Source organism: Natrix helvetica, assembly GCF_964273705.1.
Source record: "Natrix helvetica genome assembly, chromosome: 7".
NCBI classification, from domain to species: Eukaryota; Metazoa; Chordata; class Lepidosauria; order Squamata; family Natricidae; genus Natrix; species Natrix helvetica.
Window position 1 is genome coordinate 60,819,678 of NC_138558.1, and position 144,179 is coordinate 60,963,856.

General features: G+C 38.6%; 1 protein-coding gene across 1 annotated transcript; it reads left to right on the forward strand.

Annotated features, from left to right (window-relative positions):
* Positions 1 to 6,925: 6,925 nt before the first annotated feature.
* On the forward strand, positions 6,926 to 54,136 carry DCHS2 (dachsous cadherin-related 2; the record flags this gene model as incomplete). Its single annotated transcript, XM_081959717.1, is given in 36 exon segments — positions 6,926 to 7,420; positions 7,424 to 8,015; positions 8,156 to 8,193; positions 8,197 to 8,414; positions 8,416 to 8,465; positions 8,468 to 8,749; positions 15,812 to 16,334; positions 16,431 to 16,627; positions 16,630 to 16,689; positions 18,423 to 18,598; positions 19,912 to 20,011; positions 22,538 to 22,663; positions 30,525 to 30,659; positions 31,534 to 31,743; positions 32,247 to 32,260; positions 32,264 to 32,369; positions 32,372 to 32,911; positions 33,681 to 33,738; positions 38,074 to 38,195; positions 42,947 to 43,055; positions 43,057 to 43,150; positions 43,786 to 43,849; positions 43,852 to 43,936; positions 49,584 to 49,717; positions 50,170 to 50,486; positions 50,492 to 50,503; positions 50,599 to 50,737; positions 51,345 to 51,805; positions 51,809 to 51,991; positions 51,995 to 52,135; positions 52,137 to 52,400; positions 52,404 to 52,550; positions 52,554 to 52,921; positions 53,115 to 53,462; positions 53,505 to 53,690; positions 54,016 to 54,136. Coding segments are annotated over 36 exon segments (7,215 nt in total).
* Between the last annotated feature and the right edge of the window lie 90,043 nt (positions 54,137 to 144,179).

The window sequence follows — 144,179 nt, forward strand, 5'->3', positions numbered from 1 at the left end:
ATCTTGCACATGTTTGACAAGCAAGCAATCAAGCAAACAAATAAATAAAATGGCATGTCATGAATGTGTTGGAAGAAATGTCCTTCTGGGTTCGGCTCCAAGTGGGGAAAAAGACACTGGAGACATGGAGGCTGCTTGGAAAGATGGTTTTAATGGTGGACAGGACCACATGGCTTGAGCCCTGAACAGAAAAGGTGATCACATGCTTCAATGTTGGTGGAGAAGAAGAGAAGGGAAGAGAAGGGCTGAAGAAGGGCTTGCAGGGATTTTTATAATCTGTTCTGCCCCACCTATCTGTTTCCTGTTCCTGTGTAAGAAATATATTCTGATTGGTTGCCAGACTCCCACGGGCCCATGCAAGGGCAACCCTCTAGCTGTTTTGAATCCAGGTTTGATTGAGTTCAGATGCCATGTGGTCAGTTGAGTAAAGGCTTATTATCCTGCCTTAATCCCATCACAGCTGAAGAGGAGAACTCTTTATTATGTAAAGTGGACTAGCTTGGCCTTCTTAATGGGCCATTGACAAAGTGGGGATGGGCAGGAAGCTGTAGGAATTTAATGTTTAAAATGTGTTTCTCCCTTTTTCACATTCAGGAAAATATAATATTCTGCCTTATCAATATTTCCTAGGATATTTCATTTTTCTGGGAGAGGGCTAGGTGATAACTTCCTACAATTGCATTGCCTTGAATGTACTGAAGATGCTGCTTAGCTGGGCAATGAAACGCCTGTAACAGCCAACTCCCGGAGCTCCAAGGACCCCATAGATCTTTTGTGTACATGGAGTCCCACCTTCAAAATACGAAGCAACATTTTAATAAAATACTGACTTACAGAATCCTCTCAAAATAACATTAACAGTCCACTAGGGGCTGATAAATATTTTTCATGAAAAGCCCTGTTTTTATTTTTTTACAAGTAAACACTGTTAAGTACGAACGAAAGGCGAGCGGAGTCGTGAGGAGAATCAAAGAATCTTTATTGAACAAAACAGTCACAGCAAAATACAGGAGAGAATCAAAGCAGGGTTCGTCTGACAGCTATTTATACGAAGCTGTCAGACGAACCAGCCAATCCCCAAGCCAGAGTTTCCCCGCTCTCAGCCAGGTCGCGTCTTAGCCAATCAGACGCGACCTGGCTGTTGCTAGCGCAGATGCCGGCAGTCAGAGGGAAATCCCTGACGTCATCTGCCTGGACACAATACTCCTTCCCCCCCAGTGACTGCGCATGTGCAGGCGACGCACAAACGTAGTCACGCAAATAGTCTGGGCGGCGTCGGACCCGCCCAGAACGCCTCAGTTCGACAGGAGGTGCCGGAGAGGGAGGTGGTGTCCGTCGAAGCTCCTCCCGCAAGGGAGTGGAGCTCCGGGCGCCATCTTGGAGGCCCACCCCAGACGGAGGACGACAAGGCCCAGGTAGGCAGGGCCGAGGGGGCGCGGCCGAAGGCGGGCTTGAGCAGGGCATTTCTTGGTAGGCCTGGCCTGACTCGGGGAAGGCCATTTGGAAACCGGGAGGCTGACGTCTAATGGGCGGCCCACCCTCAACACTGGACGGCCGGGAGGCGGCGTCCGAGGACGGGAAGGCCCTGGGCAGCTGGACCGGGCGATCCAAATCTGGTGGAAGGGCACCAGGGAACGGAACGTTGGAGGGCTCAGGCGCAGCGACGCCGATGGTCGACCTTGCGGGGGTGTTGTCGCCGTTGCAGGGCAGGCGGCGCCTCAATTGATCCAGGTGCCGCCGCCATTCGGTCCCATCAGGTAGCTGGACCCTGTAAGAACAGGGGCCGGTTATGGCGGAGATGGTGGCAGGCACCCACCTAACCGCCCCTGAGAATGCCTGAGCCCAAACAGAATCGCCCAGAAGGAAAAATCGGGAAGGGGGCCCCAGGTTGCCAGGCTGTTCACTTGAATAGAGTGGGTGCAACCTATCCAAGGTGGTCCGTAGGCGCCGGCCCATCAGCAGCTCAGCTGGAGACTTCCCGGTGAGGGGGCAAGGAGTGGCATGCTGTACCAATAGGTAAGCAGCCACCCTTGATGGCCAGTCTGCCCCATCCATCCTGCCTAACGCCTCCTTGGCCGAGCGAACCGCCCATTCCGCCCGGCCATTACTAGCTGGATGGTATGGGGCGACTGGGGCATGGCGGATGCCCTGAGAGGCCAGGAACAGCTGGAACGCGGTGGATGCAAATTGAGGCCCGTTATCAGAGACAATGACGTCCGGCACGCCATGGGTGGCGAAAAGCCTAGTCAGTTCCCTGATCGTGGCCTCAGCTGTGGTGGACCTCATGAGGATGAGCTCCACCCAGCGCGAATATGCATCCACCAGCACCATGAAGACCTGGCCTCTGAAGGGCCCCGCGAAATCTACGTGGAGGCAGGACCAAGGCCCACGGGGCAATTCCCATTCCCTAGGAGCGGCTGCCGGTGGCGCCGGTCGGGAATGCTGGCAGGGGGAGCAGCCGGCCACCCAGGCGGCTATCTCGTCATCAATGCGAGGCCACCAGACATAGCTGCGTGCCAGGCATTTCATGCGCACTATGCCCGGGTGGGCCTCATGAAGGCGAGACAACACCTGATGGCGCAGGCTGGGTGGAATAACCACCCTGTCACCCCACAGGAGGCACCCACTGTGAAGTGCCAGCTCCAGCTGCCTGGCCTTGAAGGGACGAAGGTGCTCTGGCACCGGACCCTCAGGCCAGCCCCTTTGGACCCAAAGCATGACCTGGGACAGGTCAGGGTCAGCCCTAGACTTTGAGGCCACCTCTCCGGAAGAGAGTGGCAGAGCCAAATCAGCTATGGCTAAGACCGACAGGCAAGGCACTGTCGGGGGGTCAGCAATGGGCAGGGGGCAGCGGCTGAGGGCATCAGCGTGCCCTATATGCTTGCCCGGGCGGTAGAGCAGAGTATAGCTGTATGCAGCTAGGAACTCTGTCCACCTGGTCATGCGCGGTGAAAGAATGGGAGGGGTCGGCTTGTTACCTGCCAAAAGCCCAAGGAGTGGCTTATGGTCGGTGAACAAAGTAAAGTGCCGACCATAGAGGTAATCATGGAACCTTTTAATCCCTGACACTGCAGCCAGAGCCTCCTTGTCGATCTGGCTGTAGTTGCGTTCTGCAGAAGTCAGTGTCCGGGAATAAAAGGCTATGGGGGCCTCTGAGCCATTGGGCAGCACATGGCTCAGGACCGCCCCCAAACCCACGGGGGAGGCGTCACAAGCAAGAGTCAAAGGCAGCTTGTCCGAATATTGAACGAGGACTGCCTCTGACGTCAGCAAGTCTTTGACAGCCGCGAACGCATGCGCTTCGCGGCTGCCCCAGCGCCAGGCCGCTGATCGGTCGAGCAACCGATGCAGCGGCTCGGCTAGTGACGCCTTATGCGGCAGAAAAGGCGCGTAGAAGTTAAGCAAGCCAAGGAACGCCTGCAGCTCCGTCTTGGAGGCAGGCGTGGGGGCATTCCTGATGGCTGCTACTTTTGAAGGGGTGGGGTGAATTCCTTGGGCGTCAATTGTGAATCCCAGGAAATCAACCCGAGGCACAGCAAATGAGCATTTGCTGCGCTTTAATTTTAAACCCGAGCCCCTGAAACGCTCGAGGACCTTCTCTAGTACTTCGATGAGGCCCGATCGGCTGCTAGGGGCGATCAGGACGTCATCGAAATACGGAACCACGCCAGGGAGCCCATGGAGCAGCCGCTCCATGAGGCTCTGGAAGATCCCCGGGGCTACGGAAACGCCGAATTGCAAGCGGCGGCAACGGAAAGCTCCACGGTGGGTGACGATGGTCTGCGCAGCCGCCGCCTCGTCATCCACCGGGAGCTGCTGGTAGGCCTGCGCCATATCCAGCTTCACAAAGATGCAGCCCTGCCCCAAAGAGTGGAGCAAGTGCTGCACTACCGGAACTGGATAGGGATTCGCCTGGAGGGCAAGGTTGATGGTGGATTTATAGTCGGCGCAGAGGCGAATGGATCCATCCGCCTTAACTGGGATGACCAAAGGGGTCTCCCACTTGGAGTAATCCACCGGCTCCAAGACTCCCTGCGCGACGAGCTTGTCAAGCTCCGCATCAACCTTTGCCCTCAAGGCGAAAGGCACCCTACGGGCCTTCAGCCTAATGGGGGCAACCTGGGGGTCTAGGTTCAAGGAGATGGGCGTGCCCTTATACGCCCCAAGCTGCCCATCAAACACATCAGAAAATCTGGCAAGGACGTCGGCCACGTCGGGAGGCGTGGCCACCACTTGTCTAATCCCGTGCACTGATAGGCCAAGTGCCGGGAACCAGTCAAGGCCCAGGAGGGCCGGCAAAGGCTTTTCTACGACTAGTAGGGGAAGGCACCCCGAATAGTCCCTGTATTCCACCCGCACCAGGTGACAACCCAGGGTAGGAATTAGAGTCCCCTGGTAGTCCCGTAGGGTTGCGTCTGGAGAGGCAAGCTGGGTCTTTGAGATGCCTGGACAGAGGCGGGAGAACTCTGTCCACGACAAGAGGGATCGGGATGACCCCGAGTCCACCTCCATGGTGCAGGGGGAGCCCTCTATGAGGAGCAACGCCTTGATGCGCTCCGCACCTGCACCCGTGTGGAAGGCCAACTCTGCGGGGTTGGCGTGGAAGTCAGCGTCCACGGCGTAGCAGCCTCCGCGCGAAGGCTGCTGCTGCTGCTGCTGCTGCTGCTGCTGCTGCTGCTGTCGTCCAGCCCGGCCTCCAGGTCGCTGTTTAACGGCGGCTGTGGTCGGGACGTCCTCTGATCGCTGTGGCAAGGGAAGCTGCGCTCGGCAGACCTGGGCCAAATGTCCCTTCTTGAGGCAGCGGCGGCAAACTGCGGCTTTAAAGGGGCAACCCGAACGGTCGTGGTTGCCTCCGCAGCCAAGGCAAGCGGCCACAGCTTCCCGGGCTCGCTGAGGGACGCGTCTTCTAGCGGACTGGCCGATGCGCGCCACCGCTCCCTCCTCAGGATAGTCATTAGGCAAGGGAACTAGTTCGTCCACCAGGCAGGTGCGGCCTGGCGGGGGCGGCAGGTTGAACATCTCCGCCATTGAGTCGTCGGAGAGTTCAGCCGCCCTTGCCTGCTCGATGGCCCCAGTCAGTGTGATGTCCGCTTGTGACAGGAGCCGCCGGCGAAGGCGCAGATCTTTTACGCCGCTGACGAATTGCTCCGTGAGGTTGCGATCGAGGTCGGCGAACTAGCACCTAGTCGCCGCGGTGCGAAGCGACTGGAGGAACTGGCTCAACGACTCCTCCGGCTTCTGGACACAGCGCCGGAAAGCGTAGTGCCTCGCCACCCAGGATGGAGTGGGGGCGTAGTGGCGCTGAAGACGCTCGGTTAATGTAGCCCAGTCCAGAGAATGGACTGGCTGTGGGGCGGCTAGTGAGCGAGCGGCGCTAAACATTGGCGTGCCGCAGCAGCTCAAGAAGAAACTGTACTTCTCGTTGTCTGGAACATCGCGACGGCCGTTAGCTATCAGGTAGCACTCGAAGCGCTCCATGAACGCTTCCCAAGTCTCGCTGTCGCAGCCAAATGGAACGAAGGTTGGCATTGCCGACATGGTCTCCTCTGGAACGAGCTAGGCCGGCCAGGAACGGGTCGCCGGTGCGATAGTGCCAAGATGGAACACTAGGTGGGTTAGCGGCTGGATCCCACCCTCGTCGCCAGTGTTAAGTACGAACGAAAGGCGAGCGGAGTCGTGAGGAGAATCAAAGAATCTTTATTGAACAAAACAGTCACAGCAAAATACAGGAGAGAATCAAAGCAGGGTTCGTCTGACAGCTATTTATACGAAGCTGTCAGACGAACCAGCCAATCCCCAAGCCAGAGTTTCCCCGCTCTCAGCCAGGTCGCGTCTTAGCCAATCAGACGCGACCTGGCTGTTGCTAGCGCAGATGCCGGCAGTCAGAGGGAAATCCCTGACGTCATCTGCCTGGACACAATAAACACTAATAATGATATTTGTGTTGTTTTCATTTTTTGTAAACATCTTTGGTTTGTTTGCTTAAGAATAAAATGAATCATGTTTTAAAAATAAATTTGGAATCCCTTAATTCTTTTTGGAACACTCCTTTTTTTTAAAAAAATAGGAAGGACCTGGAGCACATCCAGTCTGCTGAAACATATCAAACAGGCCAAAACAATTGGAAATAGGAGGTCGTTCAATTAAACTGTGAAGGTCTTTATAGGTGACGGCCAGCACATTGAATTGCACCTGGAAGCCACATAGTAACCAATGTAGCATATAAGGAAGGAATTTGATCCGGGCCGTCTCAAGGTTGACTCAGCCTTCCATCCTTCTGTGGTTAGTAAAACAAGGACCCAGATCATTAGGGAAAACATTGTAAACAACTCAGAGAGTGAGGTAAAGTAATCTGGAATGGTATATGTCACGGTGGTGCAGTGGTTCGAATGCAGTATTGCAGACTAATTCTGCTGACTGCCAGCACGTCAGTTCTAACCAGCTCAAGGTTGATTCAGCCTTCCATCCTTCCAAAGGTGGTAAAATGATGCAGATTATTGGGGACAACATGCTGGACTCTAAACTGCTTAGAGTGGGCTGTAAAGCACTTTGAAGCAGTATATAAGTGCTATTGCTATTGCTAAAATACTGAATACCAGGTTCTCTCTAAACTTCTTATTTTATTATAAGCTATTATAAATTGATTAGTCATATATCCAAGTAGAGCGGTTGGGGGCTTCGCAAAGGACCTGCTGGGGAGGAGGGTCTGGGAACTCCACAGCCTGAGGTCAGTTTTGGTGGGCTGGAGGAAGGCCAGGAAGAAGAGCAGGCCAAGGAATGGAAGGGCTGTGCTCGCTGGGCGTGCTGGTTTCCTGGCAGGCATCTCATTGCCGGGACTAGCTAACCACATCAGTACTGGGAAGAAGGGGGTTTGTTCTTCGCTTCTCTTTGGGGCTCTTTCCTGGCCAGGGTTTGTGTGGTGATGATGGTCTTGGTGGTCCTTTGGTTGGGCTTTTGGAGATGGCCGATCCCACTGTGGCTCTGCCTGTGCATTGCTGGGGAGTGCTCAGCCCAGGTGTGTAACCCCAGCTTGGAAGTGGACGAAGAGGTGCCGGCTGACACTCTGGTAGGGGACATTAGCGCGGGACTGCCCCCTGGGGAAGCCTACCCCGGTGGGTTTTTCTTGTCGGAAGGCAGCAGGGAGTCCGCCCTGCTCGCGGATTTCCACGTCCACCCGGACACCGGCATCATCCGCACCGCCAGGCCCCTGGACCGCGAGCGGACGGCACGCTACAGCTTCGCGGGGGCCACGCTGATCGCCCCGATCGTGCAGGTGGAAATCGCCGTCGCCAGCGCGAACGACCACGCGCCCCGCTTCCCCCGGGGGTTGGTGCGCCTCAGCGTCTCCGAGCTCAGCCCGCCTGGCAGCGCTTTCCGCCTGCCCGCCGCGCGCGATCCCGACGAGGGAAGCTTCGGCATCTGAGGCTACTCCTTGCTGCCGGGAGACCAGGACGGCTCCGCGGAGGAGGAGGAAGATCCGTTTTTCCAGGTGCGCTACGGTGCTCCCTCCGACCCTCTGGATCTGCTCTTGTTGAGAGGGCTGGACCGGGAGCAGGCGGCTACCCACCGGTTGCTGGTCGAGGCTTGGGACGGCGGCAGCCCTCGCCGGAGGGGACGCCTCCGGGTAGAGCTCCAAGTGCTGGACGAAAACGGCAACGCTCCCACTTTCGGCCGACGCGAATATCGCGCCCAGCTACGGGAAGATGCGCCCGCGGGAGCTTCTGTGTGTCGGGTTTTCGCCACAGACCCGGACCTGGGTGTTAACGGGGAGGGGCGTTACGCTCTTAGCCGCCGCCAAGGAGACTCTTCTGCGGCGGCTTACTTCGAGGTGGGCGAGCGCAGCGGGTTGCTCCGTTTGCGCCGGCCGCTGGATCGCGAGCTGCGCGCTGGCCACCAGCTGGCTGTGGAAGCTCGCGAGGGCGGCGCCCAGCCCGAAGTGGCGACCGCCTGTGTGGCCGTGGAAGTCCTCGATGTGAACGAGAACCCGCCGGTCATTCGGTTGCTCTATCTCAGGGGTGTCCAAACTTGGGAACTTTAAGACTTGTGGACTTCAACTCCCAGAATTCCCCAGCCAGCTGGCTGGGGAATTCTGGGAGTTGAAGTCCACAAGTCTTAAAGTTCCCAAGTTTGGACACCCCTGCTCTATCTCATCGAGGCCGGCGCCGAGTCTCCGAAGGGGCGCAGTCGGGGGACTAAGTAGCCCGCTTGTCTGTCTCCGACCCCGACGAACAGTCGAGCGGCGTGGCGCTAAGCTTGGGAGGCGGCGAAGGCGCCTTTTCACTGCGGCGCTCTGTCGGCGTCTATTTCCTGTGCGTGGAAGGTCCCTTAGACCTGGGAAACGACCAGGCTCCGGTCTTCGCGCAGCCCCGCTACCGAGCCACCGTCTCCGAAGCCGCGTCGGCCAGCTCGGTGGTCCAGCGCCTCGGACGCCGACGAGCCCGGCTCTCGCAACAGCCAGGTGCGCTACGCCTTGGCCGCTCGCAGCCTCACGGTGCGCTTTTCCTGCTCGACCCGCTCAGCGGCGTCCTGAGTCTCCAAGCCGCGCCTGATCGCGAGCGGGAAGCGCTGGTGCAGCTGTGGGCGCTGGCCCGGGACTTGGGCGCGCCACCCCTCTCGGGCTCCTGCCTGGTGAGCATCACCGTCGCAGATGCCAACGACAACGAGCCCGTCTTCAAACGCCGAGTCTACAACGTGAGCTTGGCTGAACACTCCGAGGTCGGCTACTGCCTCTTGCAGGTAACTTGGCCGGGTGAGGAGGAGGAGAAAAGGAGGAGCAGCAACCTCTTGTAGGTAGAGCACAAGGGGTGACCCCAAACGAGGTAGTGTTTTCTGGGTTGGAGGACCAGCAAAAATCGGTGGATTTTGCCAGCTAAAGCAAGCTGATGTTTTAAAATATTCTCCTTTATTACTTTAAAATATTCCCTTCGCCATCCCCGTTAAAAATAGCAGAACTTTATCAAAATATAGATGCTAAAGGGTCCCCAAACTTGGCAACTTTAAGACTAGTGGACTTCAACTCCCAGAATTCTCCAGCCAGCAATTGAAGTCCACAAGTCATAAAGTAGCCACGTTTGAAGACCTCTGTGCTAAACTAATCCAGGTGTCTATCCTTGCCTCAATAAATTGGCTGCACTGGTTAGAAAAGTTTCTCTTCTCTTTTGATTTATTAAGAAACGTTTGTTGGTATGCTAGGTTAGAATGGAGTTTCTTTAATTATACTTGTGTGGATTGCAGGTACTTTTTCCAATATTTATTTAGTCTTTCATAGGTTTCCCAGATATTTCGGACATGCAGGCTTTTGAATCTGCATAGTTGTGACATTTTCTGTCTGATTCAGGGAAAGGAAGTTTAGTGGGTTAAGGCAGAACATTTTTTTTTCCACAACATAAATGGTACCAAACTGAAATGCTAAATTAGATCTCATGTAGCAGCTTCATATAAAGAGTCTTTGTGGCTCAGTGGTTGGAATGCAATATTGCAGGCTAACTTTGCCCATTGCCAGGAGTTTGATCTGACGAGCCTAAGGTTGACTCAGCCTTCAAACCTTCAGTATAATGAGGACCCAGGTTGTTGGGGACAATATGCTGATTTTGTAAACTGTTCAGAGAGTGCTGCCTGTGGAGTGGTGTATATGTCTAAGTACTATTTTTATTATTATAAAAGTTGAAAAGGGAGAAGCCTGGAATCCCCTAACACAGCGATGGCGAACCTTTTTTGGCTCGCGTGCCACAAGTGGGGAGAGCGCAGGGGGGTCGTGTGCAGGCGTGCCACACCCATAATGAAACGCGCGACCCCCCCCCATTTTTACATGCTTTTTTCGCCCTCCCCAGGCTCCAGAGGCTTTATAGGAGCCTGGGGAGGGCGAAAAGAGCCTCCCCCGCCCCCCCGGAGGCCCTCCGGAGGCTTCAGGGACCGTCCGGAGGCTTCCCTGAAGTCTTCGGAACGCTTAAAACCACCCTCCGAGCAAACCGGAAGTGACTTCCGGTTTGCTCGGAGGGTTGTTTTAAGTGCTCCGAAGGCGTCAGGGAAGCCTCCGGACGGTCCCTGAAGCCTTCGGAACGCTTAAAACTACCCCCCGAGCAACCCGGAAGTAACTTCCGGTTTGCTCAGAGGGTGGTTTTAAGCGCTCCAAAGGCATCAGGGAAGCCTCCGGACGGTCCCTGAAGCCTCCAGAGGGCCTCCGGGGGGGCGGGGAGGCTCTTTTCACCCTCCCCAGGCTCCTATAAAGCCTCTGGAGCCTGGGGAAGGCGAAAAATGGCTTTAAAAAAGGTGAACTCAGTGCCTCGCGTGCCCTGACAAATGGCTCCACGTGCCACTTGTGGCACGCGTGCCATAGGTTTGCCATCACTGCCCTAACATAAGTAACCACTAAGGCATTTTTCCACAATAATAATTGGACGGGACTGCCCTCGGTAGCAGGAATGGAATTATTGCAAAACAGCATTTCCATTCCTTAACCCCATAAATATTAAACACTGTTTAATACTTAAAACATAATATTAAACACTGTTGAGAGATCCAAAAGAACCAGGAGGGAGAAGCAACTCCTCTCCAAATCTCTACAGAAGTCATCTATAAGAGCAGCCAATGCCATCTCAATGATGAATCCTGCCTGAAAAGGATCCAAGTAATCCAGCGTGCTCTGTCACTACTGCCACTACTGCCTCAGCAACCTTTCTTAAAAACAAAGAGGTGGAAACTGGCTAATGGTTATCTAAGTTTAGATTGTTGGATCTAGGGAAGATCTCTTCAGGAGGAATCATACTATAATCTCTTTCAAACCTCTTCTCATAAAAAGTCAATGATAGTCTCCCAGATTCAGAGGGACATAGTAACTCCAACACCATATGGAAATTGAGCTGGAAATGGGTGATGCATGCAGATGACAGAAGTTAATCTAGAGAATACTTATCTATTTCCTGGAGGTCCCGTGTAATACAACAAGACAATGCCCTGTTGTTGCAAAAAATTCCGTCTATGCAAATAGCTCTGAATAAATAAAAACTAGCTATGAAGATAAACAATATTCAGTTTATTGCATAGAATGTGATATTTGTTGACACAAACCTGTGGATATATGTGACATGATGGTTTGTCTGCTACAAGCTTATTCTCTAAAGGCCAAGTTATTTGATTTGGAGAAGCTGAAAGAAACAGAATGGCTCAGAGCACTTTTTCCAAAATTCCTCTAGTGGTGCAGAAAATAATAATCTTGTGGAAGCCATTATTCTGAGAAAGAGAAATGCTCCCTTAGAACAGTGGGTCTCAACCTTCCTAATGCCGCGGCCCTTTAATACAGTTCCTCATGTTGTGGTGACCCCCAACCATAAAATTATTTTATGTTTTCCGTATATTTTTTTGAAAATACGTGTTTTCCGATGGTCTTAGGCAACCCCTGTGAAAGGGTCGTTTGACCCCCAAAGGGGTCCCGACCCACAGGTTGAGAACCGCTGCCTTAGAAGATATTATTCGTAGACAGGTGTACAGATATTTTGAAAATGTATGTTTCATTGAGTCCTAATTATGTGAATTTGATATGACGGCAACATCTGTCATTCCATTGATCATCACAGTTGATTCAACTGATATGGCTGGTTAGATAGTATGCCCTTCCTCTTTTATTTCTTCCTGTGCATCCTTTTTAAAGTTGCACTTGATGGAAGAGAAGGACCAGATAGGAACGTGATACTCTTCAGTCAAGTATGTATGACAACTCTTACATCAGAAGTATGAGTTGATCAGCAAACAAGGAACAAGATGCACATGCTAATGTGGGGTGTGAGGCAGAAGACACACAGACTCCATCCACAGGATTTTGCTTAATAGGTTTTGTGAACAAGTTGTTTGCAAACTATAACTTATTGATTAGTGTCTTGTGTGAAACGAGTCAATTGTGGCTTTAAACAACTTCCACTAAACCCATGCTAAGTTAGATATGTAGGATCATTTGAGTAGAGCTGCCCCCAAAAATACTTTATATTTATGAATACAACAACCTTCCTTCTTTTGGTACATTACTGAGATTTTCAACTATACTTCACATAAAATTCCAAATACCAAATTCAGACACATACTGTAGAGATTGTAGGTATGACAGGTATGATATAGCTCAACATGTGTGGAAGGCAACAGGTTAAGAAAAACTGGCATTGTATATAGAGGTGGGGGAATTAAAACAAGACATTTTTAAAAATAAATAAAACAAATTTCTGCTTAGCTGATGGTAATGACCTTGAACTTTATAAATCTTTCACAAGTATCACTAATGTCATGGCATCCTCTTCCTCTTCAGGAGATTCTTCTGTACATTTTCTGTTCAAATACAGGTTGTATTTGTATTAATTTTCTAACATTAGAGCATTCATTTTTTGCTGCCTTCATTTTCTTTAAACTGTGGCTTCCAAATTCTTGTCAGGTGCTGTCAGTGGTAAAAGCCTGACAGCACCTGAGTAAGTGTTGCCTTACTCAAGTGCTGGTAAAAGGTTTTGCAGGTCACTCAATAGAAAAATAGATAATCATCTCTTGCCACAGATATATGGGTGACTGGATATGCTCCAATTTGTGTAGAAATGTGATCACAGCATAGAGAGCCAATTTGCGGCAGTGATTAAGGTGACCCTGAATACCCGTTCCATCCTAGGCAAAATCCTACTGGGTGACCTTTCTCTCTCTCTCTCTCTCAGTCCTTGAAAACAGGCAATGGCAGACCACTTCCGAAATGTTACCAAGAAACCTGCAAGGACTTGTTCAGGCAGTCGACAGGAGTCAGTATTTATTCAAAGGCATGCGTATGTACACACACACACCAGGGGTGGTATTCACTTACCTTCCCTACCGTTTTGCAAATGTACCTCCGCACATGCACTTTTGGTGAAAAAAGTGCCTAAATTGGATGCTATAGAACTGGGGCAGGCGGGTGGGCCACCCGAGATTTCTGCTACCGGTTTAGGCAAACCAGTCCAAACTGGTAGAATACCACCTCTGTCGCGGAAAAAGCATTCCAGATAGTCCTTGACTTATGACCACCATTGAGTCCAAATTTATGTTGCTAAGCAAGGCAGTCGTTGGGCAGGTTTTGCCCCATGTTGATGACCTTTTTTGCCATAGTTAAGCAATAGCACTTAACACAATTATTAAGAGAATCTAGCTTGTCCCATTGACTTTGCTTATTGGAAGTCAGCTGGGGTAGTTACAGTCAGTGACCACATTGCACCTATTATAAATAGATGCCTGTTACCCAAATTTTGATCATCATTTTTTCTTTTGTTCTTTCTTACATTTCCTATCCACATACATTTAAGACATCTTCCAAAACCATATTTTTATTTTTAATGTTGCCTTTTTATATTTGTTTATTTATTTATTATATTTATATATAGTCTCCCTTTATTTATTTATCAGCACAAATACAACACAAATATAAAAAGGCAACATTAAAAATAAAAATATGGTTTTCTAGGGAAGGAACTCGGCTGGTAGGTTGTTCCAAACATCTTGGAGAACTAACCACAGATCTTCTATGGATGTAGGCTTTCTCACATCCTTCTGTCTCTTCATGTAATCCCAGACACACTAGATGATGTTGAGATCAGGGCTCTGTGGGGGCTATGCCATCACTTCCAGTACTTCTTGTTCTTCTTTACGCTTAAGATAGTTCGTAATGACTTTGGCTGTATGTTTGGGGTCATTGTCCTGTTGCAGAATAAATTTGGGGGCAATCATACGCCTCCCTGATGGTATTGCATGATGGATAAGTATCTGCCTGTATTTCTCAGCATTGAGGACACCATTAATCCTGACCAAATCTCCAATTCCATTTGCAGAAATGCAGCACCAAACGTTCAAGGATCCTCCACCATGCTTCACTGTTGCCTGCAGACACTCATTATTGTACCGCTCTCCAGCCCTTCAACGAACACCTTCTGCTACAGCCAAATATTTCAAATTTTGACTCATCAGTCCAGAGCATCTGCTGCCATTTTTCTGCACCCCAGTTCCTATGTTTTCGTGCATACTTTAGTCGCTTGGCCTTGTTCCCACATCGGAGGTATGGCTTTTTGGCTGCAACTCTTCCATGAAGACCACTTCTGGCCAGACTTCTCCGGACAGTAGATCGGTGTACCTGGGTCCCACTGGTTTCTGCCAGTTCTGAGCTGATGGCACTTCTGGACATCTTCCGATTTTGAAGGGTAATAAGCTTGATGTGTCTTTCATCTGCTGCACTAAGTTTCCTTGGCCGACCACTATGATTCTCAGCATTGCCCGTTTCTTTGTGCTTCTTCAAAAGAGCTTGAACAGCACATCTTGAAACCCCAGTCTGCTTTGAAATCTTTGTCTGGGAGAGACCTTGTTGATGCAGTATAACTACCTTGTGTCTTGTTGCTGTGCCCAATCTTGCCATGACATGAAACTGTCTTTCACAACCTCACCTTGGTAGCAGAGTTTGGCTGTTCCTCACCCAGGTTTAAGCCTCCTACACAGCTGTTTTTGTGTCAGTTCATGACTGGGTTTCAACCTATGTGTGACATTGATGATCATTAGCACCTTTTTGGTATAATTGGTTGATCATACACCTGACTATAATCCTACAAAATCCCTGACTTTGTGCAAGTTTACCTATGAGAATGGATGCTGGTTTGGAGGCAAAAGGTAATAACACCAACTATTGATTTGATTTAGATTTTTCTTTTGTTCGCTCACTTTGCATTTTGAACATTGACAAAAATAAACAATCATTATTTATATTTCTGACAGCATTCGTTGTTTACAGCATTTTTTCACACCTGCCTAAAACTTTTGCACAGTACTGTATATCTATACAGTTGTTCTACAGCGAGGTCAGGCTTGAATTAACCTCATATCATTTATAAGATCTGACTGCAAAAAAACTTTGATGGGTGTCTATACAGTAGAATCATTCAACTTAACTGGATGTAGTTAGCAGAGATTTTAAGTAAATTCACATAGGTAGCCTTTGGCTTACTTCTATTTGTTCAAGGTTATGGTGGTATGGAAAAAAATGAACTTTTAACTGGTCGTAAAAGTTCCAGCCATTGCAGCATCCTTACAGTCATGTGATCATGATATGGGTTCTCAGGTTTCAGGCAATTATGTCACCGCATGCCACATCATGTGATGACCACTTGCAACCTTCTCCCCTGGCTTCTCACAAACAAAGTAAATGGGGAAGCCCATAGGAAAGGTCATAAGTCGTCCCGTTGTGTTGTTCTTGTCTCTTTTGTTCCTGAAAAACCTGCTACGGAATACAAGATACCAACGATTTTCCACTACTCTCACCCTTAATAGCAAATGTGCCCTTATATGGTCTCCACTGAACTGTCTCTATATCCTGATGACCCAAAGGATCGCCATACCCTTCGGTAGTAGCAGCATATCAACCAAATTCCTTACCTGCAACTCCTGTCATTTCCCGTTCTAACAGCAATTGGGACTGCTAGAATTGTGTTAATAAGCAATGCCGCCATATAATGTCATGTTTTACAACCAGATCGCATAGCAATGGCAGTCCTGGTCACAACTGTCTCTCTGTATGTGTGTGTGTGTGTGTTTATAATCTAAAGGGATAGAAATAAAGCACTTAAAAATACTCCATATAATCTTGTTTTCTCTTTATTTTTCTGCATGCTTTAGATTCAGTGAAAATAAAAACAAATAGGAAGTATCTGAAAGCAGGCTTAAAATATTAAGTCATTTAATATTGTAGCATGGATTTTTCAAGCAAACTGGAATGCATTTCCATGAAATGAAACCTCTACACTGTTAAACTTATCTGTTTGATTCCTTTTTACAGATTTCTTGGATACAGTTTCTTATAGAATTTCCTCTGGCAATTCCCATGGAATTTTTACTACTGATTCTCACAGTGGAATCATACACACCAAAAAACAACTTGACCATGAAACACATGATCATATACTTTTTACAGTGAAGTCACAATTGGGAAGCTCTTCCACTTTCAGCAGTGCCCAGGTCAACGTAACTCTGATTGATATATGCTCAATGGGCTCATCCATTGTGCCTCTTGATCCAGCTCTTGGGATTCTTTACCTTGCTAGAGATCTGAGTAGCCATAAGCAGCAGGAGCATGTAGTGGTACATATCAGAGCAGAAGATCATGCAAATCCTTCCCTGAGCTCTGTGTTGATTTTGGGAGTGCTAATTGGCAAACAAAAAAGAAGTCCTGTGTTGATTTTTGAAAAGTTGCTATATCAAGTGGAAGTTAGTGAAAGATCCTGTCTAGGTGACAGAATCCTGCAAATAAGTGCCTGGAAGCTAAATCCCCATCACATTTCTGCTACTCTTACATACTCTTTGTAAGGTAACATAGATTCTGTTTCTATTAAAAATGATCCAGAAACCAGGTGTGGTTTACTTACATAAGCCGACTATGAACATTTGCAAACTCATAGTTTTAGAGCTTTTGTTACTAGCTCAATGGATAAAACAGTGCAAAATGCAAGCACATTAATAATAATCAACGTAATTGATGAAAATGATAACTCTCCTGTGTTTCTTCACAATATCTATTTGATTGAAGTTGAGGAAAGAGTACTGCCCCAAGGTGTGACTGGCACAATTGAAGCAATTGACAAGGACTCTGGAAGAAATGGCAGCTCTCCTACTTCATCTTATCAAGTGAAAATTATTTCAGAATCAATTCCAATACAGGTAATACATTATACAATGTTCCCTATATTCAGGGGGAATGTGTTAGTTTTCCAGTAATATATGAACCCATTGAATTTATTTAATTACTTCATTTATTTGTAAATTACAAACTGTATCTCAACATTTATTAAAACTGGGCATTGAAGGTGCAAATAAAAAAATAACACTAAAAAATAGAATGCAGTCTTCTTTACTTGCAGCAATAAAAAATTTTTTGATACTCCCAAGTATCATAATATAAAGTTAAAAAATATAAAACATCAGCACAAATGCTGAGTCATCTGTGCTTATTACATATATTCTACTGATTTGAGGAATGAACTTCTAGGACAGTATGCAGCATCAATTGATACTATTTACAAACTCATCCCTTAATCCTAGTTTTCTCTTTATTCTGCTGCCCTACTGCTTTAAAACTATACAATTGCCTATGTCCATTCTTGCTGATACATTTGCTCTTTTCTTCTTCTGGCTTTTTCTTCTATTTGGAGAATTTAAGTTAATTCAAACTTAATAGCTAATGCTTGCTCCTTTTGATAGGAAATTGACTAGCATGGCTTTATGCATGATTTAGAGATATTTGTACGCAATACTTAATAATAGCATGTCACATATTTAAATAATGTATATTTTTAAAGAGAATGAGAAAGCTGATACAGAATAACATTCAAGAAAAGGTATGATAAACAAATTTTATCCCAAATGAATATGGAATGGAAATTACACATAACTTGCCAAATAGTTGTTTTCTACGATTCATCTGCATGTAAATAATACATTCTACAAAAAACTGTCCTTTTATCAATTGAAAAAAATGAATAAAACAGCATGAGTGGTAGAGATATAAAGAAATAATTTGGAAATCATGGAGTATAACCAGTGCTGTATTGTTCTATTATGAGGCAATTCATTTTTAAAAGTTCCCAGATAACTCATATTAAGTTGTTGCAAGGCTTCGGAATATCTGCAGCTCTGCAAAAAGTGAAGAAATGTTTATTAGTCTCTCAAAAGCATTTGTTATGAGAATCCCCAGATTTTAGCAAGTTTACTTAACAACTAAAATAACTTTTGTTTTGCTGGTCTGGGAATCAGAATATTATCTGTGTCAATCCTGAAGCTGACCTGACCGAGGCCTTCTTGAGGCTTCAGTGTTGCTAAACTGGAGCTGGGGGATAGATAGGGAAGAATAGAGATAGTTCAGGTTTGTAGCCAAAACAAAATACTTTCTCCTGGGAACCAAGGACATTCCCACAGATGGTTGGAGAGGGGAGGAATGAAGCTACCAGGCAATTGGATGGCACCTTCATTGGACCATATGACTGATTGTTTAGGGGAGGGAGAAAACTTTTAATTTAAAATAGGTGAAAACCGTGGGAACATTTAGAGTCGGTTTTCACCAGCCTGTGCCAATATGATATATCCAAATAAAACTATTCTTTGAAGAATCTACCAGCCTTGGACTTATGTTTGCTATGGGTGTATTACTTGGAACCCTAACAATAAGATTGCTTCTGGATGATAGCATCTGGCTTTGACACTAACTTTTGTGTGAAGTCCAAATCATTTACTGCACAATGACAGTAGATGCACAAATAATGTTGAATGACTGCTCTTGCTAGCCTCTGGGTCATGGATCAAGTGACAGAAGCAGCAAATGGTACCTTGTGGTACTTATTAAGACTATCAAAATGTATCCCACGATACTCTTTTTTTTCATTGTTCCTTTTCACCAGGGGAAATTATAAACTGGGTGGCATTAGACTATGAGCAGCAATCTCAGCACCAATTGATTGCTCTGGTAACAGACCATGGGGTCCCTCAACTTAATGCTACCGTATCTGTCTATATCTCAGTTATGGACCTCAATGACAACCGTCCATGTTTCTCCAAGGATCTGCTACGTTTCAAGGTTTGCAAAATATGCAAAGTCTGTTACTGTGGAGGTTTGAGAAGGGGCTTTGGGGACATTTTACACATTTTATTACAGTGAGACGGAATATGGAGCATATTAATTTTAAATTTGAATGTGAATTCTACCCGGTGTATGTTCAACTTGCATTACGGGCAAGTTAAAAAAAAAATGTATGAAGAAAAATTGGCTTTGGTCACCATCTGGTGGTCAAATGTTTGAATTAGAATTTGGACATCCTGTTACAAAATGCGAAATAATTTGGTCTGAGATCCTGATGATTAACATGAACGTCTTGTGGTAACCATATGGAACTGGTTTATTATTACCTTTGTCAGATAATGTTCCCAATTTCAAATATTAATAAAATCTAATTCAGGATAGATTTTTGGAATCATAATTGGTTAAATACTACTACCTGCTATGGCATATATTTTTTTTTCTTTTTTTATTGTTTTAATTAAACAAAAAACACACACAAAAACATTCTTCATTACATCGTCCAGAAAGCATGTCAATTGGTTACAAATATAAATGATTCTAAACAACAGCACGTTTAAACAAACATAGTTAAATGAGAATGATGGTATATTGATGGTATAAAGATTTTTTATCACGAAATTTATTTGTAACCAATCGGCATATATTTTTAAAGTGAAACTTGCATAGGTATTACAGAAAAATCAATGAAGTACCCCTGTTTCCCTGAAAATAAGCCCTCCCCAAAATATTGCAACACAGCAGCAGCCATAAATTGACCACGCTCACCATCTCCTACATCTCAAAAATAATAAGACCTCCCCAAAAATAAGACCAAGGGCTTATTTCGGGGGGGTCAAAAGAAAATAAGACCCTATCTAATTTTTGGAAATACACGGTACATACTATAAGTCTTCTAAATGTATAAATATAGTATGTATGTATATGTACATGCTCAGATAGTCAGTAAGATGAAGTATTTTTAATACATCAGCTTAGTTATGCTCTGACTGCAAAACAATCTCAACAAATTACAACTTACCTATGGCCAGAGCTAGAAGTAAGCATCCTGCAATCAGTCAATAAATTTGACTATTAGTTAATATTTTGATAAGTGGGCTGAAAATCATGCTGATGCAGCCACTCCGAAAAGGGGCAAACAGATAACAGAAAAAATACCTGCCACTGAATAAATGGCATGAACATGCCCATTTGTGAATATGTTTGTGAAAATTCTCTGCAAACCAGACATCATAATTTTGTTTTGGGACACGAATTATTTGAATTCCTTGTAATTTGAAACATTTAGTTTTAACTGAATTGTTTGATTGTAGGTTTTAGAAAGGCAACCTGCAGGAACCCGAGCGGCCAGTGTATTTGCCAAAGACCTTGATTCTGGAAACAATGGAATAGTGCTGCATTCGTTATCCTCAGGTAATATTATTTATGAAGTAAAAATAGTTTGACTGCATCTGGTCATTGTCACCCATTTAGCACCATCCGTGTGTAACTTAAAGAATGCTATGGATTCAGGTTACTATTGCCTTTTTTACTTTTTACTGAGGTTCTGGGATTCTATGGATTGGAGGGTAGTTGATCCTGCTGGGGGCATCCCATAGAGACAATAACTATCCCATAGGGCAGGGGTGTCCAAACTTGGCAACTTTAAGACTTGTGGACTTCAACTCCCAGAATTCCCCAGCCAGCAGAGCTGGCTGGGGAATTCTGGGAGTTGAAGTCCACAAGTCTTAAAGTTGCCAAGTTTGGACACCCCTGCCATAGGGAAAGGAACAAGAACAACATCAGAGTTGGAGGTCATCTAGTCCAACCCACTGCTCTAGCAGGAGACCATGCAGTATACCATTTCAGACAAATGGTTGTCCAATCTCTTCTTAAAAGCCTCCAGTGATGAAGCACCCACAACTTCTGAAGGCAAGCTGTTCCCCTGGTAGATTGTTCTCACTGTTAGGAGAATTTCTCCATAGTTCTCGGTTGCTTCTCTCCTTGATCTGTTTTTCTCTGACTTCCGTGATTCTTGGAATTATTTAGGAAAGGGAAGAATCAAGACTTCATGGAATTGTCATGGCTTAGATCCAGAACACAGATGTCACATATTCAGTTTGTCATAAGAATATATTAATATATTTATCTTAATTGTGACAACCTGGATGGGTGACATCTGTGTTTTGGATCTTATTCTCCCAAAGTAAGCCATGACAATCTCTGTTTATCTTTAAACTCCAGTAGGTTTATGATATGTTATAAAATAGCATAGCTACTGTGTTCAAAACCACAGTTGATTTAAAATGTGCTCTGCTGTTCGAGGGTATCAACTGTGGGATTTTTTAAATTATTCTTTTCTGATAATATATTTACCACTCTAGTCTTCAGGCAACAAAGCAAAACTTAATTGGCAGATAACAGTCCTTATTTAAGTTTTTTCCTGCTGACAATCTCTCTGCAATTTTTAATATAATTTAATTGATTCAGTTTCTATAGCATCATACTTGTGTCCCTCTGGGAAGTTCTTTTCCAGCTGAGATTCTCCATTAGGTGAATGGAATACAATGAAGGTATGATATTTTTTGATATCTTACCATGACTTGGACTGCTATAGAAAGAAGTATTCTATTAAAAAGTCTCATACCTAAAATGAGATTTTATGCTCCTTCGCAACGTTGTCCTTTTGCAAGCTTCTTCTGAAAATTAGGGTTACATTGTGCAGATATATTGAATTAACGGAGTTCACTTCTAATCCAAATTTAGAGGATACTAGGCAATGCATGCTCCATTGGGACATACTTTCAAAGATATTTCCTTACCAGATTCCTCAATGTCTTCAACAGTAACAGAGCGTCTAATGTACTTCCCCCATTAGAAAAGTTGGGTTCATTCAAAGATGTACCTGCCTTGAAAATAATCTAGGTTGGACACTCAAACATCAGCACATGACATTTATAAAAATGTATGATATTCATGGGCATCGTGGATACTGTATTTTGTATGTATTCCGTAGGTCAGCCCATTTGACTATGGTTGCACTTTAGTTCAAAATGTTTTGCTCTGTGGTATACCATTTCGGCCAGTTACAGGAATTAGAGTTTTAGTAGTATATAGATATACCCTCTCAGAGCAACTTGTCATACTATACAGAGAGTTTACCAGAAAATATCGTTATTCTCAGGTATAATATTTGAAGGGAAGGATAGAAAGTTATATATTAAGATAGAGGAAAAGGTCTCCTTGACTTGAGGCAATGCAATCTTGGAGAATTTGGGGCCAAATATGGATTGTAAGCAGTGGTGAAATTCAATTTTTTTTACTACTGGTTCTGCTGGCGTGGCTTGGTGAGCATGGCAGGGGAAGGATACTGCAAAATCTCCATTCCCACACCATTCCAGGGGAAGGATACTGCAAAATCTCCATTCTCTGGCCAGCCAGAGGTGGTATTTGACGGTTCTCTGAACTACTCAAACTTTCCATTACCGGTTCTCCAGAACCTGTCAGAACCTGCTGAATTTCACCCCTCATTATAAGTTTGAATTGCTCATAATTGGTGTAAATGACCTTTATTGCATATTGATTGGGTATATCCTTATCTCTTTAACATGGAGGCATGAGGGGTTAAAATTGTACCCTAAGAAATCAGATTCCTGTTTTAAAAGTGCCAGACTTCTATAAGCTTATAAAGGATATTAGTTTAAATTATTATTCCTTGAATTGGAAGTTGATTCCTATTTAAGTGAATCTTTTTAATACTGCAAGACAGAAACAGAAAAATATGCACATTTAGGGAAACACGATTATATTCTGCTTGCCATGTGAGAGAATTTTGCATCACAAAGCAAGGGTAGGCAGTAGCAGCAGGAGTTGAATTCTCAGTTTCACTCAATACTTCACATTGTTTAAGGTGGTTCTAAATAACACTTTCCTAACATGTACATGTTTCTTCTCTTTCAGAAGAAAGTTTAGGTCACTTTCAGATTGACATCAGTAGCGGTGAGTTAAGAACTACTAAAGCTCTTTTATACAATTGGCATTCAAACTACCGAATGGTAATCACAGCAATTGACAAGGGAAATCCTGGCGCATAATACACCAGACATCACACTGGTTGAGAAAACTAAGGTTACAATCATAGACATCGCAATATCAGGTGATAGCAGGGTCGCCGAGAAGGAATATGAAAAAATCGCGAAATAACAGGACTTAAAAATCGAAATCCAACGATTATGGCACAAACCAGCAGTGGTAATTCCAGTGGTAATCGGCACACTGGGTGCTATTCCAAAAGCACTGGAATTACATTTAAAACAGTTAAAAATTGACAAAATCACCATCAGTCAAATGCAAAAGGCCGCACTGCTTGGATCCGCACACATATTATGAAAATTACTACTACTACTACTACTACTACTACTACTACTACTACTACTACTACTATTATTATTATTATTATTATTATTATTATTATTATTATTATTATTATTATTATTATGCGTATTTTCTACAATAATTTTTCTTGTTCTGTCACATGTATTTACAATTCTTTGGCCAATTTGGAAGGTTCTGTTTAAAGCCATGGGTGGTATATCATCAACTTACGGAATGATTCCTGCTAACATCTTTGCACTCAGATCTTGTTGAATGTGAAAAGTTAATTGTGGTTTAGTCAAAATATAGGTATTTTAATATATTTCTTAGGTTGATCTTCTAATAACTTTTGGGTGTGTTAGTATGGTTTTAAGTGTCACTGCGTTAAATTGTTTGCTAGCCTGAACTGACGAATTGAAACTAAATAGTTAAACTGAAAGAGTTACTGCGCAGGTCATAAGGTCTTATCTGACAATGATGTACTGCGCATGCTTATCTTTTTTATTACTTCATTCATTCCAGAGAGTTCTCTTCTCCTTTTGATCTTTGTCCGTCTGGGAGACAGAATTGCTTTTTTTCAAAATGTAACAATTAGTTAGTTTTGTTTTATTTCCATTTATTATTTTTGTATTAAAGTTTGTTTTTCATTAGAATATGTTCTCCGGGATTTCTTTATTTTCTTTTCTTCGCACCTTAAAGAATATGCCTGTTTGGAAACGCCGCGGTCTAAGCCTCATCTAGTTCAGGGTGAAATAATTCTTCCCCTGACATTAAGTACCTGAATGTTTCATTGGAATTTTTGTTTTACATTACAGTGCATTCATTTATTACCAACCAAATAAAACTATATCAATATAACTCACCACAAAGATGTGATTTTGCTTGATGTATGCATTAGATGATGTGATCTGATGCATTTTAAGCCACCAACTGTTAATAGGACAAAATTTGACACATTCTCTGTCAGGCTTGGAAGCCATATTTTTGTTATGAAACAAAACACTGTGGGAAACTGGGAGGGGGGATTGTATGGAGCATGGGAGCTTTGAGGTCAAAATAACATTCTTTCTCAGAGAGTCAAGGTCATCTTGCCCCTGCACACGGAGGGGCATCACTGGGAGGAATCTTCCTCTGGGTCAATGACTGATTGGACCATGTGATGGACATGTGGGTGCTGGGGCAGGGTCTTGAACTTTCAGCTGGCTGGGGAAAACCTGGAAGCTTTCAGATTTGGGTTTTCCCAGATGTGCCAACATGGCTCTTCTAATAAATTGGAACTTTGAGGAATCCCTAGCCTCGGACTGTTATTTTATTGAGGATGTTGTTTGAAACCCTGACATTCTGTTGTTCAACATAAAGAGCATTGTTCTCTCTCGAACACAAAAAAAGACTGAATTTTTAAGTATGAATAATCTAATTGTAGCAATGTTTAATTGTGATTTCATAACAAAAAATATGTTATATCATCTAATGAAATAACATTTGTGGCTTAAACACAACAGAGGAAGTCGTGCAGAATATTGTATAGGATGAAGAAGATTGTTTTTAATAGTTCGTGAAGAAGTGCAGATAGTTCTGTTGACCTAACCTTCTTACCCTGAAAAATTCCATAATAACCAGGCTGTCAATAAAAAAGATAGTTTCATTTAGCTTTAAGAGACACCTGATTTTCTCTTGATTATACAATTAGTAGAATATTGTTTCTGGAATGATTTCTGAGTTACTACAAAAGTAGTAGCAGAGTAACGTCTGTGTGAAGGATCATTTGCAAAATAAGTCAATAGATGAAATCATTGATTATACATCATGGTTCTATACTAATGAACACAGAAGTACTTGGAAATATTAGAATATGAGGTCATGCTTACCAACATGATACTATATATCAGGGGTGTCAAATTCGTGGTGTCACGGTAGTGTCACGTGATGTATCGTGACTCCCCCCCCCTGCAGGTGTAGGTGGGACCAGCATGTGATGCCTCCTGCCCGTCTATGGGAAAATATCTCATAGCTACATATAAAATATGAAAAGTTCAATACTCTTAAGTTGTGCTTTAAGAACAGAATAGAATAGAATTCTTTATTGACCAAGTGTGATTGGACACACAAGGAATTTGTCTTTGGTGTATATACTCTTAGTGTACATAAGGAGAATAAAATACATTCATCAAGAATAAAAAGATGCAACACTTAGTGATAGTCAAGATTACTAATAAGCTATCAAATCGTACTAGTAAACAAATAAAACAATATAAATTTAAAGATACAAGCAACATGGTTATAGTCATAAGTGGGAAGAGATAGATACAAGGAAGGAAGAGGAGAATAATAGTAATACAGTCTTAGTAAATTATTTGACAGTGTTGTGGGAATTAATTGTTAAGCAGAGTGATGGCATTCGGGAAAAACTGTCCTTGTGTCTAGTTGTTCTGGTGTGCAGTGCCCTATAGCAGTGATGACGAATCTATGGCACGCGTGCCACAGGTGGCACACAGAGCCATTTGTCAGGGCACGCAAGGCGCTGCCCTGTCAGCTGGCCAGCGCGCATGCGCCCGCTGGCCAGCTGAGTTCAACGTTTTTAAAAGTCATTTTTCGCCCTCCCCAGGCTCCAGAGGCTTTAGGGTGAAAAGAGGGTGAAAAGAGCTGCCCCAACTTTGAAAAGTTTCTGCTATAGATTTTCATTAAATGATGCTGATTAATGGTAGGTGTCCCAAATTGAAAATTATCCCACTAGATTGTGGATCTATGCTCTTTTAAAAGTTATAGATTAATCAGTATAGATTAAAAGTTATTACATGGATGCATTCATTCCATTTGTCCAGAATGGGGCAGTATAATACCACTTTTAATTACTGTTTTTATTAAAGAAGAAAAGAAATTATGGACAATTTCAATTCAAATATTATTCCATAAAGCTTTTTTATTTAATTTTTAAAATCAAATGCTTTATTAAATGCAAAAGGAAGAGAGTATCAATGTCACTTTTTTCTAAATAAAAATAATTCAACACTCAAGTTACAGCTCCTGAACTTACATATGCACCCCTCTGATTTGCATTTCAAATTCCCAGATATAGATGGAAGGAAGGAGGGAGAGGGAGAGACTGTAGCTACCTAGACAGACAGACAGACAGTCAAAACATAAAAATACAAGCACGATAACAGTAGAACATGAAATATGTGCAGAGTTCCCTGACTTTATGAATTGGGAGAATTAGTATATCAAATTTTGCATTCATGCTTTTCTAACTGTAGTATATGTTGTTAGCTATAATATATATTATACTTGCCAATTTATTTTACTGAATTTCAGTCAATTGTGTTGATGTATTAAATGTCAGTTGTTATTATTCAAGAATCTTATTCTAAAAAGCATGTTCTAGAAGTTATAAGGCACCTTAGAAGTCTTCTAATCCAACCCTCTGTTCAAGCATGAATATAGACATACATACGTACGTACGTACATACATTTCTTGCCTAGATGTCAGTCTGCATGCAGTGTGCATTTTTGTGTTTTCTTGAATTCGATCTATAACTTCAGGCATAATTTAAGAACCTCATAAACTGGCTCCATATTTTTACTGTGGCAACAATAGAGGTATAAACATACTGCTGATTTTTTAATGGTAGATTATTATCTTAGCCAATATTCTGGTAAAACACTGATGCAGCCTGATTAGAATATTAGACCATTCTCTAAGAGCAACGATCTATTTGTTGTGTAAATCTTAAAAGTAATTTGGCCTCCAAGGGCAACAGAATTACCTTTTCCTCTATGGACATTTTGATTGTCACCTGCAGAACATCCTGGAATTTGCTCAGAAGAAGAAAATGTCTGTCTCTGATTGTATTTATTCCAAGAATTAATTTTACTTAGATCTGGGTCTACCTGGGATAGCCAGATGTTGTTCAATAATATTAAAGTCATAACAGAATGTAAGCTGTTCCAAGTAAGGCTGCCTTTTGTAATTGACTGATGGTGATTTTGTAAACGTCAATAGTGTTCAATTGGTGCTCCAGATGTTTTGGAATTGCACACAAAATGCCCAATGTTATTGCTGCTATCTTTGTTTCCTTTGTCATCACTATTCTTCTATTTGCAGGTTTCTGTATTTTGTGCTTTTCAGTTTTATTCTGCTGTTTTCAGGTTTTGCAATTCCCACTGTCCAGATTTATTTTGTCTTATAAACATAGTTAAGTCCGGGATGTTGGGTGGCAGATGCTTGTCAGTTTGAAATCTAAAGTCCCAGATCATTTTAGCTTCCTCATTTTGTATTATTTTGTCTATTTTATCCCACCAATTCTTGCTTGCAGGCAAATTCTTGCATGGGCAAGAGAGAAAGCTTTCTGATAGTTAGGTGTTTCTAGTTGTGTGAAGCAGCTGGCCGCAGCAACAGTGTGGAATATGTGTAGTGGTGACAGGAAGGTTGGAGCTTTCCCTTGATCTGCTTTCCTTTCTGTATCCTTTTAACCTTTGCTTCAGGCATTGTTTTTCCCGATTCATATTCCATCTCAAGAAATGTGGAGGGAGGGTAGCCTACATTTGAAAGATAATTCCACAGCCTTGATCCATGGGCATTGGAAGTTATCCTGAGGATTAGTGGTGCTAAGCCTTGGGGAAAGAAGTTGAGCTTTAACCAAAGGTTTATAGAAGCTAGAGGCACTCTGGACTCAACTTTAATCATGCCTGTCTCCAGTCGTAAGTGTAAGTTTAATACACAGCATGGTATCTGGAGAGCTGCTCTGATGAATTTAGATTGTACATTTTCCAGAGAGGTGAAACACACACATGGGGGCCCAACCAAAGTCCCATGAAGGAACTGGGCTAGAGACTTAGTCTGAACTAAGTTGGAACATAATATCTTCCCTTGATTTGGAAAAAAAATAAGGATAGCATTGGAAGATCTTTATCAAGTATTCACAGTGGGCTTGAGCCAGTGGCATGCATTCCTAAATACTAAAGGCTATTTATTTATTCTATTTTGTGGCCATTAGTGCTCCATAAATGGAGTTTTGGCCTTTTGGCAAAAGCCATAATCTTGGTTTTCTGACACTAGCTAGGATGGATACTTACTTGAAGATGACTCTTTTCTATGTAGGCTATTTAGATCTTGATGTTGCCTTATTTCTTGGGATACTAACAAAATACTTATTCTTATTAGAGCTGTTCTCTCAGCTTTGATGATAGTTCCTCCATTAATTGGATCGGATTTCCCCAGTTCAGACAAAGAAATAATAGAAAATGCCTAAGAACACCTTGAGTACCATTTATAAGGTTGTGAAAACAAGAATGCAAGTCAGAAACCATTTAATAGGGAGCAGTATTGTGTATTGATATCAGAATAGAGTATCCTGATAAGCTGTTTTTATTTAACATTTAACAAGAATGCAAGTCAGAAACCATTTAATAGGGAGCAGTATTGTGTATTGATATCAGAATAGAGTATCCTGATAAGCTGTTTTTATTTAACATTTTTCCAAGACAAGAGACCAAGTAGTAGGTTCCTACCGGTTCGGCTGAACTGGTAGTGGTTTGGCAGCCTAGGTCGCTGGAACCGGCAGCAACCCAGGTGTGCCACACCCATGAACCGGTTCTCCGGGCAGGGCCGTAGGTGCCGCCATCTTGTTTTTCGCTTCTGTGCATGCGCAGAACAATTTTTATTGCACTGCTCATGCACGCGCATCGTGCATCAAGTACGCCCCCGTGCGAAGCGCGCCCACAAGCAAACCGGCAGCAATGCCTGTCGGAACCCACCCCTGCAAGAGACCAAATAAATTGAAATGTTGAATAGCTGAAGGTAAAATAATCTATTATAACCTGACATATACACTTGTCTATAATAAAGGACTATAGTTATTGTTACAGTATTATTTTTCTGTAAACATTGTGAAAAAGATGTTATGCTTTCCTCAGCACTGAAACCACAAGAAATATGGAAGTAATTTCATATAAAACTATAAAAGGCAAAAATGGGAAGTAAGTTTCCCATTACAGACAGAAGGCATACAGCTGTTCTAAAAAATAAAGAGCTGTTACATTTCATGAGTAACATTTTCCTTTGTTACACTCAGATATGGCAGAGTTCTGTCATGACAACTGACTAATATGGGACATTATATGTTTAATATCAGAAGCTCCATTTTTAAAGGGCATGCATAAAAATCAGGGATATGGTATTCTCAAAGAATAAAGCTCACAATTGGTAAATGATGGATCAGATCATTCTTAATAGTGGAGAAATATGTTGTAATTAAATTGACTGAAGGATTACATGTGCAAATGCATTACAAGAAAATAAGTGTCACTGTACAAAATCCTTAGGATTATCAGAATATACTTACATTTTAACCCATCTTTGATTTATTTCTTTTTCCTTCCTTATTCTATATTACTTTATTAGTTTTAGAAATAGGTAATAAATAATATTTTGCACTGTCCGTATGAAGAGTAGCATGCGCAGAACAACTTGATTGCAGAATCATCTTCCATCTTATCACAGGAAAGTTAAACTTTTACTTTGTAGTATGATGATGGATAATTTAAAAGTTTTACTTTGTAGTATGATTATGGATAATTTATTTACCTATCTAACCGTGTTATAATGCTTACATGTTTAAATGGTTGCTACTCTTCATACGGACAGTGCAAAATATTATTTATTACCTATTTCTAAAACTAATAAAGTAATATAAAATAAGGAAGAAAAAAGAAATAAATCAAAGATGGGTTAAAATGCAAGAAAGAAAAAATAATACAAAAAAGGAAAAATAAATATACTACCATGTGGTTTTCAATATTCTCTACAGCAGTTATAATTGCAATTATAAACCTACCTCTTTTTATAAATTACATTGTAATTCTATTGTTTCTGTAATCTAGTTTATCTAATCATCAAACCCATAAATCATAAATTCATCTTTTTTCTGTTTTATACAAAACACCCATAAGGGATTTCCAGTTATCAATAAACATAAATGTTGTCTTTTCTCTGATCAATTAAATCAATTTGGCCGTTCAAACAAATCAGTTTGGCCATGTGATAAATTAAGAATACCCAGTATTAATGTAAAACCTTTAACTAGTATAGATTTACTAATTACCAAAATAACACTAAAAATCCTGTAACCAACATTTATTTTTTAGCTATTGATCTTTTTAACATTTTATTTGGGGGAGAGGGGGAATCCTGTCTGACTGAACTACAAGGGTTAACTGTATCTGACCAATCAGAATATTTTCTCTTTTATTTAATAATAGAGAACTTTAATACTTGCAAATGCCACATAATGTTCAAATTAAAAAGTCATGCTACATTCTTTTCAACCCTTCAAGGGTCTAAAAGAAGTCTCTAAATGTTCATATTTAATATATCTTTTTCCTTAAACATCTTTACTTAAAATTGATTTTTAAATAAAATAGTGCAGAACAAATATATAGAAAAAATAAATCTATATCACCTCTGTAATAAATGAATATGCCAGGAAACTGCTCGAAACCTGTTATTAATATTACAATATCATTTTTAAAATCGACTGATTTTTATGTGTGTGTGTGTTTGTGTGCACATTTTAAGGAATCAATTCCCTACTTAAATATGACATATTACCAGGACCGGCATATGACAATTTCCAAATAAACTCAAATACTGGAGAAATTAGAACAGCCAATTCGCTTGACAGGGAAATTCAAGAGGTTCTTCATATTAAAGGTAAGGCGTTTGAGATACTATACATACAATGACCCAGGGATTATACATAGTTTTTAACTGACTATTTCCCTTTCAATTTAATTTGTCTGAAATGTACAAGGAAGGCGTTTGACTTGTATCATTTGTGTCCTATATTGTTGTGGCCCGACAGCAGCCAGCAGAGCTCTCAGCACAGTTGGACAGTGAGGAAGTTGGGGTGGAACATGTACTGGAGGCTGGGGAAGTTCGGGAGGCTGGGGAAGGCTTGGACGAGGGTTCTGCGTCGGAGACAGAGATGGTGCCAAGGCCGTCTGGCAGTTCTCAGCTGCCTTGGGAGCTAGATAGCAGTGAGGCAGAGGAACAGCTGGAGCCTGTTCCCAGTGTGCACATGCACAGAGCTGCCAGAAGAAAAGAACAGCTCAGAAATCAGGGTTGACTTGGGAGTAAAGCCACATGTGGACGGTGAATGGCCCCTCCCATAGGAAATAAAAGGAGCGAAAGGGGAGTGGGCTTTTGCAGGAAACAATCCGTTTGTTTGTTCGTCAGTTCGTTTTAGGAGTGTGAAGATCTGTCTGTGAATCTCCGAGACTCTGTGCCAAGTCTTTCCTTGCACAGCACTGCGTTTGGAAAATATTTACATGGGGGCTTTCCAAGCTAAATAAGGTCTGTGATCATAACTTCACCTTTGAGATACTCTTTACCAGGCCTTTTCTGAATGTGAATGAGAGGAATTCACATTCGTTTAATAAAAGGGGTTTTGTCGGGACCAGGAATCTGCTCCGTGCTTTTTGGGGAAGCCTAGGTCAGAACATATATATGTGAACATAGTCGCAATCTGATCTTGTCAATCTGTTACTATAAATCACTTTTCAAATATGTTTCTTTTCAAATATAGTGCTTGTTCAAGATGGGGGCACGCCCTCTTTATCCAGTACAGCATCAATTATCTTTAGAGTACTAGATGAAAATGATCATACTCCTAAGATCATCTTTCCAGTTTCTGATATCCAAATATTGGAGAACCAACTGCCTTCAACAATAACAACTCTTCTGGCTGTGGATGATGATATAGCTAATAACGGCATTGTGCAATATCAAATAATTAGTAAGGTGAAGAATTTAATAATGTATATTTATTTTTAAAAAATAAGATTTAAAATTTGGCATTTGCTGACCTTATTTAACTACTCTTAAAATGTGATCATTGTTATATTTGCATTTTTGTACCTTTAACTTGTGTTAATATGATTTATTTATTTTAATACAATATTATTATTAAAAAAACTCTTTACATTCTACAATACAGGAAATATATAAGTCCTTTGAAAAAGTCTAGCTGTCTCATTAAAAATCTTATTTTTTTTCCTTAGAAAACATCAGTCATTCTTAAATTCACAATGCAAATTTAAGTCCTGCATCTGAATACTGAATCAACCGTTAATCTCTAAAATTTTGGGTAAAATGTTTTCTAGTATTTGGGACTTTTGTCAGTATCACAGCTCTTACATAGTATTTACGGTATATGTAAATACATATCAGGGTATAGAAAGTTTTTCTTGTTTTCTGTTTTGTTTTTAATTGACATATTCATTTTGTATCATTTTGGAGGTGGTAATACCAGATGATACTTTGCTTTGCACAAAACTACAGGAGACCTTTTCACTACTTGCAGTTTGAACAGAGAGATAGTCAACAATTTTACCTTGATCATAGAGTGTGTTGATCTAGGCACTCAGCAAGAAGTTCTGTTATGGAACTACAAATCAGAGTCTTGGATGAAAATGACAACAGTCGTTTATTTACAAGAAATAATTATCAAGCAATTATAAGTGAAGATATTGAAGAAAAGTCATCAATTCTTGAACTGTTTGCTTTAGATGCTGATGAAGGTCCAAATGGAAAGGTTGTGTACACTCTAATGGATGAACCTCTTGGATTATTTACTATTAACAGAACTAGTGGTATTGTCCTTACTAATAAACCAATGGACCGAGAGAGACGATCTCAATATATATTTAAAGGTGTAGCGACAGATTCTGATGTCTGGCAACCAAGATGTGCCAGTGTTACTATAATAGTACAGATTGAAGATGTAAATGACAACAATCCTTTTTTTTTAGAGAATCCTCTTAAACTTCAAGTATCCTCTCAAACACCTATAAATCAGGCAATAGCTACTGTGCAATCCAGGGACTTAGATTTAAGTCAGAATGGAACGGTGAAGTTTCTGTTTGTGACACCAGCCACAATGTTTGAGATGGATTCAAATACAGGTGAAATATTTCTTAAGGAACCAATATTTTACGATGGCTTATTCATCCACCACCTGATAATGGCATGCGATCAAGGGACTCCAGCTAAACTGCTACAGCTGTTGTGATCATCTCTTCTAAAGCACACACGTAAATGATTTCTTTCAGTCATACTCAGTATGAAGCAGTGGTTCCTGAAAACAGTGCAATGGGTGAGTACCTAATAATATTGTGTCTTCTGTAATGCTATTGTATATATGTATGAATATATGTGTGTTAATAGGCATTCTAGGACAGAAGGAGCTTACAGAAAAAGCAAAAATAAGCTACAGTTTGACGTTTGAACCCATATTAAACCATGTTCTCTACCTACTAATTTACCTCAGAGTGCCTTATTTTTTTCATTTTCAAAGTCTTTAGCTCTCTTTTAGATAATCATGATTTTGTGCCTCTAATATACATTGTTCAGTTGCCATCTCAACTAGTTCTAAGTTGCAACAGACAGTAAAGCATTTTTACTTCCTGTTTTAAAGACAATTATTTGGTTTGAATGTTTTCAAAACAGCAATATACAATTTTAGCTGTCTCTGGGCACAATGAGATTATATCTGCTGAATATAACTCCATATTGGTGATAGGAAGGGTATCTGGCCAGTAAACACTCGTCTCCATTCAGTTGCCTAGACTGTACCCTGCAAGGGATTATGGGGTTGTTAAATGAAGATGAATGTACAATTTTAGCTGCATAATATTTATTTCTCTGAATTGACTTCGTTGTTTCTTCTTTTAGATATACAGCTCAGTAGATTACAGTTCTTAATGTTTCATGTTATGAAGGAGTTAAAGGAGTTTGTGGGCTGCTTAATTTGAGCCTACGTAGGAAGTGTTAGATACTAGCAACTGTTATAATGGTTTCCACCAAGGTCCTCTGTTCCTCTGTTCTCATTGGTCGAAGGGTCTGACAGCTCCCTTTAAAAGGGCTGCTGTTAGACTGAACCTTCGCTGGATTGTACATACTTGTTCTGTTACAAGAAAGAGCTGTTGTTGCCTTTAGCCTGAGTGTGCCTTTCCATTACCCGATCTAACAGGAAGGCCTCATGTAATCAATTAGGAGCAACAATTTAGTCATTAAGCAGAGTGGTCACTAAATGTAACCATTACCATGTGATCTTGCTTTACAGATCTGTGAAGGTTGTAAATGTGAGGATTGGTCACAACGTTACTTTTTCATCACCATCATAACTACAATCAGTTTCTGTACTAGTCAGTCGCTAAACAAGGATTATAGTATGAATAAAGCTGTAAGCTGCTTTTCCAGGGTTAATATTAGCAAAATAGTCAAATGGAAGGTGTTTCTTTCCTTTTTTTTAGTAGATATGCATGCAATTATTAGACTTCAATGAGTTAATCTGATATTGAAACAGTCTGTTACAAATAAGGCCTTGTAGAGGATGTATTTTATGGAAATTCCCTAAGGGAATATAATATGAGAATAAAAACAGTATGCTGCTAACTAGTAATAAAAATAAATAAAATACATTTGGACAGTTTTGATTAAAGCAAGCTTAGAGAATCAAGAGTAAAATCACAGAGGATACACGGAGAACCTCATTATTTTAGTGGCACAGTGGTTAGAGTGCAGTATTGCAGGCTACTTCTGCTGACTGCCAGCTGTCTGCAGTTCGGCAGTTCAGATTTCACTGGCTCAAGGTTGACTCGGCCTTCCATCCTTCTGAGGTCGGTAAAATGAGGTTGTTGGGGGCAATATGCTGACTCTGTAAATTACTTAGAGGGGGCTGTAAAGCACTATGAAACAGTATATAAGTCTAAATGCTATTGGTACTGATCTAGAAATACACTGTTGGGCAGCAACTATTCACAAGATAGGTTCTCTAAATGTACCCGGCCTAACTGAGCCAGCCAGATATTGTGAATTGTAATACCATTATCCCTAGCCAACAACAAGTAAAAGAACCAGTCTGGCAAAGTTTATCTACAGGTTCTATGTTTTGTTTTGTTTTATTTGCCATAAAGAATTCTTATTAATGTAATAGGGAAGCGAGAGCCCTTTGTTTAGAGATTAATTTTAGGCATATTTCAATTAATGGCAGCTAAGGGCATGCTAATCTGTTGCTTGAACATGCTTTATACAAAAAGCTTGGTGTCGTTATCCATGCTTAGTTCCTCTGAGGCATCATTGGTGCCGAAATCTTTTTTATTTTTAAACCAATTCAACTTAATTTAATTTTTGTTTGTAAGATCCCTTAAGCGTCAAAGCTTTTGGCAGTAGTATAAAATGCAGTTTATAATAGAATAGATTGCTAATGTAGCTTAGAAAAAAAATCTGTCAAGGTACTTAACGCAGTTGCAGGCAACAGTACAAACACAATCTGCCCTAGACTAGTGTATTTACTTGCTTGTATTTACAGAATGATTCAATAATTTGATTGTTTGGTTGTAATATTTAAAATATTGTTTTATTTGTTACCTAGTATAATTTGATTGCTTAATAGTAACCTATGACTATCACTAAATGTTGTATCTTATGATTCTTGATTGAATGTATTCTATTTTATTCTTCTTTATGTACATTGAGAGCATATGCACCAAAGACAAATTCCTTGTGTGTCCAATCATACTTGGCCAATAAAGAATTCTATTCTATTCTATTCTATTCTATTCTATTCTATTCTATTCTATTCTATTCTATTCTAGATAATTTGACAAAGGCAATGTACAGTAACCTGAATATACACTATTTTGTCAAAAGTATTTGCTTACCTGCCTTTACTCGCATATGAACTTACTGTAAGTGACATCCCATTCCTAATCCATAGGTTTCAATATGACGTCGGTCCACCCTTTGCAGCTATAACAGCTTCAACTCTTCTGGGAAGGCTGTCCACAAGGTTCAGGAGTGTGTTTATGAGAATTTTTTACCATTCTTCCAGAAGCACATTTGTGAGGTCACACACTGATGTTGGACGAGTTTACGTGGCCTACCACTTTGTGGCTGAGTTGCTGTCATTCCCAAACACTTCCATGATCTTATAATACAGTTGACAGTTGACTGTGGAATATTTAGGAGCGAGGAAATTTCACCACTGGATTTGTTGCACAGGTGGCATCCTATCACAGTTCCACGCTGGAATTCACTGAGCTCCTGAGAGCGACCCATTCTTTCACAAATGTTTGTAAAAACAGCCTGCTGCCTAGGTACTTGATTTTATACACCTGTGGCCATGGAAGTGATTGGAACACCTGATTCTGATTATTTGGCTGGGTGAGCGAATACTTTTGGCAATATAGTGTATCATAACTGATTAACATCCGTTGCCATATTACAAATTTGTTTTCATAATTGAGTAAAATTCTCCAGTTCTTTATCTTGATAACATTCTAACAAATGCCTATTGTGGCAAATGTTTCTAAAGTTAGAGCTAATTATGGTTATTTGGTTAGGATTAGCTCTCTCTTTTTTATTATTTGCCTAATTTAAACTACTAACAGAATGCATGTTTGTTTCGTGCATTTTTTGTATCAGTTCTCTTCTAAATTAGGGAGATGGAATGGTTGTGTATATTACTTTTCTAGATTTTTGGAGACCATATCTCTTAGTTTTCTACATAAATCAGCATCAGTGCCTTAGGAAGAGTGCCATTATTTGATTTTGTTTACCAGATTTCACAAAGACCACTTCACAGTTAGCTACCAATTTCTTTTCCAATTCACCTTCTTTCTCTCTTCCTTTATAAATCATGCTACTTTGACAAAACATACTGAAAAATATAAATCATTGTTAGCCCATTTGATCATTTGCTTCATCGTACTGCCATTCATTCATTGTCCACCCACCTCAAATTCATGACTATGGGTGGCTAATATGGTTTTTATTTTACAAGTACATCAGCAGCTGAGATACAGAAATCGGTAACAAACAACAGCCACTGCATAGGCTCTTCCACACATCTAAATCCCAGAGACCAGTGACAAAACTGTTTTTTGTCTTTGAGGCCTTACAAAAAAAATCAGTAGGGCCAGGGCTAATCTAATGTCCTAGATTATGATATTTCAAATCAGCTGTATTTTATTGTTTTATCAAATAATGACTGTAATTGCCGTGGGAACTGTTCTGGTTGCAAATGAAAGGACCTGCTCAAGCCTCCCATGGCTACTAAGAAGTACAGCACTGTTGGTCTGAAAACTGCACGAGAACTCCTCATATGGAATAGCTCGTTTGCCCTCTCTGAGATGAAGTATAGCATAGCATAGCATAGCCTTTCTTGTCATTGTACATCATATATATAATGAAACTGGTTTTAGCCTCACTGATGCAATCCAAGACAACAAATACAAACAACATAAATAGTCTAAAGAATAATCCCTATGCAACTAATTAGGGAAGAAAAAGAAAAACTAGCCATACATTTCCGAGTGTGCGTGGAGTGATTGTGGTTGTGTTTAAGAGTCTGACAGCCCAAGGATAGAAACTATTTTTAAACCTATTTGTTCGGCAGGCTACGCTTCAATGTTTTCGGCCCGATGGTAGAAGAGTGAAGAGACACTGTCCAAGGTGTGAATCATTATGACCTTTGAATAATGCAAACTTGTCTGTTCTAGAAAGCCTTTGAGATATTGGTGAGAATCATCCTGCTAGGTGTGTTGATGCATTATTGTTAATAAGTAAATAAATAAAATTAAATGATTTACCATATTTCTGTATTTTTATTAGTGTGCTGGGTCATTGCTGTTGCTCTGTGCGTTCCAGAGATTCTTTAAGATGGTTTTAAAATTTTACAAATAATTAAAACTGAATTTTTAAAAAAATGAGCAGAGTGCTGATTGACATGAAATCATAAAGAGTTTAGAAACAGAACTTCAGGGTCCAATAATTCTTACTGTGTATCTAGCTGAACATTACTGCTGGGATTGTGTACCTATGTATGTTTAATATGTTCAGTTCTTGGAATAAATAAATTCCAAACACTTTATCATCCTTATTTCTCTTCCATGTCTTCTGCTATCATCATAATAGGCTAACTGATATTCAAAAATGAGTTTAGGAAATATATTTGGTATGTTAATATGATAAAATTATATTTTTCCTGTTATATACCTGTAAACAGTAAATATATGTCACCAGTTATCAGTTTAACTTGTTTCATACTTTTAATATCTTTTAGGATAAATTTAGTATTTGCTTTCACAACTGTTGCTGCTCATGACCAAAGTTTGATGGAAAACAATATAAAATATACAATCATCAGTGAACATGAAGATATTTTCTATATTCATCCCATCACAGGTAAATTAGCCTATTTATCTTCATTTGCTCTAAATTCATTTGAGGGTTTAGTAAAATATTTTACATAGTGGAGTTATGATTGCCTTTGTATAAACATCATTCAAGGGCTTAGTGTTTATTTATTTAAATTCCAGTAAAAATTGGGTTTAGTTCTTTAATCTTAAAAAAAGATATGTGCTTAAAATAAAATTTTAAATAGGTTTTTTTCCTTAAAATTCATCTGAATTGAGAATATGATTTATCCTTCTATAGCAGGGGTGTCCAAACTTGGCAACTTTAAGACTTGTGGACTTCAACTCCCAGCTGGCTGGGGAATTCTGGGAGTTGAAGTCCACAAGTCTTAAAGTTGCCAAGTTTGGACACCCCTGTTCTATAGTGATGTCAGTAGCAAAGGTCAGCAATATATATATATATATATATATATATATATATATATATATATATATATATATATATATATATATATATATATATATATATATATATATATATATATATATATATATATATATATATATATATATATATATATATATATATATATATATATATATATGTCTGATGACAATTCCATGGTCATGTGGCCGGCATGACTAAACACAGAAGGTGCAGGGAACGCTGTTTCCTTCCCACCAAGCTGGTCCCTATTTTTCTACTTGCATTTTTACATGCTTTGGAACTGCTAGGTTGGCAGAAGCTGGGGCAAGTAACGGGAGCTCACTCCATTACACAGCGCTAGGGATTCAAACCGCTGAACTGCCAACCTTTTTGATCAACAAGCTCAGTGTCTTAGCCACTGAGCCACCATGTCATCCTATTTTTTTTAATCTTAGATATCTAAAAAAAACCCAAATATTTCATTCAAAATTCCCTAGACCCAAGGTACCCAAAATTTTTCTAAGTAACTGTTACTATTACAAAAGTAATCTCTTTTAAAAAAAAGACTGTAAGATGGTCATAATTATTAATTTCATGCTGGTGATTTCATGCCAGTATATAATCAAAGAAAACCAAAACTAATGAAATATTCAATGTATGAATGTTGGATTAGATTTGGGAAGCTACGAGTCATCCTCCTAAGGACTTCCTCCTCCTTCCTTTCACAGGTGATGTATTTATTGCTTCTTCTCATTTGGTCACACAAGTCTTTACATCCTGTTGCTTTTTCTGAAAGCTGGCCTTTTTTTTTTTTGACCTGAAGAGCTGATTCAGTAGGAGTTGGGAAGAGACCTACACTCACACTACTAGGGTCCCAGTAATGTTTCAGCTTCAGCTCTTTTATAATCTCAGTGAAGGTACAGTATATCTCGGTTATGGTACCAAGACTAGTACTGCCAACCTACTTCAACAGCTCACTTGGTAGATTGCTCCGTGAAGATACTGAAAGGGCCTCCACATGCAACACAGAAACCTGCATGGGACAAGTTGAATGAACAGTAGAGTGAATTGCTACATATGGAGCCTTGCAGCTGGGTCAGTCCAGCAAGATTTGTTTTGAGGATGAAAAGAAGAAGGAACAAGTGCAAATACATTGCATGGTCAACTTACCCCAAACACTAAAATAAAATCTTAGTCTAATAAGATCTTCTTTGGTGTTACTAATTTTTTAAAATATCTATTACATATAAAATTTTGGATATAAATGTATGAGTATTCAGACTGTCACTTTCAGATTGAATTGATACAATTCCAGGTCATTTCAACATCATTATATTACTCCATTTTACAAATAGCATGCACCTAATTCTTTGAATATGTAAGTATATTTTAACCCTGCGTGTTTTTGGACTTCAAATGGAAGGGAGTTCCAAAGTTATGGATGAGATTCATAAGGCATCACATTTGCTGTTGGGGTTGTAGAATCTCCATGGAAGGCCTATCTGTTTGTAGCTTTATACTGTATGTGTTTAAAGTGCAGATCAGAGGTGGGTTGCTACCGGTTTGCATCACATTTGCTGTTGGTGTTGTAGAATCTCCATGGAAGGCCTATCTGTTTATAGCTTTATACTGTATGTGTTTAAAGTGCAGATCAGAGGTGGGTTGCTACCGGTTTGCACTGGTTCGGGCGAACCGGTAGTGGAAATTGGGACTGGGTCGCTGAACCAATAGGGATGGCAGGCTGGCCACGGCCCCAAACTGGTTCCCCAATCCCTTTGCCAGCATGTTTTTTAGTCATTTTATAATGTTCTGTGCATGCACAAAGCAATTTACAAGCAACGTGCGGTGGGCGCACAAACGAAGCGAAACAGCAGTAACTGGTGCAGATTATGTACATCACTTCTTCATTCAAAGTTAGGTTTGTTTATTAGTTCTCCAGTTAGCCCGTTAATTGTACTGATGAGAAATATATTTTCTAATAATGTTTTTTTTTTAAAAATCTAAGATTTCATTTATTCTGATATGGGTACAGTGATTGTGAACTTCATATCAATTTTATTTACCAAATTAAGCAAAGTAAAGATGGAATTTTTCCCCTTCAGATTTAGTATTTAACATCAACGTTTTACACAGGGTTGATCAAAAAAAGGAGTGTAAACCTTTTCTATATTTGTGAGAATTGAATTGTATTTTGTATTTAAAAGTATATTTTGTATTTCAACTTATCCCCAAATACTGAAGTCAAAAAGAAAATGACCTGAAACGTAAAACTATGTTTTAAAGGTTTTAAGATGAAACAGGCTAGATTTTATGAGAAAAGTTGCTATATACTAAATGAATACCAGCTGACTGCTGAAAACATAATTTCCTCCTGGCTGTGGAAAAAGAGATCTACTGCTTAGTTAAACCCCAAGTATGTTTTTAATAATCAATTATTTTATTAACATGACTGTCTCATTTAATCTAAATCAAGTTCACATTTGGGAACATTTATAAAAGATGTTTTCAACAACTCCTCAGCTAATAGAATAGAGTAAAAACAAAACAAAACAAAGTAAAATAGTTTACATACTGCCTGACTTCTTGTTGGCAGAGTAATCAGGATATATTTCATATTCACCCAAGGTTTCATTTCTGTGGGGATGATTTGCTTAAATTATTTTGAGGCTTGATTTACTTGTATCATCATGCTGTGCAATACAGCTTTGAATGGAGTACAATGCTAGGAAACTGGCATATGCCCAATAGGAACATAACTGAATAATTGTTAACTAGGATACTTGCTGATTAGGAAATAGTGCGTGCTGTTATTGCTGCTACAGCATCCAGCCTGTCATGAAGAAATGCCAACCTTTTTGGCACAGAGTGCCTAAAACAGAATGCATGTGTGTCCGCGCGTCCCGGACCACTGGAAACCTGAAGACCATCTGGCTGGCACATGCATGCCCGTTTCCAGGCCATTTTTTGTGCCAAAAGCAGCCTGGTATTTGGCTGTTTTCAGGCGCTTCAGTGCTCTGGCACCCACAAAGACCAGCTGGCTGTGCCGAAAACCAGAAGAGCAGTTGGCGACGGTGCACGTGACCTAGAGAGGGCTCGGCGTGCCACCTCTGGCACGCATGCCATAGGTTCGCCATCACGGCTATAGTCTATCCTAAGTACACTATATTGCCAAAAGTATTTGCTCACAACTGAGTCTGATGTGGATGGGTGAGCGAATACTTTTGGAAATATAGTGTATCTGTCAGTGACATATGAATTTTCTTGAAATTGCAGATGGTTAAACGAGCTTGCATTGGCCATTAGTGCTCTCTAAAGGCAATAAAGTCTCTGTAGTTCTGCTTCTTTCAGTTTAAATCAAATGGCCCATATTACCATAGACTTTCTTCGTAGTATAGGTTTGAATCACCCTCGTGTTCACTTTTGATTTTGCCAAGTTTATCTTGCAATTCACAAGGAAGATACATAGGCTGACTTTAAAGCACTGGTGTAGTTAACTTAAAGGCATAAATGACAAATGTAAAGATGTTATACACAGCTGTGCTCTTTAAAAGTCTTTTTGGTCCAAAGAATTTGTGCCATTTTTGATCTTGGAGGTTACTGGTTTCTACATCTATTTTCTCAAAATCTGTTATTTTATCTGTCTTTCGTTATAGGAAAAGCTACCTTTCTTTGTATAGATAGGTGTACCTATCTTACACCTTTTCTATGATCCACACACAGAGAGCCTCTCTTCTGGCACCATTTCTTGTAATTCAGTATTTTCAAGGCTGATACCCACATTAATCTACCAAGTTGGCATCCCACCACATGGGGAAAATGATAATCTTAGTGACCCGGAAAATTGGAGGAAACTGCTTCCCCCATTCTAAGCTGTGTGCTTCTTTAGTTCTCTGAAATTGAGATTTTGTATTTATTTCAATTATATGTGTTTTAAAAGACATACATGCTTCAATTCAATTGCAAGGATGCACACATTTCTATTTAGATAGAATCAAATATGTATATTTTAATTTTGCTATTCTGGTTTTCGGAAGATTAAATTTTGGCCTGCTTTATATTTTTTCAGGCTGTAGGAAAGGGACCCTGTAACCTTTGTGGTAAACAAACAAACAACAAACAAACAAAAGACAAAATGTTCTACATATCTTTGATTGCTCTATTGCTTAACTTCAGTAAGAACAGATGGTATACCTCACTATTATCCCTTAATTTTGGTAAGAACCATTTTATTAAAGATTTCAAGATTCTAACTTCTTGCCAAATTGCCAGAATAATTTTTCATTTTCAAAATTTCTAATTTAGACATTGCAATGAGAGAATCATTTTCATTGCACATGTAACAGTCTGATGTAGATAGCTTCTTTTGTCTTTAGGTGAAATTACAGTAAAACGTACTGAATTTCTTGACTATGAAGTCAGAAAGGAAGTGCGTTTTTCAGTTGTTTTAGCTGAAAATGGCATGGCTTCAGCAGTGTGTGGTGTTACAGGACATTAATGATAATGCACCTCAGTTTGAACAAAGCTATATCAGAGCATCAGTTTGGGAAGGCCAAGCCTATGATGCATATATTACACAGGTAAGAACATAGGAATACAAACAACACTCTGCTGGATCAGATCCCTGGCCCATTTGTATCACAGTGGCCAACCAACTACTCAAGGTAGCCCACTGATTTTCCACCAGATTGCCCTTCAGAGGCAGCAGGAAGTGTTAAGTTCTCTATAAGCTACCAAGCAAGTAGTACAGTAGTGTGTTGCATGTGAAGGCATTGTAAGAAGAAATACTACTGCAAAACCAAGAAAGAAAACTGCTAAACTTCTAATGGATATGTGCTTCCCGTTTGAATGGAAACCTATAACCAGAATTTAAGAAGCTAGCCAAGAGCTTCCATGCACATTGTTATCCCTTGTTCAGATGTGAATGACAGAAAAGTTCAAAAGACAAATTTAAGATTTGGAACTCTCTACAAATACATTAGGTTACTATACATGTTATTTCAGCCATTTCAAATATGATAAAAGTTGTCTATAAGTTCATTTTTATTGAGATGTATTTCATAAGTTGTTGATGAAATGCATTTGAATTGTATATGCACATGTTGTCCACACATGACCAAAATATGACCAAAAACATATTCTAAAAAACAAAACAAAACAAAAAGCTAATTTCACTTATTATCTCAAGATTAGCATGGATTTTGTACCCATACAGATCTATACAACAGACTCTGAAAGTGGACGAAATGGAGAAATTGGATATTCTATTTTATTTGGGAATATAATGAAGTATTTCTCATTGATTCAGAACGAGGAATTATATCTACAAATATGGCTCTGGATCGTGAAGACATTTCATTATATAGGTTTGTAATGATTATAAAATCTATATTATATCATGTTTGACATAAGCCTTGAAAATGTGTTACTTATAAGCAAATACAATACAGATATGTATATGGGTTATACACATAATTTTTTTTTCTGAATCTGGACCATAGCTACACCAAATGTGTTGGTTGTAGTTGTATATTATTTAAATAATGAATGCTGTGTTGTTTTGTTACCTGTGTCCTTCAGTGCTTATCTTCATACTCTATGGCAGAAATATAGTAATGTTAATTACTTTGTTACTTGTTAAGTATTTTGGGGAGCACACATTTTTATCTATTTGATAATATGATTTTAGAATCTCGTTTTCTGACACAGAATCATAAGAAGTTGTCAAATCAGATAGTGGTCCATCCAACACAAGGGTGTCAAACTCAATCCTATTGTGGGCTGCGTTGGGATTTTGTTTGCCCTTGAGAAGCCGGGGTAGGCATGGCTTGGTCATTACAGCTGGCTGGCTGGGAGTATCTGCACTTGGGGCAGCAGGGACCAGTCCCTTGCCATCTCCGGGATGGGTTGTGGGCCAACTCCCCAACCTATCATGGGCCAGATTTGGCCCAGGGGCCACATATTTTATCTTTGATCTAGCAATACAATACAATACAATAGTAGAGTTGGAAGGGACCTTGGAGGTCTTCTAGTCCAACCCCCTGCCTAGGCAGGAAACCCTATACCGTTTCAGACAAATAGCTATCCAACATCTTCTTAAAGACTTCCAGTGTTGGGGCATTCACAACTTCTGGAGGCAAGCTGTTCCACTGATTAATTGTTCTCACTGTCAGGAAATTTCTCCTCAGTTCTAAGTTGCAAATTATTACTTAATGATGGCAGAGTTCTCCATAATTCCACCTTGGAATCTTTCTCAACACTGACCCTGAAAGTCTCTTCATGCAAATGATAGTATAGATCCTTTTCTTGGGAAATATTACTAACCATTATGTATGGAATAGTAGTTGTTTCTGTGAAGAATGTATTTTGCAGAGAAAGTACAGAGAAATAAATATTCTTGGTCACAGTTTGGAACGCATTTCCCCCCATTTCTGATCAGTCACTTTTTTTCAACTAAGGATGTTACATTATCAGACTTCTATACTACACAAAAGCTCTTTAAGCTGTCTGTTTCCCCCCAATAGCTGTGCATTTAAACATATTCAAAAGCGAAGTTGACATAATTAAGTGAAATTAATGAACTCAGAATGCAACTATAGTAAGATCACAAGAATTGCTCATAATTAAGCCTTTTAAAATAAATTGCCCACTGGGGTATTTAAAGTATTTCTTCTGTAGCTTGTTTTAGCTAAAATAAAGTGAAAAACAGGTCCTTTTAAAGTGGGTAGTTATAGAATTTGTCTCTAAAAACATAAAGGTTCCAGGAAATTCAGGATGCTTTATTCTGTCTCCAGTTCTAACAAGACTGGAAGGAAAATGCTTTTTATAGCCCAGTTCTGTTTATTTTTACATTCTGTTCATTTAAATGTTCATTTAACTTCCTTTTCTCAGTGCCTTGTATTTCAGTGTAAATCTTTCCCTTCGTTATATTTTGTCCATTGAAATCAAAGGCTTTAGTGTGAGAGGTAACCCGAAATATTGAAATAAGTCTTTGAGAATTGTACTTTAACAAACATAATCTAATGTGTGTGACATTTGCCACTTCCAAAGCCACTGCTGAAGATTCTTCATGTCACCATTTCTGTTTTCTTTCATCCGCACTCTTGAGGTTTCACCTAAAATAGGTCGGCAACATTTGAGGGATGTGGGTTCCCTGGAGAAATACAGTAGGCCATGATATAGTAGGCCACATCATGATATAGTGACATCATAGAAACAGGTAAAGGTGAATCCTTTGGGAGGATACGTGTGTGCTAAATGAGGAAAGTGAAATCTGAAACTTATCAGAGACAAACTGCTCCAATTCATCCGCAGAATAAAAAAGCCCAGTCCCAACAACTCCAGCTGACATTTTTGAGGACATTTCGCCTCTGTTTTTAGAGAGTTGGAGGATTTAAAAATGAAAATGAGGGCAGTGCACCTCTAGAAGTCTTTGAGCTCCCATTACACTTTTATTATGATGGTTGGTTACCCAGAAAATCAGATAGTTAGACTGGAATTGACATTTGTGTCCTTCTCAAGAACCTGAATAGACAGATATTGTTTAACCAACAGCTACTGCCACATCCATTATCAATACATCTGTCTTTCTTATCAAGCAGATTTAATAATTGTTGATAAGAAAGACAAAAAAGTATGTATTATTATTATTAATCATTGCACAGTCAGCCAGATGTTCAGTCTGGGTTTGGCACTTTTGTCTACCTATCGAGTCCTTACCAAGGACCTGGGATAGGCAAATCTGGATGTTTGATGGTGTTACAGATATCGTCGCAGGATGGAAGCAGTTCCAAGTAAAGCAGTCTTCTGCAATTGACTGATGGCAAATTTGTCAATGCCTATGGTGTTCAAGTTGTTTTGGGACTGTACCCAAGGCACCTATTACTATTGGTAGTGCCCTTGCTTGCCCTTGCCATAGTAATTCTATTTCTATTTGTAGATCTTTGTATTTTGTTATCTTCTCCAGTTCTTTCTGTTATATTCTGCTGTTTATTATTATTATTATTATTATTAATGTTATTATTATTATTTCAAAACAAAATAAATATAAAAGTTGCACAAGGTGAAATATACCGTATTTTTCAGAGTATAAGACGAACCTTTTTTCCTCAAAAAAGAGGCTGAAAACCTGGCTGCATCTTATACACTGAATACAGCATTTTTTTGCCTCCTGAAACCACGCCCCCTTCACCAAAATGGCCATGCATAGCCTTTAGGAGGCTTTCAGAGTGCTCCTGAGAGCTGGGGAGGGCAGAAATGAGTGAAAAACACGCCATTTTTTTGCTCAATTGTGCCTCCCCCAACCCCCAGGAGCACTCTATAAATGAAAAAAAACAGGCTGTTTTGGGGAGGTCTGTAGAGTGCAAAAACTTTTTTTTTAATTTACCTCTTCAAAAACTTGGTGCACCTTATACTCTGGTGCATCTTATACTCCGAAAAATACGGCAGTCATTTTACCATCAGATTTGGGCGGCACAGTTTCAAGATGGTGGACGTACAAATGAGGCTGCTTCTGGTTGCCTAATGCTAGTGTAAAACATATTTGTGCAGGGTTTTTTTTTTTAAAAAAAAATTCTGATGTATCTAATTCAGTGTGTCTGGGAATAATTTCCCAAGCTTTTTTTCTAAACGTATTACTGAACGCAACAATTAGAAATGATTTCATGTGCTCTAAAATAAATTGCTGCTTTTAAAATGCATTTTCCCTTGAACAAACTATAGCCGAACTCAAGACTAATTTTTTTTTTGAAACTTCTGAAACTGCAATGATCTGTTTTTGAAGCTAAATGCTGGGAATGTTAAAACTTTAAAGTAAGAATTTGAGAGGGAACTGTTAACAGAGACTTTATCTAGATGCCCTTGCTGATATATTTTATCGTGTTTTTCAAACAGTAAAATGTAAGAAACTGGTTAGTTTAGTATGTATTTCTACGTGTACCTTGCTTTACACCACCTCCTGGGTAGCCTGGCACAAGGTTGATCGACATGGCGCACGCTGATCCACCAAGGTAGCCAGACATCTGAGGACAGAAGAACAACTATAGCACAAGAGAAGCGAGCACTCCGCAAAGCCACAGCTGCCAATGCTGCAACAATGGTGCCCTCACTTGTCTGCCCGACAGGAGGCAGAACATTTCATGCCTGATTAGGCCTTACCAACCACCTGCAGACACACAACCTGTTAGATGTCAAGGTCCTCTTCGAACACGATGGTCGAACATCAGCTTACTTACAAATATTCTAGGCATAATGTGAAATTATGGCTGTTTAGAAAATTAAATGCAAGTTTGTAGTTTAAGTAATATATTCTGACCATTTTTAAACCTCAAAAACCCAGTAGAGAGCCAGCGTGGTAGATGAACGGCAATAGAATCCTAAAATCAAATTGTAATGTTCGTATTTATTCCTGACATTTGAATAAAGGAAAACAAATGTTTGTCACTTTTTGAAAGGAGGTTATTGTATCAGAGATGAAAGGGAATGTATGTATGTATGTATGTATGTGTGTGTGTGTGTGTGTGTGTGTGTGTGTGTGTGTTACAACCTCTGGTATGCCCAAATATGGGAGGAAGCTCACTACTCCCCCCTTCTGTCCTTCGGCTCATCACAGAAAACCATCCAGGCAGAAAACCATATTTTTATTTTTAATGTTGCCTTTTTATATTTATCAGCACAAATACAACACACGCACACACACACATATATATATTATATTTATATTATATTTACAATGTATACTCTGCTATACGTCAAACATTTACAATATATTAATACATTTGAAGGGATAAAACTGCCGTATATCAATTTAAGACTATTTACAGTACATAAAGCATATTCACCCCATTAAATCTTTGTGTCTGCTTAGTCCTGTTCTTTTGTTCTAGCTTTTATTGAACTCTGTGAACTTCTTTATGTATCAACATAAAAAGTGCTGTGCAAGTGTTACCAATTAAAGTTATTTAGTCTTTTGAAGAATATTTTGCTTTAACTTAGAAGTAATTGGTGTAAAGTAGTGTGGTTAAGAGAGTTCTATCACTCTTGTGTAATGCTTTATTGCTTTAGGGAGTCAATGAGGTGAATCAAAACTAAACTGACTATTTTAGAAGAAATCAATGAGGTAATTGAACTATGTTTTCATTAAAATCCCATTGATTTCAGTGAAAATGTAGTTAAACTTGATCCATCTCAGTGTTTGCAGATTTAATCTTTACATGGGTTATAAAGAAGTTGAAGTCCCACTGAATTCAATAGATGTTATTTTTGAGTAAGACACTACTTAGTCCAATTGGATATTATCTCAGGTGGATTTGTGTATGGCAGGGGTGTCAAACTGGCGGCCCACAGGCCGAATGGATCACACGCAGGCCATGCCTACCCCGGCTCCGCAAAGGCAAAAAAGTCACAATATGTCATGTGACGTGATCGAGTTTGATACCCATGGTGTATGGAATCACCTCCTCCTGAAACCAGTATGATTTTTCAATGCAGTTGATAATAACATAGGTTATTATTTTTCTCTCACCATTGCATATACCATTATTCTTGGTCTATAGGTTCATATCACGTTACTATTGCAGAAAAAATGCAGGAGGGAGCAATGCTGCCTTAAATTCCTGTATAAAAGGCAGTATATAAATCAATAAGAACATAGTGTACATTTTTAGTTTTGTAACTCTATTTCTCTCTCTCGTATGTAGGGTTCTTAAAAAAGAATTTTAAAGCAATTATTAATGCTACTATTCTAATAAATAATTAACATAGTATGCCATTCTATAAATTAAGAAAATCTATTCAATTGCTTATGTTCTTTTTTTAAAAAAAAAACCTAGTAGACAAATACAGGATTATCTTTCACAAATGATTTTATTATACTAACATTTTCACTGAAAATAAATGACGATTTTTCAGACACTTTGTAATAATTAGTATATTACTATATAATTACTATATTACTATATACCTGCACAATGTTTCTGGCAGCCAATAATCCCAGGTTTACTGATTCCCTAATAGGTTGGTTGTACAAGCTGCAAAGGACAAAGGAATCCCTGGGCTATTTGCTATTTGCACGATAGAGATAGAAGTTGTAGATATCAATGATAAAGCTCCAACTCTGCAGCCATTTGATATTATTCATTTCTCTGAAAGTAAGAATGATTCTCATTTTATGCTTGGATTAAACTTTAAACATAGTTTTAGTTTAAGAAATAGTTTTTCTTTCAATTTATATTCTTGATCAAATAGCAAGTATCATTTTAGCAAATATTCTATGAGATATTTCTAATACCTATGAATATTCTATTTTTTGAACTATTTAAAATAAACACAAAAAATAATGCAATCTATTCCTTTAAATCTTAAAAGGACATTTTGTCTTAAGGCACATTAATCTGGAAATTAAGAATTGATTATTATTTATTATTCCTGACATTTAGTTTTAATTTTTGTTTAGTTTTGGGGGGAGGGGCCCCTACTGTGAAGCTAAGACTACCAACTTTAAGAGAATTTTAGAATACTCTTAATGTTGACAGAGCATGGTGTCTTGAGCTAGTGGAGGAAAATTGAAATCTAACTCAAATAATGATAGCTAATTTAGCAGGTTCTAAAAGTAGACTAGATAGGAAAGAGATGACAATATCAGTAGTTACTAAAATAAATGTTGGATTCCTACTGATACAAGTAGTTGCAAATGATACAGACCTGGGCCCACCTCTTCACTACAGTTTTGCTGAAGGTTATAATCATGGAAAGAAATTTGCAATCAACCAATTGAAGGGAACAATTACACTGGTGAAGGCATTAGATTTTGAAATAAATACTCATCTGGAACTTTTTATCAACGTTTCAGATTCTGTGCATCAAACCATAGAACGACTTCAAATTCTTATAGCTGATGTCAATGATAATCCTCCAGTGTTCAGGATACCTATCGGGTAAGAAAAAGAAATGCCAGGATCCGTAATCTATTGTTTAAAATCAATTAATGGTCAATATTTGAAATGCTGTATTTTATTTCCCTTTCTTTCAGGTGATGATATCTGAATGTAGGTACATAAATGACTCTGTCTTGATTGTGCATGCCACAGACAAAGATTCGGAGCACAATGGAAATATATTCTATAGAATGATTTCTCTGTCTGACACATTTTTTATTGATCCACAAAATGGTGAGCATGCATAAATGAACAACCAAATTGGCAAAAATCCTGTTCAAGATTCTGTGTGCTGAGAATGCTTAATAGGCGGTCTTTTCGTGCATACCTTGTGTAGCTAAATATATTATTCATGACTTTAAATAAGGATCTAGGTACTTCTTCTAAGTGCTAGAAGAAAGGATCCAAGGGGTTGATAACATCATATAGTATTTATTCTACATTTTAGGTTGTATATCTACTCTTTGGCCTATCTAAATCTATTCATCTAATTTAAATGCTATTACTTTTCTGTGACTTAGAAAATTTCACAAAATTAATACATTTTAAGAATATCAGAATTTCTTTAATAGTAAGAAATAAGTACTAACATGTTATATGATTTTCACAGTAACTACATATGTTTTTCATACTCCTTGAATTTACATGAACTCCATTTAGTACATGCAATTTTTGGCTGTCTGGAATTGTCCTTTTATATTGTCTTTCTCTTTTCCAGCACTGAAAAACTTTTTAAATGATGACTTTTTCATTTTTGTGCAATACAGAAAGGGGAAACTGTAGTGTTAGTACTAAAAGTTTTTGCACAACATAATGCATGTTTTGTTTTATTTTATTTTAGGTTCACTATTTCTTGTTAAGCCACTGACCTATCAGTTCAGTAACCCAGAGATTCATCTCCTTGTAGAAGCTAGCGATCATGGAAATCCTCCTTTGACTGCTTTGATTTCTGTTACAGTGCAGATACAGGCTATGAATACATACATTCCTCTATTTACAATGGAAACCTATACTTTTACTATAAGTGAAAATGCTTCAGTTGGGGAGAACTTGTTCACATTCTCAGTTAATGACCATGGTAGAAATCATCAAGGCACCAATGTTGTGTATTCCATCATTGGTGGCAATAACGATAATAAATTCTATGTGAAAAAGCTCATATTTGGGGCAGAATATTCAGATCAAACAATTGGAAATCTTGTTTTGAGGAAAAACCTAGATCGAGAGAAATGTTCATCTTATAAGTTGTTAATTCTTGCATCTGATCCTAGAGCTGCTCATCTAAATTCCACTGCTACTGTGTAAATTAGTATTTTAGATGTTAATGACAATCCACCTTTATTTACAAGTTTGGAATATCATGTTCATGTCAGGGAAGATTTTCCAATTGGTAGTTACATTACTTCAGTGTCAGCATATGATTATGATGCTGGAACCAATGCAGATGTCACTTACAACACAGCCTCTGGAAATGATAAAGGGCACTTCTAACTAGAAGGTAAAACTGGCTCAATACATCTGATCAGAGCTCTAGATTACGAGGCTGCTACGGAATTCAACTTGACTGTCCAAGCTTCTGACGGAGGAATAGTTCTGAAAAATGTGGCTTTTGCTATTGTTTTTATTAGTGTCCTTGGATGCTAAGGATTATGTCCCCGTATTTTTTTCCCCAAACCTCAAGTGTGCTATACGTGAAAATATGCCTGCTTTTTCCTCTGTTTGCACAATTTCTGCACTAGATTTTGATACTGGCCCATTTGGTTATCTTGCCTACTCTATCCAGTCATCTTGCTTGTCTAGTCATGGAAATCTTGGAGATCGTAACCTGTTTATAATAGATTCTTTGTCTGGAAATATCCGCCCCAAGCAGGTGCTTGACTTTGTACATCAGAGTAAGTAGTGTTTCGTTGCACAGGCAAAAGATAAAAGCAATTCCACAGCTACCATTACTGTGTGGATTAATGTTGAAGGATTAGATGAATTTGACCCTGTGTTCAACCAAGATGAATATTTCTTTTATTTTCCTGAGAAGAATGAAGCTGGGCAGTAGATTGGGGATATAAAAGCATCAGACTGTGATGGTGGAGTGGATGGTGTCATTTATTATACTTTGTTAGGACAATCTTCCTACAGCAGTAGGTCTGTTTATTTGGCTGGATCTATTCACAAAAAAAGAAGCAGCAAGAAGGAGAAAGATGTCACTTTTGAACTTCTAATAAAAACTCATAGTCCAAAGCAGGACTCAAAGTCCAGCACCTGCACAGTTCTGGTAAACATTTTTAATAGCCTGGAGAGCTATCCCACACTGCCAGCAGCTAACCTGTCCGTTAGCATTGCCATCTCTATCATAGTACTTTTGTTTTTAGCCATCTGCCTTGCTATGCTTATTGGTAGATATATACTAAAAGATACCTGCAGGTGTAGCCTGAAGAAAGAGATGCCATGTCCCTCAGTTATAGATCTAAACATGCATGGACAAAAGAACTCATCTAAACATTTCCAAGAACCCCAAATCCATGGAACAACTGTTCTTCCTTTAGGGAGCATAGCTGATTGGCACCAGAGATAAAAGAAATATTGATAGTGTTTGTGTACAAATCAACTCACATAGCCATGGATCAATAGAAGAGAAAATTGGAGAAAATGTGGAACTAAAAAAAATAAATGAACATCCTAATAGGAAGGATACGAGATCTGCTTTAAGTGACAAATGCTCATTTATACCAGATTCAGGAATTCCAAGGGATTCTGATCAGTTTTCATGTCAGCCTGGAGAAAATAAGATGATGTACATTTCTCAAAACACAGAAGCTCTCCATTACTTCAGAGAACTACTCTGCAACAAAATGGTGTCCCACACACTTGCAAAAGTGACAGTTAAAGAAATTGAGATAACGACAGATCTCACAATGGAATACATAGAAGCACCTGATAGCAAGGATCTTGTTCCCCCATTAGAGTCTGTTAAAGATCTTGGAGAGAATCATAACTGAAATTGTTTGCTGAACTGGGAAGCCAGCTTTAAGCCTCTTGCTTCTGTGTTCTGTGACCTTGCAGAACTTCAGGATGAAAGTATTGAAATACATAATTTTCCTAAAGGGGACAAATCTTTCATTTTTCCTCCTTTGCTTGCTTCTACAGCTCAACCTGATTTAAAATCATTTTTCTCACAACTGCCAACTTCATTGCCAGATGCATTTTAAAAATATCCCCATTCATATGATGTCCATCATTTGAAATCTCCTTCAGCGCTTATAGTCCTAGGTTTGTCACCTTTTCACCAAAGAGCCATGGTGGCACAGTGGTTAGAATGCAGTACTGCAGGCTACTTCTGCTGCCTGCTGGCTGCCTGCAATTTAGCAGTTCGAATCTCACCAGGCTCAAGTCTTCCATCCTTCCGAGGTCGGTAAAATGAGGACCCAGATTGTTGGGGGCAATGTGCTGATTCTGTAAACCTCTTAGAGAGGGCTGTAAAAGCACTATGAAGTGGTATATAAGTCTAAATGCTATAGCTATTCCCTATCTCTGCTGACAATAGAAAAACCTACAATATCTCCAGTTGCCTCATATCTTAATCTGAAGGGAATCAGTTCTAGTTGGTCAGCATGCGAACTTTCAACAGAAGAAATTTAGGAATCTGCAAATAATTTATCATTGGTTTCATATATACTGTAAAACAGACACTAGGCATTCTGGTCATATATTATAAAGCAGAGCATGCTATATCATAAAGCTGTAAATGTTTTATTTTCATAAGTTAAAAATTACTTAGCCAAGCTTATTTCCATAAATAATTCTTCACAACATATACTATCAACTTGTCAGATACTACCAGGAATAGTCTATAATTCTCTTTTTTCCTGCCTATGTTTGAGATCCCTGTCTAGGGGAAATCCAATGGAAATGACTTTTACATGATATTCATTCTGAATCTCGGGAAGGGTGTTGCTAAAGATGGATTCATTCATACTTCAGTTTAGGATGGAAATGATGCTACAGTATATAATATTCAATCCATATAGAACTGGCTAGCACTGATGATAGCAATAGCACTTAGACCAGGGGTGTCCAAACTTGGGAACTTTAAGACTTGTGGACTTCAACTCCCAGAATTCCCCAGCCAACATGGCTGGCTGGGGAATTCTGGGAGTTGAAGTCCACAAGTCTTAAAGTTCCCAAGTTTGGACACCCCTGACTTAGACGTACAGTATATACTGCTTCATAGTGCTTTACAGCCCTTTCTAAGCGGTTTACAGAGTCTGCTTTATATATTTTACATATATGTATAACCAACCAAAAATGTAAAGCTATGGCAATAGGATTACATGATTAAATCAAGTAATATTATTTAAATATTTTTTTAAATATATTTTTTCTACTTTTAAACTGTAGTTACATTTAGAGTCTTTCAACGCTTTAAGACAGGGAAATCGAACTATTTCATTGAGGGCTGCATCAGGGTTATGGCTGACCTTGGGTGGGCCGGATGGGGGGATGTGGCCAGAGTGGCCGTGGCCAGCTTAATGTCATTCATGTTTGGGGAGGGGGGGAAATGTGGTGGCCCAGGTGCTCTGCCGGCAAAAACGGGCTCCCAAGCTCCTGTAACCCTCTGCCAGTGAACACGAGCTTGGGAGAGCCGCATGTGGCCCTCCGGAGCTCCGTTTTCACTGGCAGAGGCACCAAGGGTCGGTCCTTAGCTGTTTTCAGGTTGACCCAGCGGGCCAGATCTAAGCACGCCGTGGGCCGGATCTGGCCCCCGGGCCTTGAGTTTGACTGCCTAAGAGGAAGTATTTTGCAGTGTGACGGTCCAATTCTGACCAAATTAAGCAACTCAGAAACATGCATGCATACATATATAACACTTAAAGTTCAGACAGCAGCTCTCAATAATGACTGACGGTATAATATTTTGGAAAAAGCATAAATATTCATACATAGGATACACATTCTAGATTTGAGACAGATATTTGGCAACAAATATTTAGAGATATAGCCTAGCTATATTTAGAAAATAAAATATGAACCCTAAATACATGATATTATATTGGTTTACATAAAATATTTTTAAGCCTTATATATATTCACTACTAATGCTTTTTTAGAACAGGTAATAACATAGCATTCTATAATTAATTCTAAAATGCTTGTTGGTGATAAAGTATCAAGTATTACTTCTTTGTTTTAATTATCAATAAATCGTATTCTAACATTCTGGTTTTTTTACCATATAATACTATTACAGTTTTACTTGTTCTTATTTTTTCAGTTTAGATAACATTCATTATTCATACCTTCATTATATTTTTATCAAATCCATTATCACTATGCTATTTTTTACTAGCATATATTGGAAAGGTTAAATTTTAAAATACATATAAATAATATCACAGTCTCATTCTCGAGGTTTTCTATTAATGCTTATATATGCCGTTTACATTGAGACTTAGTCAAAGATTCTGTGTGAATACAGGTTAGATACAGAAAGTCTCATTGAAGCATTTTGTTTAAGTTACATTTGTCAAGAGTTGACTTAATTCATCACCTGTTTGTTTCTCACAATGCTATATAATTACTAAAACTCTTGTGCTGCTATTATGCCACATAAGCAGCAGTAGCTTTAACAAGTTCCTACAAAGGTAGACAAATACGTCTACAGCAATAACAGTCTACAAGAAGGCTATGACAAAACTAAGGCTTGTTCTTTTGTTAACAGTTGCCTCTCAATTTCTGGCCTGGTACTGAAATACGAAATGTATATTGTCCCTAGTTCTTAATGAGATGTGGATTTATGTTGACTGATCATTGCTGTAGATGGCAATACCTGGAATCCTCTTTAGAGTTGCATTGACAACCAGGTGGCTTACACAAATCCCTATTTGCCTCAGCATGCAAGGCCAATGTCATTGTCTAAGCTAAAATATCTGGAGAGCATCGGATTGTCTCTCAACTTTAGAGAATATGGGTAAAACTTGACACAGCTGAGTTAAAAATTCATCATTTTTTTCCAGGCAACACTGAAAAATGTTATGGACTAAGTTGCCTAGAGTATGTCTAGACTCATATAGACTGGTGGCCTAAAACTATTTATTTAACTTTCTACTAACATACCAAAATAGCTGCCTTTTATTATTACCAACACACCTTGTACCTTCTCCAATAATAGCTGTAAGCTGATTCCCTTTTGTAGACATACTTATGCCATGCCATGCTTAAGATAATCATACTTAAGAAATCTTCAATTAAATATTTTGTTACATTTTTCTTTTTAATGTATATATTTACTAATCTGTCCAAAACTGTGAGGTATATTAAGCAGATGTAGTTCTGTCTCGTGTGTGGTTGAACATAGAAAAGTGAATATATACAACAAGAGGCTGCTATAAATCATAAGACAGCTCTTTTCACCTGGTTTTTTTAATTTGTTGTGTAAACAATGTAATTCATTTATTTTACTGTAAATTTACTTTTCACTTGCTTCAAATAGTCTCTTCTCTGTTATGTCAGTAAAGAAAGAAGTAGATCAGCATATACTAATATTAGAAGAATAAAGTCTGTGAATGGAAAAGTGAATTAAGCCCCAAAGTGTAAAATGTAGAAAATAATGTTTTATTTTCATGACACTTGAACTGACATGAGAATACCAAATTATTATTTTGAACTAATAAGGACAAAAAGCATTGTATAAAACAGAGTCCAGACAAAATGGAAGCAAGAATGGATGCAAGGATATAAAGATAGAAGTATAGTGAATGTCTTTGGTATAAATTTAATAAATATTTCATTTATTTTATTTTATTTTGATTACTATTCCCTACCCCTTGTCTACACTTTGTATTTTCAATTTTTAAATTAAATTTCATAATAAAAATACAAATGAAAATAAAGGTATATACCCCTGTATAAAAATTGATCGTCTTGCAAAACAATAGCATGACTGGTATATATGTTATGTGTACATAGAACTGCATTAATCAATGGAATTTTGTAGCAGTCATAATTTTTCCAACACAAATTTCTCCTACCTCTCTTTTGAAGAACATTATGTCAAAATCATACTTGACAATAAGCTAAAACATAGATGGATTCATCCCAAGTGAACATGTAGACTTTTCTAACATATCATACATAAAATAGCAATAGATGTGGAAGGTACAGAAAGTTTTAACCTCTGATGCCCATGTGTACTACACAATAATAAAAACGACATAGCTACCATGTTTCCCCTAAAATAAGCTCTTGCCCTTATTTTCAGAGAGGTCTTATTATGTTTGAGGTGTAGAAGGCCCCTTAACATCGGCCCACAGATCAGCTGATCCAGAGAGGGCTGGACGCTCTGTCTCTGTTTCTGGCACACTCTTGCTAGCCATAGCATTGCTGGGCCTGCTGCTCTTTTTGCAGCTGCCACTAAAAGAGGGGGTGCGGTAGCTAGGGTTTGCTGGAGTGGCTTCCGCAAGTCCATTCCGTTTGTATGGCAGGTGCATGTGGGGTGCGTGGAGCATGTTCCCCCTCTCCCCCACCTCCCAGGAAATGGCGGGGACCAGCTGTGCATGCTTTTAAATATTTAGGGGAGGGCTTACTTTGCGGGGAGGGCTTATTTTAGCGCATGCACTCAAAAGCCTGATTGGGCTTATTATCTGGAAACATGGTATCTATATACTGATGTCATTAAGGTTATTGAAAGAAATGAATACCACTGTAGAAACACTAGACAGCATTGACGATTTACCGACCAGCTGAGTCATTCTAAGGCAAATTCTTCCTTTTGGATAATCAAATGAAGGTGTCTGGTAATCATATTATCAAGTTCTAATACAGTTTTTTTTTAATGCTGACACACACCTGTAGTGATAAGATCTTTCATAAAGCAGAAGAATCTGTTAAGTGCTCATATTTGGCTAGAACCTTTTCCCAAAGAAACTCAATAATATAAAATGAAATATTCCTGTGGCTTGAAGCACCTCTGCCAGAATAAATAAGTTTATTGTAACAGCAGTTTCATTAAATCCACAAACTGCACCTGGGAGAATCAAAGTATCAGTTAATATAATTGGCAAAACTAAACTGATTCCCTGCAATGCACTGAATATAAAACAGCAAGGAATATGTTGCATAAGGAAAGATTCCAAGGCTATAGAATCTATAGAGTAGGTCTACAGTAGTATACATCTGAGAGGGACATTTTCTTATATAACATCTAAACCAAGAGAATCAAGCTTTATTTCTTGGAGGGTATAGAAGTGTGTGGACCACTTAGAATCAGATCCTCAACAAAGCATGATGAGAGTAAAAAAATTTTAATTTTTTTTTTTAAATACTGCAAATAGTTATATGTAATAGTGATAGTATTATGTACTTGCCTTAGGCTATTTTGCCCCTTCATTTACATATAATGATCAGAATATTAAAAACAAACCTGATGGAATGAAAACTAAGGTGACAGAAACACAATTTATTTTTTGGTCTGTGAATGAAGTTTCAAGAGATGGTCTCTATTCTTGTGTACAGGTGCAACTAACTGCCATACAGACATCTTCACACTTAGTCAATTTAAGCAAGTTTTACTTTCCAGATTTGTTGTCCAGTATTACTATGCAGAAAACATTTTCTCCATGCATAATTAGGAAATTGCATCCTTTTCTTACTTCCAGTAATTTGATCCTTGCCTTTATAGATAGGCTTTATAGGCTGTTGAAGTGATGTCCCGATGTCTGGAAGCCGTACGGGTCTGGATGGATGACAACAGGCTCAGGCTCAACCCCTCCAAGACAGAGTGGCTGTGGCTTCCGGCTTCCCGGTTCAACCAGCATATGCCATCGCTGACCATCGGAGATGATCAATTAGCCCCGGTGGAAGGGGCACGCAATTTGGGCGTCCTCCTTGATGCCCGGCTGTCTATGGAAGATCATGTGACAGCCGTGGCGAGAGGGGCGTTCCACCAGGTTCGCCTGGTGCGCCAGTTGCGGCCCCTTTTGGACCGGGAGGCCTTGCGTACAGTCACTCACGCGCTGGTGACGTCTCGCCTGGACTACTGTAATGCTCTCTACATGGGGCTCCCCTTGAGGTGCACCCGGAGACTGCAGTTGGTCCAGAATGCAGCCGCGCGGGTAATTATGGGGAGATCGAGGTTCTCCCATATAACACCTATCCTGCGCGAGCTGCACTGGCTTCCTGTGGTCTACCGGGTGCGCTTCAAGGTACTGGTTACCACCTTCAAAACGCTCCATGGCACAGGGCCTAGTTACCTGCGGGATCGCGTCCTGCCCCATACATCCCTGCGACCCGTCCACTCACACAGAGAGGGACTACTCCGGGTGCCGTCCTCCAGAGAGTGCCAGAGGGCAGCGCCCAGAAGTAGGGCCTTCTCTGTAGTGGGCCCCACCCTTTGGAATGACCTCCCCCCAGACATCAGAACTACAACCGACCTTCGCTCCTTCCGTATGAAGCTGAAAACCTACCTGTTTCGACTAGCTGACCTGGCATAACTCTACAACCTCCCCAGCCCAGGGCATTTTTAATTGTAATTTTAGTTTTTAAGGGTTAATTTCACTGGGGTTTTAACTTTTTAAGTATTGTAACTTATTTATTTATTCTTACCTCCTCTATACGCTATATAATACCTTTGTACGTCGCCCCGAGTCCCTGTGGGGAGAGGGGGCGACTAATAAGTTCAAGTAATAAATAAATAAATAAATAAATAGATGTCAGACTTTGTTTATCTTGCTTTCAACTCCCCCATTTCCTTTTTGTCTCTCTTAATCTGTCATTCAGTTGTCTTTTTTAGCTGATGCCACAGAGGTAATTTTCCTCTTATTATTATAATCTTCAAATGAATCCCATGAACTCAGAGCAAAACTTATTTTTTTTCTGGAAAGCTTATCAGTTCTCGATAATATGGGTATTTATTTTCTAAATTCCATTCATCAACATGTTTTCATTTCTGTAATAATTTATTATTAATGTAAAGGCACGTATGGAAGTAATATACTTCAAAGAAAGGTTTGAGTAAATAACTGTCTACTTTATTACTATTTAAAGTTATATTACATGTTATGACAAATCTGCAAGAAAGTTAGGCTTTGTTTTTAAAATTATTTTTCTTTAACTTTGAAGATTTCTTTGCTTTCACATCTACAGTTTTCTAAAGCATAGAATAAATGATAAAAAACAATATATTCCATGAAAAACTCCATTAAATCCTTAGAAATAAAAAAAATCAAATAAATAGATCAATACAAAAACAAAAACTAACCCTCCCCCATAAATACAAGCTTAAATAAGTCATTTCAGGAATGCACAATGCTTTGTGCTCCATTCACAAACGGTTCTGATGTTGCGTGAAACATATTTTTCTCTCCTGAGTTATGATATTTGCCAGATTCTGTAATGCCATAAACCAATTTTTGTTTTGGAAAATTTATTTATGGAAAATTTTTTCAATATTTTTAGATTGTTTGTTCGTCCAGATGAAAACTAGAATTAGACTGTCTATGACAAGAACACCATTTTGTATTCAACTGAAGCACAAGCTGAATAAAAAACTAGTAACAGAAATAATGAAGCAGAGTAAAAATGTTTTCAGGATCTATTTAAAATCCAACAGGCAGGGAATTTCACTGAAATGTGCCGCCACTGCATTGTATTAGTAGTGTCAATTATAGCTGCTAAAACCAATCTGAAGCAAAAATCACATCTACAGTATAAGGTAAGGTAAAGGTTCCCCTCACACATATGTGCTAGTCATTCCTGACTCTAGGGGACGGTGTTCATCTCCGTTTCAAAGCCGAAGAGCCAGCGCTGTCCGAAGACCTTTCCGTGGTCATGTGGCCGGCATGATTAAATGCCGAAGACGCACAGAACACTGTTACCTTCCCACCAAAGTGGTCCCTATTTTTCCACTTCTATTTTTACATGCTTTAGAACTGCTAGGTTGGCAGACAATGGGATAAATAACAGGAGCTCACTCCGTTATGCGGCACTAGGGATTCGAACTGCCAAACTGCTGACCTTTCTGATTGACAAGCTCAGCGTCTTAGCCACTGAGCCACCACCTCTACAGTATACTGTATGTGAGTGCAAATAGTATATCAATTTATTTAGCCCAACTCAAATAGGGTTGTAAATGTTAAAACCACTTTTTAAATGAACAGCCTATAGAATTGATAATGTTGGAATGATAAGAACCTCGGGGTAGCAACATTTTGTATCAATTTAAGGTTGAGATCTGTTTGCAAAGTCATGTGGAGCACAGTAGAGTAGTTCAGCCAAACTATAATCTGTAATTAAAAAAAAGGTTAATTGACCCAGGAAATTACAGCTGGGCATCAGCCTAAAATGCTAGGATAGTGGTAAATTGTTTGATTAGGAATGGGAAGATCCATTTTTCCTTATCCAGAGTGACTGGAGCTCCCTAGGTGACAGACCTCATTCTCATTCTCATTCATACAATTTACCTCAGCAATTTTTGTGGGGGGAAATAGAGATATTATGTGAGCCATCTTAAGTTTGTAAACAAAATATTTATTTTATTTATGTATTTATTAAGAAACTTTCTATGGTTCCCAACTCACATGACTCCAGGGGGCTTATTGAAGGATATATATTAAATAATTAATTTTTGAAAAATATTGTTGCTCATGCATTATGTAACGGCTTTCTTGGAACTTTCTAAATTTTAAATACATTGATTTGTGCTGTGATGCCCCCACATTATAATAGTCAAACATTCATGAAATGTGATATGTCTACTAAATTCTTGGTCTGTGTTTCCTGCAAATGTCACCAAATTCATCCAAATATTATGTCTTTCAGAAGTTAATGAATCCAAGTCCTCATATTTTGTGTGTATGGTTTAACTGCATGCACTTACTAACTTGGGGTGTTGATTTGAGCTCCAAGCTTGGCAATTTGATTGCAAACATTTCATCACCATTCGAGGAGACATTGTCAATGTGTTTTGAAACGGACTGACAATATCTCCTTGAATGGTGATGAAACGTTTGCAACCAAATTGCCAAGTTCGGAGCTCAAACCAACAGCCTAACTACCAACCCGAGCTACTAATATTCAAACACATTTCAAATACTTGGCTGATACAATCAACCAAATTCCATTTACTCACACTGAAAGATTGGGTACAGACTCAAGCCCCAGTGTGAAAGTCTCTGACCTTGAACTAATCAAGCTCCACTATCTCCCAAAAATGCAGATAGCAATAGATGGAGAGCCAAAAATTAGCACAGCAAAAAGTCTGGTTGCCAGTAAGAGAAGGCTGTCATTGAGCTGAAGCTTTGCAAGAACTGATCTTAGCAACTTCAGACTGATAAATTTCAGCAGCATCCAGCTGGAGATTATGCAAACTGAAGAATTTAAGGCTCCTTCAAAGGGTGAACTTTTTGTTTGCAACAATTTCTAAAAAGTACATATGTAAAGTCATTGATCTCCGGACCATATCTCTTCAACATTAATGTTGAGTGTGGATTGCTTGTTGGAACAGTTAACAGTTGGCCTGATCTGCAAGATGCTACTTACTGATCTGCTTATTTTAATGAAATCCTGAAGACTAATTTATGGCTTTACAACCTAATATGATATTAAATGGACTTGATTTATCTGTTTATTCCTTCTGGAGCCTTTTTGAGTTGTGAAAGTGATAAAGAAGCATTATTACATTTAATATGGAGAGCTGGAAGTAAAAAGCTGCTTGTGATTCAGCTGTTTTTATCTTCCAATTCTTCTCTCCTGACAATTATATCTGCAACTTTACTTAACCGCATCCAAACTGCTGCTGGCTTAGATCCAGAGATGTATTGAGGGAGATATATTCCAGGAATTATGAACAACAGCTAGCAGAAGATATTGTGTAATATATGCTGCAAAAAAAATGAGCAATTCTTTTTACATTGTAAAGTTGTTGTATAAATACTTTGTGCAAATGGAAAAAAGTTATCTTTTGGTCTTTAAGAATTCTGTCACAATTGTCATAAAAGTAAAGGCTCAACTTGCACATATGTGCTAGTCATTCCCAACTCTAGGAGGTGATGCTCATCTCCGTTTCAAAGCCGAAGAGCCAGCGCTGTCCAAAGACGTCTTCATGGTCATTTGGCCAGCATGACTAAATGCCGAAGGCGCATGGAACACAGTTACCTTCCCACCAAAGGTGGTTCCCAAAGTAACGGAAGCTAACTCCATTATGTAGCGCTATGGATTTAAACCACTAAACTGCCAACCTTTCTGATTGACAAGCTCAGCATCTTAGCCACTGAGACACCGCGTCCTACCACAATTGTCATAATAAGATAAATAATCATAATAATCTACATGATGAAATAATATGGCTCAGTTTGGTATAGTTGTTAAGACACATGGTTGAAAGCAAGAGACCGTGAATTTTAGTTTCATTTTGTTGCAGGAACTGGTATGTCTAGTTTAATGAAAAGAAGGACTAGGGGAGACATGATAGCAGTGTTACAATATCTCACGGGTTGCCACAAAGAAGAGGGAGTCAAACTATTCTCCAAGGCACCTGAGGGTAGAACAAGAAGCAATGGGTGGAAACTAATCAAGGAGAGAAGCAACTTAAAACTGAGGAGAAATTTCCTGACAGAACAATTAATCAGTGGAACAGCTTGCCTCCAGAAGTTGTGAATGCCCCAACACTGGAAGTCTTTAAGAAGATGTTGGATAGCCATTTGTCTGGAACGGTAAAGGGTTTCCTGCCTAGGCAGGGGGTTGGACTAGAAGACCTCCAAGGTCCCTTCCAACTCCGCTATTGTATTGTAATATGTAACTTCTTGATTTCCAGGACTGATTCCAGTTTAATTCAGCACTTTTCAAAAAGGAAGTCTGGCCCTGTGTGTAGATTTTTAGTCAATTATACCAATGGGTCTTAACAGTAATTATTGACTAATAGAACAGAGAGGCCTGTAAAGGAGATCGTATATCCAGTTTTTCTTTCATCAGTGACTTCCTAAGACTAATTGCCAGAGGCAAGCAATTGATACAGAAATGTGGATTTGATCTTAGTGCAGAGAACTGCTTGCATATCTTAAGTAAGTATCCCTAATATTAAGAAAATTGCATCATTTACCAAAGGGATCCCACTTAGCCACACAGTTTTTTACTACTCTGTTTTGTGCATCTTAATACAACAAAATGGTTCCTGAGTGTTGCTGGAAAAAAATGAAGTTTTTGAAAAACATTTTACCCATCAAATTGAAACACTATGTTAGTTGTCTGTTTCTAATCTGTATTGTCCATTAAACCAACGCATTGTATTATCTTGATTTTCATGCTCTTTGTCCCCATTACAAAAGATGACAGATTATTTGCTCACATTGTTTATATGACTTCACATTTAGTAGGCTGTTGAATTTTTGTCAAGAAGCACATACTCAGAAATTCATTTCTGGCAAAGTTTCTTGTTTGCAGCAAACATGAGTATGCAGATTCTACATTTTCTGTCATGTTAACATCAATGATATGCATATATCAGTCTATCTTAAATCAGAGAAAATATTTAACCTGTTTTTCTCTTTGTATTATTAACTTATTCATACTAAGAAGAAACTTGTAACAATATATTCTAATATTCATAAAGGTAAAGGTTCCCCTCACACATATGTCCTAGTCATTGCCAACTCTAGGGGGCGATGCTGATCTCCGTTTCAAGGCCAAAGAGCCAGCGCTGTCCAAAGATGTCTCCGTGGTCATGTGGCCGGCATGACTAAACACTGAAGGCGCACGGAATGCTGTTACCTTCCCACCAAAGTGGTCCCTATTTTTCTACTTGCATTTTTACATGCTTTCGAACTGCTAGGTTGGCAGACGCTGGGACAAACAACAGGAGCTCACTCTGTTATGCGGCACTAGGGATTTGAACCGCTGAACTGCTGACCTTTCTGATCGACAAGCTCAGCTTGTCTTAGTCACTGCGCCATCGCCTCTACAGTATATATGAGTGCAAATAGTATATCAATTTATTTAGCCTAGGAGCTCACTCTGTTATGCGACACTAGTGATTTGAACCGCTAAACTGCCGACTTTCTGATTGACAAGCTTAGCATCTTAGACACTGAGCCACCACGTCCCTAATTTGACATTGATACCTACATATTAAACAATTGATTTCATGTTTCATAAATCAACATAAGTCTCATAAAATGAGATACCCAATGTTGCCACCAAAAAAAAAACCACTTGCCCAAATCTTCAAAGCCATTTCTACAATGGACTGCAGTTGACCTAGCTGAGCCACTGCTGAATTTGCTTGTGGCAAGTGGGAAGTCACTCCATTGTGCTGTTTTCTTCACAGTGAAGGGAACATAGAGAGGCAAGCAACGTGGATACAGGAATCTGTATAAGTATTTGGCCCTGAGAAACTGGCTCATTTCCCAGCTCTCTGGAGGTCAAACCATTTAATAAGTTTTGAGTTTGGGTATTTAAACCAGAAGAAAATTTAGTTGGCCTTAAATCAGAAATTTGGGGGCTCAATACTGTGTATAAAACTGTCTCAAATAAATATATCTAGTTTTCAAATAAAAAAAATGTCATTCTGCCTTGTGAGTCCCTTCCACTACTGTACTTTCAAGAGCTGACCACACAGATAGTAGACCGTTCATACATAAATCCAAATAAATAAAATACAGATCCTGAAAACTTTCATTGCCAGTAAGAGTGTAGCAACAGTGATCTATGACTGAATTGTCGTAGATCGCAAATATGCAGCCAAGGAGTTGGTGACAGAAAATCTAATAAAAAGTATGTGACTGGTGAATCAAATTATGGTACAGATGTGATGATGAATAATAATAATAATTCTTCTTTATATGAATCTCGGTCCTCTTTTTTGTCTACCATTTCTACTCCCAGGATCTTTCATCTCTTCTGAAGATTGCTGTACAATCTTTGTCACTGGCTTAGAACACAGAGAGAAGCAGATCAATAGGACATATGCCATCTCAATGAAAGAAATGTAGCCAATACACCAATACCATTTACTACACTCGGTATCTTTTCTCTTCAGTTTATGTTACAAACTTTTTTTTCACTACGTAAGCCAGGGGTGGGTTTCAAAAATTGCAGCAAGGGGTTCGCTGCCTCGTTGCTGGGTGAGCATGGTCATGGTGGACATGGCCTAGTTGGCTCCTGCACCATGAGGGGCATTTTTCGCCCTCTCCAGGCTCTGGAGGCTTTCCTCGAGCCTCTGGGAGGGCGAAAACTGCTTCCCCCAGGCTCTGGAGGCCCATTTCTGGACTTCTTGAACAGGGGTGGGTTCTGGATCCCATTCCAACCAGTACGGTTGGAACGGGCCTGGTGTCGCCCACATGGATGCACAGAGTGCGTGCGTACTCGTGCGTGGTGCACGCATGCATTGTAGCTGCCAGCGATGCTTCTGCAAGCCTCCACAATGCTCCAGCTGCTCGTCGGAGCATTGCACAGGTGCTATATGCACCATGCGCGTGTGCGGAAGCGCCGAAGGCTTTAAAGACAGGTAAGGAGCTCGGATGAGCAGGTGGGCTCTCTGGAGCACCGTACCGGAACGGTATTTGGTGCTCTGGGCAGGCTTCGGTACGCCCGTACGCCTTGGGTACGCCTGGGGCATACCGCTTGCAACCTACCACTGTTCTGGAACCCCCAGTAGGCCCATTTCCCCACCTCCCAGAGCCTCTATACTTATCTGGCATGATGAACGGGCCATGTGGAAACTTCTGGGAGGGACGGGGTGGGACGGGAGGGGCAGGGCCAGCCAGGGGTGGGATGCAAGGAAGTTTGCCGAACTGCACAGAATCTTTGCTGGAGGATCCCTCAAACCCATGAGAACCCCCAGCAGGCCACCCACGCCTCTCAGGATATTTGTTATCATTTAAAACAGATACGTCAAACTCGAGGCCTGTGTACCGGATGGGTTTAGGTCTGATCCACTGGACCATTCTAGAAGTGGCAAATTTAATAAACCTAATAATAAAAATCTATCTTTGGCAATTACATTTACAGAACATCGCATTGGGTATTTATCTGGTCATTTGCAATAACAATTGAGCGGTTGTTAGAATAATTTGTGAATAATTTCTCTGCTTTTATTTGTGGGGCAGTTGCTGAAAAGAACATGCAAACCAAGCAGCAGTCTGATCAACTCACCTGCTCCTCTAGAAAAAAAGGGGGTTAGAGGATAAGGCTCATGTCTTACAGTGGTTCTCTTTGCTTGTGAGTGGGCAAGAACATTTACAAGAGTCTGCAAAATTCAAAACAATCCAATTAATCCTGGCTGCATTTTAAAAAAATGGAATAGGCAATGCGCATCTCATCTTTAATAAAATAGTACTTGCTAAACAGAATAGGAGCAGATTCTAGAGCAGTGCAAGGCCCATCAGGAAAGATCCCTTATTACAGTTCATGGGACAGTGTATTTCTGTTGGCAAGTATCATACAATTGAGATGGCTTCTTGTATTTTCCCCCATTATTCATTGTTAGGAAGGGCACCTGTAATGGAAGCTTGCTGAATTGATGGAGACTAATGTTACCCAATTTGGTTTCTTCCAGATGTCTTGGCCATGTTGGAGGGAAATTCTGGGTATTGCATTCCCAGCACATCTGGAGGACATCAAGTTGGGGAAATTTGGTGTAAGCTCTTCATATAATTGGGAATTCTGCACATTCTTCCCAATCAGTGGAAGAACCTACATATTTACAGCACACTCCATTTTACATAATTTGCCTAAATATGTGAATTTTGTATTTATTCAAAAGCTTATATTTTGATTATGCAAAAAAATTATTGATTACGCACAAAAAATCAAATTAATATTAAGGATGAAAATATCTAAATCTCAAAATCATATGCAAGTATTTATTATTACTGTCTACAGCAGGGGTGTCCAAACTTGGAAACTTTAAGAGCTGGCTGGGGAATTCTGGGAGTTGAAGTCCACAAGTCTTAAAGTTCCCAAGTTTGGACACCCCTGGTCTACAGTAAAACAATAAGACTAACTGAATCCAACCAATTGTTTGGAGTATTGCTGCACATTTTAAATATAAGCATTATCAGCAGAGCAAATACATTAAAGCACCATATTGAGAGCCGGAAAAAAGCTTAGAATTGAGCTTTTAAAACAATATATATTTTGGAATGAAAAGTAAACACATCAGCTAGATGTGGAATATCTCTGTGTTAGCCAGACACTGAAAATTATTTGTTTATGCAAGATAAAACATTAATTTGGTGTTTGCTGGTATTAAAATTTACAAGCTAAATTTTAATAATTGAGGGACAATCTGGAATTAATGTAATTTTCTCTAATTAAGATGACTTTGCTGGAGTCTATTGAAATTGATATGCTGTGCTTTAATGGGGGTCAGAGTTCAAGTGACAGAGTTTATTTGAGCAATTAGTATGTAGAAAGTGTACTTTTATAAATAAATTTTATGAAGAAACTTTAGTTGGTTGCTAAGAATCCCAAATTAATGTATTATTGTGTAGCTCAGCCCTTCTAACTAGTGTCATTCAAATGACTTCAACTACTGAGAGCAAGGCCAATTTAAAAACAGGTAGGTGTACATTAGGGCTGCATTTAAAGTATTCAAAATGAAATCTCTCACAAGTCTCATACTGTATAACTCTGTCATGTACATTTAAGACAATGCATTTTTAAGAAAATGAAACTCTGCCCAATTGGGCAATTAATTGATTGACAATTAGAGAAATGAAGTGAGGAATATATTGAAATATATTATTTCATTTTTTTGGGAAATCAAAACAGAACCTATCACATTCACAATGATTCCACATTATGAATGTGATTGAGGATGGAAATAAATGTTTTTTCCTCAATTCTAGAAAGTTTTATGTTACAGACTAGCATGGTCGGTGCTTCATCATTGGAGGATTTAAGGAGAAACTGGACAGCGACTTGTCTGAAATGATATAGGACAGGGGTGTCAAACTCGATTTCATTGAGGGCCACATCAAGGTTGTGTTTGACCTTGGGGGGGGCGGGCAGAGTGGGCATGTCCAGTTTGACATCACTGTTGGCAGGGATGCCTGTGGTGGCCCGAGTGCTCTCCCGATCTCCGTTTTTGGCTCTTCCGATCTCCGTTTTCGGCTGTGACAGCATCCTGCAACCCTCTGCCGATGAAAATGGAGCTCGGGAGGGCCGTGTGCCATTTTTCTGTCAAAGGCACCGTGGGCCATTCCTTTACTGTTTACAGGGTGGCCCCATGGGCCATATCTAAGCACCCCTTGGGCCAGATATGGCCCCTGGGCCTTGAGTTTGACACCCCTGGTTTAGGGTCCCCTGCTTGAGCAACCTCCAAGGTTCCTTCCAACACTATTTTTTCTGTATTCTGTAAACAGCATTATAGCTTAAAACCAACAGTAAAAAAGTTACATTTTTACTGAAATTTTATCTACCCAGTATGGGTTAATTTAATAGACTTCCATGATGTATGAGGTCCAGGCAGAAGAAGAACATCATGACATTCAAAATCTAAGGGACTGATTTGGACAAAACTCAGCAGCACTTTATTGTGCAGCTGTTGATAAAAATAGGATCGCCAACATGATCGCCCACATCCAATGATGGATATGGCACAAGAAAAAGAAGTGATGTAGGAAAGTAACTTGTTAGACACGTAGTGGGTGAAATTGTTTTTTTTCAGAATTCTTAGCACACAGAGCTGGACCTTAAGTCACTAGCTTTTTAACGGCCTCTTGGAAAAATTGCACCAGAGCTTTCTTTAACTTTGTTCATTTTCTCAGGAAGATGCAAGGGAGAAATGCATCCAGAAGTAATGGTTAATTATTAAGAATTACCCATGATACTTTTTCAGGTAATGTATAAGCAGCCTAGGTCCATACTAGAATGACTAACACTCCAGAAGATAGGCTTAAGATACAGAAGGATCTTGACAAACGTGAACATTGGGCACAATCTAATAAAATGAAATTCAAGGGTGAAAAGAGTAAGGTTCTACATTTAGGCAACAAAAACGGAATGCACAGGTACAGTATAGGTGGTACCTTGTTCAATAGTAGTAACTGTGAAAGGGATCTTGGAGTCCTAGTGGACAACCATTTAAATATGAGCCAGCAGTGTGCAGCAGCTGCCAAAAAAGCCAACACAGTTCTAGGCTGCATCAACAGAGGGATAGAATCAAGATCACATGAAGTGTTAATACCACTTTATAATGCCTTGGTGAGACCACACTTGGAATACTGCATTCAGTTCTGGTCGCCACGATGTAGAAAAGATGTGGAGACTCTGGAGAGAGTGCAGAGAAGAGCAACAAAGATGATTAGGGGACTGGAGAGTAAAACCTATGAAGAACGGTTGCAGGAACTGGGTATGTTTAGCTTAAGAGAAAGAAGGACTAGAGGAGACATGATAGCAGTGTTCCAATATCTCAGGGGTTGCCACAAAGAAGAGGGAGTCAAACTATTCTCCAAGACACCTGAGGGTAGAACAAGAAGCAATGGGTGGAAACTAATCAAGGAGAGAAGCAACTTAGAACTGAGGAGAAATTTCCTGACAGTTAGAACAATTAATCAGTGGAACAGCATGCCTCCAGAAGTTGTAAATGCCCCAACACTGGAAGTCTTTAAGAAGATGTTGTATAGCCATCTGTCTGAAACGGTATAGGGTTTCCTGCCTAGGCAGGGGGTTGGACTAGAAGACCTCCAAGGTCCCTTCCAACTCTACTATTGTATTGTATTGTATTGTATTGTATTGTATTGTATTGTATTGTATTGTATTGTATTGTATTGAGAAGTTGTTCAGGACATTCAAGGGATGGTCTTCCTCCATATTTCCAAATCTAAATGATGATGCTGATAAGAAAAGAAGCAGGTTTAGTTCACTGCCATTTTGAGCTGCTGATTGCCAATAAATAAGGAACGTATGATGCACAGAAGTGCTAATTACACTTTGGTACCCTACTACATATCAGACATGCTAAGTATTTGTTTACTGCAAGACATTGAGATGCAATTAATTATCTAAGAAAATGTTCTATATTAGTGGTGGGATTCAAAAACAATTATTACCATTCCTGTGGGCATGGCTTGGTGGGCGTGGCTTGGTGGGCGTGGTGTAGCTTGGGGGAAGGGAAAGGATTCTGTAAAATCTCCATTCCCACCCCACTTCAGGGGAAGGATACTGTAAAATCCCCCATTTCCTTCCCACTCCAGGAGAAGGTTACTGCAAAATCCCCATTCCCTCCTGATCATTTGGGACATGGGAGGCAGAGAATAGATGGGGATGGGACCAGTCAAAGGTGGTATTTACCAGTTCTCTGAACTACTAAAAAAAACTACTTACCGGTTCTCCAGAACTGGTCAGAACCTGCTGAATACCCTCTCTGTTCTCTGTGGGAAATGAAGCAAGTACATAAGGAATTAATTACAGGCGAAACAGAAATCTACTTTTTTCAAACTATTCTTATGCGTCTGCATCAACACTGTTATTTATTTCATAAAGAAGTATGCTATCCTGAAATTCCAATGTATATTACTGTAGGGGAAAAATAATTGGAGCCTGGGGCCATGTTGTTGCAATTAAATGCTTGGTAAATATGTTTAGAGGGGGGGAAATCAATCATGACTCCTGGCCTTCCATTGTTTGTTGGACAAAATAGCTCAAAACTCTTTGTTGTGATTGCCAACTGGCAGTTCCAAGTCTGACAGGTACTTCCTAGACATGGAATCAGCAGAAGGTTTATACTTTATCTGCGTGACAATCATTAAATTCCCCTCAATTCTCCTTTATAGAGCAGAAAACATGTGTTAAATCCAAATCTCAACCAACTAGGGATTTTTAAAAAATCAGTTTCTGGCGGAGGGGTGGATTAAAAACTTACAAGAAATGTGGATCCCAGCTAGCAAAATTCATTCTTCAAGAAGTCTGTTGTCCCACAGGGGAAATCTTTTTAGCTAGAGATTAGTGTTAAAATTGTAGACTTTAATCTGCTGTACTCTGCTTTATTCTCGGCTATTATCCACTCTGGTGTCTTTTTTAGCTATGCAAAAAATGATGTGCTTGCATCACTTGGATTCTCAGGGTAACCGAGGTTTCCCCAATAATAAAAGCTATCTCACATTTTGCCTGGAATATTCTCCTATTATTATTTTTTCCTTGTGAGAAAATTTGTTGGGAATGTTTTAATGCACCCTGTAATTCTTTGTCTTTAACCCCTGAATATTTTGCACATGACTAAATGAAGTTTAATTATTTTATTTGTGTTTGATCATATCCCCAAAGAGAAGGGATTTGTTTTAAAGGCAATAAGATCTGAACTTATTTCTCCTATGCCTTCACTTCTCTGAATAAAATGGCCTTGAACACATATTGTTTCTTTTTATTAGAAATTTTATCCAGTTGAAGGGGAATTCTTTCTTGGAGTATCTTTTCTGTCAGTCATTTATTTTAAAACCACTGCATTTCTCAAGAGTTTATATTTAGCTTTAGATGAAATGGTATTATTTGGAGAGGATTCCTTTATTTATGACACTACTAGTTGATAACCCGATGTTGCCCGGGTATTTATATGTCCTAATCCATACATTTATCCTCAAAAATAATCCCAGACCAAATGTAATTTCTAATGTTGAATTTTCCCCCTTACCAGAGGAAGCTCCCTTGTGGAATACTGTGAAGCCGTTACCATGTCAACTCCACTGCACTGTACAGTAGAAGCCATTTTACAGCAGTACGGTAGAAACCATTTTAAGGCATAACAGGCTGTATCTTAACAGAACACCCACCCCAGAGGTGTTAGGAGTGTCTTACCCCCACAGTATTTGTTTCCAGAGAGTAAGTAATCTGTGTACCAAGTTTATTCCAGAATTATGGTGGAACACACACACACACACACACACACACACACACACACACACACACACTGATAGATAGATATACTATAGATATGAGACTTGTGATAAAAAAGGTCAATCCAATTTGAACTGTTAGCAGGTTATGGTATTGCAAGATTAAGACAGCTGCCTCTTTGGTGAGGATGGTGAATTACCTTGATTGAAATAATACAGCTTTTTAAAATGCATTGGTAGATCTTAATTATAACTATTATGATGGTGATTACAACTTTGATAATTCACATTTTGAGGACTGAATTTATATTAATGTGATTGGGAAAAAAACCTTGAGCAAACGCAAGGTATTCAAGCAATATGATGGGGAAGGATGAATTAACTTGACAGCAAGAAAAAGAAGAAGGAAAAATGTTATGATATTGGGTGACAAGAAGGAGGAAGGAAGGAGCAAAATGAAGGGATAACTTATGGGAACACATGATGTGGAGGTCTGGGAGAGGAGACAAATTCTTCTTTCTGTTTTTCATATCTCTGGTGGCACAATGTCAAACCATTAGCTATTTGAGACCATTTATATTGATGCTGACGTGAAATATTTTTCAGTATTTGTGCCAGAGCTTTTCAAACCTTACCTGGAAATTTTGGAGTTTGGACAATTCTACCTCTGAGCTGTGGCTCTCTTGGTGGTCTACATCTATAAATTCCCATAATTCATCATACCTGGTGGGAAAATTGTCTTTAGTAACAGTGGATCAGATTAACATATACTGTAATGGAAGTACCGTATCTTTCAGGCTGGGAAGCCATCTTTTACAGTGGGCCTCAAGCCTGCCACTTATTCTACTGTGGGAAACTGGAAAGGGGGAGTGTATGGAGCATGGGAGCTTTGTAGTCAAAATAAAATTCTTTCTCAGAAAGTCAAGGTCATCATGCCCCTGCACCTGGTGGGCGTCACTGGGAGGAATCTTCCTTTGGGTCAGTGACTGATTGGACCATGTGATGGACATGTAGGTATTGGGCAGAGGTGGGTTCCTCCTGGTCCGGTCCGGTACGCCAGAAGAGGTAGTGAAAATCTGGCATATCGGACTGGAAGGTAGTAATGGTGGCTTGGCCACAGCCCCGAACCTTCATCAGAAGCTTTTTTAAAAAGCTCTTTTTCACTGCATGTTTAGGCAAGGGAAAATAGGTTTTAAAAACTAAAAGAGAGCGAGAAAGAGGGGGGAGAGAGGAAGGAAGGGAAGGGAGAAAGAAAGAAAAAGAAAGAAGGAAACTTACTTTTTAGCTGGGACTCAGCAAAGGAGAAAAACAAATGCTGTCGCTTTAAATCAGAACTGAACATGCCTGGCTGTGGAATTCTGGGAGTTGAAGTCCACAACTCTTAATGCTGCAAACTTTAAATTGAAACCTGCCTTAAATGGAAAAGCTGCTCAAAAGGAAGTTTGCAAAGTGATGTTCAGCAGTTTGTTTCTGGGTCAACTGAACAACAAACTGGATAAAAGGAACGATTCTTATATGGTTCTATGTTTTTGAAGTTTTGGGGTTTGTGCAATATGGGCTTTGGGTTTCTAAAAGGGTTTGGATCATTCCCTGCTTGTGAATGGAACCAAACTTTCTATAGCTCATTATATCATTATCTCTACCTGGCAGGAATGTGGAATGAGCCTTTCTGGGAGTAATATTTTATTTTGGCCGGGGGGGGGGGGGCATTGGTTGTTTCCCACAGAGGGAAGGGAGAAAGAAAGAAAGAAAAACAGTACAGTAATTTAGGGCTAGAAGGCTACTCAGAAGTCATCTAGTCCAACCCCCTGCTGCAGCAGGACACCTTACATTGTCTGGATTATTTTGGTGCTTCTAACAGAGAGGAAAATTGCCAGAAAAGAGAAAGGGTTTACTAGGACAAGGCTGCCATGCAGAGGAAGGTAGAGATAGTCCTTGACTTATGACTACAATTGAGCCCAAAATTGCTAAGCAAGAGCGTTGTTAAGTGAGCTTCACCACATTTTACCTAATCCATGGCATCTCCTGGTGAGTGACATCAAGTTGGCCATGTCCACCCAGTCACATGACTGCTAAGCCACATCCACAAGATAGGCCACGCCCACGGAATAGATAGTAAAATTTTTGAAACCCACCCCTAGTGCTGGGGCAGGGCCTTGAACTTTCAACAGAGTGGGAAAAACCTGGAAGCTTTCAGATTTGGGTTTTCCCAGATGTGCCAACATGGCTTTTCTAATAAATTGAAGCTTTGAGGAATCTCTAGCCTCGGATTCTTATTTTATTGGGGATGCTATTTGGAACCCTGATAGTATCAAGTACTTTACATGTACGGTAATGTATAGCCAACAGTAGTAGTATGGAGAAGATTGGATTATTCACCTACACCAGGGGTGTCCAAACTTGGCAACTTTAAGACTTGTGGACTTCAACTCCCAGAATTCCCCAGCTGGCTGGGGAATTCTGGGACTTGAAGTCCACAAGTCTTAAAGTTGCCAAGTTTGGACACCCCTGACCTACACAGAGCTGCATCCATAATTGATATCAATAGAAGTTCTATTTATTATGATGATGCTTCTTTCAGTCTAAACAGGAATTTAATTATATAAAGTGAGAAATGTCAATTTTCTAAACTAATTTCAAGGGTGAGTCTCTCTCCTTTTCCTTTACCTTGGCAACCAGTTCTAAGTTTGCTTCTTACTGGACTTTCTCTCCTGTCCACCATCTGCTACATACCTTGGTTTCTTATAACTACGGGTTCAATAAATGCTTTTATCCTTGAACACCAAGCTCAACAGCTTTAAAGAGGCCTGCAGAGATTTGGTGAAGGTTCGGTATGCACATGCATCAGTTTTTCCATTTGGGAGATGATATCATGCTCTCGGCTATTTTCCCTGCTAAAATAAACTGGGCAGATGTAACAGAAATGAAAATTAAGCAACAAGAACAAAGGTGTGACCACAAATTTCCTGTTAGATGAGGAAGATTATTGGCATTTGGGTCCATTTTTTTGTTGTTGTTCTGGATATGTCTGAATATTTTGCCAGAAACGAAAAGAACTAGTCTCTTTGGGGCTTAGTTCAGGCAATGTTCTAAACTCCAACTAACAAAGCACAGTTCCGTTGTTCATACACCATGATATATTATGTCCAAAGAAATAAATCAGATGAAAATTTAAAATGGAAGGCCTGATTCTTAAAGTTTGTTAAAATGAAGTGCTTTGCTGATCCAGAAGGGGTCCTTAACATCTTTTTAGTCAAATTGAAAAGTAATATCCATGGCTGCATACCTTCTTCAAAACGTGGTGCAGGTGTTGTTGACAAAGAATTGTTAAGCAGCTGGGAACATGAATAACCTATATTTGCAAACAGCCAAATATTTCAATATTTCAAACGTGTTATTTTGCTTATTGTTCTACCTCTAGTGCTGGGGTTGGCAACCTTAAACACTCAAAGAACCACAAAGGTCCTAACCGGAAGCCCCCTGTTCAATTCTGGAGCTGACTGGAAGTCCGGTTCCCCATCATAGAGTCTCCTCCTAGTGCGGCATCCTTTTTCCTCTACGTGTCCTAACCGAAAGCCCTATCAATTGTGGAGTTGACCAGTGACAGGGAGCCGCAGCAGAGGGATGTAAGAGCTGTGGGTTGCTGGCCCCTGCTCTAGAGTTATATCATTTAATGTTGTACAAAGCAACTATATGTATTCTTAACATGTCTTAACAGATTAACAGTGTTGGAAGGGACCTTGTAGGTCATCTAGTCCAACTTCCCATCCAAGCAGGAGACCCTACACTATTTCTGACAGATGGCATTCCAGTCTCTTCTTGAAAGCTCCCAGTGATGAAGCTCCCACAACTTCTGAAGGCAAGCTGTTCCATTGGTTGATTGCTCTCACTGTCAGAAAATTTCTCCTTATTTCTAGGTTGAATATCTCCTTGATCAGTTTCCATCCATTATTCCTTGTTTGGCCTTCAGGTGCCTTGGAAAATAGCTTGACCCCTTTCTCTCTGTGGTAGTCCCACAAATGTTGGAAGACTGCTATCATGTCTCCCCTGGTCCTTCTCTTCACTAAACTAGCTATGCCCAGTTCCTGCAACTGTTCATCATATGTTTTAGCCTCCTGTCCCCTAATCATATTGGTTTCCCTTCATTTTCCCATTCGGGTGGGGAAAAACAGGCAAAGGCCAATGTTAAGGAGAGCTTATTCCTTAGCAAATATTTTGCAATCAAATGCTCTGATATTAGTAATGGGAACAGATGTTTCTGAAATATTGCAAAACAGTTAGACATTTATTTGTATCTTCTAAATAGGTAGTAAGCTCTGCCTTGACTCAGAAAGCATTTAGAAAAAGGATCAAAAGCAAAAGGACACCCTTCCCTTCTTTAATAAATCCATTGATATATGAGGGTTAAAGTATAGTTTTCAAGATTTTATAAACTAACCTCTTTTTCCATGCAATAAATATGAATAATGAGATTGTAAGTGAATCTTGCTTCCTTGATTATGAGTTGCTTTTAGGGGCTGGACAGAGTTACAGAGGAACACCAGTATTAGTAGAAGAAGAGATTTAACAGCTAGTAAATACCAAGAATCCATCTCTCAGACAAGCAGCTGAAAGTTAGGTAGGCTTTACTTTACACAACTTCTGTTGGGGAGGTTGCATATATACTGTATGCTGTGTGTTTACAACAGAAATAATGTGAGTTCCACTGTGAACAAATGTGAATAATGGCCTATACCGTGCAAGGTTTCTATGATGGAATCCAAAGTCTTTTATTTAAATATACTGCTACAATTCTCATTATGTTACAGAAGATCCCTGCATTCCAAATTCTAAACCACAAAAAACATCAAATTAAGGGTGGCTCCAGTGGTTTTGGAACTTGACCAACAAGTTTTATCTCATTAATAGATTCAAAGGAAAGGTACCATTTTTCTTGAAATTTTTTTCTCTCTTAATGATTAAGGCAGTAATGGAATCTCAGCAAAGCAACTCAAAAAACTCTGAACCTGCTGGCAGTCAAGTCAAATTTGTGCCCTTAGTGTTGGGTTAAGTAGACTTGGCACTCACCCAGTTTCTGCCTTCTTTCTTCTAAAAAGTCCTCAACAACCTTGATAGCCTTTTCAGTGATTTACTGTATTATTTACCAGCTGACATTTTCTTGGCTTTAAGTGAAAATTTGACGTACAAATCCCACATGTCAAATGATATTGTAAAACAAGCATCCAAGTGTCGGCAGGTAGACCAATAGTCTGGGGTCCAAAGAACAGAGTAAGGCATACCTTGATAGAATCTTTCATCTGCCTTTAGCCATCTGCAAATAATCTGATAACTAATTTTAAAGGCATCAGAATGGTTCAGTTTATAGGCTTACTAAAGTAGATAAGGATTTTATGCTGCAAATTATTTATTTTGGAAAGTAAAAATAAATCATGTCCAATATTTTGATGGGTTAATTTTAAACTATGACTTAATTGTAAATCGTGACTACTGTGTGACCAAAGTGGAAACACTCCTATTTCACAATTTTGAAAGCTTGTGCAGCTATTCCATTTGGTTTTTTTTTTCTATTTCACTGTTCCTTTTTATTACCATTACTAGTGACATGGATTTATACTTACATTTTGGTGTATGACTGTATTTTGTAGTGAAGGTTGCTGCTGCTATTATCTTAAAATATTTATGGTCTAGATCCTAGATAAAGAATATTAGTGATTTTTAACAGGAAAAACATTTGAAAAAAGCAGATGAAGCATGAGAAACATAGAGTCTTTCCACACAAAGGCAAAAATATCTTCTTCCTGTATCTTATGTCCTTTCTTTACTTACTTTCTTTTTGCTTTCTTTGCATTTATCTCCTCTTCTCTGAAGCAATATTAGGAATGAAATTGAAACATAAGCCTGCTTGTTTCTAGATAATTTAACTTTAATTTGCTTTGTCTTGGGCATCTGCCCTACAGATTGTGACTTAAACAATTTTAGTTTGATTATCCCTCAATGCATATAGTTTCATGTCTATACATTTGAGGAAGTATCCATTCTATTCCAAGTCTCCACCTACATCTAACAAATGTGCTATTGAAAGCTCAACACAAACCCAGGCAAAGAGTTCTGTGCACATTCAGAAATCTTAAGTTCTAGTCCAGATTGTTTACAATCAATGTTAACAATCAGTGTCACAACCAGTAGGATTCCTTACATCATCCAATGTAGATAAGAGCCTTATTTCTACTTTATAAGCCTTTATTGGTAGCTTTAAAAAAACACTCTCTTTTCTGAACCAGGGGCCTTGAGTTCGACACCCCTGATTTATACTGTTTAATGTACCACATATAAAATAAAGATACTGAAATGAAAACAAAATTAAACAAGTTGTATTAAATTACCACCCACAAAACATTTGGAAAATTATACCTGATATTCATTACATTTGTGAACAATTAAAAAATATTTAAAGGCAGAAAATAAGTATAGGTAAGTTATGTTAGCATAGTTTTATAGTTTCTACTCCCAGAAAGTGTTTCCTGGCCTCTGTCTTTCATTATTTTTGCCTTGAAAGTCTAATTGGATCTTATCCATCATCTCAACACCTGTTTTAACAATATCGGTATCACTGAGATTCAGGGACTTAAAGGTGTTTATAAACTGCTTCAATGCACAGAAATGTGTTAATGTACTCAGACAATTTTTTTTTAAATGTTCACTTATATTCTTGGAAAAAGTTATTTAGTACAGAAAGTTGGATGGTATTGTTTAAATTAAGAGTTGAAACAAATTTATTTCCTTAAGTTCCATTCAGAATTCTCCTTAATGAAAGTAGATATTTAATGTTCACCACCAAATGTTCAGCAAGTATTGGCCATCTGTATTTGACAGCTGATTATACTTGATTTCAGTAGTTAATGTACAATGGCATTTTAAAATTGACAAACAAGAGATTTAGACTGCAGTTCTACATCTGTGCAACTAGAGAGAGAATTCACTCTCTGAAACTTCCAGTCTTAAATATATCAACATTCTCCCTGTAACCCCAAAGCCTCTGAAGCTGTTTTGCTGTAATGTTAGAGTTTTATATTAAAAGGGGATAAATCAAAATTCATAGATATACTGGATCCAGTGACGTGCGGTGAGGTTTATGGCTGGTGAGGCACTGACACAAGTGGTGTGTTTCAAATATTTTTAGACTTGTGGACTTCAGAATTCCATAGCCAGGCATGTTCAGTTCTGATTTTAAACGGCAGCATTTGTTTTTCTCCTTTGCGAAATAAGTTTCCTTTTTTCCTTTTCTTTTTCTTCTCCCTTCCTCTCCTCCCTCCCTCTCTCCCTTCCTCCCCCTCTCATAAACACACACACACAGAGAGAGAAGTTGGATTGGACTATCTCTCCTACCCCTTCCCTCTCCAACTCACTCTCAAACAAATACACACACACACACACACACACACAAGTTGGATTGGATATCTTTTCCAGTGGCTTGAAAGCAGCTCCTCTGCCATCCCCCCATTCCCCTGCTGCCTTTCCCAAACACCTCCACCATTGCAAATGCAGCCTGCTGTCTGGGTGGGAAATGGCTGGAACGCAATAAAGCCCACCCACTCACCTGCTGCTGGCAAACTGGGGTGAGAGGAGAGGCAGAGAAGCTGGAGGGGAGCCGATCCGAGCCTTCCAAACGAAAGAGGCTGGGAGAAAGTGTGTGTGCTACAGCATGGCTCTTTGCCTGGCTTCCGTGGATGACTTTGCTTAACTGTTTAAAAAAAGCCTCTAAAAAAACGCCCTCTACTATGAGGCAGGAGAATTGCATTCCTCAACTAGGTCAGGAATTTTTAGGCTTTTAACCCTTGCTTAACTCTGCTCGAGTGATCATAAAACGCCTAAAGTCAGACTAGATGAGGCATGCAGTTCTCCTGCCTCATAGTAGATGGCGCTTTTTTAGAGGCTTTTTTTAATAGTTAAGCAGAGTCATCCACGGTGAGACAGAAACTAGCTCAGCTTTTTCCTTTTACATTTTTTTTCTTTTCATGATGAGAGCAGTGAGGCTGTGCCTCACTTGCTTCACCTGACTGCACGTCACTGACTGGATCTAATATTCTCATGGTCCTGAAGCACAGTGTGAACCCAATAAAGCAATTTACTAGGGCTGCCTTCCTCGTGGCTGAAATCCCCAAAATGTTCCTTCCAATGACTGGCAGATATCTTAGCTGTGGCACGTTGGTGGCACATTACTTATTGGGACTTTCCCCCCTTTGCTCAACTGGGCTTGGGTATGGCCAGCGTGTGATGCTTCCAGCCCATGGGCCGGGAGTTTGACAGCCCTGCTTACTTACATTAGAAAACACTTGGTTGTGATTGATATAATACTGTATCTGATGCACCATATAGTGGCTGATACACTTAGTGGTTGCTATTTATCAGACCCTTTCAATCCACTTTGGTTTGCAGCTCTTCTTAATCTTTGAGTACGATCCACGTGAACTTCATCAGCATAAAGTAGCTAAAATGAAAATATTGGGTTAATCAGTATGTGTTAATCATTACCTTTCATTCAACACCTCAAGCAATGTAAGGACTCCCTCTTCCCATTTATACTACTGCTATCCTGTGAATTAGGTTGTGCTGAGAAAGAAGGACTTCCTTGGCTGAGACTGGACTTGAACTGAGTGCCCTGTAGGCAATCCAAGACATAAACTATGACATGTACAGGCTTTGGGTTATTTGGTTAGACTAGTTCCCAGCCTTGGAGCTCCTTTTTCATTTCTGTTAAGCTTTGTTTTGCTTTGAGTCCGAGACAACTTTGGAAACATAAGCTAGCAACAACAATAACAGGTTTCCTTGACACTAAATTTCTCATGCCTTTAGTCCATTGGGGCTATACTGAGACTTCTGGTTGAAACATGCAGACTTTTTAGATCTTCTCTATTTTTCCTTTTTTAGAAACTAACCTTGGAATCTCTCTCTCTCCCACTCTGCTAAAAAGTGTCATGTCTCTGCTAAATGAAGAGAAATCACAAAATTAGTCTAGGCATCCTTGTCCAGCTGCTCCATGTCCCAGTCATGTCATGTTATCCCTTGTTGTTAACCAAAAAAAAAACCCTACCCCGCTTTCTTCATCCACTCCCTTCTTGCAATGGTTGAATAAAAAGTTAATAAGCCCAAAGGTGAAGATTCTTACTAATAAAAACAAATTACTCAGATTTGTTAGCAAGCTAAAAAAGTTCACCTTGTTTTAATTTTCCAGTGTGCCAGAGAAATGTAAAGGAACTTGCCTTGCTCACAAGAGTGTAAATCGGATTAGTCCACAAAGCTCTGTTACAGAGGTATCCAAGACATTGGCCAGATAGTCTATACATCTATTGTTTCTCCTGTCACCAAATGTATACTATTATGTAGTATAACTTTTATTGTGTCTAGACAGGGCTAACATTCTTCCATCAGTACTAGAAGGTTTTTTTTTTGCCTGATTCTGTTTGATATAAACATTTATCAGGAAATATGGGATTTTACATCCTCTGCCCTTGTACAAGACAAGAAAAGACCAATGTGGAGAAATTTGGATTTGGATGAAATTGAAAGTTGTACCCACATTTTTGAATTAAACTTGCAAAATTGAATATCAGTAGTTAAGTCTGTTACCTGTAATTATTTTAATTTCATGCTGAAGTACAAGTGCTGTTGTTTCTTCTTTAAAAGAAATCTAGATATAAGAAAGACTGCATGATATTAAATTTGGCTAAAGTCACCACACTATTTTATCTTTTGCTATTTCATTCCTAGGTCTTCATGTGAAGATGATATGATATGCTCCATTGTTGAGAGATAATACATTGGTTATTTCTTATACCCAATTTCAAAACCTTATGACAGTACAAGGATAAATGCAAGGCCAATACAAAAGAATAGCATGGCCCATGATACTGAAAATTGTTCCAGATCACATCCCACTACCTCATTCCTGTGTCCAAAGTCTATTTCTGAACATAAGCAACACTAAGAATACCCAAATCTGGTTTCAAAATAGCTTAGGTTTGGCTTCATCCAAGGCTACCACAATTCAAGAAGCCACACTTTTTTGTCACTCTGATTTCAATTTGTAATGGTATGTAGAAATGATCTTTGAAGGAGGAAGAGCCTCACCCTGGACAACAGTTTCATAAAGAAAATTGGAGGCTGAAGGAAGAGGGGTAGTGAAAGTGTTTCAGAAGGGATCTGTCCTAGTTTTTAGGACAGGGAGAGTAAAAGTGGAAATTTCACACTTGCTTGATGTCTATGGAGATTCACGGACATCTAGGTCATGGTTCTCCCAAAGGTACTTTTTCAAGTGACAACTGGACTTTCTAGTTTTTCTTTGAATATGTTTCACTTCTCATCCAAGAAGTTTCTTCAGCTTCTTCATACTTCAATAGATGAAGAACCTTCTTGGATGAGAAGCAAAATGTCTTCAAAGAAAAACCAGAAAGCCCAGTTGCCTCTTGAAAAAGCACCTTTGGTTCAGACTTGCTTAATTCTGTTGATGTAACCTTACAATAAAGATAGCACTTCTGGGTGTACTTCTTGTCTAGACTAACTTGCAAGGCCTTAGTAAGCATTTTTTTTTAATCCCAACTTTGTCCATGTATATTTTATAAACTGGGGAAATCTGAAAGCATATGATGGTTTTCAAGATGAACAGCATTTGTAAAAAAGAGGCAGAATAAGTGAATATTTAGGAACAGCATTTCTGAAAGTTATGCTTTAAAATAATATATGTTTATTCATAAAATTGAGGAGACTGTATGTAATCGAGTGACAAGCAATCCAGGGCCAACTAACGTATAAACATTCACCACAGTTTCTTTACTTTTAAACAATGAAAAGATCATTAAATGGAAATTGCTTAAAAGCAATACTTAACTTAAAATATTTGTTGCTAAAATAAATGTTTTGCTCTTTGTGCCAAATTTTATTTCAACAGGACAAGGCATTTGTCCTTAGCATCCTTCAGAAATATAATATAGTTAAAGCTTAACAGAACAGAATAATAGAAGTGGAAGGAACCTTGGAGGTCTTCTAGTCCAAACCCCTAATCAAACAGGAGACAATATACCATTTCATACAAGTGACTGTCTAGTCTCTTTTAAAAATCCTCCAGTGATGAAGCACCCACAACTTCTGAAGGCAAGGCATTCCACTGGTTAATTGTTCTCACTATTAGGAAGTTTCTCCTTAGTTCTAGGTTGCTTTTCTCCTAAGTTTGTTTCCAATCATTGTTTCTTGTCTTGCCTTCTGGTGGTTTGAAAAGTAGGTTGCCTCCCTCTCCTTTATGGCAGCCCTCAAATACTGGAACACTGCTACCTTGTTGCCCCTACTCCTTGTTTTCCTAGAGTAAACATACCCAATTCCTGCAACTGCCCTTCATACAGTATGTGTTAGCCTCCAGCCCTTTAATCATCTTAATTGCTGTTCTCTGCACTCTTTCCAGAATCTCAACATCTTTTATATAGTGGTGCCGAAACTGGATGCAGTATTCCAAGCGTGCCCTTACCAAGGTCCTATAAAAATGTACTAACACTTCATGTGATCTTGATTCTATCCCTCTGTTAATTGACCTTTTTGGGAGCTGCAGCACAATGCTGCCATGATTAAGTGATTATCTACTAGGATTCAAAGATTTATCTAACAGTTACTGCTATTGAGCCAAGTTTCACCTAATCTGTATCTGTACATTTGGGTTTTTCTTGCTTAAATGTAAAACTTTATTTTTCTCTATATTGAATTCTGTTAGCGTTCAAGTCTGTCAAGATCCATCTGAATCTTGAACCTATTTTCTGGGATGTTGGCTGTTTCTCCCAGCTTGGTGTTGTCTGAAATGTGATATTCTCTCATCTAAATCATTTATGGAGATATTGAAAAATATTGTATCTAAAAGAGAACCTTGGGTACCTCACTTCTAACTTCCCTCCATATAGATGTAGTTCCATTAACGACTTACACGTTGAGTATGGTTTATCAGCCAGTTACAAATGCATTTAGTGGTGATGTCAATGTAGGTAAAGTCTCCATTACTACTGTGGTATGTTTCCTACATACATTAGTTAACTCATTAACAGAAAGCAAATAGGTGACCTTCTTTCTAAAATGTGTTAATTTATAACTTTACTCATTTATAGCCTGTTTGTCCTGGAGGCAGATGCTACTATAGGAAGTGGCTGTTCTTTATAAATTTATAAAGCCATTTTTTTCTGTTCTTCTTTAATTTCTCCACTTCTTATTTCCAGCATGCAGCCGCATTCTAACTTGGTTAGGGAATCACTACGGGCAACACTGCAGAACTCGTGTTTTTTTCTAATAGGATTGTTCTGTAAATTTGAATTTTTGAAACTCTGGCATAAAGAAGAGTGTAAATCTGACAGAATGGATGACTGAAGAAAAAAAAATACATTCTGTAACACCACTATAGGCAATAAATTTATTGCAGCCAAGTCAGCATACATTTGTACTAGATGTTACACAATAACAAAAAGTGAAACCAGCTGTTCTTGTTTTTTTTAAAAAAAATCCAGATAAAGATTAGTTTTATAAAATCAGTTACATAAATCTTGCATTGTAATTATTTACATAAAGCAGATGTACAGATTTTCAACCAATATCACGATCTCAAAAATGAAAGAATGATTTTCTTTTTCAAAATTAACCTCTTCCATATTCAAGACAGCTAGAATTTAAACAGCTGCTTCCCGGACTGGCTTAATGTAGTCTGTAAGCAGTGTGCAAAAAGACAGAAAGTGATGATACTTATAGTCTCTGTAGAAAAGCTTTTAAAGCAAGGGCCTGTGATTCTGTAGAAGAAACTGTAGAAGAAGCTTGAAGTTCTCAAGTAACAAGTGAAAACTGGATTTCTTTGGCTTTCTTTGTTTTAAAAAATATCCAAATTACATTGATAATATTATTGGTTTTATTTAAAAGTGGCACACAATCACCCTTTAGCAAGTTTCCAGCACATTTTTTTTACAAGATTTGCTCTAGCTGCCCATCTACTACCGAGTCAGGCTCAGTTGTTGTTTGTTGTTTGTTGCGAAGTTGTGTCCGACCCATGGAGGACCCCAATCCTCCAGGCCTTCCTGTCCTCTACCATCCTCTGGAGTCCATTTAAGCTCAGGCCGACTGCTTCGGTGACTCCATCCAGCCACGTCATTCTCTATCGTCACCTTCTTCTTTTGCCCTCAGTCTTTCCAGCATTAGGCTCTTCTCCAGTGAGTCCTTCCTTCTCATTAGGTGGCCAAAGTATTTGAATTTCCTCTTCAGGATCTGGCCTTCTAAAGAGCAGCCAGGGTTGATCTCCTCTAAGACTGACTGGTTTGATTGTCTTGCAGTCCAAGGGACTCACAGGAGTCTTCTCCAGCACCATAGTTCAAAGGCCTCAATTCTTTGACGCTCAGCCTTCCTTATGGTCCAACTTTCACAGCCATACATTGCAACTGGGAATGGTGTTGGTACTAATATGTAAAGCCTGAAATGCTTTAAAGCCAAATTACCTCTCCTATGTCCTGTTTCCATGCTGTGCCTTAAAAAATTGCTACTTGGCCCCTAGAGCAACAGACCTTTCTGTAGTGGCTCCTGTCTATTGGTATGACCTGGTCTCTGACATACACCAGATCTCAAGGCTAGCATGTTTTAAGCATCGTTGAAAGACATATTGTAGTGGTTTGAAAAGAACAAAAGATTGGCTGGTTTTCAATTCCCCACAGCTGTAAAACATAAAACTTATGTGAGGGTGCAGATGAGGGGTTGCGGCTATAAAGTCTCGCAGGCCACAAGAAGCTGTTCCTCTGCATTTCCCCCCTTACTGCTTATTGTTCAATTTGAGATAGCAAATTCCTTAGAGACTTTTATTCTCAAAGGAGAAGACATTTTGGAGAATTTCTTTTAGGTGTAATGTGGTATTTTTGCATCTCTTTGGTTTTAAAGGAACCAAGAGATGGGTGTGTAACATGGAAGGAATACATTATTGTAAAAGTTCCACTGCGGCTGCTAAAGAGGGTTACCCTTGAAAAAATGTTGCACTATTTCCTGTTAAGTCCTCGAGGCTACGACGCTATTGACTATCATTGCCGGCCCCTGATTGGTTGAGATGCGAGCAGCCAGCTGGCGGGAGAATGCAGCCATTCTATTGGTTCAGCGTCTGACAGCTCCGGTATAAAAGGGCTGTCAGCTGTCAAATGTTGCTGTTTGCCAGTTCGAGGTTTGCCTTGCATTTTGCCTTTTTAAACTGTTAATAAAGGTTGTGTTAGCTTCAACCTGCCTTGCCTCAGTTCTTGCCTGCCTCGTTCTCCCTACAGAACACTTCTTCCTCCCTTTCTTCTTGAAGAAACTTGGAGAAATCCTTCACCCAATCTTTCTGCTCACAAATTTGCTGGAGAATTTTGAAGGGTTATTTGTATCCAGCTCAAAAACTGAAAAGAGCAAGACAGAAGTATGTCAAACCTACGGTAGGGGGAACCTTAGATATAACAGAAATTGATGCCTTGGGGAAAATGACTTGAGCGGTTTATTAGCCCATGATCAGTTAGGAATCCAAGAATAATGTTAAACACTGGCTTCAGTGGAGGCTTAGAAAATTAAAACTACTACTGCCCACCTTGCAATGTTTGGTAAGCCATTGTGTGATTTTTGTTAACAGACATTATGTGAAAAATATTCTACAGACATGCATACACATATACCACAGTGGTGGGATTCAATTTTTTTTTGCTACCAGTTCTGTGGGCGTGGCCTGGTAGGCATAGTGTGGCTTTGTGGGCGTGGCAGGGGAAGGATACTGCAAAATCCCCATTCCCTCCCCACCCCACTAACCTGCTTTCCAGCTCCATTCTCCTGTTCAGGGCAACAAAAGAAGATCACCTGGGAGGTTGGGAGGCAGTAGGGGCGGGGTCATCCTATTTGCCGGTTCTCCTATCTACTCAAAATTTCCGCTACCGGTTCTTCAGAACCTGTCAGAACTGGCTGAATAACACCCCTGATTTACCAATCTGCAAAGAGTAATGCATACATCTTTTGAATTTTCAGAATGGTTTACCAGAGGAACTACTATTTACATGAGAACTTGTGACTACTTATTGTTTGGGAAGGTAGAATATAGTCATTAAACTTCTTTCTAAAGGCAAATTTCAGTGGGGAATTATTATTTTTTTTGGGGGGGGAGAGGGAATCAAGTCTTTAATTCCATCCCAATCACTTTTGGTGCTTTTGCTATTCAAATTTCTACTCACTACTCATCCATTCCCACCTTCTCTCCTTTTTCTTATAGAAATACAATCCAGGTCATAAATCACAATTGGATCAGTGAGTCTCAGATGTGTTTAATCTGGAGGGATACAAGAGACACAGATGAGAAGCCTGGATCATGCTTTTCTTTCCCTTCTTCTACAAGGCAATGAAAAGTCACAACTACCAGCACACGTGTCTCAATCAAATACCAGTTACATGCTGGAGATTGTCTAAGGAACCAGTGCAGCCAACAGAACCAAACAGAGTTTCTGAATAGCCCCTTCAGCCAATTCAGCATCCACCTTTACCCTTCAGATAGCCATTGCCATCTATTTTCTCTTCAAATGCATTTCAAATACATTCAAAAACTTATCAGGAAGCACAATTTCTCTAGATGCCATCTACGTAAAGGTAAAGGTTCCCCTCGCACACATGTCCTAGTCATTCCGGACTCTAGGAGGCTGTGCTCATCTCCGTTTCAAAGCCAAAGAACCAGCACTTCCCAAAGACATCTCTGTGGTCATGTGGCCAACATGACTAAACACTGAAGGCACACGGAATGCTGCTACCTTCCCGCCAAAGTGGTTCCTATTTTTCTACTTGCATTTTTACATGCTTTCGAACTGCTAAGTTGGCAGAAGCTGGGACCAGTAACGGGAGCTCACTCCATTATGCGGCGCTAGGGACTCAAACCACCAAACTGCCAACCTTTCTGATTGAAAATCTCAGCATCTAGGGGAGACATGACTAGGGGAGACATGATAGCATTGTTCCAATATCTCAGGGGTTGCCACAAAGAAGAAGGAGTCAAACTATTTTCCAAGGCACCTGAGGGCAGAACAAGAAGCAATGGGTGGAAACTAATCAAGGAGAGAAGCAACTTAGAACTGAGGAGAAATTTCCTGACAGAACAATTAATCAGTGGAACAGCTTGCCTCCAGAAGTTGTGAATGCCAAAACACTGGAAGTCTTTAAGAAGATGTTGGATAGCTATTTGTCTGAAATGGTATAGGGTTTCCTGCCTAGGCAGGGGGTTGGACTAGAAGACCTCCAAGGTCCCTTCCAACTCTGCTATTGTATTGTATCTTAGCCACTGAGCCACCATGTCCCTTAAATGCCATCTAATTGTTCTAATTACACTGCTGTCTGCATGAGTTATGTTGGTTTTGTTTTCATCTTTAAAGCACAAAATAGTTAAGAACCAGATTTTCTGATTTTCTATGTTGAAGAATCTGTGGGATGAAGACTCTTTTTCAAAGTATCCTGAAAAGACTAATTTTTAGAACTATCGTGAAAAACGGTCCAGGTGGCATAACATTGGAGTATAGTGATAACATATATTGAAATAAATTCTGCCTGTTGTTTTCAGGGATTTTCTTTCTGATATGCAGTTCAAACACTGCTAAAAATTGGAAGGTAAGACATTCCAAGTTGACACAAGGAATAATTAGGATTTAAAAAACATTCAGAGACAGCTGTATATTGGAGGGTAGACGGGTATTATAGGTATCACTGGCCCTTGCTTAATCTTTAAAAGATAAATATCCCCCCCAAAGTTTACTTAATGTGGTGCAAAGTGAAAACCAAGATTACAGCTAGATTTCCTGTTGAGTGTAACTGCAATGTAGAGTTTCCCTGACAAAGTTCTGTGCACTTTCTTCGCATTTTATTGAGTTCTTTAATTCACTCCAATTGTTCTAAATGTAGACCAAATTAAACATTGCTGTCGGTGCCAGGATCCACTCTTATGTAAACATCATTATAGCACAAAATATCAATCTGAAAAATCACCAACTCGAACCTTAAAAAGTACCTAGTTACAATTGCTTCATATACCACTGTGTCATTGGATTCTGAGGTCTCCATAGATTTTTAGAGATCCATGGGAAAATTACTTTATTGATCTTGATTATAATGCATATTTGGTTCCACATTTGCACTGTATAATTTTTAAAGGACTCAGTCCTAAAACTACATACGATTTAAGTAATGTCTTTCTATACCAGTGGTTCCCAACCTTATTTTGGCCATGCCCCACCTAAGCCTCTCTAAAATCCTGATGCCTCTCCCCCCACCCAACATATAATTCTTACTTTGCTCAAAAAATGAACTCTACTCATGCAGAGGAAGCCTAAAAGACCATTAACTTGGTTTAAATAAGGTTCAAATTGCCTCCATTAAAAATCTAATTGCCCCCCTGTATGGCATGGGCCCCACTCTCTATACAAATGAATGCATATATATATATATGTGTGTGTGTGTTTGTGTGTGTATGTGTGTGTATGTGTATATGCATATGTATATGTGTATATATGTGTGTGTGTGTGTTGTATTTGTACTGATAAATAAATAAAGGGAGACTAGTATAGATCTATTTTGAGCTAATTAGCTCTCATCAGCTAGCCATACCCTTACTGGGATTTGAACCTGGGCTGTATTATATCTTAGGCAGGAGTCTTAGCCACTAAGCCTCAGGCTCGCCTCCTTATCAGTTGAGCCAGGGAAATAGGTATGTATTTGTGTTACAACCCCTTGTATGCCTAAATATGGGAAGAAGGCCACTGTGATGAGCCGAAGGACAGAAAGAGGGAGTAGTGACCTTCCTCCCATATTTAGGCATACCAGGGGTTGTAACACAAATATATATATATATATATATGTATGTATGTATGTATGTATGTATGTATGTATGTATGTATGTATGTATTTGTCTCCCTTTATTTATTTATCAGTACAAATACAACATACATACATACATACATACATAGATACATACATACATACATACATACATACATACATACATACATACATATATATATATATATATATATATATATATATGAGCCCCAGGATAATATTGATCCAATCTGGGTCAGTCACCGAGACCAGACCTTCATATTAGAGCCCATCTTTAGGGTAATTCTCTCTTGTAGAGTGTGTGCTGTTCTGTGTGTGGTATTTATAGTCCCTGTTGTATGTGGCTTTTTAGTTATTGATTGGGGTGTGTTGATGGCTGACTTTTAAATTGGCATCAGTTGTTTGCTTGTGTGCCCACAGTTCAAAAGCTCGGCATACAAAACTCTGGTCCTGGTAACTGACCCAGATTGGACCCAGTATTGCCCTCCTATAATTTATCATAGCTACAGTGGTTCAAATATGAATGTGCCAGCGGGCGACGCCTAGGGGAAGGGCCTTCTCTGTGATGGGCCCGACCCTCTGGAATGACCTTCCCCCTGACATTAGAATGACTACAGACCTCCGCTCCTTCCGTCAGAAACTCAAAACCCACCTGTTTCAGCTAGCTGGCCTGGCCTAATTCCAGCTTCCCCACCTCAGTTTTATTTTTACATTTTTATGATTGGTTTTATGGTCTAAGTTTTTAATTTTTATAAATTCGTACAGGGGCTATTTAATCTAATTTTAGCTATGTATGCTATTGTTTGTATGGTTTTTTAAATTTATACCTGTACACCGCCCCGAGTCCCTTCGGGGAGAGGGGGCGGTCTAGAAATTTAATTAAATAGAATAGAAATAGAATGTCAGAAAACCTTACATAAACATCAGATTTTAGAACTGGCATATGGCAATTGATACTGAAATTTTATTCCAGTATTTTATGTCCTTATAGTCTAATTGTTAACCTCCAAATATGGCTTAGAAGCCATCTTTGTATTGCCTGCCACAAATTCAAACATATTCTACTGGGAGGAAAACTGGGAGGAGGGATCGTATGGAGCATAGGAGATATGTAGCCAAAATAACATTCCTTCTCAGAGTCAAGGTCGTTTTGTCCCTGCACCTGGACTGACATGGATGAGATGAATCCTCCTTTGTGACAGTGGCTGGTTGGGCCATGTGATGGACATGTGGGTGCTGGGGCAGGGTCTGGAACTTTCAACTGGGTAAGAAAAACCTGGAAACTTTCAGATACCGGTTTTCCCAGTTGTGTCAGCATGGCTTCTCTAATAAATGTGAACTTGAAGAATCTCTAGCTTCGGATTCTTATTTGATTGAGGATGCTAATTTGAACCCTGACACAGTGGAAATGAATGAATGAATGAATGAGAAATCAGTAATGAAGAGAAGTGAGAAAGTGAGTAAAAATACAGAGTTGGTGAAAGATCAGAAGAATTAAGAGACCAAGAGGCAAGGGGAATGAGCATCCTGCTAGGAATTTTCAAGTTATAGAACCTTTCCGTTCTGAGAGCATTAAGCTGCAATAATAATTATAACTTGGAACTGCATTTTAATTGATAGGATGAATCAAAAAGTCATATGTATTTGATATTCATTGTGTATAATATATGAAATTATATTTATGAATTTATTGGTGGGGTGGTAGAAGAATCAGAGCAAAAGGGATAATCCTCCCTATTTTAAGTTGCTTTTTGGATCTTTTTTCAAAACGCTGGTTTTGAAATGGTGATTTCTTTGCAATGATGTTAACTAGTTTACTGATTCACTCAAACTGGCTTTTAATGAATATTATAATATGATTTATTATAGATGTATCACAACTGACTCATACCCAGTCTGAAATCATAGCACAGTCTCACATTTTAGAATGAGTGCAAATATATAAGCATATTTATCGAATAATCAGTAATGTATAAAGAAGGGGCTGAGCTTAGGAAGATCATGTTATATTGTGGTACGCATGATTATCATTCAAAATATGTGAAGCTCTTTTTGTCTAAAGAAGTTGGGAAAACTTATCCAATTTGCATTCTGGTGCATTTAACTAATTTCACTTTTCAACAACATGCTATCTGACATTAACTATTAGGATTTGCATTGCTCCACACTTTGTGATTCATTTGCCTAATTAAAATGTTACATATTGTATATTTTGGGAGAAAGTATATTAAATATGTGTGAAAATAATATTTTAAAAATGCATTATATTAAGGATGATTACCGGTACTTGTAATTTATTGGTCAGCCCTGTTTTATAAATATTTAAATCAGTCTCAACAGTTAATGATCTGAGCTCAATGGCCTTTAATTCTGTAGACAGAAATACTTTCCATGCAGTTTTTAATTAAATATTACGAATATGATCAAACATGTCATAATGACTGTTTTCATTCCAATCTTCATAGCAAATATATGTTCCTCAAACTAATAATAATAGAAACAGAGGCCAATGCCTGTAGGCCTTAACTATATTTAAAAGCTCTCTTGAGTTTCATAGCATAGGTTTTGTTCCAGGAATGACTGCAGATGTATTGTACACTTCCTTCACTTTTGCCAGTCAAAATCCTAAAATATTATTTAGCTGGCTGAACATTTCCATTTTGTAGCATGACAGTTCACGGAGATGTTGCCAAGTCTTCGTCAGTCAGCAATCTCAACCAAAGTTCACTTTCCCATAAATATAATCTACTAGTTTCTCTTAATTGTTTTAGGATTCACTACATTGCAAATTCTTTGTCTGTATGGACTTTCAGATTGATTCAGCCTGAGGCTCAGAGGCCCATTTTATAAAAATGCATTGACTCTTGGACTACAGATGCCCAAAAACAAAGGAGTGTATGTTCCCTGTGTATATTTTATTGCATGGGATTCTGAACTGTGGCACTTATTACACACGATTGCTATAGTTGAGGAATATTCTCCATTTCAGACCTAAATTGGCTTGAAACAATAAAGGATTATGTTAAGATGCACTTCTTTTCTGCTGTTGCCCAATATTTTCTGGACAACCTATGTAAAAGAAGCTGTGCGGCCTGCATTAAATGATAGATGATGTCTTATCATAAAAATGTTTTTAACGAATAATAGCAAAAACAAAAACCTTCAAGGTTTATAATTATGTGGGTTTGAGGCAGCAAATAGCATGGATATAACAGATACCCTCGACTTACAAGTGGGAGAGCCTTCTCTGTGGGAGCGCCTTCCCTCTGGAATGAGCTGCCCCCGGAGCTTCGCATAATCCCTGACCTCCGGTCCTTCCGACGCGCCCTAAAAAGTTGGCTTTTCCAGCAAGCCGGTCTGGCCTGTTAATTTTAACTCATTTTTAAATGTATTGTCTTATAAATTCGGTTTGGTTTTTTTTGGATATGTATTTAATTTCTTTTTAACTTTTGGGATGTGTGTTTTTTAATGTTGTATGCCGCCCTGAGTCCTTTGGGAGAAGGGTGGCATATAAATCCAATAAAAACAAACAAACAAACAAACAAACGTTTGTTTAGTGAACATTCAAAGTTACAACAGCACTGAAGAACGTGACTTATGACTATTTTTGCACACTTACAATCATTGCGGCATCCCCTTGGTCACTTGATCAAAATTCAGATGCTTGGCAACTGACTCATATTTATAGTTGCGGTGTCCAAGGTCATGTGATCACCTTTTGCCACCTTCTGACAAGCAAAGTCAATGGGGAAGCCAGATTGACTATAACAACCGTGTTACTTACTCAACTGCCGTGATTCCCTTAACTATTGTGGCAATGGTAAAAATAGTCAAATAGGGCAAAACTTACTTAACATGTTTCACTTATCAATAGAAATGTTGGGCTCAATTATGGTCATTAAGTCAAGAACTGTATTATTGTGCAAAATGGAATGGAAGCCAATAAAAGATACACTAAAAAATAGAAGAGTTATACAAAACAAAAACAAAGCATTGGCAGCCTAATAAATTGAATTAATAAATACGTAAACAAATAGTGTAAGGAAAATTTCAGCGTTCAGATACTAGCTTTCGAAGCCATCATAACTTAGGTTTGGCTGATTATGAGTGAATGTTTGCTCTCCCCCACACAAGTTAAATCAATAAATAAGAGAAACAAGAAGAAAACATTTTTTAAAAGCAGTTCTTATAGACATTATTTTGGCTATTTATTTCTTCATTGTTAAAACTAGGTAAATCTTCAGAATTTTTTTTCTTTCTCTCTCTAACCTGTAAGATTAAATCTAATAACGTATACATTGCATTCAATATTTTAGTCAATAGCAGTTTGTTTAGGACTGTGATGGCAAACCTATGGCAAGCGTGCCAGAGGTGGCACGCAGCAACCTCTCTATGGCCACATGAACCATTGCCTCAGCTCAGCTCTGCCATGCATGTGTGCGTGCCTCCCACCGGACAGCTGGTTTTTGGGTCCATGCGCAGGGTACGGGAAGTATGAGGGGACGCATGCACAGAGGGCGGGTGCATACACCCACATATGGAGTGTATGTGGGGTGGGTGGGGCACATGCACGGGGGTCACACATACCTTGCATTTTGAGGATTCAAGGGGGCACTTGGGCATTCAGTCCAAATTCAACTTCTATTGAATTCAATGTGATCTCTCAATTAATGACTATTGAATCCATGCCATAAATTATGCATAAAGGCACATATGTTTTATTCTTTTTCTCAGTGGTTTAAGAAAAGCCACATAAATAAAATTACCTTATATTGTTAATTAGTGTTGTTACAAAATACCAAAGTTGTATTTTGGGGCTGGCATGTATGCACATGTCTATATATGTGCCATGTATTTGTTGAATGGTTCCAATATGAAAGATGGTGCATAGGAGAATATTAGCTGTTAGCAGTATAAATAACTCACTAAATAATTGTGAGCTTGCCTTTGTCAGTGGAAGAGAATGAATAATTCAATAGTTTCCAGTACTTTTGCGCAATTCCTTCTCATTTTTAATATATTTTCATATTTTTTCCGTATAAAATATTTCATAGTGTAGGACAGGTCTTTAAAATTCCCTTTCCCCAAACTCTTATTCTCTGGGTGAAATGAGAAAGTAATGATAAATTCTGTATTATTTCCAAATAAATAAAGTACTCCAAAATTGCAAAATTCATTTTTGTTCATTAATGCTCTTTATGCTGTTTGGACAATATCAAAAAGGTTCAAGATTGACTCAGCCTTCCATCCTTCCAAGGTTGGTAAAATAAGGACCAGGACTGTTATGCCAGTAATGCTGATATTGTAAACCGCTCATAGAATGCTATAAAACATTATGGGACAATATATAAGTTTAAATGCTGCTGCTATTGCTATTATTTTTCTGCAGATGTTACCTAGTCAGATCATAAAACATCAGTGCTAGGGGTTTGTTTCCTTTAATTAGCTTGCCCTGCCAGTTTTGGTGGGGATGTGGTTTCTTTCTTGCTAGTTCATTGATTAGGGTATTGTTTTCAACTTGATTGTTTTACTGGTGTTAATCCTTGCTTATCTGAGTGTTGGTTGTTGGAAGGGATGCGTTCTGATTTATTTGTTTCCTTCTTGTGGTTTATCTCTATGTGTCTGAATGTCAAGTTTCTAGTGTTTATGGATTTAGCTTGGTCTAGAATGGTCACAGTTTCCCAGTAAAAATATGGTTGAGTCTCTCCACGTATTGTAAGATTAAGGAGTATTCTGATTACTAGTTGGTGTTAATACAATAATAATACAATAGTAGAGTTGGAAGGGACCCTGGAGGTCTTCTAGTCCAACCCCCTGCCTAGGCAGGAAACCCTATACCATTTCAGGCAAATGGCTATCCAACATCTTCTTAAAGACTTCCAGTGTTGGGGCATTCACAACTTCTGGAGGCAAGCTGTTCCACTGATTAATTGTTCTAACTGTCAGGAAGCTTCTCCTCAGTTCTAAGTTGCTTCTCTCCTTGATTAGTTTCCACCCATTGCTTCTTGTTCTACCCTCAGGTGCCTTGGAAAATAGTTTGACTCCCTCTTCTTTGTGGCAACCCCTGAGATATTGGAACACTGCTATCATGTCTCCCCTAGTCCTTCTTTCTCTTAAGCTAAACATACCCAGTTCCTGCAACCGTTCTTCATATGTTTTAGTCTCCAGTCCCCTAATCATCTTTGTTGCTCTTCTCTGCACTCTTTCTAGAGTCTCCACATCTTTTTTACATCGTGGCGACCAGAACTGAATAGTGTTCATAGACGTACTCTTCTAGTCTTCTGCCTGTCTGTGCTACATAGTGTTTTTTACAGTTATTACACTGTATGTTGCAAATTACTTTTGTTTTCTTCTTCTTCTTGAGCTACTGTATCTTTTGGTTCATTTAAGATGTTTTGGAGAACTTTAATTGGTTTATGTGCTATGGTAATTCCATGTGGTTGCAATAGACTATTGGTTGTTTCTGAGATGTTTTTGATGTATGACAGTGTTATCCTTTTCATAGCTTGTATTGGTTGTGCTTAAGTGAGTTGATTAGTCAGGCATTTTTTGATAGTTGTTGGAACATGTTGTCTGTTTCCTTCTTCTGTTGTTCTGTATTGCTGAGTATTGCTGTATTGCATATTTATTCATTATGTGCTAATTTTTACAGATCCAAGTAGGAAAACAATACGACAGATCTAGAAGCTGTACACATTTCTGGCTAATTCAGTGCTTTTTTAAAAAGTATTTAAATATTTATTGGTTTCAGGCCTTGCAATTAGCAAGGCGAAGACAATTTTATGGATGAATAAATCCACTAACTCTTCTTACCTCTCAGGTTGAGTTTGTTATTGTCTATGACCACGGAGTCATCTAAACAGTTGCCTGAACATTTGTAAATGAAAAGAATTCACTCCTATGTAGCAGGGGAAGCTTGGAGCAAAATATGTAAATGTTTCCAGATAGCAATTCAAACTGTAAGAATCCTAATTAAGAAACTGAAGCTATATGAAATGACTGAAGTCAAGACAAAATCTGGCCGAGTCTGACCAAGTATACTTCTGGCCAAATTGCCCCCAGCGGGTCTGGTTTGCAAAATGTAATGCATAGATCATTGCAAACAAACTTGTTGGAAACTTTTACTGACATTGAGATCAGAGAACGCCAGTGCCATAATAATCTGCATGAGACAATTGCTTGAAAGAAACCTTTGTCCAAACTTGCTACAAAAAAAAAAATCATTGTCTAATGTATATAAAAGTAAACCTGAAATGCTTTGTAATGTAAAGTCTGAAATCCTTTGTTATAAAATTCTTTGGACTGAGGAAACAAAAGTGGAATTATTCATTCACAATCATATAAATTACATTTGAAGAAAAAGAGAGAGACTTCCTTTAATACCTGGGGCTCCCCTTGAGGTGCGCCCGGAGACTGCAGTTGGTCCAGAATGCAGCCGCGCGGGTTATTATGGGGAGATCGAGATTCTCCCATATAACACCTATCCTGCGCGAGCTGCACTGGCTTCCTGTGGCCTACCGGGTGCGCTTCAAGGTACTGGTCACCATCTTCAAAGCGCTCCATGGCACAGGGCCCAGTTACCTGCGGGATCGCGTCCTGCCCCATACATCCCTGCGACCCATTCGCTCACACAGAGAGGGGCTACTCCGGGTGCCGTCCTCTAGAGAGTGCCAGAGGGCGGTGCCCAGGAGTAGGGCCTTCTCTGTGGTGGGCCCTACCCTTTGGAATGACCTCCCCCCAGACATCCGGACAACAACCGACCTTCGCTCCTTCCGTATGAAGCTGAAGACCTACCTGTTTTGTCAAGCCGGCCTGGCATAACGTTACAATCTTGCCACCCCAGGTCATTTTATAATGGGAAATTTTGTTTTTTAAAGTTTTTAGAGCTTAATATTTTTGGGGTTTTAAATTTTGTAAGTATGCTTATTTATGGACTTATTTTTACCTCCTCTGCACGATATATGGTGCTATCTTGATTATTGCTCTGTACGTCGCCCCGAGTCCCTGTGGGGAGAGGGGGCGACTAATAAGTTCAATAAAATAAATAAATAAATAATAATAATCATTCACCTTTTGTTGGTAAAAGCCAACGGAAGGAATCAAATGGGGAATTAGTCTGAAATCCCTAAAGTGGATACAAGAGGGTAAAGTCTGACCCCTTGAATGCCATTGATCCCTATCTACTCTGACCCAGGTGAAAACTGTTGGTCTGAGAAGACTCCTGTGCAGAGGCTTAAGCAATAAAACAGCTAATTGAACTCATCACATTTGGATCTGATTGTTCATGCCTGGCACCTTTTTATCTTCAAAGTCACAACATTTCTGTAATTTGAATAGGCGATACAAGATAGATAGATAGATAGATAGATAGATAGATAGATAGATAGATAGATAGATAGATAGATAGATAGATAGATAGATAGATAGATGATAGATGATAGATGATAGATGATAGATAGATAGATAGATAGATAGATAGATAGATAGATAGATAGATAGATAGATAGATAGATGATAGATGGATGGATGGATGGATGGATGAATAGATAGATACAGATGATAGATAGATAGATAGATAGATAGATAGATTAATGATAGATAGATAGATAGATAGATAGATAGATAGATAGATAGATAGATAGATAGATGATAGATAGATTTTACAAACATGCCAATAAAATATGCAGAAGTACTTTTCTTTGAAGGAAAATCAAGAAATACTGTTATATATTTTTATAGAGCATTTTAAGAGAAACATTCGAAGGTATTATTACTATAACATAATACTAATTTGAAGTAGATTTATTCATCCAATATATAATATTGGATTATTTTTCTTTTATTTTTTCCTAATTACTTGTAAAGGGATTATTCTTTATACTATTTATGTTGTTTGTATTTTTTTGTCATGGATTGCACCAGTGAGGCTAAAACCAATTTCGTTGTATACATGCTATACAATGACAATAAAGGCTATACTATACTATAATATTGGTTTTTTTTCTTTGTGTGTGTGTTTTTTTTTTCTCGTATATTTTCACGGGTGTAGGTATGCTGGTCTTGTTGTATTCAAGTGTTTACCCGTGTAAGATTTTATATTAAAAACTTTAAAATGCATCTCAAAACATTAAAAACAGACCTTTCTACCCAATTTCTCATCCCCACTCCCCAAATAGAAAAATATATTACTTTAAGATTATTAAGATATTTTAGTTCTGGTGCAGTGAATTTTATGTAATTGTTATGTAATTTATACAGGTAACAATGATTACAATAAATTTAATGTTTTAGAATGTACGTACGAGTTTTGAATTACTACTATGAAACATTATGGGATAGATTGACCAGGAACGAACAAAATATAAATATATTTAATAGACAAAAATAACATTGATATTCTTACCATTACTGATATGGAATATACGTATAATTGATTTTCAGTTTGTTATCTTTCTGTATTCTGTATGTATATAGTTTTCCTCAACGGACTTATTATTGGTGTTCTCTGACCTTCATTTTGTTGATTGTTTTGGGTTCTTAATTATTTTTTGATTTTTGTTTTTTTTCTATTTTCAGTAATATTATTGTGTACTTTAGCTCTCAACAATAATTATTAAGAAACCAATACATCGCCGAATCGGAGAGAGAGGGGAGGGATTAATCAGGATTACAGCTTTTCAGCAAATAAATGGTACTATCAAACTCCATTTCTTTCCAGAAGCTCTGGTCCAACTGTCACTTGATCCTTTCCCTTGTGCTTAATAGATCTCTTCTTCCATTACATCAAAAAATAATATTTGCTAATAGTAATTTTTGAATCAACTGGTTTTTCTATTGGGGGGCGCCTGTGATGCTCGGTTCTGCTTCTTTCCTCTAAAGTTCAGAATCTGTTGACTCCCCACAATTTGGGCTTTCCACAATTATACCAACTCTGTTTTAACAGTATTGTTTGACCTGCCCAAGAGCAATATTGCACACACCAATAGTTGATCCTGCATCCAATCCCTAGTTGTTTATCTAGAGCAAAGCCTCAAAATTAAAAGTTCCCAGAGCTCCAGGCCAAGAAGGCCCTAAAAGTCCTGCCTAGGCAGGAACTAACTACTCCCACCAGACTGGAAGCAGGAACTCATGATGCTTTCTTGAAGTACATGAAATCCAGGACACACTGGCTCAGAACAGCTGGATGTATGTATGTATGTCAGCAGTATGTAACCTTTTCCAATGAGTGTTAAATGATATATAGAACAAAGCTGTGTGGCTCTATTTCTCTTGGCCTCTTAATGGCACTATTAAAGCCAATCCATATAATCAGGTTGGTTTGGACCCACCAAAATGCCTTTCCTTTTAGTTCAAAATGGATGTTTTCCATTATCGCATTGTTTCTTTCTTTTTAAGGTTCACAAGTCTCATTTTCTACAAAACATCCTGAACCATTCTCAGGGTCTTTCTTCTAGTTATAGTCATTATTCTTAATACACTCTTTATTACTTTTCATGTGGTATAATTTGAACATGTTATCCTTTCCCATAATTTCTCCTTCTCTTCTTTAAAGAGCTTTTGGGTTGTTGTTGGTTTTTTTTGTTCTCATAAAAGAGTTAGTTTGCAAAAGACAAAGCAAAGCAGGCAGCACATTTCAGAAATAAATTGCCATGTTCACTCTTACAACATACCCCTTGTGGTGGTGATTTATATAGATTATTGTCTGCTTTAATACTTCCCCCCTGAAAACACAAGATTACTCTTCTCCTTTTACAGATGATTTTTTGTGCAATCAGCTTTGACTTCCTTGGCTGGGCATAATTATATTCATTTTATTCGTTGAGATTTGACTGATTCCATATTATATTTACAGTTCAGTTATGAAAAATATAACCCACAATGGAGGAGAACAAACTTCAAGTACCCAAGATTGTGTGCAGCAGAGGTGGGATTCAATTTTTTTTACTACAGGTTCTGTGGGCGTGGCTTGGCAGACACGGCTTGGTGTGTATGGCAGGGGAAGGATACTGTAAAATCTCTCCATTCCCACTCCACTCCAGGGGAAGGTTACTGCAAAAACCCCATTTCCCCCTGATCAGCTGGGACTTGGGAGGCAGAGAATAGATGGGGACAGGGCCAGTCAGAGTTGGTATTTACCTGTTCTCCAAACTACTCAAAATTTCCACCACTGGTTCTCCAGAACTGACCAGAATCTGCTGAATACCACTTCTGGTGTATAGGTTATAAAACAATTGACAACAATTCCTTAAATTATTCTTATATAAGGGAGAAGGAGAAGGATATTTTCTTCTGCATTTATAACAATTATTAAATAAACAATTCAATACAATTCTATATGATAGAAAGTTGAAGCCAATGTAAAATGTGCCACAAATTAAAAAAATGAAATTATGCCTACATTTGGTCACTAATTCTGTAGAATAACTGATTTTCCATCTTTGACAGTATTCTTTCGCAGAATAGGATGAAGTCAAATTATCTATGAATTGGCTCTGATACAGTCTAATATTTATGGACCAAAAAATGGAACCTCAGTATATTCCAGCATCTCTTGGCCTCTGGAGGCATAAGGTCAGAAATTTGTTTTCCGTTTATGTTCTCAAGAGAGAAATTTTCTTTCTTCTGACTGTTTATATAAAGAATAGCCTTTTCAATTTTTTTTGGTATTTTTATAGTGACAGGCTAGATGTCAAGAAACACATTCAATTTAACTATTACTTAATACTGACACTCATGTTAGGGATTTACAGTAATTAAGTATAAAACTTAATTATCACAATATATATTGTAATAATAATATATTGTAATAGTACTATACATAAAAAGTGTAATAATCAGATCAATTTGGTCTGGTTGGCTGATCTGGTCAATTACAAAGCAGCAGCTTTATTGTCATTTGAAATAAGTGACAATAATGACAAATGTTTTGATATTCCGTGCTTCGGGGTCAATGGTTAGATTAGGGGTGTCAAACTTGCGATGACACATTGTCCTGTGACTTTTCCCCCTTCACTGAAATGAGGTCGGTGTGGCCAGTATTCAGCCCACAGGCTGCGAGTTTGATACCCTGGGCTAGATCATCCAAAAACATTATGTGGTTGGTTTGTTTTTAGTGAAGTATCATGTACAATTCCTGCCATTGTCACAGATGACTTAAGGCCTAGTTGCTTATAACAATGGTAAGATTCAAATTTTTTTTACTACTGGTTCTGTGTGTGTGGCTTGATGGGCGTGGTGTAACTTGGTGGGTGTGGCAGGGGAAGGATACTGTAAAATCTCCATTCCCTCCCCACTCCAGGGGAGGTTACTGCAAAATCCCCATTCCCTCCCGATCAGCTGGAACTCAGGAGGCAGAGAATAGATGGGGGTGGGGCCAGTCAGAGGTGGTATTTACCAGTTCTCCAAACTATTCAAAATTTCCGCTACCAGTTCTCCAGAACTGGTCAGAACCTGCTGAATACCAACTCCGGCTTATAACTTACAGTAGCCTTCCCCAAGCTAAAGGATATGATAGGATACTGAGCCTCCTAGGATTTTGGGTCAGCATATGTTGTGATCGTAACACATTTGGCAGGTGCCAGCTGGGAAGCCTGGCTGGACTAAGTTATTCTTTTTAAAATATATATATAAAGTTTGTTATTTTTTTTTTGTTCTTGTAGAACGTCATTTCCTTGTAGTAGTGGTGAACAGATATTGTATTTTAAAGCCAATTGTGCCAGTTTGTGCTATTGACTTCTTTCCCAAGCTAAAGCTGCCTGTTGAAGTAATCTAGTGTAGAGGCCACAATTAGAACCCACAACTTGATTGCTAAGCGCAACAGTTGCTAGGTGGAAACTGGACTGTGCTTATGATCTTCCTTCAGATTTTCTCTGCTTTGCAAGCCTGCAAAGGTTGTAAATTCAAGTATTGGTCACAATATTGACCAATAACTGCAAACAGTAGTTGTATGAAACAGTCACTAAGCAATAATCCCCTGTAATGTATCCATAATGCATCAACATTGTACGTACTAAAAAGTGTGTACCTTGCTTGTTAATCTTAGGGGATCTGGAAGAGAGGATAGATAATAACAAAGTAGATTTTCTTAATAAATGATCAAGATATAAAAAGCCGATTAAGCAAAAAATAATAATCTATCTCAAAGAGCCGATGTTGGAAAAAGGACCACATCTTCTTTTATGCCAATATAACATTTAGTTTTAAATGCTTGCAGTGTGGGTGATGGTGGTGGTTTGTATACCAACAGTATTTTTATTGACCCAACAGACTTACTTCTGTCTATTGTAGAGACTCTTAATCTAATATCATGCAAAGAGGAGTTACTGCAACTTCAGTAATAATAATCGCTGCTTGTTAAAATTGTTAAATATTATCAGCCCAACCCAACTGTAGGAATTCTGCACATTTACTTCCGATGATTCCAAAGAGAAGCTGTCAAGAGTTTCAGTTACTGAAAAAGCCCTATAAAAAAACTATAAAATAATGCTTTTTCAGTTAAGTAAGTATCTCTGCATTTAAAAATTATAGCGATTGTTCTTTAGCTTTAATCACTCCGTTCTCTCTGCTCCCAGCACTGGAGCTCTGACTTAATAGCTAAAGCAAAATGATATTACCCTCAGGCTTCTTGGCACTCTGAACAAAGGATGAAAAATGCTTCCGTCCATCTCTCTCTCATCTTTTTGTCCATGTTGTATAACATTTAAAGTTCATTGCACTCTGATGATGATGATATCCATTCAGTTGTGTCCAGGGATGGGATTCAAAAATTTTAACAACCAATTCTTTGCCCAGTTGATGGGTGGGCGTGGCCATGGTGGACCTGTTTGGGGGGGGGGATTTTCATCCTCCCCAGGCTTCGAAGGCTTTACACAAGCCTCCGGGAGGACAAAAACAGCCTCCCCCCAGGCACTGGAGGCCCTCTGGAGGCCCTCCGGAGGCCAGAAATGGGGCCATTTCTGGACTTTTGGAACTTCCGGGAGGCCCATTTTTTACCCTCCCAGAGCCTCCGTCCAGGCCCTGAACTTACCTGGCGTCCAAAATGGGCCACATGGAGACTCCTGGGAGGGGAGGGGTGGGCGGGGCCAGCCAGTCCTTGCAACTACCAATTCGGTGAACCAAATGTAAAATTAGCACCCGGCTCACTCGAACCGGTGTGAACTGGCTGAATTCCGCCCCTGGTTGCATGGCAATTCTATGGGCCAGGTCATTCTGCATCTTCCGATCTTGCACTACTTATTTGAATTGTCCTAGGTTGTGGCTGGTGTCAGCTTCGATAGTGTCTACCATTGTGTTCTTTGTGACTGGGTTTCCTTCATTGCACTCTGTAAAAGATAGGATTTACAAACCGAATGTGGGCCACCAGGTGTAGTTTATCTTCATGCCCTGAGACTGCAACATGGTTTTTGGCCTGCCATTAGTCAGAATTTATTGATGAATTCTATTCACCTCAAGGAGACTGAATATTCTGATGTTTAGATTTCAATATCTTATCTTCAACCCTAACAACATGAAATTGGTAGAGTTTCCTGGGCAGGCACTCTTTGAGTCTTTGCTAGATAGGTTCATCTGGGAAGACATTGAATTTAGTCATCCTATGTCATAAAAAATCTTCAGACATCCTTATTTAGTTAATCAGCTTCATCAATCACTGGTCATAGTGATTGTACAAACGCAAAGACTCTTACTTCACAGATCATATCTCAGTCATATCTCTCTGTCACTGGTTCTAGCATCCCACCATCATAGTGATTTCTGTATATTATATATATTATAATCTGTGTTGTGGCCTGCCAGCAGAGCTGGCAGCAGATTCAAATATTGAGGAGGTTGGGGAGGAACACGGGCCAGTCCTGGAGTCTGGGGAAGGCTCTGACGAGGGCTCTGTATCGGAAGCAGAGAGGGGGCCAGAGCCTTCTGACAGTTATCATCTGCCTTCAGAGTCAGACAACAGTGAGGCAGACAAACAGCTGGATGCTGTTCCCAGTGTCCGCATGCGCAGTGTTGCCAGATGAAGGGAACAGCTAAGGAACAAGGGTCGACTTGGGAGTAAGGCCACAGGTGGACAGTGAATGGCCTCTCCCATAGGGAATAAAAGAGGAGCGAAAGGGGAGTGGAGTTCGTGACTCTCCAAGACTCCTTGCCAAGTTTTGAAGATATTGTCCTGGCTTTAATGAACACATTTTAAATTTGTTCAACACGTTTTATTGGATTTCAATATTCTAAAACCTTATTCTAAAATCTATGGGAAGACATATAAAATATGTTCCATAATATATTCATTTGTTCATTGCTTTGATCATTTTGGATGTAATGTACGAAAGGGCAATATAAGAAAAAGAACAGCAATACAAAAATATTTTATATTATTAGCAGTGTCCTTTTAAGTATTTATTGGGTGAGCTGATGCATAGTTTTGATTGTTTAAGACACATTATAAGTGTTATCTAGTACGTATATGCATTACAGGAGAATTGTCTCCATCACTGAAAAAAGCCTTTGTTCAGAATTGATTTCCCTATTAAACAATAACACAAAAAATGTAGAACAATGATTTTGCAAGAGATTTGCATCTCTGACCACATAAATCAGATTTTTTTTTAACTTTTACCTTATTTGGACGAACCACTATTAGCAATTTAAATTGCTGTGAGGAATTATATTAAGTAGTTCGCCTGACCCCATTAGTACATTCTGAAATGCGCTCTCACCTGGGGCTTCCCTCTTAAATGAGAAACTGCCTCTGACATGTTGAAAAGCTTCAGCTCATTTTCATGTAACAACCATCCTAACTGAAAACATATGAGGGACATCACAGCAAACAAGAGCAAAGTCCTGAGAAAATGTAGCATCCATAATCTTCTCATCTGTCGGGAAAAATACTGATTCCTTCTTTTTGTATGTTTGATGCAGCTTGTTTGTACATATCTTGTAGTCCAGACAGTCACACTGTAAAATACTCTTGTTCTTCCCCCAAAAGCACGAAGCAGATCCCTGGTCCCAACCAAACCCTTTTTATTAAACAAATGTGAATTCCTCTCATTCACATTCAGCAAAGGCCTGGTAAACAGTCTTTCAAAGGTGAAGTGATGACCACAGACTTGACTAGCTTGGAAAGCTCCCATGTAAATATTTTCCAAACGCAATGCTGTGCAAGGAAAGACTTGGCACAGAGTCTCTGAGATTCACAGACAAATCTTCAGACTCCTGAAATGAATGAACAAATAAACAAATTGTTTCTTGCAAAAGCGCACTCCCATTTCCTCTTTTAGTTTCTATGGGAGGGCCATTCACCGTCCATCTGTGGCTTTACTCCCAAATCTTAGCTGTTCTTTTCTTCTGGCAGCTCCGTGCATGTGCACACTGGGAACAGGCTCCAACTGTTCTTCTGCCTCTCTGCTGTCAAGCTCTGAAGGCAGCTGATAACTGCCAGACGGCCTTGGCCCCACTCTGCCTCCGATGCCGAGCCTTCGTCCGAGCCGTCACCAGCCTCCAGGACTGGCCCATGTTCCTCCCCAACCTCCTCACTGTCCGACCCTGCTGCCAGCTCCACAGGCCACAATTCTCCTGTAGCACAGGTGAATAATTACAAAGTCCTTATAGATGCAGGCTATTGTTCACAATGAGCTATAAGGCACGGGTGTCAAACTCACATCATCACAGCTGTGTCACATGACGTATCTGGACTTCCCCCCCCCACCTTCGCTAAACCGGGCATAGGCGTGGCCAGCACGTGACGCATCCAGTCTGTGGGCCAGGAGTTTGAGAGCCCTGCTATAAGGTGACTGCTTTGTAACAGAGAAAAGGAAAGTTTGTCACACTTTTTAAATCTTATGGGTAAACTACTAAGATAATTGCCCTTATGTTTGTGAAATCAGTTGAAAGACAAAGGGAGCGGTCACTAAAACAACAACAACGAGGTAAACAAAACGTTAACAGACCACAAATAAACCAGTACAATAGGCCACAAATAGTGATATTAAGCAACCTCTGATGCATGTAGCGAGCGCGAATTATCACTGGTTTAGGCCTTATCCAGGACACACAACCATTTTCAATTATGTACATATGCCGGTCCAAGGGACACATCCAACATTCCAGTGGGTTTCTGTTTTCATGACAGAAGATTGGCACATTTTTTGCTATGCTTTTAAGGCCAAAACATAAATGATGTGTAAGATCCACAATGCCATGTTCCAATGTATTTTTTTTTCTCTTTGTGAAAGTGACTAAGAACTGGGATCACAAAGGGAAGCTTTATTTTTCTTCATTTGTGTGTTTTGCTATGCTTACTTGCCATCCCAATTATGAATTACTCTGGTGCAGGATTCAACAGGACTATCCTGAAACAGGAAAGGAGGTGATAAAAAGGAAGATTATCCAGGGGCCCAGAGAGCAGAAGACAACAAGCTGGAGGACTTCTGAGCAAGAAACATATGAGAAACATAAGATTAAAAAGTAAAAGTTCAGAAAGCAAAACCTCTTTAGGAGGCTGAGCTGAGATTAAAAAAAAAAAAAATAGAAGAGAAGGATATTTCCACTCCAAAGCAGCATATGTTACATATGTGATAGAACAGATCTTTGGGCTAAAGCTTATCCAAAATGTCAAAAGGCACAAGCTGCCCAGCAAAAAGTAGGGAAATCAATGTCCAGGAAGCAGAAAGCTCTTGGACACTGACAGTGGAGAGCTTTATATATATTTCTCTTCCTGCTTCCATAATCCCTGCAGCAATGAAGTTCATGTTCTTTTATGAAGTGTTTGGGGACTCAGCTATGCCCAAATTAAAATCAACATTAATTGTTCAGATTTGTTGAAAATAGAAGCCATATGCTTATTCTTTCCTCTGTAGATTCTGGAATTATCCATGTCAGAATATCAGAATACTTCGTGTTTCCTTATCATCTGTCAGAAACAGCCAGGCAGATGCAAAATACCATGATGAGTTGACATAGGTGAATAGTATTACACAGTCTGTGGCTCCGTTTGGTCTAGTTGGGGCCTCTGTTTGCTCCCTAAAAGATATCTCAGCAATTCCACAGTCATTATCTGAGACGTAGGGTTTCAAACAACACAAAACCATTCTCTTAACACATACACATCTGTTCCTGTGAGTTCTGTTGGCAGTCAGTTTCCTACGTGAGTAACAGAGTTTGCTGAACAAATTAGGAGAGAGTCACATAAAAATATAACATGTGTTCAATGGGTAATTCAGCATCATAATTTAGCATAATAGAGAGCAGCATGCGGTACATATCCTACTGACAAAACAACCTTCACAAGGCCAATTGCTGCAAAAGAGGATTCCACTAGACTCTCCAAATCACCATTCCGATATCTTGATTCTCAGCATTAGCAGGATGTAAAACAGAGCAAAGGGCTTAAGCAGATTCTTAACATAAGGGAGATTAATGTTCCAAATTTTAAATGTATATCTGCAGGGATTTTACAGATTCTTTTGCAAATGTGCAACGCACATAAAATAACATTCCAAAAACTCTGTTTGGATATACACAAGAAAGATTGTGAATAAACTATGTAGGTCTAGATGGGACCAAGACATCCTTGCAGGAGATCTTCTTTTCTATGGAAAACATTAACTAGTTTCCATGTGTAGAAAACTTCCCTTTTCTGTCTGAAGTTGACATTTCATGTTTGCTAAGAAGAAAAAGTAGTCACGCTGTGTTTGAGAAAACAGAAAATCCAAAGAGCCTTTATTTTCCAGAGGTGGTATTCAGCCAGTTCCAATAGGTTCTGGAGAACTGGTAGCGGAAATTTTGAGTAGTTTGGAGAACCGGCAAATAGGCTGGCCCCGCCCTCATTGCCTCCCAGCTGATCTTCTTTTGTTGCCCTGAACAGGAGAACAGAGCTGGAAAGCAGATTAGTGGGGTTGGGTGGGAATGGGTATTTTGCAGTATCCTTCCCCTGCCATCCCCACAAAGCCACGCCCACAAAGCCAACCCACCCCCACAAAGCCATGTCGCGCCCACAAAGCCACACCCACAGAAGCGGTATTAAAAAACAAAATTGAATCCCATCACTGCTGACACTCACCTACTTGAAGCCCCCATAATTCATTCTTCTACCATAAATATTTCCTCTACTGATGAGAGGAGAAGATGAAAGAACCAAGGCAAAGGCATTAAAAAATTATCCTATACAAAAATTCCATTTTGCTAGCGAAACAGGGTTAATTAATCTAAGCATTCTTCCTAAACCATATGACTGCTGAACAAGAAAAATAAGTTCATCTCCAGACACTTCAGATATCTTGAGTGCTACAAAACTAATTTTAATCTATTCAATACACAACAATGTAACTATGACAGTTCTTAGGCACAGTTTTTTTCCCCTGGCACTTTTTTCTGGATGTACACATTGTTTTCTCACCAGAAAGGAGGAAAAAACAACTCTTGGGAGATCTAGAATATCATACAATGCTTCACACTATTCTTGGTGATTAATAGTGCTATCTATTCTTAAACTGTGTATTTGTCTAATCAACACTAGTAGTGAGGTAAAGCTATTGTGTTGAAAGACTGGAGAGCTGGAATGGGATATATTAAAAATATGCCAGCAACAATAAAATTCAAATACCATAAGCTAAATTTAAAACTGATTCCTGAAGCTTAATGAAATTTTTAGAGAATTGTTGCCTTTAATTTTTTCTTAAATAGAGAGATTCAAACCTTGCCAAAAAGCCTGCACAAAATGCAAAAAAGATGTGAGAACACCAATATTGATCTAACATAGTGTGTACTATGCAGCCATCACAGGGAGAGGGAGGTCTCTCAATAAATCTGTATTTCTTAGCATTGATTGCATCTGTGTATTTGTTGCAATTAAGGAAACAGCTTTCTAGGAATCGTAGAACTTAATGTCCACAACAATCCAGCCATTACATCATCATTCAATAATTATTATGATAGGAGATCATATTAGATTGAATACAAACTTATTGAATAAATGTTTATGGAAAATACTACCATTGATATTAAGATAATGATGTGGTACAAATTTTTCAGGAAAGAAAAAGAGGTCCTGGAAATAAATAATTGAATTAAAATGACTTTTTTTTTTGCTGTAATCAAGGTCTTGAAAAATAGTGAAGAACCCAGCATTACTGCATCAAGTAACAAATAAAATACAGTCAATTAATAAAAGTTTATTGCATGTCACAGACCCAGACTTCATAAAGAAAACAGCATGTAATGGAAAGTACAGTGTAACATGCATAATAAGAAGACCTAGAATTGTGTTTCATCAACAGGACAAATCTATAGGCCACAGATCCAAATATTGCAACATCAAGAATTATCGTGGGATTTTTAATTGCCAAAAAAGCTGTTGATTTCTGACAGACATAGAAATGAATTAAGAAGAGATGTTAGAAAATCTTTGTATCTCAATAAAATTACAATGTATGGCTGTGAAAGTTGGACCATAAGACAGGCTGAGCGCCAAAGAATTGAGGCCTTTGAACTATGGTGCTGGAGAAGATTCCTGCGAGTCCCTTGGATTTCAAGGCGATCAAACCAGTCAGTCCTAGAAGGGATGAACCCTTTAGAAGGCCAGATCCTGAAGAGGAAACTTTGGCCACCTAATGAGAAGGAAGGACTCACTGGAGAAGAGCCTCATGCTGGGAAAGATTGAGGGCAAAAGAAGAAGGGGACGATGGAGAATGAGGTGGCTGGATGGAGTCACTGAAGCAGCAGGCGTGAGTTTAAATGGACTCCAGAGGATGGTAGAGGACAGGAAGGCCTGGAGGAACATTGTCCATGGGGTCGCAATGTGTTGGACATGACTTCATAACTAACTAACTAACAACAACAACAACAAAATTACAGCAAAGCAAAATGTGATCCCATGATTCAACACTCAAATTTATACAAAGTCTTTCAGCATAGGATTTTGCAGCATTTATTCTCTAACCTGCTCATTATAAAATCTGCAACAGTGTAAGAGCTATCCAAAATGTAGTGTTTGTAAATCAGACCAGATATGATGCTTGTTTAACATATAATTTGCTGTTTACAACTGAGCTCTGAATGGCATCATGGTTTATTCTACTTGTAATGTATTCTATGTCAAGAATCCTGATCTTGTTCCAGATGTATCAGCACCTGACATGAGAAGTCTAATTTATTAAAACCTCAGAAATCATGGTGAAGTGATCTTGGGACACTGCAACTGGTTGTAAATGCAAGTTTGAGAAGCACACAATGCAATCAGGTTCCCTGAGAAGGGTGCCTGTTGTAACTTCAATGAGAGGTTGTAAGCAAAAGTGGGATTCACTTACTTTCCCTACCGGTTCGCAAATGTGAGTACACTCGCATTCTCTTCACTCTCACGGGCCTTGTCTGCACATGCGCACCATCTTCTGTGCACGTGCAGTGCTCACGCATTATGTTGGGGTGGGTGGGCGGAGACTCCCACAGCTACCGGAGACAACTGGCTGAATACCAGTAAGTAGCTTTTTTGAAGTCTGATATAATTCTAAATGACTGGTCATAAATACAGGACAACCTCTATCTGAAATAACTTTCTTAGGAAACCAAGCCCATTTGAAATCTCTCTAGTTTCTCATCCATTTGGATTTCACTATGCTCCAGATAGAAATGTCTTTGTGTCTTGGCATCAAAAATCATCAAAGCAGATGGCATATTATACCTGCTTTGCTAGATGGAGTTCCAGCCGAAGTCCTCTGAGTATTCAGAGCAGCCCGAGATGAATATGAATATGCCACTTTCTGAATAATGTAGCATGTAATCTAACAAAGGAAAGAGACACTGTGGCTCAGTGGCTAAGATGCTGAGCTTGTCGATCAGAAGGTCGGCAGTTCAGCAGTTCGAATCCCTAGCGCTGGGTAACGGAGTGAGCTATCGTTACTTGTCCCAGCTTCTGCAATTCAAAATCATGTAAAATACAAGTAGAAAAATAGGAACCACCTTTGGTGGGAAGCTAACAGCTTTCTGGGCACCTTCAGCGTTTAGTCATGCTGGCCACATGACCACGGAGACGTCTTCGGACAGCGCTGGCTCTTCGGCTTTGAAATGGAGTTGAGCACCACCCCCTAGAGTCAGGAACAACTAGCACAAATGTGTGAGGGGAACTTTTACCTTTACCTAATCCAGGGGTGTCCAAACTTGGCAACTTTAAGACTTGTGGACTTCACCTCCCAGAATTCCCCAGCCAGCTGGCTGGGGAATTCTGGGAGGTGAAGTCCACAAGTCTTAAAGTTGCCAAGTTTGGACACCCCTGACCTAATCTAACAAAACCCAGTATTTAAAACAAGGTCGTTATAGAATTATATTTCCTTCAGGAGTCTTGCAGATTTTTTTTTTACCATTTGGCTTTTCATAATTAAACAATAATGAGTTTTTCCTGCAGAAATGAACAGGTGCTCCTATGGCTTAGCCTCAGACTTACTGGTATCTGCAGCAGCATAATCTTCGTAAAGCAGTATAGATATAGATCTGTTAGGCAATTTCAAGGGATGGAGTTCTTTTTTGGTTAAGGCATCTATTATTGCAATAATACAATAATTAAAAAAAATACTTGGAGTCAAAATACATCCTTGTTTAATTCTCTTGCTGGTAAACATCCTAACCCTAACCCAGCAAGAGTGACATTCACTCTCAGACTTGTGTTTTTATAATATGTATGTAATATAACAATTGTAGATGCTTTGAGTTTATTCCCAAGAGAGAAGAGATGGAGCCAGAAGCCTGCCTGAGATTCACAAATAGGACAAAAGATTCTAACTTAAATGACTGGATATTTTTTAATCAATTCAATTTCAGTCAATGAGATCAGTCCTTGATCCTGCACAGAATGATCTTCCCCAACTCTTCCTGATCCTTTACTAGGAGATTATCTTTTTACAGCCTGCCTACAAAGTTCCAATAAAGATGTCTAGCCGTAGAATTATTAATTATATTAAGCAGGCTTCATGGCTACATTTCTAGATTATCTTTTCCCCCCTCCTTCATTTCAGATAAAGAATAATTATGGCTGTGCTATAGTGTCTAGAAATGTGGCTGTATTATAAAATATAAGAGAAAAACTGGAGCCCACAAAGTAGGTTCATATCAGTTCAAGGCAAATTAAATCCAGATCTGGAGCTTTGCTGAAGTTTTAATTCATTAGTTTATGTACTTCAGGAGCTGAAACTGGAATGGCCAGCAGATGCTCTTTCCCTAAATCCGTCTCAGCATCTTGTAAATCCTCCCTTCCATATAAATCTTGAAAATAATTCCCCAGATTGTGCCTGGTCCCACAACCGAAGGCCAAAGTTTAGGAGAGTCTTTTGCATGATTAAATCTCATACATCACTTTTGTCGTTCGTGAACAAAAAAAAAATTCTAATGCTTCTTCTGAAAGAGAACCTTGTATGTATTAAGAGTTTTTTGGTGGGGTTGGCAACTTTTTTGCACCAGTTACTTTGAGGTCTTTTAGAGAATATAAAAGTCAAAAGGGGGGATGTATAATATCATCCTTGATTTTGAACCTGACAAAAATTGTGAGTTTTCTCAGTCTCTGTCAGACTTGAAAGCCATCTTTTACCCTTGGGACTTCGGGCCTGTCACATTTTCTACTGTGGGAAAATGGGAGGGGGGATTATACAGAGTGTGGGTGATATACAGCCATAATAACATTTTTTCTCAGAAAGTCAAGGTCATCTGCCTCTGCAGCTGCGATGATGTGACTGGGAGGTATCTCCTGTTTTGAATGGTGCTTGATTGGATCATGTGATTGACCTGTGAGTGGTGGTTAGGTATTTGAACTTTCTTTTGGGTGGGGAAAACCTAGAAACTTTCAGATTTGGGTTTTCCCAGATGTGCCAATATGACATCTGTAATAAAATGGAACTTTGGGGAAACTCAGTCCTCGGGGTCTTCTTTCGTTGGGGGTGTTATTTGGAACCCTGACACTATCTTTATTTAAGATGTCATACAAAAGCCTCCATCTTTACATTAGTGTTGATCCAATGATGCCGTTGAGTGATTTTTTGGAGAATAGTTTTGGCATTTGGTCCTAATCTTGAGTTAAAATCTGCTCTTCTGATGGCCAATTCTCATGTATGGTTTGTTTCCAAATCATACATGCAATCTTTTAAACCTGAATATTGAAGTGGTGTCTTTGTAAGGAAGTATGTATATGTTTAATCAGGCAAATCAGGAATAGGGATATAGCCTAAGTACGACTGATACTGCCACATTCTTAAATGTGTTGCGCTTAATGCAATGTGCTTTCAATTTGATAGAAATTAATAGAGCCAAACCTCCTCTTGGGAGCCCTCCAAATGGAGAAGCAACTGAATCCAACAAAATTGCATAATGTCCCTCCAGCTTTAACTCCTCTCTCAGCCATGGTTCCTGAAATAAAATAAAATCAAAACTAAAATATTAGTCACACAGTGAATGAATTCTATGTTTCTGGACTTGGCTTGACATCCTGCAATATTCTAGGAAAGCAACACAAGGTGATAGAAAGGAGATAAATGAGATTTGTCTGTGTTCTGATAGTTGATCACCTTTTCTAGTGCTGATGATTTCCCCCTAATAGTTTCGATGTCTCGTTCAGACCCTGAACTATTATATAATGAATTTTGCTTTCTGCCTGAAAGAATAGCATTTAAGAACAATGGCTCATCCAGGGAATGCAGAAAGACTTGCTGTTCTGTTGTCTCTTTTCTATTGGTCTATTCCTTATAGCCATGATGGCAAACCTATGGCACGCGTGCCACAGGTGGCACACAGAGCCCTCTCTGCAGGCATGTGAGCCGTTGCCACAGCTTTGCTCCACTGCACATGTGCGTGCGTCTCCTGCCGGCCAGCTGGTTTTGGGGTCTCTGCCACGCATGCACAGGGGTGGGGCGCATGTGGGAGACGTGCATGCATGCATGGAGGGTGGAAGGGTCATGGGATGGTAACGTGCACATGCGCGGAGGGCAGGGGAAAATGGTCATGTGCGCATGTGAGGGAGGAGGGGCATAGGGGGGGCACACACACATTGCATTATGGATGCACGCACATGTTTTCGGCACAGGTTAGCCATCACTGCCACATAAGCTTTCTCCTGCAGTACCCTGGATCATTTATTTCAGGTTCTGCATCCCAATGCAGAATTATAGTCAATACTGATATAAACCATTTTCCTTATCTTTAAAGTTAAACATTATTGTAGTGTTAACCATTTCCAGTTTATAGTTTATCATCATATCCAGATTATATCTGTGTTCTTTAATGTATTCTTTGCATTTTATAATACAAATTTTAAACAATTAAAAAAACGATATAGATTGGTGGGCCCAAAGATTAATAGGACGTTGGTCGATAAATATGAAAATAAAATGTTCCATGCAAACACACACAAACCAGAAGACTGGGGCATGGCCATCAACATTTTAAAAAGGCAGAAGAAAGACCCTATTAATTAATGCCCCGTCTCCTGAATGCAATCAGTAAAATCTGAACTAAACAATTATATGAGAAATTTTATGATTGGACTGAAGACAACGGTATCCTTACAGTGGAGCAAGCAGGATTTAGAACAGGTCGATTTATCATAGGACAAGCCGAGATATCATAACATCCCATGGATATAAAGATTCTCTTTATGCATCTTTTCTAGACTTTACATTTGTTTTCAGTTGTTTATTTATAGAGATATTGCAGAAGAAACTACAGTCTATCAACATCGATAAACAATAGCGGCTGCTGAAGTGTAAACTTTATAGCAACACCAAAGTAAGGATCAGTCACAGCCCCAATGATATCTAACGGGTTAAATCAGTATGATGTTAGCAAAGATTTTGTCCTTGAATCATCACTCTTTAATCCTTATGTATACTCTGTTGTAGAATATCTCTTAAAATGTAATGTTTAAAATAGCTGCTAGACGTAGTTTAGTTCTGCTGATAACATGGTTATACTTTCACTGCCTGTGATAGGGATACAAAGAGCCTTACAATTGCTCAGTACTGTGAAGAAGATAGAGTTTAAATTTTATATATTGGATTTTTTTTTTAACTTTGACCATGTAGCCCATTTGGATTCTGCAAAAAAAGAAAAAGGCACAGGGTATAAATATATTGAAAAATAAATAATAAATGAAGTGCAATGTGCAATGTGTTGAATATCAGACTAAAAAGGGAAAGAACGGAAAACAGAAAAGGGATTGCTTATGAAGAATCCAAAATTCTCGTTGAGTGAACATGATGCTAAAGAATGCCTAGGCTGCGTAATCTCAAACCAGGGGCTTCTGAATCCACGCCAGTTTCTTTCTTTTCTCTTGAGAAGCAGAAAGAGGCAAATGGTCTTGTGTCTAGCATTATAAAACATCTGGTAGAACTATCAAGAGGGAGGTATTTTAACAGAGCTGCTGGAACATTTTTATTAAATTTATTTAAACGCATACATACCTATACTTATCTAAAACAATTGTAAAGGGAAGAAATTTATTCAGTTTTGTTAATGCTTTGTATTGTTTAACAATATTGTTTTTAGACCAAAGAGAAGGAAAATCGTGAAATATTTTAAATAAAAAGATAACCTTTAAACTTTCACACATCTAAAGGAGTGGGAATGATGTGTGGAGACTTAAATTTATCCAATTAATTTTAGAACAAGAAATTAAGACAAGTCCTCTAAAGCTCCTAAGTTACTATAAAAGCATAATTGGATGGAGGTGCTTTCTTTACTTTTTGCGTGTTCAAGGGTGATTTTGCTATAGTGAGACATAATGATTTCATTCAACATAATGGATTCATTTTCACATGATGAAGGTATCTCTCATATTCACCAAGTTCCATATTTCTTCAGCGTGCTTTTGATCAGAAGTTAAATTATTGTTGATGATAACTTCACTTAATGAAATTCCAGTACTGTAACAATGCTGAAATATTATAACAATATACGTGCATTTTTTGTGATAGGTCACTTTTCCCGAAACATTTGGTCCAGATCCAGGATGTTCCACACTGTCTTGTTTGACAATAATATTCTTTTAAAATTCCTCACACACCTCATGTTAAAAATAAGAAATTTTAAAAGTGAGTAATGATATGATGTGCCAGTCACAATAAAGTAGTAATCAAGATGGTTCAAATGACCACAGATTGCATGTTAACACTCTGTACAAGAATCTGAACTATTAATGTCAAAGCAAGAGTGGTAGATTGGGTTCAGCCTGCTTACCTCCTTTATTATTATTATTACTCCTCAATTATTATACTTTATTCATTAAACATGAAACTCAGTCACCTGAACATTCAAAAATGCATCACAAATACCAGTGACTGGTGTTAATGGTTGATATGATTTGCTGCCAGCGTTCTAGGTATCAACCAAGTACCGTCTTAAAATATACAATGTTCTGAGTAGCGCAGTTTTTTGCAGTTCTGCTGGTGTTATTGCAGAAAGCTACAATTTGTTGATGTATCTTGTAAAATTCTTGGACATGGTACCAAGTGCCCCGATGATAATGGGTATCACTGCTACATGTTTCATCCATAAACAGGTAAATTTGATAGCCAGGTTGCAGTATTTTGTGATTTTTTCCAGTTCTTTTTCTTTGACTCTGGCATCTCCTGTCAATAAATGGTATGTTTCAGCCCTCTACAACCATGATATCTGGCATGTTGTGTTCTAAATGACAATCCGTCTGTATTCGAAAGTCCCACAAGACCTTCACCTTCTCATTTTTGGTAACTTTTTCAACTTTGTGCTCCCATGTCTTTTTGGATACAGGTAAGTCATATTTTTTACATAATGACCAGTGGATTAATTTAGCAACTTGGACATGTCTAGCTTTGAAATCAGTTTGTGCGATTTTGATGCATTCACATATTAAATGTGAAACAGTTTCAACTTTGTTGTTGCAAAGTCGGCAGTTTGGGTTGTCAGTAGATTTTTGTATCTTCGCTTTCATGGCATTAGTTTGTAGTGCTTGTTCTTGAGCAGTGAGTATTAAACCTTCCATTTTTTTTCTTCATGGTTCCCATCTTAAGCCATGTCCATGTCAAGTTGTCATCACATTTTCCTTCAATGTTTTTCAAGTGGTGTCCATGCTAAGCCTTGGTTTTCTATCTATTTAATCTGTCATCCAGTTGTTTTTCCTTACATTCTGCCTTTGTTTCTGTTGTTTTTATGCTGTTCTCCGTTTTCACAGCCTGCAGCAATTTTTCTATACTTTGGTTCACATAATCAAACTTCATTTTTCTTCTTCTACAGTTTGATGGATTTGCAATAGCCCCTGCCCCCTATTTTTCTTGGCAGATACAACCTGTCGATGTCACTTGGATGTAAAGCGTGGTACATATTCAAAAGTTTGTGTGTTTTCCGGTACACGTTTTCCAGTTCAGCCAGAGTCCAGTTGATGATTCCATCTGAGTAGCGCATCACTGGAACTGCCCATGTATTAATGGCTTTAATTATGTTTCCGGCATTCAGCTTTGATTTTAATATTTTGCGGACCCTCCTGATGTATTCCTTTTGTGTTGACTCTTTGACTTTTCCATTCAAGATGTTATCTGCTTCCAATGTCTAGGCTCTATTATTATTATTATTATTATTATTATTGAAATATTGATGAAAACATGACAGGAGAGAAGTAAACATTTATACACAGTCTAATGTAATTATATATAAAAATTCTATGCAGTATTGTAGTGTCATCATAACTGGAAGCCCGATTCAGCTATCCAGCCAATCGTTCTGAATACACTACACGGTGATACATCCCGACAGGAGAAGTGAGCCACCATAACTTGGTTCATGCACATAGAAATATGGTGCTCTAATGAAATAAGTGAGATGTGGCTATCATATAAAGCTAGGTAGCTCAGCCATGTTGTGTTCTTAATGTGATGTGTAGATATCCATTTTCCTTTCATATTCTGAAAAAAAAAAATTGAAGAACCAGGAATTTGGAAAAAAGCCCCTTGAAAACTGGGTGTCTTTATCTTCAGGACTAGAATAAGTCAACATTATAGCTTCTAGTTAGTTTATTTTGTTTTGCTAGTTCCTTTGAAACACATAGGGATGGAAATCAATACCCGAAAGCACCATTAATGCCTTAATTCAGCATCCAGAAGGATTGAAGCAGATTGACTGATTTATGATAGTGGTCTCCAATTTTTCCGGCTCAGTGGACTGACAGCAGCGGAGGTGGCAGCGTAGGAGGGGAGCGGAGGGGATGATTTTGTGCCAGTGTGCCTGTGCCACTTTCACAAATGCAGCATTGCACATGTATGCACGTGCACACACTCCCACCAGATCTGTGGCCCAGTTCCGACTGCATACTGGGTCTCAGACCAGTGGTTGGGGAACTGCTGATCTATGACATTGCAGTATCTTGATGTCCTTGATGCTGCTTTTGTTCACTTTTGTCCAGTTAGGCTAAGTGCTTGTAACTGCTGGAAGAATGGGGAATCATCTACATTAAAAATAGCATCTGCTTCTGCTTTATTAATAGATATTGTTTTTCCTTTATATCTTAAAGCTATTCTGCCTGATAACCTAAGTAACACAAAAGTGCAAACATTTACTTTAGAGAAGAGAAAGTAAACACAATATACATTATGTAACTCTAATGACTCGAACCGAAATGGTTTATTTGCTATCAAAAACAAGTTTAGTCACCCTGCTCTTTAGTTATGTTATGTGGATTTATATTGTTTTAGTATTTTTTTTCTATTATAAGTACAGTTTTAAAAGTCACAGTGATAATATAAGTATTTAATTTACTCCTCTGAGAAATAATCTCTAAACTGAATTGTTTTCATCTCCTATCTTCTGTGGCTTATGTTTTTCTGCTCTTTGTTTCCTTGATTTCAGTTGATGACAAGACAACTAGGAACAAATTTGCTTTACAGCTAAGTGGATTGCTGAATGTGCAAATTATTCATATTTTCCATAATTAAAATTGGTCTTCTCTTCCTCTCTTTCCACAGTGTCTAGAGAAAGAAAGATATATGCCACTACCAGGCCTAGTTTTCCCATTCTATTCACCTGCTCATAGTTGACAATAATATTAACGTCCTTTAATAAGTGTGACTAGAATATCGCTATTACGTATACTGGAGAATTTGTCTTCCAGCAATCTCCACTAGTTCTGTATTCCAAAGGAAGACTAGGATTGTTTAGCAGTGTGTGGTAAGTATAAGTTTAGAAAAGTATATGAAACAAACAAAGTATTAAAAAGTTATGATATGTATGTAGTTACTTTACCAAGCACATCTAAATCATATTAAAGCAACCAAAATATCTTTACAGTCCCCCATGTCACAACTTTTGAGAACCCCTAACGTTTGGGAATTGAAAGTTGAAAAAATGGACATGTTTCAGTAGGTTAAGCCAAACACATATATTTTTTTACATTATCTACATTCAATTTAAATAAACTTAAAATATTTTAATGCACATTCATTTAATTAGGAAATTAATAATGTCTTCTTTTTTTAACTAAAAAGCAACTTTAAAGCTGAAATTCCACATTTAATTTTTGACAAGTAAATACTATATCGAAAACCAGTTTGGTGTAGTGCTTAAGGCACCAGGCTAGAAATTGGAAGACTGGGAGTTCTAGTGTCACCTTAGGTTGGGTCTTACCTTTGGGCCAGTTTCATTGTCATAAGAAGGAGGAAATAACGGCAATCAAAAAACCCTGCACGCATTTGGTAGGTAATTGTCAGGATCCTCCCCCATTCATAGTGTAATTCTTACTCCATATATTAGATTCTGTTGAATGTTAGAAACTATCAAATTCTTCAAGAAATGCAAAGAGGACATCCCTTGGATTTCTGGAATAATATTTATGGGTAGTGAGATATTGAAATGGGATCTTGAAAGCCTGCTAAGTAATTCTTGTAGTAATGTAATTGAAATAAATGAAGTAAATATAATGTAATTAAGGTGATTTTACTTTGAGTCTTATCCGATGTTGTTCCCTCTACACCCATCTCTCATATAAGAAATCTTTTCCAAAAGAATTGGGGTAAGTTAATGAAGAAATGACTGATCCAAACACCTCATGTTGTTCTTTGGCTACTGGAACGTTACTTCATTGTTTTTCATTAATTACATAAAATTAACAAATGCATCATTTATTTTCTTCATTCAGTGCAGATATTTTTAAGAAAGGAGTTTACATGTTTATCCAAATATTACTATTTTCTATTTAAATCCATCATTTTGTTGAACCTTCCAGAATAAATCAAATGTCATCTTATTATGGTGTTTGATAATATAGCTTTTGTATATCTATTGTCCTATAAAATATTTCTATTAATTTTAAATTGTGATGATTTATAACACACCACTTCAATGTTTATCTGGCAATTGTTAGTTGAGATACACACAGTGAGAGTTGGCTTGAGATACTGAAGAACCCTTATACCAGCATATCATATTATTGTTTATTTTCTTCCATACTATCCCATCATTAACTTTAAACAATTGGAAGGTGAAATTCTGATCCCTAAAGATTTTGATTGTAGATATATTTATATAATGGTAGATATTATTTGTATTGGGGGGGAATATAAGTGCAAATAAATTGAGGTTTTTGATAATTAATTGATAAGTATAACAGAAATAAATTTTCAAATTCTTTTTAATAGCCTTAAATAAGTTTCAGCTGTAAATAAGTTTAGTAAGTAGGGTTGCTCTCTATATTCACTTAGATGTACCTGGTCATCCATAAACATTAAATTGTTTATGCAACTAAATTAAATAGACAGGGAGGTAGTGAACTTCTATGTTTAGTACTCTTAAGAGTAGAAATTTCAAATATTTATAAAATATAATCTGTCTGTCTGTCTGTCTATCATCTATCTATCTATCTATCTATCTATCTATCTATCTATCTATCTATCTATCTATCATCACCTACCTTCCTACCTATCTCTGTTGGTTTGAGGTCCGAGCTTGGTAATTTGGTTGCGAAAGTTTCATCACCATTCGAGGAGACATTGTCAGTGCGTTTTGAGTTGTCAGAACACATCTGTCAGAACACAGATTATATGTATATGATCTATCATTGTCCAAAAATTGTGGCCAAATTTAAATTTTACAAAATTATTTTCAGAAATAGCCCCTTCCACATAAGTCAAAGGATTATACTTTATTGAGATAGCATATAGGTAGGAAAATATAATTACTTTTACAAAATATCTTATATTTTGTAATTTTATCACTGAGCTAGCCATTTTTCTTTTTGGAATAAACCCAGATTCATCTACATATATAATATTACCTATAATTCATTTAAGCCGGAATAGTTTGACATATAATTCATAGTATATGTTAAGTGATGAAATAGCTCTATAAGAAGTAACCTCCTGTGAGCTCTTGCCTGGATTGAAAACAAATGTAATCCTAGAACTTCATGAGAATGTTGGAATATGCTGCACATTAATAGAAACTCTGGAATTAATCTTTACAGTATCTTTGAGATCCCATATGAACTTTGTGATTTTTCCATTTTTCAAACATTTAAAACTCTCAATTATTATATAAAAATGAGTATACTCTGATAACAGTTCTAGCAGTTTCAATTCTGCTAAATAATTATTAACCTTCTGGGATAGTTAATGTATAGTACTTTTAAAAAATATATCATAAATCCAGCATTAGCAGTCCCTACTGCATACTGTAATGACCTTACCTTTAAATATTTATACTTCCCCCCCCCCCCAGTCTAATTGTGTTAATAGGCAAAAAAGCCAACTGTCTCAGTGCAGAACAAATATGTATCCTGAACTACCTGTGGTATACACTCTGGTCATGTAAAATAACGTATTTTCAAGATTAATATCAAGAACATTTTGTTCATTTCCAGTGCTTTAAAGGGATGCTGGCAATTTCTTTTACATCCCCAAAAGGCCAAATAACATATTTTTACAGACTTCCTTTGGGCATCACTGCTTCCATAGGAAATTATAAATCATATGCAACACCTTTTTAAAAAAAAAATAGTGAGAATAATTAACTGCAGCGGCTATAATATAGAATGCTGCCAGTGGGAGATGTAAAGACACACTTTGGCTTTTTTTTTTCCTTTTCAAAACAAACAATATTTTGAACCAAAACAATACACATTTTGAGGTGAGGCGTTAAATATCTAGATCAGGGATGTCCAAACTTGGGAACTTTAAGACTTGTGGACTTCAACTCCCAGAATTCTGGGAGTTGAAGTCCACAAGTCTTAAAGTTCCCAAGTTTGGACACCCCTGATCTAGATGGAGTGATATTCCATCTCAAAGTACAAAAATGCAAATAAAGAAAACTATGAACTGAATTAACTCCGACCAGATGTGCTATGGAGGTTGGCAGTTTCACGAATAAAATAAGACACTTTCTTGGCCAAACCAAAGTGTCCATCTAATCCAGCATTTGGTTCTCAATACTGCACAGCCAGATATTTCCAGAAAGTTTTTCCCCCCAAGCCATGAGGACGATGGTATACAGTACAAAATTAATACACATGCTTATCTAAAAGGGAATTTTCTTGAATTTAATAGGATTTCTTTCGGAGTAGGTATATATATAGAAGGGATGACCATAGACACTTTTTTACATAATATAAAGTAACTTGGGCTTTCAATGAAGATGACTGATTGACCAGTCCACAAAATTCTCTCTGGACTAAAGTTTTTTTTTTCAATTTACAACCAAGAACTAAATTTATATGACTATGCTGGATTAGGGAGAGTCCCAGACTCACTGCACAAGATCTTCCATACAGCAGTGATTTGCAAGGAGACTATAAAGTGGCACTCTGAACAGGGGTGGGCTTCAAAAATTTCAGCAACGGGTTTTCTGCCCAGTTGCTGGGTTGGCATGGCCATGGCGCATGCCTCCTGCACCTAGTCGGCCTCCTGTACCATTGGGGGGGGGGGATATTTGCCTTCCCCAGGCTCCGGAGGCTTTCCTCGAGCCTCTGGGAGAATGAAAACTGCTTCTTCCAGAGCCCTAGCAGAATTTCCAGGAGCCCATTTTTCCCCCTCTCCAAGCCTCCATGGGCCCTCACTTACTTCATATCCAAAACGGGCCACGTGGAGACTCCTGGGAGGGGCAGGGTGGGGGTGGGGCAGCCAGGGGTGGGATTTGAAGGTCTTCCGAACCAGCCATAATGTTAGCTACGGGTTCTTCCAAACCCAGGAGAACCCACCTCTGGCTCCAAATTAGCTTGGGGAAATTGTCCATAAGATGGGAGGCAGGGCTGCAATTAGTTTGTTGTTGAAAAAGCAGCTGTTTTGGAATTCAGTTTTCAAATGGAGAGTAAGTCATGCCTTTTGCTTTTTTGAACATCTGTGCAACTTTGGGGACATCATTGTTGTTGGGCGACGATGAGAAAGAGGGTTGCCAGAGGTGAGCTAAAATGATTATTTTTTATTCTTTCTCAATTGGATGGAGAAACCAAAGGATTTTAAAAGTTGTGGTTTCATTTTATCGTTTTCATGAATTTGCCATCTTTATTTGACATTGACAGTTATAATTTGCACTTTTGAATTGTTTGCATTGGGAGGCTAAAATCCTAGAGTCGTAATGGATTCTGATTGGTCAGGAGGTACCAGCTGATCTACAAAAAGCTTTTAAAAAAGATTTGTTCTTTGACCACAAGAGGGAGCTAAAGAACAGAAAAAAGAATAAGGATGGCATCCAAGCCAAACAGAGATTGCAAGAATTATTTTTGAAGATATTTGAACAAAACAATTCACTTTAGAGATCAACCAAAGATGTCACAAAATAGGAGCAAGAGGAACAAATGACTCAAGCTATTAGAAAAAAAGATGAATAATTCCATAGGTTCCACCCAGTGCAGAAAATTATCAAACCACTGAGGATTCTGCACAGGCATTTGACAATACAAACGACTTAAGTCTTAATTGTAATTTTGGAATATAAAATCTCGTCACCACAGTTCCCATTATAAAGAGGGTTTAATTGCAATTGAAAGAAGAAGAGTTGCAAGTAAATTTACAATACTCAAGAGACCAAATTTGGGATCACCACTTCACAATTCACATGGAATTGACAATGATGACTTATTATTTTAAAAATAATCTTAGACAATCTCTTGAGAAAAAGTTCCTAGTTAGTTAATTCTGAAGAAGAAAAATATGTTTTATTAGAAAATGGTGGAAGGAGTGAGTTAAATTTGATAGGTTCATTGGAATTAGGCTGGATTTTTTTTATTGGTTTAACACATGCAATTAAAATAAAGTTGCAATGTTTTGTTTTATGCTTATAAAATGGGTTTGAAAATGATTAGTTTTATATATACAGTGTGTGTGTGTGTGTGTGTGTGTATTAGATGAATAATTCCTAGAGTTTGTAAAATATGTATGTTAAAAGGAAGTTTAAAAAGATGTATCACAATTGACTGACTTTAGTTATAAAGGAATTTTTTAAAGAAATGTTTAAAGTCTTAAAATGAATATAAAAGAGTGTTCCTTTAAGGTTAAAAAAGTTGGGATATAAACTTTTTTATAAAAAAGTATAGCAATTTTTGTTAATATAAATGATGAAAGTTTAGAAAGATTTATAAGTGTAAATAGAAATACATCCATCACTTCCCACAATGGGGGTGGGGTGGGGGACAAATAGTTTTGGTTAAGATGGTGATGTAAACTGTTTTAAACAAAAAATATTATTTGGTCTTGTTTATATTACTTTTACTTTACTTTACTTTATTTGGACTTTTATACCGCCCCCTCTCCCCAAAGGGACTTAAGGGTTATTTAAATATTGTTTTTAGCTGCTTTGCTTTATGTACAGTTCCTTATTGCCTCCCCTTTTAGGTACTGAATATGTAATTTGTTTGTACTTTCTATTTATTTATGTTTATTTAAAAAAAATAGTATAAAGTAACTTGTTATGACTAATTTTAATCCATTGGCAATCATTCATTGGTGGATCCTAATGTTAGATATTACTATCACATAATATTCAATGGAGTTTAAATGGTATAATTGATGATTATGAAAGTAGCAAAAGGAGTCTCTCCACAGATAAGGTATTTAGTTTTCATCCTCTGATCACTATTAAACATCTGCTACTTAGCAACAGATCTTTTTTGAACAAAGTACCATAAAACATAGTAGGAACTTCTAGTAAACAAATGGCTGGATGAAAAACCAGAATTCGTGACTTCTGTGATTAAAAGTAATTTCTGTTTCCCATTTATTTGTTTTTTACTCTTCACTGTGGATTCTACACACTGAATTATTCAAAATTATTCCTTTATAAACGCCCTGCATATAGGAAATCATCATATTTCACCACAATGCTACCACTTTCAAATAGTTAGATTGCTATTTTATACGTCGTTGCCCTTTCAAGTAGAAAGAAAAAGAAAAAATAACTTCATACCTGACCCCGGTATTTTCTCACCTGTGTAATGCCACTTCCTAATTTAATTTTATGGTATAAATGTTTGGACACCTGCACTTATCTTTTGCTTAAGGACTTATACATTCTAATTTCTTCAGCTAAACCTTTTAAAGGTTTCATGCAGCAATGCTCACTCTGCATGCATTTATTAAATACTCTTCTCCCTCTTTCTTCCCCTGGAAATATTACTCTCAGCAATATCATCCACATTACTGGATTTCTAGCTAACACGATTCTTTCATATAGCCGTGTCAGTCTTTAAAATTTACATGCCAATAGCTTCCCACTGAGATTGTGTTAGCTGTCTTGGCACCCTTTCCCTCCACATCTGCTATTTTTATAAAGCCAACAATTTTTTTTTTTGCCAGAAACTAGTCCTGCCAATTGATACAATTGAGTCCTTTAAATCAGTGTTTCCCAACCTTGGCGACTTTAAGTCCTGTGGACTTCAACTCCCAGAATCTATGCTGGCTGGGGGATTCTGGGAGTTGAAGTCCACAGGACTTAAAGTCGCCAAGGTTGGGAAACACTGCTTTAAATGAAGTATTGTCTCTATGATTTCCTCCTCTTTCTGCCTTGCCTTTACCTTTGTCCTCGCCCTTGCCCTAGCTACAAGGCAAACAAGTGGCTCTCCCAATTGGTGGTAGGGAGGGAAAGAGTGCACACTTGGCCAGGGTGGTGCAAATGCAGAGAGACTAGCAAAGGAAAGACACCGGTGGAAGAGACAACTTGCATCTTCCCTGCCAGCTTCTCCATTGACTTTCTCCCTTTCCCTCAGCAACGATGGCCATTATATTAGTTCCTTCTGCCTTTGTCATCAACTTGTGGCAAGCTGTCAGGGAACATTGAAAACAATGTCCCGTGATTGCAGCAATGCAGTCTGTTGAACATACCACTGTTGAACACAGTGGCAGCACTGTGGCACCGAAGAGCACCAACTTTCCTAAATTTTATTCTCAATGGGAGCATGGGATCTAGCATTCTTTAAGTTAGCCCATTTATCTTGGTTCAATAATCGTTGCCTTAAATCTTCCATTTCCACCTAACTGAAGACAAAGGTAAAGGTAAAGATTTTCCAGCACATGCATGCTAGTTATTTCTGGCTCTAGGGGCAGTGTTCATCTCCGTTTCAAAGCCGAAGAGCCAGTGCTGTCTGAAGACGTCTCCGTGGTCATGTGGCCGGCATGACTAAATGCCGAAGGCGCACGGAACACTGTTACCTTCCCACCAAAGTGGTCCCTAATCTTCTACTTGCATTTTTACATGCTTTCAAACTGCTAGGTAGGCAGAAGCTGGGACAAGTAATGGGAGCTCACTCCATTACGCGGCACTAGGGATTCGAGCCGCTGAACTGCCAACCTTCTGATCGACAAGCTCAGTCTCTTAGCCACTGAGCCACCGGGTCCATATAACTGAAGGTTACCAGCAATCAAACAAATCCAAAAGTTTAGTAGTATAGAGATGCTGTTGGTCTACATAGTAATTACATTCCAGTGATATCAAGAGCATGGTATAGAGGAGCATATAGAGGAGCAAAAGAGAAGAGAAATGACAGGTTTTTAAATATCTTCCCAAGTCAATTTATTCTGGAAAAAAATATGGAATCCATCATCCATGATCAGAAAGTGTTGCAGAATCACCAAGATGAGTAGACATTTGTAACACTGTAAAGAAAGCCAGGGATGGTGTTGCGTCCAAGAAATGTTGAACATATAAAAACCAAGAGCATTAATGAGGTAGTAAACTCCTAGAAACAATAAGAGATTGCTAGATTTTCTTACTGTAAGACATGCTGTAACACAGTATTTTTTGAGTTGGTTGGCCTTAACAATTGTAATAAATGAGCAATACATAAACACATGCAAACATATATTCTGTTGGAAAAGAATGTGATTGTGTGTTCTAGACTCAAAATTAAGTTTAGATGACAATCACTTGGAGTCATGGAATGGCTAAAGGTATGGCTTTGATCTCTATAATTTTGTCAGTTCCAGTTCTTTCTGTAGACAAAGAGCTGAATTCATAACTAAATCCTTTATTTTTGTCATATTGCTTGATCCTTACAAGATCCCAAACTGAGTGCAAACGTAGATAATTTTGCTTAGGGCATACAAAGGGCATATAAGGACATTCAATTTAGTTGAGATTTCATGAACCCAAGATTCTAGCATAATCACCAATTATTCTTTTTGGAAAATGTTGACAACTCCATTTGAAATGGTCAAAACTCTGATTCTAAAACCAGCAGAAATATTTATAAGACTTACTTTTCAATTTAAATGCTTCTCTTAAAGTATTTCTGAAGAAAGCCCTCTCAATTCCTGGCAAATAGATGGGGAAGAAATGGAGGTAGTGATTTTATTTTCCTGGGCTCCAAGATCACCGCAGATGAGGACTGCAGCCAAGAAATTAAAAGACACTTGCTCCTGGGGAAGAAAGCTATGAGAAATCTAGACAGCATACTAAAAAGCAGAGACATCACCCTGCCAACAAATGTGTGTATAGTCAAGGCTATTGTTTTCCCAGTTGCAATATATAGCTGTGAAGGTTGGACCATAAGAAAGGCTGACCACCAAAGAATTGAGGCCTTTGAACTATGGTGCTGGGGAAGACCCCTGCGAATCCCTTGGACTGCAAGACAATGAAACCGGTCAGTCCTAGAGGAGATGAACCCAGACTGCTCTTTAGAAGGCCAGATCCTGAAGATGAAACTCAAATACTTTAGCCACCTAATGAGAAGGAAGGACTCAATGGAGAAGAGCCTAATGCTGGGAAAGATTGAGGGCAAAAGAAGAAGGGGAAGAAAGAGAATGAGGTGGCTGGATGGAGTCATCGAAGCAGTAGGCATGCACTTAAATGGACTCCAGAGAATGGTAGAAGACAGGAAGGCCTGGAGGAACCTTGTCCATGAGGTCGCGATGGGTTGGACACAACTTTGCAACTAATAACAGCAACAAAGACACTTGGTAATTGAGAGACAGGTTGGTTTGTAATGGAAACACAATGCTATTTTGTCATATACATTAATTTTCTTTAAAGACATTTTATGTCCAGCTGAGTACATACCATCCTTGCAAAACATATTGTCCTCCTTACTGGTAACTGCCTAAAGTAGCCTTTGTTATTGATTAAAAAAAAAAGAAACTTTATTTTCTTAGCCAAGCTTTGCTGGCTATTGCAGACAGAACAAGTTGGTTCTTAACTTCGATAAATCAAAAAGTTTTTGCTAAAAGACCTAGCCAATACTCCTGGAAAATAGAAGGACATAGTTTAGAACAGGTTAGAACATTTAGATACCTTGGGGTGGTTTTTTACTCGCAAGGGACATGGAAGGCACACCTGGATCATACATTGCAAGCAGCCAATAGGTCTTCAAATGCAATTAAACATTTCTTTTACACAGGTGGAGGTCAGTTAGTACCTGCTGCCTTAAAACTTTTTGAGGCCAAAACATTGGCACAAATTCTATATGGGGCAAAAATAGGAATCCTTGCAAAGAAAGACTTGCTAGAAACCATACAAACTAAATTCCTGCGAGCCATCTTAGCTGTACCCAAAGGAACTCCAAATGCCCCAGGTTAGAGGCTGGAAGTTGGCTTAAAATGCATTTCTTCCCAGAGGGACTGTCCCCACTAGTGTTGACTGACAATTTCCCCTTCCCCTGGAAACAGGCAATTGATCACAAGCTGGGCTCTTATGGGCTCTCACCAGTATTCTTAATGTCCCTAGGCTTTGATCAGGCGAAGCAAGTAGTAATTAATAGAATGAAGGACACGGAGTTCCAAGAAGAACTAAATAGGTTACTCTTCACAGTAGGGACAGAATCAAACAGGGTGTGTGGGAATCGGCAAAATATCTAAATGACAAAGAATAGCTTTCTTCAGAGCCAGATTTAACATTCTCCCGCAGCACTCCTCCAGGGCAGGTATCAGAGAACACCAATAGCAGAACGGGTTTGTATGTGTGGTAAAGGAGAAGTTGAAGATATCATATTGTTTTACTGTACCGTGAGCTATACAGAGTTCATAGATCAGCATATATTCTCTCCTTACTAGAGAGATTGTCAGGGAGGGCAGACAATTTTTATGTAGGCTTTCTCCTCTGGGGCACAAACCCGTCTACCACGCACGCAGTGGCAAAATCCTGTGTTGCTGCAATGTCCATGAGAAAAAAAAATTGGTTACGGAATTATATCTGTCATCTTGTACCAATGGAGATATCTCTAACAATTTTTGGAACACTCTACTTACTCACATACTTATTGGCTTTTCGTAAGGAGGGAGTGACCCAAACAGTTTGAGAGCATGTATTTTCTTAACAGGGCTATTATTATCCACTTTTAATGTCAGTACTATTTTTTTTAATATGTTGTAAAAAGTGATGTCTATTGCTGGCCTTTGACCATAAGGAAGATATATTCCATTCTAGCCAAGCTTTGCAAAAACAAAACATTCATTAATCTACTTTCCTTATTTAGCTAATGGGTGATCCTTAAGTGGGTGCATTTCTCCCACTTAAGAATCACTGCTGTCTGATGTCTAATGGATAGAGAGTCCAGCTTATCCATCTTCCAGTTGATTGGTTTGCTTAGTTGTAAAATTTATACCCCATACGGTTTTGTTGGGCTAGTAGAGAATAACCTTTTTCACAATAAATAATGTATTTGAGGCATCTTGTATACAGGGGCGGTCTTCAAAAATGTTGGCAAGGGGTTCTCTGCCTGGTTGTTGGGTGGGCGTAGCCATATTGGGTGTGGCCTAGTTCGCCTCCTACATCACGGGGGGGGCATTTTTGCCCTCCCTGGGCTCTGGAGGCTTTCTTTGAGCCTCTGGAAGGGCGAAAATGGCCTCCCCAGGCTCCAGAGGCCCTCTGTAAGCTGGAAACGGGCCTTCCAGAACTTCCAGTAGGCCTATTTTTCGCCTTCCCTGAGCCTCTCTGCGCGCCCTGCACTTACCTGCATCCAAAACGGACCACACAGAGACTCCTGGGAGGGGCAGGAGGATTGGGAGGGCCAGCCAGAAGTGGGATTTGGGGGTTCTCCAAACTGCACAGAATCTGAGCTAGAGGTTCTCGCGAACCCCTGCAAACCCCCAGCAGTCCACCCCGGCTTGTATCTATATACACATAATGTACATTAAAGCTAATCACTGTAAAATCCTACATGTTTTATTTACAGTCTAACGTGGTAACAGAGAAAAAACATTCTGGCAATTTTTTAAATTAGTCCCTGTTAGATATTAACACAGGCTACTGTGGTTTCCACTCCAGTCCTCTGTTTAGGCGGGAACAGAGGTTCAATCTGATTGGTTGAGAGGCCTGACAGCTCCCTATAAAAGGAGAGCTGTCAGACCTAACAGTTGCTGGATTGTACATACTTGACTGTTGAATAAAGAGCTGTTGTTGCGTTAAACCTGAGTCTGCCTTCTCATTGCCCTATCTAACAGTTCCCACATAATTTGACCTTTTTTTTGTTTAAAAAAAACCCTTTATTTTTTGCATGCTTTTAAAGGTAAATGTTAGTATTATTCAACCTTTTGTGCCGCTATTTAGTGGCCTTTTTATATTCTTCTGCTTTATTTTAATTGTTCTATTCCTTCTTGTAAACATCCAGGAAATATGATTGAATGGTGGACTAAAGAACAAGACATTTATTTTTAAAAAGTGCACCAATGTGTCTTTAATTACTTTAAATTTTCCCTCTGTTTATCTCACTTACCAGTTATGTGTATTTCTGCTTATTCAAAGCCTACTTGGTGTACTTCTGCCTCTGTGAATACAAAATATTATATAAGCATCTCTATGTTTGCAATAATACATGCCTGAATTACAGTACGCTCAGCCATTTTATATCTATATAATCAGCTGCATAGTTATGGAATGTTGGAAAAATGAACCATGGCGGAGGGCAGCTTGGGAACAGAATATGAACCCTCCAAAAATCTACATTTTGTGAGAAAGTGGAAATATCAGTTTCCCTAACAGAGATGTGAGCAACCTGGTTCTCTCCATATTACATATCTCATTGTTTTCCATTCAGTATAACCAATGGCAAAATATTTAACCTACTTAGAATATTTAGAATATTTCTGTAGAGAAAATAGCTACAGAAACAAAATTTCTTCTTTCTTGCTTTATTGGTTTGTATTAGTTTTATCTTTAAACTTTTAATACAATTATTATTTTTTAAAATGTGTGAATTAAAACGGCATTCACTGAAACAAACCAATCTGTTTTTTTGTCAGGTTTTCCAATGTAAACTTTTTCAAACATATAAGTTACAAGATCTCCAAGGACTGACTGAATAATATGAAGTCACTTAGTGTGAGAGCATGATGAAGATGAGTCAATCTTTTGTGGGTTAGCTTGTGGGTTTTTTCAATTTTATTTTCCTTTTCCCCATATCCATAAATTACTACTTTTATAAACTTTTAAAAAATGTTACTGGTATTATATGTTACATATTGGTATTGTGTATCATTAAATACATTTTATTTATTTAATTTTAAATATTCTAAATAGGGTATCAAACAAATGTCACTTAATACAAATGTATCAGAATTTGTACGAAATTATATTTAAAATGTATGCTTTAGTTTTGCTTCATTGTTGTAAAACAACATTCGTGCTTGATGACAACATAAGACTAAGACGTATGAAAGATATTGTATATTATACTGGAAAAAAACTAAAAGCAGTATTATGAAGTTTTAGCTTTATTTTTTTCTCTAATGTCAGAAAAAAACAGTTTCACTCTTTATGAAGTAATTTTAAATGGAATAAACACAATCCCGTCAAAGTTAAACACTTCCACATCCCACTTATTTAAACAAAAGACACTTAGGCACATGTTTATTTCACTTAAATAAAGCACACAATTTTGGCTGTCTTGTCTCCCAAGATTTCCAGATTCAGAACTGGAGCATACAGGAAGATGTTTTCCACATATCCTAACTCCTAGCAGATCTGCTCCTGTTCACAGTTCCATCATCTAAGCTTATTCTTCCAAGATCTATTAGCCAATTCTCCTCCCCTTCAGTTTTCCATTTTTCTCTTCCAGCTCTTAAAATTCTGTGGCTCCTGGCAACCATGAAGCATACGTAAATCTTCTTTGGATTGGTTTTGAGGGACAGGATAATACCGAATGCCTTAGGGTTCACCAAGCATGCTGATACATCCCTATTATGGATCTAGTTTGATTCCAGTCCTGTTCTCACTCTACCATCTGAGTTTAAGGAGTGATACCACTTCTTTAGATTGGGTTGCTACAAAATTCATACTAAGTTTTAAAGGTTGGTTGAAGTTCTTTCTTAACATGGGTCAACAGCTCTTAACTGAAACCCCTATAACCACATTGTGTTCTGGTTCCTGCTAGACATTTAACAAATGATATGCCAAATATGGCTATTACATGTATCCAAACTATGCAAATTAGTTATGGCCTTGAAACTAATCATATGTTTTTAATGCATCCTGTACAAACTGTTTGGCCTTAGTTTGGAAGAAACTTATGAACCTCATTACAGAAAGCCATATTTATATTTTGGCAGGCAAATGGAAAGCCTTTATGTTTTAAGTATAAAGGTAAACTATAAAACTGAATGTAAGAAGAATAAATACAAGGTATGTATATATTTTTTCTAAAATTAATTTTCTCTACAAGAAAGCCCTCTTGCTTTATGGATTCTCTAAAAGTATTTGGGGCAGAAATGAAATATGATTTCCCAAAGATCTTTAAAAGAAATGTTTTACATTCAGTTTCTTAATGATATGGTTATACTTTCACAGCATGAGCTGGGAGCCTTATGACAGACCAAAACCAAGACTTTGTAGCAATTGCTGCATTTCAGAGATTATTTTCCAGAAAGAAATTGAAAATCAAAATAATTGCATTATGCAACTAAATGCAAGTTTCTTAGGTACGTTGTTTCAAAAACAAGCACATCTTTATTTTTTAAAAAAGGTTCTTTTCAGATTCAGATTTAAACTAAATTATAATTATTTCAAATCAAACCTTTATTGTATATATCTTTATATATATATGTGTGTGTGTGTGTGTGTGTGTGTGTGTTGTGTCACAACCCCTGGTATGCCCAAATATGGGAGAGAACACACTGTTTCCCTTTGTCTGTCTTTCGGCTCACTCCAGGAGACCACCCAGGCAGAAAACCATATTTTGAATGTTTGTGCTGATAAATAAATAAAGGGAGACTAGTATAGATCTATTTCAAGCTATTTAGCTCTCATCAGCTAGCCATACCATTACTGGGATTTGAACCTGGGCTGTATTACATATTAGGCAGATGTATTAGCCACTAAGCCACAGGCTCTCCTCCTTTATCAGCTAAGCCAGGGAAATAGGTATGTATTGTGTCACAACCCCTGGTATGCCCAAATATGGGAGGAAACACACTGTTTGCCTTTGTCTGTCTTTTGGCTCATTCCAGGAGACCATCCAGGCAGAAAACAATATTTTTAATGTTGCCTTTGTTATATTTGTGTTGTATTTGTGCTGATAAATGAATAAATATAATATTATTTATTTGTATGTATGTATGTATGTATGTGTGTATGTATTTAATTTAATTTAATTTAATTAGCACTTCTAGACCGCCCCCTCTCCCAAAAGGGACTCGGGGCGGTGTACAGTCCATATCAAAAACATCATACATAATAACAATTAAAAATTATTAAATGGATAAATACATAAATAAGAGGAGGATAAAATAGACAGAACTGTAATTGCTAAATAAATAATTTAAAATATACAAAATTTAAAACCCCAGTGTCCTATAAAATTAAGTCCCCTAAAAAACCAGTAGGAAATATATATGCCAGGAGGTAGACGTTAAGAATTATGCCAGACCAGCCAGTCGGAACAGGTGTGTCTTCAGTTTCTGCCGGAAGGAGCGGAAGTCAGTGGTGGTTCTAATGTCGGGGGGGGAGGTCATTCCAGAGGGTTGGGCCCATCACAGAGAAGGCCCTACTCCTTGGTGTTGCCCGTTGGCATTGCCTAGTGGACGGCACCAGGAGAAGCCCCTCCCTGTGAGAGCGACTTGGCCGCAGGGATGTATGTGCGAGGATGTATATCACCTGCCATCTTCAAGCGTGGGCTCAAAACGTTGCAAAGACAATCTCAACCTTACACGGGAAAAGACCCGAATACAACAAAACCAGCATACCTACACCCGTGAAAATCTACGAAAACAAATTATATATATATATATATATATATATATATATATATATATATATATATATATATATATATATATATATATATATATATATATATATATATATATATATATAGTATTTGTACTGATAATTTGTACTGATATTCCTAAAGACATTTGATTTTCATATAAGTAATTATTAAGTTGGCATCTACTTTTTAAGTGATGCTCTATTAATTTTATACTTTTGGAAATTTCAGCCAAATGCTACCCATTGAAACTGACAACCATTTTAATGTTTTATTCCCTTTTGAAAATGGAAACACTTGCTTACAGAAAAGTCAACTGAAATATAAAATCAGTGACCACAGTGGCAAAGTTTATTTTGAGAGATACGGATTGGATTGGTGAAAGGAGAAGGGGGGAAAAGGCTAAATAATTGTTGCTCCACATGTTTGTTTATTTTTAATCTTATGCCACTAAAGTTAAAGAAAAAAACTTTATGGGGCTAATACAATTCCCAAGAAAAGTAAGGAACAGCGAATTTATATGTAGAATCTTAGGATTCCAAAGATTCTAAGTAACTACATTCTTGCTTCCAAAATGTGAATGCTGAATATAGATGGAATTGTCCAAAGCTTCATTTTTCAAGGAGTTGGAGGATTCCCTTATAAACCCTAAGCTTGACATATCCAAAAAATGTACATCAGTAAACATAGTATTTAACAAATATTTATCTAACATAAAGTAGTAGTAGCAGCAGCAACAACAGTAACTGCAAAACATTAAGACCTGTATGAATAATGATCCATTGGCAATATTTAGACATTACCAAATACAAAAAGCATTCTGTTTTAATCATTCTGTTTTAAGAGTCAAAAAGGGGTTTCTTTTCTGTTTGCTCCTCATATCATTTGAGGAAGCATCGGTTGACCACATAGGTGATTTTTAGAACTTAAGTGTCAAAGTACATTTCAGACAAATGCATTTAAACTATTTTTTTCTTTCACATAAAAACTTCCTCACATGCATTCTGAAGTTATCAGTCTTCAAAACTGTGTGATATGAAGTATTTTACATCGGTGTTCAAAATTACATAGATGGGAGATTTATGTCTTTGTTATTGACTGGTACCAGCATTTGTGGTAGGCTTTCCTGATATACAAAAGTAATCTTAGTGAAAAGCAAGTTTGGTGCTTGTTCATTTATTTGATAAATAAAGTAATCTAACACGCATGGCTGACTGGGGAATTCTGGGAGTGGAAGTCCACTTATCTTAAAGGTGCCAAAGTTAAGAAAAGTGATCTAGGTCAATCATGGATAACAATAATGAATCCATGGTCTCAATTCTTTGATACGGTATATTATGAAAGCCTCCAATATTTGTTTTGTATTCTTGTATGTTTTTTGTTCCTTTGTTTCTTTACTAGTTTTGTCTATTCTTTTTCTTAATTTTTGTTTAAGGTAAAATGAAAAAGAAACACAGGCTTAACAACCCTAATTGGCCACCAAACCAGTGACAGAAGGGTCTTGCTAATTATATTTAATAAACTTTGAATATTAAACAAATGTTTTGAGGGGCTACTAAGAAGAGTTTTATACAAGAGTATGCCAGCAGTGGCTTTGGTGACACGTAGAAGGATTGCAGCCATCACCCTTATTTAATTCTTTTATTTTATTTTTTTAGATTATGTGTTTTGGGTAAACAAACTATGAAGTCTATATAGGGGAAAAAAAGGTGCTGGCTAGAAGTCTTTTCTATATTACTAATCAAGAAATCAAGATGTATTGCCTAAAGGCAGGGATGCAAAATAATAACTTCTAATAATAATATGTACAGTCTTTCCACCCATTTGCAGAGAAGAAAATTATTGCCAGAACCAAGTAAATATCTACGTCAATTAGTAAAACTACCCCCAAGAATGAGAAAGAAGAAAATACTCAATTGGAGATTCAGTTCTTGCCATACATATCTTTACTAATTTGGATATTAACTTTATCAGTTTTTTACTGCCAGGCTTCTGGCTTTTCTTTTTATATGTTTCCCCCCCCCCCTCAGTTTCCAATTCGAGTTTGCTCTTACCAAATGGTGCGACATGGAAGCTTCTGGCTTTTCTTTTTATATGCCCCCCCCCCCAGTTTCCAATTTGAGTTTGCTCTTGGCAAATGGTGCAATATGGAAGCTTGTGTTCTCTTCAGTAGAAAAGAAATTTTTATCTTGACTAGAAAATGCATGTAGGGTGATGCTCACTCGATATATTTTAAAAATGATTGAAACATTACTTACAATAAAGGAACAACATACACACACACACACACACACCACAGAAATACCTTTCATTGATTCAATGGATCACCAAGGAGAATTTTTAAAGTTTCATATTTAAAAAATGTGTAAGAAGTTAGAAGACAGATCCTTGAAATATTTTCTTGGCTAAGTTGTGCCCTTCCACAGCTGATCTTCATTTTCATAGGCTTGCACAGGACAAATCCCTTATGAGTTTTGCCCACACAAATTTTTTTCCTGTGATGTTCTCACAAAGTTTCAGTGTATTTGGTTCCAACAGAGAATTCCATGGGAAGCTAAATATACATGCTTTCTACTTGGATTTATCTCTAGAGGCAAATGGAATTTCATAATTAACACTAGAAAGCTTAAAACTTTAAATAATATCTCTCTCTTCATTTTGTAAAAGCAAATATTGCAATAATATTTCTTTGAACAGTTTAGCAGGCAACCAGAATGGTTGGTTTATCAGAAACTAAAAGACATATTTATTCCATATTACATACATCTATGTGAGAAATATATTTCTGAAATGTCGCAAAGATACAATGTGTGGTCTCGATAGTCCGAGACCACTGTTGATTCTTTTACTGCTGTAACGGTCTATATGGACCTAAGCCATCCCGGAGAGACAGTGAAAGGGAGACAAATCCTTGCTGGTCACAGGGACATTGCAAAGTCCCTGTTTGACCCAAGGGAAGCTCTCCAAAGCGGCAGTAAATAGACAGCCCCCAGGCTGACAAAGTCAGCGGCTCCGGAGGAAAGGCAGTGAAAGTGAAACTGAGTCTATTTGGTGAGATTTTTTTTCTTTGAGAATGATCGCCCAAAGAAACTTTTTTTTTCTAGGATTAATTAGTCCTTTAAGCTAAGAATAAAGCGGTAAAATTTATCTCTATTGGACTGCCTTAGAAAGTTTTTCCCCCTTTTTTTTCTATGTAACAACGTTTTGTGGATTGAAGTGATTGTAATGCTTCCCGTTTCTCCTCTTAAGTGAATGAATTGATTTTTTTTCTTCTATTCCGTTACCTTATTTTTTTGGCTGAATTAAAACCTCTTTTTTATTTTAACAATCCTTCCTCCTACTGTTTATTAAATTTTATTAAAGATACTTAGAGACTTTTGCTTTTTTTTTAAAGCCTGAAACGAATAAGAGAAAGTTGAATCTGCCATTCAGAAGCCAGAACTTGGTTTTTCTTTTTCTTTTGAAACAATGTATCCTTTGTTCTACTTTCCTTGATTTTACTGAAGTTGGAGGGTTTGCAGCTTGTTTGTGGACTGATAACATCTCAAGGACACGGACTGTTCCTTTGCAGGTGTCTGTGAGAAATATTTTGGGCAAGGGAAGGAAGAACCCTCCATCTCTGATAAAAATTAGAAGAAACTTGTGCATAAGTGAATTCAAAATAAAAGTATTTTTATACATCAAAGAGATATTGAAGGCGAGAGTGGCAGTGGAGTTTAGATGTTTTTTTTTTCTTTTTTGGGAAATATGTATCTACATACAGATGAGGAAGCCTTAAGTCTCCAAGATGTTTTGGATGGACTTCAAAATTTATTGGAAGGATCCGAGACATTTGATAAGAAGTTGGATAAATTAGCAAAAGATGAAGGGGTTGGAGCTCCAAAAACTAAAGAAGAGAATGAAGATATAGAAGATATAGAAGATAAAGGCAAGACAACAGATGAACCTACTAATGAAGCACCCATGAGTGAACGTGAAAAGATATTGAAAAGTGAACTTGACTATCTGGAGCTCTACCTCTCTTGTCAAGATATGGATTTGATGATGGAATTAAGAAGAGAAACAGCTTTAGAAAGACGTCTGATAATCAAAGACATGTTAATTTTAATACCAGCTGAAGGGCAACGAGATTATATGAGAGATCTTCTGAGCAAAAAAGTGCGGAGAGAAGTTTTTAAGAACTCTATAAAGAAGCTAATAAGAGAATTGACGTAACAACTGGCTAAAGAGATAAGATTGTTTTATTACAGGAAAGACACAGGTTGACAATGAATGATGATAATTTAAAACTTAGTTAATCTTTGGCGATTAATAAGTAGGATATTGTAGATGCTTATAGAATGTTTTTGTTTTTAAAATGTTTATTCGTTAACAGATAATCCATTATGATAATAATAGTGAAATAATAACTTTAATTAGTGAAAACAATTTGGATATAAACCATAAATTGGGACCTGGGAAAAAAGATTTATTAATTTTACTAATATTTTTTGTTTGGATTTTGTTACAAAGATGTAATCTCTTCTGGGTACTTATAAATTCTACTAATAAATTTTTGTTTAGATTTATTATAAAGATGTTAGATAACTACAATAATAATAACGAAATGTTACTGGCTAAAGAGATAAGATTGTTTTGTTACTGGAAAGACATAGGTTGACAAGGAGTGTTGATAATTAAAAACTTAGTTCATCTTTGGTGATTAATAAGTAGGATTTTGTAGATGATTATAGAATGTCTTTGTTTTTAAAATGTTTATTCGTTAACAAATAATCCATTATGATAATAATAATAATAATGAAATAATAACTTTAATTAGTAAAAACAATTTGGATATAAACTATAACTTGGGACCTGGGAAAAAGATTTATCAATTTTACTAATACCTTTTTGCTTTGGATTTTGTTATAAAGATGTAATCTCTCCTGAGTACTTATAAATTCTATTAATAAATTTATGTCTAGATTTATTATAAAGATGTTAGATAACTACAATAACAATAATGAAATGTTAATGGATAATGTTTAATGATTTTATATGTGTTGGCATTGGTGAGAGCAATTGGGTATAAGCCTGAGGTTTACAGAAACAGCTAATGAATGCCAGTATGTGGTTGTGTCTTTAAATATAAATGATTCTAGATAAAAGCACGTTTAAACAATTATAGCTAAATGAGAATGATGGTACATTGATGGTAAAATACATCAAGATCTTTGATTTAAAATGTACAATCCAATATGAATGAAGTATAAAGAATTATTGTGGTAGTAACGTACGGAATTTATTTGTAACCAATCGACATGCTTTCTGGAAGATGTAATCAAGAATGATTTTGTGTGTGTGTGTGTGTGTTTTGTTTAATTAAAACAATAAAAAAATTAAAAAAAAGAAATAAATTTCTGAATTCAAATCTTATAGAAACGCTGAGTTTTAAAGAATATGCGTTGAAAACTAAGATGCCTATATAATGAACACTGTACCCATATTTTAAATATATTTAATGAACCAGAATTTAAAAGAACTTCTTATTTAGCATATAGCATCCAATGTTCAGATAAATCTGCACCTGTTAGATACAAGGGAGTCCCGGCAGCCTAGATCACTAGTTCATTCTGTTTGGCATTTGCACATCATTCTTGTTACACTGTGTGGAGTAACAATTAGTTTACACCAATTAATTGGGGCACTCAGGTTGCTGGCACTTCTGGGCTCCTTCACTGGTCTCTTCTTAACTTGTGTTGCGATGCCTTGGGTCCAGCACTGGCTTTTGCTTTCCACACAAACAAACACAACTTGTTTCTTTCCCACCAAAGTGGTACCCATTTATCTACTCGCAATATTGCATGCTTTTGAATTGCCGAGAGGGCAGAAACTAGGAATCAAGTGACAGAAGCTCATTCCATCTCAAGGAGTTGAGTTCAAACTGTTGGAGCGCAGATCATTTCTGGCTATCATTAAGACTGCATCTCCTTTTAAACCAACTAACTTTATATAAGGGCACCAAGATTATAACAACCATTGCAAATTTTAGTAGGATGTTAAAAATAGAAATAGAAGATGAGAAAGATAGTTATAGTGCAAGAATTGCTACAAAGTATCTTTTTGCAATCAGAGTAATATCTGTATTATTAATTGTGCTAACAAGCCAATCATGCCTACTCCACTGGTCAACAAACAAGGGTGTCTCTGACAATGGGCTGATACAAAACCATCCCATTGACAGGTATTAGTCCCAGAACATATACAGTTTGTGTTGTGTGGTCTTCATTGGCTTTGCATTTGTACGTTCACATTCAAGTGTTTTTGATCAACTGGAAGCCCCCGCTCCCATTCAATTCTGAAGCCAACCGGAAGTCTGGTTCCCCCACCATAGAGTCTCCTCCTAGCATGGCATCCTTTTTCTACTACCTGTCCTAACCGAAAGCCCTTTCAATTGTGGAGCCAACTGGTAACAGGGAACCATAGCAGAGGGATGAAAGAGCCACATACAGCTCCAGAGTTGCAAGTTGCTGACCCCTGTTTTAGAAGCTAAGTACTCACAAGAATGCTTCTTGCAATTGCAGTAGATCTGTGGTTCTAGTCTGTAGAATACGTTCTCCCGTAAAGAGGACTTTCTCATTTCTTTATGATGTTCCAGAAATTATTGAAGATGACGCTTCTCCAGAGGGTATTTAATGTGCATATTTTATTTATATGGCAACTGTGATATAGTGGGGGGAGTATGCTGCCAAATCTTAGCTCATAATTCAGAATGCAGGCTGGAATGAAAAAGGATCCATCGGTTTAAAGAAAGTCTGCCAGGTAAAATATGGCATGAATGCCCAACACTGTGAAAATGTTAATCTACGTTTACACAATCAGTTGAAAATCAAGGAACTGCTACAATTATGGGGAAAAAGGGAAACCACCATTTATCTCCATATTATCTTCTTCCCTCTCTCCCTATATCTCACATGAAAAGTCAGAGTAGTCATGTAATACAGTTGCAAACTTTAGAAAGTTCTGGGCCCAAGGGCTACTTCACAAAATTACCCACTTCCCAAACACTTTATAGAAACAAAAGAAAGCAAGAGTCACTTTAGTCCAGGATTCTATTTTGTACAGAAGCCAACCGGATGTCTCAGAGACATTCTGAGCAAGAGGTGAATATACATATCCATCTCTTGCTGTTCTCATAACTGCCATGCAGAGACATGCTTTCCTTCGGTATCCAAATCCATGCATTTCTCCAATCTCTTTCTATATAAATGGCTCCATGTGTGTGTGTGTGTGTTTTCCAGCATAACTCTAGAATGCCTCGAGTAATTTCAACCAAACTTGGTACACAGATTACTTACCCCTGGAAACAAATACTGTGGCGGTAAGACATCCTAACACCGCTCGG